Raw genomic sequence first — 144179 nt, forward strand, 5'->3', positions numbered from 1 at the left:
CATATTGATCATAAAAACGAATAAAAACAGCCGGCTCTCAACACGCGATATTCAAAATTCGATGTGAGGCCAGTGAGTCTTGATATCAATACGCTCTTTTATTTAGGCTACAAAAGAATTGTTATGTCTCAAAGCCCACACTCGCGTCACGGTTGTTTCAGTTGTTTGATGGGATCATTTATTAATTTTTCAAACAAAACATCATGTATAACCAAATTTTAGGCTTAAACAGCTAAAAGTGATATCAGATGCTTTTGAGTCGTTCTCAACTTTAATTTCCCCTCTTTTACAAAATTATTCACTTTTATAGTATTTTTAAAGCATTTTCGGATATAAAATGTATCTATTAATGACAAAATTGGTGGCGCTATTTAGTTACTGGAAATTACCCTTTCAAGCTTTTAATATTGTGATAAAATATGTTTATAAAATTTTCTTGTTGCTTGTTTCACCTATTCCAGCTGTTTTAATGGCGGTTAATCACCTAACCCTTGCAAATAAAGAAATATGATTTAACATAAATAGCTCATCTATAGTTTGCATTTAGTTAATAATGAAGCCAATTCTATATACATCAAACAGCCGTGGCGTTCGTTTTTCTTAGCGCGTCCATGTCAGCAGAAACAGCAAATTCGTTTTTTATTACAATCGCAATTTTCCAATTTCCGAGTGTTCTGTTTTTGGTCAGTTCTTCTTTCTTTCTTTCTTTCTTCTGTCAAACTTACAACGAGCCACCGTAGCCAAATGCTTTAGGCCAATGTGACCATATTTGGTCACAAGTACCATTGGGTGGGGACACAAATGTTACCTGACCAACTCGAGGTCAAAGGTCATCCAAAGGTCATTATGGCCAAAATGTGATTTTCACTAAAAATGCTTCTTCTTCCACAAATTACATAACACAATGACGTCACTTGCATACCTGCACCGTCTTTAGCCAGTGTGTAAAAGTTGTACAAATAATTGGGGTCAAAGGTCATTAAGGGGTAAAAGCTTACAATTGCATTATCTCGACATCCGTAAGGGTATGGGACTCAAACTCGGGGACAACAAATCTCATGACCAGGGGAACATTATGCAGGGGTCAGGTCAAAGGTCATGCAGAGGTCAAATTTTAGAAATGCATTTTCTGTATATGGTCGAATCCAACCAAAAGTGTCCACGGGCCAAAAATAAAAGTCCGAAATAAAAATGTCTCCACAATTTTTTTTTTTTGCCCATTGATTGATAACAGATGGGACTTATAGGAACCAAAAGTGCCATTACTAATCTTGAAAAATAAATCCAGGACGTGTCATAGTAAATGTGATATCAAAACCCAATGTTACCTACGAATACCACTAGGATGCTTTCACTATCGCAATACTAATCAACCTAAAACAAATGGAATATTCCCATTGACGCTTTTTTCGTGTAATGTAGACCACAGGGTGTCACAAAAATGCTAGCTCAACCAGAAAATATTTGTTTTATTTTTATAACGCGATCAATATGATCTTAGTCAATTTATGCTAGTTTATTTTTGAAAATGAAGTTTAGGTCAGTTTCTGTATTTTATTTATCAAATGAGTATGAATCAATTTACACATTGTATAAGGAAGAGTAGGATATATGTTTTCAAGAATATTAGGAATTATACGCATACACCTAACGCTTTATACAATGAAAAGGTGAAGAAACCCGGGTATTCGTAGGTAACATGAGCGATTTAACAATATCTATATTGAGTTTAGAGGTTTAAATTTTGCTATTATGGTAATGAATTAATAAAATGGTAGTTTTAGATCTCTTTCAGATGGTACGTCCAAATGAATAAATGCTATTACCTTAGATCAAAAAAATGTTGATGCTTTTAGCAAGATTTTGACCACTTCATTTTGATATACAAATAGTTAATCAGCAATTTTACATAATAAATAATTGTTGAATGAATCCGTATATGGGTAATAATAGTGTCCTGGGGTACCGCTTAAAGTTTTTGACAATTAATTTCCATTGGTAGGGACACTTCATTACACATGTCATGTATTATGCTGTATTCGTAAGTAACATTTCAGTATTTGTAGGTAAGAATTAGACTTTTGGTGGATATCGCAATCAAAACTTCATTTTATAAAGCACTTTGAGTGTATTTTTTTTCTTTATGTGCGTTTATTGATACTTTAGACCCTATCATGTATTAATAATGTCGGTTCACAGCGGTTGAAAGAGGATTGAAGCATACTAAAAATAATAGTATCTATGATTGCACACAAATCGCTTAAAACCGTTATTGCAGACTTGTGAAGTCCATCTTGGAGTCAGTTACGTCTTGTGGCCTTTCGTTTGAGGGCAACTACAATTAGCTTTATACCAGGGTCCATCACGGTGTTGTCTAGATCATGAGACAATGAGAACAGTCGTTTTTCCATGGTATTCGTAGGTAACCTTAGCGAAAACATCAAAAGTTACCTTCGAATAAATCAATTTGGACACAAATTACTCAGAAACCAGAAGGTCGGTAAACATTTAAAATGAAGCACACATGACAGTTGACAAATCCAAGTATTTATCCCTTCTAATCTTCTTTAAATCTGATTTTTTTTTTAAATGAGCAGACCGTCGTCTATTTCAGTACATATTTTTCAACAATTAAGCCGTATTCACTTTTTGCATGGTGGGCATGTATATGAATTCGCAACTTTCATTGACATATGATTTGATAGCAAACATACAGGCCTTCGTTATGTACCAATATGGGCATTGGCATGAATGGCGGTGTTTCACAATACTGTCATGATGTAAAAATTGTATTCGTAGGTAACATTCGGTTATCGAAATTTACCTACGAATACTTGCTTTTATTGATGACATCTCAGAAATATTTAAACGCAGGCTATTGAAACTTGTTAGAAATAAAGAGTGTATTACCCTGCACCTATTGCTTAACTATTGTTTACTATTCTCTCACTTTGTGGAAATGACACAGCTTTTAACATGTATTCGGAGGTAATGCATATTTTTTACCAAACCTACCTTTGTGTCATTTAGAATTTCTGGCAGCTAAACACAATAATAAAGATGTCCGAATGCAATGCATTTCAGTATTGGACATATCAAAGCTTGTATCAATTGCGCATTTATTAGTGATTTCCATTTTTAAAGATATATCTAGTGCTATGAAAAATTGTATTCGTAGGTAATGTAAAAAATACCACTCAAAAATTATCACAAAAATTCATAATTATGTACAAATATGTGAAATATTGAACAGGCAATCTTTGAATACACACCTTTCAGGAAATCAATTTAGATTCAATTCAATGACTTCTTTTCATAACTGATTTAGATGTTTTTTAAAATACTTTAAGAAATATTTTGAAAAAATGGGTAAAAAATAGCATGTTTTGGGGTCTCTGTGTCTAAGTTTTTCACAGAAGGGGTCTTATTATATATGGCGCGAAGCGTATGATCAAGGCGAATAAACACAATACAAAAACGAATGCCAATTGATTAATACTTTTAAGTTATGGCCCTGAACATGCCGTGTACACTTTTCGTTGGATTCGACCATATCTGTAAGGGGTACTGGACTCAAACTCTGTAACAACAAACTTAATGACCAGGGGAATATTTTGGAACACTTTGCAGGGGTCAGGTCAAAGGTTATATGGGGTCAAATCTTATAATTTCTTTTTCTGGACATCTATAAGGGGTATGGGGCTCAAACTGAGTGACAACAAATCTCATGACCAGGGGAACATTATGCAGGGGTCAGGTCAAAGGTCATGCAGAGGTCAAATTTTAGAAATGCATTTTTTGGACTTCTGTAAGGGGTACGAGGCTCAAACTCGGTGACAACAAACTTAATGACCAGGGGAATATGTTGGAACACTTTGCAGGGGTCAGGTCAAAAGTTATCTGGGGTCAAATCTTATACCGTAATTTCATTTTCTGTAAAGGGTATGGGGCTCAATTTTGGTGATAACAAACCTTGTGACCCGGGAAACATTAAGGTCAAAGGTCAGTAAAGGTCATTAAAGGGTTACATGCCTTGCGATTGTCTGCGCTCTTTGAGCGCAAATTATCTCTAGTTTCTTTTCTTTTTAAAATTTTTTTGCCGTGAACCCTCCTGGGGAAATTATTGTGGTCAAATGTAAGTAAAAAACTAAAATCGCTCAATTGGAATAATACTAACCAATAACCGACATTGAGTCAAGACTATGTGGGAAGTTTAGGGTAAGTAAACCATTTCCTTGATATAAAAATTAAGTGGACATGTCCTTAAAAATTCTTAACAATTTTATCCTCAAATAGCCAGTAAAGACGGTAATAAATTTTATTTCTCTGATCGTATTTTCACCACTGTCAGCAGGAGAGCTCCAACCCTGGGGCTCCGAAAAGCACGTGTAAAACCATTGCCCTTCTTCCCTGAACCTCTGTGCCACTGGCACATACATTTAGTATGTGGTAAGATTCAACATTGGCATCGCATCCCGGCATCGCATGATTTAATGCAGGAGCAAATTTCTTATTAAGATAATTATTCTTTCTCCTAATATTTTCTACATTATAGATATTATTCTCTTTGGAGGACTGGTATCAGTGTGGTGGGGACATTCCTCGAAGGTCATCGCAACAAATGTCAAAGCCTTCCCAGCAAACATAAAACGTTTTTGACATCATTCGCAAAAGGTTAGAAAAGGTTGCCAGAAAACGTTTAAATGTCGGGTTATACGGTATAAAGGGTATAAAACGTTTTCATAACATTCAAAAACATTTTTTGATAACTTACTGCAAATATTCTAAAATAATGTTATTTAAGTGTTGATAAAACATTTGGCAAAAAATTTGCCTAGGATTGTAATAAAACCAGAATAATTCAACTCGGCTCTGCAGATCCATATGACTAGGATTGTAATATAACCAGAAGAATTCAACTCCGCTCTGCAGATCCGGATGCCTAGGATTGTAATAAAACCAGAAGAATTCAACTCCGCTCTGCAGATCCGGATGCCTAGGGTTGTAATAAAACCAGAATTCAACTCCGCTCTGGAGATCCGGATAGGATTGTAATAAAACCAGAAGAATTCAACTCCGCTCTGCAGATCCATATGACTTGGATTGTAATATAACCAGAAGAATTCAACTCCGCTCTGCAGATCCGGATGCCTAGGATTGTAATAAAACCAGAAGAATTCAACTCGGCTCTGCAGATCCGGATGCCTAGGATTGTAATAAAACCAGAAGAATTCAACTCCGCTCTACAGATCCGGATGCCTAGGATTGTAATAAAACCAGAAGAATTCAACTCCGCTCTGCAGATCCGGATGCCTAGGATTGTGATAAAACCAGAAGAATTCAACTCGGCTCTGCAGATCCATATGACTAGGATTGTAATATAACCAGAAGAATTCAACTCCGCTCTGCAGATCCGGATAGGATTGTAATAAAACCAGAAGAATTCAACTCCGATCTGCAGATCCGCATGCCTAGGATTGTAATAAAACCAGAAGAATTCAATTCCGCTCTGCAGATCCATATGACTAGGATTGTAATAGAAGAATTCAACTCGGCTCTGCAGATCCGGATGCCTAGGATTGTAATAAAACCAGAAGAATTCAACTCCGCTCTGCAGATCCGGATGCCTAGGATTGTAATCAAGCCAGAAGAATTCAACTCCGCTCTGCAGATCCGGATGCCTAGGATTGTAATAGAACCAGAAGAATTCAACTCGGCTCTGCTGATCCGGATGACTAGGATTGTAATATAACCAGAAGAATTCAACTCGGCTCTGCATGCAGATCCGGATAGGATTGTAATAAAACCAGAAGAATTCAACTCCGCTCTGCAGATCCGGATAGGATTGTAATAAAACCAGAAGAATTCAACTCGGCTCTGCAGATCCGGATGACTAGGATTGTAATAAAACCACTCATGAGAATAATTCAACTCCCCTATGCAGATCCGGTGAAAGGGGGATGCTGACCTCATTATTTAGTATTTATAATCAGGCAGGTACTGTGGGTAAGAAAGCCCACTTGGGGGGTGTGTTGTCTGAAAATCAATATTATAAAGACCCTTTTCCATTGGAGCCTTGGAGGATATCAATGTGGTGGAGATATTCCTCGAAGGTCATCGCAATAACCTGGTAAATATCAAATCCTTAGATCAGTGATAAATATACTACCACGTGCTTCGGATATGGATGCCTAGAATGGCAAACAAAAGATTTAAAATCCGTGGAATGAAAACATGCTTACCTCGTTTAACGGTGCTTATAGACGAATATATTTTCACGCATTCCTACACCTCAATGGCAGCCATAGCTGGGTCCCCCTTAAGTCTATTCCACCTAAAATGTGAAATGATGTGGCCTTGGCGGGGATATTAAAGTGCATTCAATCACCCGTATTACACATAGACAAAAGAATGATGAAAGTTTACAACACGATACAATTCAGCATCGATTTTTAAGCGGATTTAATCCACCCAATTGGGCAGTAACAACACCAGTTTGGTGCAGACGGGACCCAATAATGGCCGACTGAATTCTGACCATCACTTGGCTCGTTGGATTCGTCTATAATTAGTCAGCACAAAAATGAAAGCGTCAAATGGGGAATCATTTCCTTATAGATGAAAGTGAAACGGATATATCGTTCTAGTATAAAATATCGTTAATGGTATCGTTTATGTTATCAACTTCAGCCACACCTTTAAAAAATACAGAGGATCTCCTTTAACATGCTTGCACCTAAGCTGTTGCTGTCAATCCATTGCCAATCAGTTTTTGTTTTAAGAAGTGGCTTTGAAGGCATATGGTCGAATCCAACCAAAAGTGTCCACGGGCCAAAAATAAAAGGCCGAAATAAAAATGTCTCCACAAGTTTTTCCTTTTGCCCATTGATTGATGACATATTGGCCTTATAGGAACCAAAAGTGCCATTACTAATCTTGAAAAATAAATCCAGGACGTGTGATAGTAAATGTGATATCAAAACCCAATGTTACCTACGAATACCACTAGGATGCTTTCACTATCGCAATACTAATCAACCTAAAACAAATGGAATATTCCCATTAACGCTTTTTTCGTGTAATGTAGACCACAGGGTGTCAGGAAAATGCAAGCTCGACCAGAAAGTATTTGTTTTATTTTTATAATGCGATCAATATGATCTTAGTCAATTTATGCTAGTTTATTTTTGAAAATGAAGTTTAGGTCAGTTTCTGTATTTTATTTATCAAATGAGTATGAACCAATTTACACACTGTATAAGAACGAGTAGGATATATGTTTTCAAGAATATTAGGAATTATACGCATACACCTAACGCTTTATACAATAAAAAGGTGAAGAAACCCGCGTATTCGTAGGTAACATGAGCGATTTAACAATGTCTATATTGAGTTTAGTGGTTAAAATTTTGCTATTATGGTAATGAATTAATAAAATGGTAGTTTTTAGATCTCTTTCAGATGGTACGTCCAAATGAATAAATGCTATTACCTTAGATCAAACAATTTTAATGCTTTTAGCAAGATTTTGACCACTTCATTTTGATATACAAGTAGTTAATCAGCAATTTTACATAATAAATAATTGTTGAATGAATCCGTATATGGGTAATAATAGTGTCCTGGAGTACCGCTTAAAGTTTTTGACAATTAATTTCCATTGGTAGGGACACTTCATTACACATGTCATGTATTATGCTGTATTCGTAAGTAACATTTCAGTATTTGTAGGTAAGAATTAGACTTTTGGTGGATATCGCAATCAAAACTTCATTTTATAAAGCACTTTGAATGTATTATTTTCTTTATGTGCGTTTATTGATACTTTAGACCCTATCATGTATTAATAATGTCGGTTCACAGCGGTTGAAAGAGGATTGAAGTAAGAAACAAAGGCACTAAAGTGACTTTAATTTGCTTAATTGCACACAAATCGCTTAAAACCGTTATTGCAGACTTGTGAAGTCCATCTTGGAGTCAGTTACGTCTTGTGGCCTTTCGTTTGAGGGCAACTGCAATTAGCTTTATACCAGGGTCCATCACTGTGTTGTCTAGATCATGAGAAAATGAGAACAGTCGTTTTTTCCATGGTATTCGTAGGTAACCTTAACGAAAACGTCAAAAGTTACCTTCGAATAAATCAATTTGGACACAAATTACTCAGAAACCAGAAGGTCGGTAAAATTTAAAATGAAGCACACATGAGAGTAGACATATCCAAGTATTTATCCCCTTCTAATCTTCTTCTAATCTGATTTTTCTTTCAAACATGTCAAATGAGCAGACCATCGTCTATCTCAGTACCTATTTTTCAACAATTAAGCCGTATTCAGTTTTGCATGGTGGGCATGTATGTGACTTCGCAACTTTCATTGACATATGATTTGATAGCAAACATACAGGCCTTCGTTATGTACCAATATGGGCATTGGCATGAATGGCGGTGTTTCACAATACTGTCATGATGTCGAATTGTATTCGTAGGTAACATTCGGTTACCGAAATTTACCTACGAATACTTGCTTTTATTGTTGACATCTCAGAAATATTTAAACGCAGGCTATTGAAACTTGGTAGAAATAAAGAGTGTATTACCCTGCACCTATTGCTTAACTATTGTTTACTATTCTCTCAATTTGTGGAAATGACATAGCTTTTAACATGTATTCGGAGGTAATGCATATTTTTTACCAAACCTACCTTTGTGCCATTTAGAATTTCTGGCAGCTAAACACAATAATAAAGATGTCCGAATGCAATGCATTTCAGTATTGGACATATCAAAGCTTGTATCAATTGCGCATTTATTAGTGATTTCAATTTTTTTAAGATATATCTAGTGCTATGAAAAATTGTATTCGTAGGTAATGTAAAAAAATACCACTCAAAAAAAATCAAAAAAATTCGTAATTATGTACAAATATGTGGAAAATTGAACAGGCAATCTTTGAATACACACCTTTCCGGAAACCAATTTAGATTCAATCCAATGACTTCTTTTCATAACTGATTTAGATGTTTTTAAAAATACTTTAAGAAATATTTTGAAAAAATTGGTAAAATAGCATGTTTTGGGGTCTCTGTGTCTAAGTTTTTCACAGAAGGGGTCTTATTATATATGGCGCGAAGCGTATGATCAAGGCGAATAAACACAATACAAAAACGAAAGCCAATTGATTAATACTTTTAAGTTATGGCCCTGAACATGCCGTGTACACTTTTGGTTGGATTCGACCATATGCAGTTTGCAGTTAGGAAGCTGACAGTGATTTCACGACAAGGTTGACGCAATTCTAGCCCGCAATTCTTGATTATATTATCATGTTTCCTATTTTACTGACATTTTTGCCTTCCATTAAAGGTAGTCGCTCAAAAAAGTCATTCACACTCTTAAATGAACTTGTCGATTTGAGTAGATTTCTGGGTAAATACACTACTCCCGGGACACTACTAAAAATTTTGCCTTTGAAACTTTTAACTCTGTGCGAACCTCATTGACATTCATCATGATGTGTGTACACTGCAGCGCACCTTTCTGCTTGCTTGTAAGCACCAAACAGCACGAACGTTTTGGGAAAGGTTTCAAACAAATAATAAAGACACTGATGTGATGATGAAATTGCGTAAGTCGGGAATTATCTGCGTCGCAAATTTTTGTTTTGGTTTTAGGAATTTGACCTTAAAATTTACGACTTCATGACATTATCATTCGAAATCAAAAATGCAAAATGTGCATAAAGTGTGTATCCATGTGTACCTCAAGGTGCCACATCTTTTTCATTTTGCTAGTGCCAGTAAAACACCTTTTAAACCAATCATTAATCATATTCTTGTATACTTATGTATAGAATTCCTAAATAGCTCTAGTCTTTGTTTGCTCTGCCTAAATCCTGTTCAAGGGAAAACCAACAATTAACAATGAGAGGACATTCCTGACCTTCGTTGACTTGGGGATGATTTGAAGTGACCGCCAAATATGACCATTTGATATTTACTCCCAGCAATGTGGAAAAAGAGAAGTAATGTAGCACCGAAATAATGTACCCTTTTGCTGAAGGAGCAAAGTTTAAGAAACCATAACTCCGCTTCTGGATATTATTTGAAGTCAAATAATATATCATTTAGCTTCATTTTAAAGCTTATGATATATATTGTCTAAATAAGGAAGAAAAAATTGACCAGGGGCTGACTTAACGAGCGTTTCGTGGTGGACGGTCACATTTAGCAATCTGTTGCGTGTGTGGTGTATGTTATTATTAAGGTTTAGAAAAATAATATACCAATACAACAATGCATTATGCCATCTACATGCGGATGTGATGAACGCCCAGGATAAACGTACTTTACATCCTGTCTACTGACATCTTTGACCTGCTTAAGGTGGTGCGTGGCCAATAACTATACATAAGGAGATCGTTATTTGTTCAAACACAGGCTCGTACCCTGCATATTTTGGGAGGGGTGCGGAATTTCCAAAATGTGGACAGTTTTTTCAAAAGAAATGTTGCTCACATGCACAAAAAAGGAAAGCATTAGCATGTTATGAAAACGTTATACCTTATAGGTTATATCAGTTAAATATAATTTATGGTGTTGCCCGTTAGGACTTAAGTTAACAGTGGTCAACGTAGATTAGATTTCAGTTCAAACAACAAAAATAAACATGAACTTCTCACCAAATGACTTAAGGCCCCAGAATGTAGAGGGGGTTGTGAGATTTCAGAATAAAGGGTGCTCTGGTTTTTTTTTAAAGGCCTTTTTTCACATGAAAACTTGCAACATCATAAACACAATTATTAATTTGATCACAAATATAATAGTTACAGCTATTATTACCACAACAGAATTATTTCAAGAATATCATAGTTTGGCCTATGTCTTAATGCTCTGCGTGCTAGCCATGCACTTCAACAGAAAAAGTTGAAGTTTTGAAATATTTTCTCAAAATATCAAGAGCTATCTTAAGAACTACTGAACCGATACTAGGCTTGTTTGTACTCATTTTAATGCATTTTTCATGCTGATTCCAAATATGGTCATGACAATTTACATTTCTGAAATTTTTGAATTTTTAAAAGTTTTTTGAAACTTGTCGTCTGCAGTCGACACCCGCGTGAAGAGAGTTAAACAAGCCGTGGGAATGTCATTGATATTGGTAAGTTCCCTGTCATTGAGCTTAGTACAAACATTTCCGGTACAAAAGGAGCTAAAAGGATATCACCAACAAATATTTCTGTTCTCACGGGATAAGAAGCGTACCATGGCTTTGTATGAACAAGTTCAATGGCATACAATTGAGCAACAAATAATTATAAACTTGAGCAAAACTTACATTAAAGGCCTACATGATACGGGTGAACGGAGGTTTTCAAAATATTTTGTACGTGGATGTGCCGCACAGGCTTTAGGATGCTGACTTTTTGACCTACTTTGCTGTTTTGCCACCCATCATCTTAAATTGCCCGATTGAATACCGTATTCAATCAAAAAGATTGAATTTTCAATCTCGCCGTCCCGAATTTATAGGGACAAATCGCTTTCGACTGTTTATTAAGTTGGGTGATTTGAATTTTTCAAACTTTTTTTCAATCAAAAGGAGTGATTCTCAATCTTTTACAATCTTTTAGCGATTAAAGTTAGGGGCATATCTTTTTCGATTGAATTTTCAGTAGAAAGGATTGATTTTCATTGTTTTCCAATCTTTTGCCGTCCCAAATTAGGGACAAGTCCTTTCCAGTTGAAAAAAGATTGAAAATATTCACTCTAAAACAGTTTGAAATCTCATTCCAAATATATGCAACACATATCATTTGGCAGTACATTAGGAGTAGAGTAACGCTTGATTCGTGAAATCAGTCTACAAAGAGAGTTAGAGTGAAAACAAATATTTTCAATCTAAATTTTCAATTTAAAAGAGTATATCAATTTTTCACAAAAAACATCCAAATTTGCCCAAATTTGGTGCTTTTTAAAGCACTTTAGCTTCAATATGCCAAAATGTTCGCACACTTCGCGCGGATTGGTAACATAAACTTATCTGTCGCCAAAAGATGACGGATTCACTATACTACCCCCCCATGTCAGAAAGAAATCTACGCCTGGCCTGAAACAATCATATAAGGATAAAAAACGTTTACTTTAATAAATCGTTAGACACGCTTTATTGACAAAATACAGGCCTTCTTCTTTGAACATGTTGAATGTGGAGAGATTGAGAGATGGACTTACTTTAACTAATGTTTACATAACTTGCTAATTCCGCACCCCTCTCAAATATCCAGGGTACATGTAAATTTGGGGGAAGATTAAGTTAACCATGTCTTTAACTACTCTAGAATGCAATAGTATGCATATATTAACTGTCTATGAGTGTGATGGTCGAGATATAATCCCGAGGTGAAAGATGGATTGTTCCATTGCACGAGCCGGAACGGCGAGTGGAATGGACCAATACATCTTTCACCGAGTGATTATATTTCGACCATTACAAGCTATTGCACGAATTTAAGACAGTTAATAATTGTTTTATATCACTCATACATAAATTCTATTACTAAAATACTATTTAAGATAGGAAATACATTTTTTCATCAACATAACACCATGTTTTGCCCTGATATACTTCACATTTTAGGATCCACCCAATAACTAAATCGGTGAGTCCAAGAGTCAGCGCACGGCTTGGCGCAGGCGCACTACGGCAGAGCACATGATGGTAAAGACTATCACACGGAAAGGGTGATAGTAAAAATGATAAATGGTAATCAACCAATGAACTGTCTAGAATTTATGTATGAGTGATATAATCATGACTATACTAATGGAACTAGAACAACCAAGCTATTACAAAAGCGAAACACATTTTGAGTCTAGTCTATTTTAGTGGTTGGTCGGGAAGCCGGAATCCTAGAACCGTAGTTTTGTTTTGGTGCGCAACACAAATATTTTTGTCCAGCCTTACGCCCGGCTTAAGGGCTCGTATAGCGACGCTTTCACACATGGGACCTGAGAGCACATCAGATATATCGAATTGCATTTTGAATACGAGGAATGTCCTTCTGATATCAAATAATTTTGAATTTTTGAAATTCGCGATATAATACACATTTTACGGCAAATATTTGAAATTTAACAGTCCTCGAAATAAATTGTATACATCTAATGATATGTACTTAAATGGTATGCAGCTGGGATGAAAAGCAGTCCATCCAAAACACCAAAATAATGTGGGTCTTTTGGGGGGAAAATGTGTATCTTCAATATGAAAGGTCAAAATTTTCAATTGATGGTCGGGTTTTCATCCCAGCTACATACACTTGAAGTAGGCATACATATCATTAGATTTATAAAGTTAAAATCGAGGACTGTTAAATTTAAAAAATATCACATTTTAATAATTTGCAATAAATTTGAATTGTATCGCGAATTTCAAAACATCTAAAATTATTTGATATCAGAAGGACATTCAGAAGGTAATTCGATATGTCTGATGTGGTCTCAGGTCCCATAAACTACTGTACAAATGTTGCTATCCGATACCTTAACTCTCCGTTAAGAACGTTTTTAATATTACCAATAATGTACAATGCACTTTTAAGGGTGGGAAGAGTGTCATCTTCCGGAAGTTGTGACATTGAAATTGAAGACCTGCGCGCAAGAAGACCGTAAGTCCACTTGGCCCCTCAACATGTATACACTTAAGTATAAAGTATAGTTTCGTGTAGTTTGGGGGCCAAAACAAATCTTTCACTACCTTTCATGATGTTTTCACCCTGGAACATGTATTAAATATTATAAAACCCTAAGAAACTATACGTAACTTTAGTGTATACATGTTGAGGGGCCAAGTGGACTTACGGTCTTCTTGCGCTCAGGTCTTCAATTGGTATTGTGAAAGCTTGTGAAGACTGTTGTCGTAGTATAAAACAGGATCTGGATACGGCAGACTGCCCAGAATATACAATACTGGTTGCTTCGTTTACCACTGTAAATGACTGAGTGTACTCATCAAAAAAAATTTTCCGTATATCCAAAACCGGGATCCAAAATCATCTCATCTGTACGATTTTAGTGTTCTGCACAAAAACCAAACATCATGCTGGGAAAAGAGTCTCTTATGCAACGTATATTTTGTTTTTATATTTTGCTCGCAGCTAGTGATGTCGCAACAGCGGAGCCGGATACGTGTGGCTACCTAGAAATCGACATTATGTGCCCTGCTGTGCCTGCAGATAAAAGCCTGTCTTGCTGCACTTCACGGACCAAAGATGAAAAACAGGTTATCACGAAAACTGTAGCTGAAATCGGTAATCAGACTAATTGTTATTTTCGGTAAAATAATATTAAACATAACCATAAATTGAACAATTGTACAACTTTAAGGCGTGTGTTGGAGCATGATTTAGCGTGTTACTGTTAGTGGTGTTTGCTTATTATTGAGATAAATAAAGCTGACACACAAGAGGAATGGTATAAAGGAGATCCCAAGGCTTGATATGAGGGGTGTCATTTCCACTCCATGTGCATGATTTTTCTCGTGAGGGGAAAAAAGCTCAACATTTTATTTTGATATAGTATTGCAGCCTTAACTCAAGAATCTCAAAATTATGGCGATGTAAATGTGATTATTTGCTTCCGTGACTCATTGTCTATAAAAAGTGTACCGCAATTTTTTTAGTTAAAGCCATAATGTGTGATTTGCTTCACAGCGACGCCCTCAATTTTAATCGGATTTTTACTTTTTGCATAATTATAATGTCCAGTGGTATACCAAATTACCACGTAAAAGACTAAGCCTGGAGTACTTTAATAACAGTAAAATTTTACTTTTTGTATTAAAACCTGGTCGACCCGGTTTTATTCAGAGTTCAACGATCGAGTACTTGCTAACATGCACCGTGGATGTCAGCTTGTATGGCTTGTATGTACACACGTCGAGCGCGATGCTCCGTGCAGTTACATGTAATACGATCGGCGAGCGTAGTACACGCATTGTAGGCGTTGGAATGAATCGCAATTTTCTTCGTTATACCTCATTTGTTTGGCTCGAAATTAAAAGGGGTAATGTGATCAGTGAAAACAAACATTTAAATAGAATCTATTCTTTATGCAAATCATACATTATTGCTTTAAGTGGCAAAAAGTAGAAAATATGGCTCCTACCATCCCACACGCCTTAATAACCGCATTCATTGTTATTGTTTTTGGTTTTTGTATTTTAACATTTTACAGGCAAAGGGTCGGCACTAGAGTCCTTTAAAGAAGACTATGATCGAAGAAGGAGAATGCAACTGGAGGACCAATCAATTGTTACAACTACAACAGTGTCAACAATTGACCAAGTCACCGGAGCTACCTATGTTTGCACCGCTAATGGAACATCCTCTTGCGCTTATCGCATGGCTACGAACGCAACCACCGTGAATGGGACGACTTGGAGCTGTTCCGATGTTAGATTTACTACAGTTTATACGAATTCTTCCTTTGCGGAGCCCTGTTTTTCCCTTCCCAAATGTACGGACAGGGAAATATGTTATTTCCCTGACAAAGATAATGGTGGTAGTTTATCAACCATGTCAACCAGGGTTGGTTGGATTATCATTGTATTGGTATTGGTGCAAATTGTTTCCCTTGCGCACTGAATACAAAATAAATAAATGAAGTCACTATAATATTGGCTAAATTACTAGCTGGTTTCCCGTTGGCATTTTGCTTTTGGAGCAAATTTTCCTTATTTTGTTTTTTTATTTTGAAAATCCAGAAAAAACATTACGTTGTTTTTGTTCACACCATCTAACCGAAACATATTGTGAAGCGTTATATATTACGTTTAAAAATATAGAAGCTTTCTTCTGATACCAAAATCTTTTTGATGAAGAAAACCGAAAATTGACACGCATAATAATTAATCGAATTAATGACAAACAATTTGGTTTTCGGTACATGGGTATAGTCCAATTGTTAGATAAAATAAAATACTGCAGTGAAGTGAGATAACTGTTAGAATATTTGTGATGCAATCAAGCAAAATCAGTCGGAACTCGAAAATATTAAATTTTCAGTTTCTTATCGGATAGTAAAAAGCATTTACAAAGCTGGATTTTGCAGAAAACCCCATTAAACTTTAAACAGCTCCAAAGATATGAGCAATTAAAGAGTTTCCAAAACAACTGGTTCCGACTGATTTTGCTTGATAACTGGAACACTGTGGATTTCGTGTTATAGTATTAGACTATTTTAAATATTACATCAATAATAGAAAACATTTGCAAGCATCTTATATAATTCTTGTAGATCTGAACTGAAAGATATTATTTGTAGTGTTCCTCAAGGATCAATATTAGGTGTATTACTTAAAAACCAATTATTTAATAGGTACTTCACAGATGATATTATTAATCTAACAAACTAAAAATATCATCCAGCGAATCTTGTGAATATCTTCTTAGATATATTTAGAAAGAGTGCAGCATACACAATTCATAGATGTACTAATGATGAATGTCTAACATGGACATGTCATATGTGATGCGATCACGCAAAATCAGTCGAAACTCGGAAATATTGATTTTGAGATATAGCCAAACAAAAGAAATATTTCCTTTTGTTTCCTCTTGTTTTGGAAACTCTTTAATTGCTCATTCTTTTGGAACTGTTAGTCCAATCTCAATGGAGTTTTCTGCAAAATGCAGCTTTGTAAATGCTTTTTACTGTCCTATAGGAAATCTAAAATTTAATATTTCCCAGTTCCGACTGATTTTGCTTGATCGCATCACATATGTGTTTCTAAAACAATATTAAGAAATTTATTATATTAGTGTTATGAATAAAGTAAAGTATTTTATTCCTGATCGTATATTATTTACTCTTTTGTACGTTAGTTTTCCCTAGTCCTTCAAGAATGGTTGGTTGGGGTTACAGTATATATAGCGATCCCCCCAGCCGAGGAGGTGCTCCTTGAAGGACTACTTTTACCCTACCTAATTATGAAATACTCAAACAAAGGATTTGCACCGTTGTCCTTCACCGTAATCATGGCGCAGTGCAGTCCATTCAATCAAATGTTGTCATCAACCTATTTGATCGTGGTGCATTTGTTATGTATGTGAGACGAACTGTCGCGGTAGATTGCAATCTTGCTTTTGTTGAATGCATTTGAGTAGTCCGCCATATTTAAGGTTTGATACGTCATATGCACAACCTCTATGGAGTAGTACATATTAAACATAATTATCTAAATAAACTTGCGAAAGTGAATGGGCAATTAAAACAGTTTCAAATATAGTATTGCATAATATATAGGTCGCACTGAACCTTTATTTTCAAGTTATAATTTGTCTGTATGTATTAAGTTGATGATAATACACTTGAACTGGGTACTTTCATGCACAAATGTTCGGTAAACGAATTACCCAATGCCTTCAATTAGCTAATTCGAGATATAGCGAACACAATAGGATGGCGCTGCACGAAGTGGGTAAAGGCTTCTGAATTTTCCGGGGTTTAGCCAGATTACTGCCCTCCTATTGTGTGCGCCATACTTCGAAAAGGCGAATGGTTATTTTACAAAACGCTCCAGCCTTTTCATCCATATTTGTCCTGTTTTGTCAAAAATTTACTTTTTGATGTTTTGCTTTGTAAGTAAGTTTATTATAAAATACTGGAAATAAAGCTGAAGACTTGAAGACTAACTGTAAACTGTACGTTTGTAGAATGAATCTGTGTTGTTGTATTCTTCATTTAATAATATTTTAATATAAAGATGTGGATGATTGATAGTCTCCATTGCTGTATGCTTTTGCGGTGTTGCTTTGGGAATTGGGAAGGAGTGAACACATGACACTGGAATTAGGGACCGTTCACAAACACTTGTTAGGGGGGGCCTGATGCAAAAAGAGGGCCTGAAAATTTTGACCCTCCAAAGGGGGGGGGCCTGGAAAAAATGACACCCTGAAATTTTTGAGGTCTGTAAAGGGGGGCCTGAACATTGTTTGTGATGAAATTTTTTTGCATCAGGCCCCCCTTACAAGTGTTTGTGAACGGTCCCTTAGTTCAAAATTCTTCTCTGTTTGCAATGTTTAATAATAGATTCCATAACTTAACTTCAATTTTGAATTTCGACTCGGATCATAGACAAATCTGATACCACCAATTCCTACACCTCAATGGCAGCCATTGATGGGGGCATCCAATCTGAAATGTGAAATGATGCAGGCTTTGCGGGAATTTTAAACTGTGTTCCATCACCCGTGTGACAAAAGGATGCTGAAAGTTTACACTGCAATACAATGATAAGATTGATTTTGACTTAGGATTTTCCACCCAATTGGGTACCAGTTTGATGAGGATGCCTCCAGTACTAATGAATTCTAACCATCACTTGGATCGTCGGATTAGTGTACAGTTTTGTTCGACTCGGACTAGGTACCCCCGACATGGACCTGAGTTCAGACTCGGTCACAAAAGGACTCGGACTTGGCTCTCGGACTTGGAGTCCGAGTGGCTCCCTCTTCGAAGTCGGAACATTATGCAGTTACTGTCCGTTTTTCCTATTCAGTGCACACACAGCGCTCCAATTGGTGATTGACCTCTAGCTCACTCACTGTATTGTAGGTATATGCAATAAACTAGTTAGTGAGCTGGTAGGAAAACCCTTCACCCCATATTAGCCATAGAGTCTCACATGTGAATTATAATATTCATCCATAACATACTACAATTTGAAGTAAAAAATGTCAAGGAAAAGCTGTTGTCGAGCTATTTTTCCGAAGGAAAATTTCAAAATTTCATAGCAGTCGGACGTGTAATTTCAATGGCAAATTGTGCTCAACAGCTGACTTGTGATAGCTCCAACTTCGAAGGGGCACCGTCGGGTGATCGGTTTGATAAATGTTTGCCATAGAACCTGTAAAAGACATCCTAAAATGATCTTTTTTGTCCTCTAGATGGACCGCTTAAAAATAACCAAAAAAAAAACCCTTCTTTAAATTGTAAGGACCCGGTATTTCTTTAATGTTTCTTTAACCCTGTGCAGAATCGGCAATTAGGGCTATTGAACCTTTTTCAATTCCGTTGAAGGCTCCATAAGGAGAGATTTTTAAAACTATTTCTGAGAGTGTGTATGCTATAAACATGATAAACAAAAGTCATATGTCAAAAAAATAAGTTTGAATAAAAACAATGTCCAACAAGTTCCTTATATACCGTGTGTCATAAGTCTGTTCCTCTCCCCATTGGAAAACCATTTTAACATGCTTTAAATTAAACTTACACAATTAATTTGATATCAATTTGTTACTGGTTATTGTTTTGGATTAATATAAATGTCACTTAGCAATTTATTTGAAGTTGTTGTCTTTTTATGGTCGATAACCTCCGAAAGTCTGCAAACCTCAGTTATTGTTGTTTTTCCATTGAAAATCAAGGTTTGCAGACCTTTAAATCTGCCATAACATACAAAATTAGCTCTAAAATTCTGGAACAACGGCCGACATATTTTTTTCGCTGCCATGAGCCTTAAGATTCATTGCAGCTAGTAGCCCAAAGGCAAATAAACAGAGGGGGTACTTCCATATTGAGATAAGCTCCTGGGGAAGTCGGAATATAGGGCGGAACGGACTTTCGACACACGGTATAAATTGGCACGCTTGTAGCCATAACAATTTTATGACACAAATAACAGTATAATGTCCGAAATGCAGGCAACATGCAACATTTGTGACGATAAAAAACACAAACAAATGAAAATCTACTGAAGCACACACAAATACTGTGTGCTCATTGCCGAGCGTGTTGTTATTTTACATAAAATACTTTAATAAAAGCATGCAATTTTGTATACAATGTAAAAACTCTTTATTGTATAATGTTGAAAAAGTTCAGCGCGTGTACTAATAAAATTGTATTCATAAACTGGCCTCAAAAAGAAACAAGTTAATATCTTAAAATCTTGTCCATAAAAATGAACTAAAATTGCACACAGGATTACTTCAATACTCTACTCTAAACACTAGTCGGTAACCAAACAGTTGTCCAACTTACACAACAGCAAAATGCACTGACATGGAACAGCCAAATAATTGGCACATAACGCAAGAAATCTGTGAGTAAGTGGAGTAGTGTGGAACAAGACCTGTTTCTTGTAGGAAGTGAGTGAAAAGCAGAAGCAGCCCCGTTCCACACTATTCCATTTAATCTTTGGAAATGATCACCCGTGTAAAGATCTTGTACGCATTCTCACAAATTTCCTTTGCTGGGTGCCAATTATTCGCCTGTGAATGGAGGCTGTTCCGTGTCAGTGCATTTTGTTGTTGTGTCAGTTGGACAGCTGCTTCGTCACTGACATGTGCTTAGATTAGAGTATTGAAGTAATGTAATTATTGCTCATTTTTATTAACAGGATTTTAAGATAAAAGTTTCTTTTTGAGGCCAGTTTAGGTTTTTTTACTGACTTGTTTGTGTAAAATGGTTTCATAATTTGCGAATGTCGTTCATTTTCTTATTTGTTCATTACCATGTTCGAATTAAAAAAATATAGCCGTAATTTTATTCAAAAAACTATAGATTATATGTTTGTACGAATCCACACCTCTCTGTACGAATCCACACTTAACTGTAGATTCGTGCAGAAAAGTGTTGATTCGTAGAAAACAATTTACAGTTTATTTAATAGACTGACGTCATAGCAATGGTTCAAAAAATCACATAAAACGTCCAGTAATATGCATTAAACGCAAGAAACGCCAACGCAAACAACACTCTTGCTAATTTATCCATGTGCTCGGCACTAAATCCTGTATACTCCGATTTCGATGGTCCTTTTGTCAATTCCTTTGCGTGTGCTCCGCTGTTCTCATTTGTTGATGGGCTGGTGCTGTCGTTCGTGCAGAGGCTGTCGTCGGGTTTTAACTTTGATGCATCATTAGATTTTTTCTGGAAAAGATGACAAAAATATAAATTTAATGATTACATTAAATATATCTATACTATTCTATCAGTCTATAGGTGTAAAATTAATGATTGTTCGTCACCCTTTACAAATGAATGGTATATCTGAATTCCTATGATTTCTTGAAGTTTTTATATTCAGTGATACCAGCGAAAATGTAAATAAAATAGTGTATAAATTGCCTAAAAGCAAAAGATACGTCATTAAAATTATCATTAGGTATTTTTAAAATGAGGAAAACAGCAGTATTGACCAAGTTAAAGCACATTCAAATGCATGCAACTAATTTTTTCTACTTAAAGCCATATTATAACATTTCTTTACAAATAGATTTGTGTTTATTTTCCATAAAATGTTAGCTTTTACTGTCAGATATATCCCCTTTTAATTTTGAGCCGAACAAGTTAGGTAAAGCAAAGAAAATAGGAATTTACTACTAGCGCTATTATGTCACTCCGGCGGTTATAATACGGTACGATCCTCTGGCGTGTGTGTGTGTGTCCCGCACGCCGTGTACGTAGTATGTGTTATGAACATCGCATACGCGTTCGACTAATATTTCTATCGTAATAATAAAACGACGGTTCCGGCGGTTTATTCAAAATCTCGGATTTTGACAAAACTACAGCACCTAAAGTATTGATTTTTGCAGAGAATCTTTGTTTACTAAAAGCTACTAAAGTACATTACAATCGTGTAAAAACCTGAATTTAAATTTTGTTAGGGCGTTCTCCTCAGCAAATGTTATAATATGGCTTTAAGTAGAGAAATTACAGATTCATGTAAAAAGTCTTTTTTGTCTTTATACGCGGTTTTCGCCATAACAACTAGTAGGCTATGTTAGACATCTACTAATAAAGGTGTCAAAATCTGAATTTTACGATACTTCGGATGAGCAAATCACTGAATAGCCTTTAAAAAAATCACGAATACTTTTTATTCGTTCTATAATCTTTACGATTGGTTTCTGTTGGCGGCGAGTGGTCCGAATTTTTTACACGAGTTTTATACCTAATTACATGAAAGCTCAAACATTTTATTCAGTTTCAAGTGGAGCTATTAAAAGTCCATAGCATTGTTGATTTGCATGATTTTGCGAGTCTGCCGTCTTTAAAAAGTGTCACAAATACCGGACCACTGTGACATTCAAATTTTACAATTTGAGTTAGGGTCCGTGAAAATTTTGAAATGTCTATGATCGATCGTAGACATTCTGAAATGTCTCGCCGATTCGATCCATAACTATATCTATGAGGGGGAAATCCTGGTAAAGCCTGATATGATTGTTGGCTAATGTGTTTGTTAGCATTACCAACTAAATCACCAGGGGAAGCTGAAATGATGCGTCATTTCTTAAGATTCAATATACAGATAATTTGTTTGCACATTGGATAGTTGGACATTTTATTTTCTTCTCCTTTATCTGGTCAATTGATTTCAATAATAATGCAAACTGTAGGTGGCGCTATTTATCCTAAATGATATTTATTTTTTTAATTTGCAAGGGGTAGGTGATTAAAAGTGCCATTAAAACAGGTGGAATAGGTTAAACAAGCAACAAAGAAATTATATAAACATATTGCATCAAACAATAAATGTATTTTATATTAAAAGCTTGAAAGAGTAATTTCCAGTAACTAAATAGCGCCACCAATTTTGTCATTAATAGATACATTTTATATCCGAAAAAGCTTTAAAAATAGTGTAAAAGTGAATAATTATTTAAAAGAGGGGAAATTAAAGTGGAAAATGACTCAATAGCATCTGTATATATTAGCATGATATCGTTTTGAGCTCTTAACTTGGTAGTACATGATGTTCTGTTTATAAAACTAATAAATGATTCCATCAAACAGTGTTCCAAACCGTCCCGCTGATCCGCTACTAAATGACTTAACTGGGACAAATGCACGTGAAAATTTGAACGCTAAAATTGGTCGATATTAGGACAATTGTACCTTGGTCAATTTTGTCCCCCTCGAGCCGGGGAAACTTAACCCATCCCCCAGGGCCGGATTTACCATAGGGCCAGATGGGCCCGGGCCCAGGGCCCCTGTGCAGTGTGCATCTTCCATTTCAACCGAAGAACACCATATTTTGGGCCAAAACAAGCTACGCGCGCACTGGCCTGTTGTATAGCAAAATTCAGCTTCAATTTTGGCTAAAATAGTCTAACATTTACATTTTTGCGTCCTAGTAGAATCTAAAAACTTGGCCACTTGAGTGTACATGCCTTCCTCACGGTGCGTTTGGGGCCTCCAAATTTTGGCCTGGCCCAGGGCCCCCAAAAAGGTAGATCCGGCCCTGCCTCCCCCCTCCCCCCTCCCCGATCGGTACGCCTCTGATTTTGAACAAAAGAAATACTGTACATACCATTTTCCTGTCCTGAAGTACGATAAGATAGTTAGTCATGGCATATTCTATCAGCGAGAGGAAAACGAAGATAAGACACGCGGCCATCCATATATCTATAGCCTATAGGGAAAATAAGACATATTGTGGACAGCAAAAATGTAAGGGTTATTATTATTGGTTTGAGCGCTCCCCTGCTGACAATGGTATGTGAACATTAGATCAGGGAAACAATATTACCCCGGATACGTTTGTCACTATAAGATCAATGGGACGTTTTATAATTATCGGAGATTGGTCAGTATGTGAAAATGACAACGAAAGACTCGACATGACAGGTATTATTTTTGTTCAATGATCGTGCCCGTCATATAGATGATTCGTTTAAAGTTCCTTAGTTGGACTATCATCGCCTATTTACTTACCTTCGCCCCTGTGGCATCAGGAAAAGAATCTTGCATAGACGCTGTCATAGTGGTAGCCGTCAGGACTGTTGTGATCCCTAAAGTGATCCGGGCTGGCGCCGCGTGAGCATCAATCCAGAAAGACATCCAAGATATTGTGACCAGGAGTATGCTTGGGATGTAAACTGTAAGGATATAGGCCTGAAGGTGCCGCTTGAAGGTGAAGGTGATCGCTGCACCCGACCAAGTACCTGTAACAATACAGCAGTTATATATCTATTTTATTTATCTTAAAGGAAGATTTCGTGATCCTAGCATCCTCTTTTCGTGATCCTAGCATCCTCTTTTTATGGCATTTTTCAGTATATATCCACGCAAAAAATTTCAGTTGATTCCGATTTTGTGTTTGCGAGTTATGCATGATTATGTGTATGAAACTGCTCCATAGGCCACTGTTGTAATTTCGTTCTGGTATACCAGAACGAAATTCAAATTTGACGATATTTTTGCTAAACGAATTATTCTGCACGAATAAACATTATGTAGTCAGAAGTTTCCAGTGGTATAAAAATTTCAACTCGTTTTGAAAAAAGTGGGGCGATGAGGCTGTGGATCACGAAATGCCCCTTTAATGATTTTATTTATTTATTTATGTTTAGTTGGCAAAACTAACAACAGTACAGAAAATAACAAATAAGCAATCAAGCATCGGCAACACAAGAAACATACAACCAGGATAACCCATAAAGTTGGCTAATTAGCCAACTACTTATTTCCAATGAGATCCATATTGGCCAAATGTTAAGACCATAGTCATATATACCTGTGTACTAATGTATAGGAGGGAGCACGGGAGTGGATGAGTCACCTATAGGCTTTATTGGGTACGCAAGCTCGACGGGCAAAATACCAGCGATATGTAGCCCTATCGCTTCCTTTTTGCGCGTTTAACACCAACTTTATGGAATTTAATTGTACGCAATCGTCATTTTTGGTACAGGTCTGCGGGGCTCGTTTTACTATGTTTACATTTCGCCCTACAAAATCCGGGAAGGGGCAAAATGTATGCTACACCGTAAAGACCACTGTTTTTTGGACTGCGGAGTGCTGAATCGCGAAAGACCAAAAACAAAGCACTAAAACACTATTGCTTTTGATAATTTCAGCTCTAAATGACCCGTACCCCTTAATTACTCATTTCTCGCATATTTTAAGAGGATTTTCAAGATAGAAAGATCTATAATATGAAAGATTTTAATATGAAGACACTTGATTTCGACAGTTGACAGCTCCGAAAGACATCCTTTTACCGACTATTTAAACAAATAAGTACGAGTTTCGTCCATTTTTTGACGTACAGGCCTGCAACAGGATTACAAAACTTCACTTGTCTGGTACCCATACTTTTCTGTTCGGTGATTCATCGTTTTAATAGAGGTGTAATGGCACAACTCCCTTGAAACTTACAGGCATAGCGTTTTTCAAGAAAATAATACTAAATGCTACCACCACACTTACCATTTGACAGTATCTCAAATTTCATGTCGTATGTTTCAGTTGACACATTTGTCAGGTCATATCGAGCCACTATCACATTGGGGTCGACTTCTACACTATTATCAGTAATGGCGAGCAAAATATCCTGCGAAGAATATGCAACTGAAAAAAAAAATATTCGTTATATTTTCATTATTTTACACTCGTACTCCACATGTGATCTTTTCTAATGATCTATTAATATACACACACAACAACATTTGAATTAGTTGTGATCATGCACATATTATATTCGCCGTAGAAGTGATGATGTAACAGGATTAAATACCATAGCAATAGATGAATAGTTTTTGAATATATCGCTACAAGCAGGTTGCACTCATCACCTGCAATCATAGATTGAATACAATACCGCTCTTTTCAAAGATACTAATCTTACAGGTGCGAGTAATCAGCATGATACGATCCAGGTCTTTATCCCTGTTCTTTGACATCTATGGTTCAATGCGTGAACGTTGTAGTGCAGGGCGATATATTCAAAATTTGTATTCATCTATTGCTATGATAGTTTATCCTGTTACATCATCACTTCCACGGCGAATAGAAAACTTACAACTAAACATGTGAATGGAACACGTCTGCGTGTCAAATGGAAATCGGTGTAGTATCATATGGCACACAGTTGTCAAAGAAACTCTAGAATAAAGAAAATAAAAGTATCAAAACGGTTATGGCAGTTTTAAAATAGAAATTCTTTATGAGCATATATGAGCATTTACAAATTATGCTACAAAATTGAATTAATTATATATAGCCTATAACTTTTTGAATATATAACTTTTGAATAGAGTGCTCAATCCCACGAAGGGAGAGCGTATAAAAATTCAAAGTTCAGACCTTCCAGAATAGAAGTCGTAACTCTGAGTTTCAGGCCTAAAGGCGATCGTCAGACGACACGGTGGAGAAAATTTGGCTGGACGACCATCTCTTTGAAATGGAAGAATTTACATTCCATGGTGTCAACATGGTGTCAACAGCCAAACTATTCCGTGTTAGATTCCCAGGCATATACCATAGTGCAGTTATGTTCACGGCGAATTCACCGTGACCTTTCCAACCATAAACCCGCTTAGTGAAGATTAAACAGAGATATGCAGTACTAAACCATTATAGTAATCGATTGTCCAATGCAAATTTATTACCTCTGTGTCAGGTGGCGCTGTGTAGCGCTGCTGTGGTCTTCACAAGAGTACGCCATCTCACTCGATCTGATGCCAAGTGCGTTGCACCTTGCATTCCCTGGTTAGAAACCAGGTTCACGTCATTAGTCCAAGATGTTGGTGGACGTCCTCTTCCTCGTTTGCCTTCCATAGCCCCTTGCAAAATCTGTTTTTCTACACCTCCATGTTTCCTGACAATATGGCCAAAGTACTTCAGCTTTCTCTCCATTATGCCGCTTCTGATGGTTAGACTTGTACCAATCTTGTCGAGGATCCAGGAATTTGTTCTCCTGTCTTTCCATGTCACTCGTAGAAGCCTCCTGTAACACCACATCTCAAAAGCATCTACTCTTTTCCTATCATTCTTGGTCATAGCCCAAGACTCGCATCCATAAGTGGCAATGGAAAACACAGTTGCACGAAGTAGGCGTACCTTGAGGTCAATGGATAGGCCTCTGCTTTTCCATATGCTTGACATGCCCTGCACAGTTGTCCTTGCAATAGCCAGTCTTCTCTTAATTTCAGTTGTGCTGTCACCACTGTTGTTAATCATTGAACCCAGATATTCAAATTGCTTCACCTCCTCAATCTGCTGTCCATCTATCACAAACTCATCACTTTTCCGCTCTCTGTCTACAACCATTATTTTTGTCTTCTTTGTGTTCAGGAGAAGGTGTTTTTCTTCGCTGGCCTCTTTGATGCGCTTCAAAAGTTCAATCAGCTCTACTCTGCTGCTACAAATAAGAGTGGTATCATCGGCGTACCTCAGGTTAGTAATTCTTGTACCGCCAAACTTCACTCCACCTTCAAACCCCTCCAAAGCTGTTCTCATTATGTCTTCAGAGTAGATGTTAAATAGGTTTGGTGATAGCACACAGCCCTGTCGTAAGCCTCTTCCAATCTTGAACCAATCTGTGTCTCCACTACTTGTTCTGACTGCCGATTCTTGGTCTTCATATAAGCAGCTGATCAGATCCACAAGATGACTTGGGAAACCCGTCTTTTTCATAGTTTCCCACATCTGAGGGTGGCTAACACAGTCAAAAGCTTTACTGTAATCTATGAAGCACATGTAAAGAGGAAGTCTATGCTCTCTGCATTTCTCAATCACATTCCTGATATTGACAATTTGGTCCCTAGTACCCCTTCCTTCACGAAATCCTGCCTGCTCATCAGCTATTTCTTCCTCCATTTTGTTCTTCATTCTCTTGATGATGATCTTCAGAAGCACTTTACTTGCATGACAAATCAGGCTGATGGTCCGGTGATTGGCACACTCTTTCAAATTTCCTTCTTTGGCAGTGGAATAAATACTGCCCTGCACCAGTCTCTCGGCCATTTCTTCTTTTTCCAGATGATACCACATAGACGCCACATTAGGTCTATCCCTTCTTTCCCAGTTGCCTTCCACAACTCAGAAGCTACATTATCAATGCCAGGTGACTTAGCATTTTTCATTTTTTCCATGGCAAGCTCAACTTCAGATCTCAATGGTGGAGGTTCTTCCTCACTCGTTTCACACTGTACATACACCTTGTCATCTTGTGCCTCAAACAGCTGGGAACTATACTGAACCCATCGCCTTTTGATGTCTACACTTTCGGTAAGAGTGTTACCTTTCTCATCATTTATAACATCCATCCTGGGGGTCCACTTCTTGGTAAGTTCTTTGGCAATACCAAAAGCTATTTTTGAGTCACCCTTACATCTTTCCATTTCCACACATTTCCTTTCGATGTAGTTTCTTTTGTCCTCCTTAACACTTTTGGAGACCTCTTTGTTTAAGCGTGCCCATTCTTCCTTTCCTCCATCTGCCTTTGCTCTCTTCCTGTCATCAGCTAGGTTTAAGGTCTGCTGAGAGATCCACGGCTGTTTCCGTTTCATCTTTCTAGGGATGTACTTCTTTGCTGTGCTCTGGACTGCTTCTTTCATGTCTTCCCACAATTCATTTGGGGTCTGCTCCTCTTCATTAACTTTCAGTAACTCGTCAAACCTGTTCTTCACATCTACTGAATATTGAGTGGGAATGGTGTCAACATCATACCTGGTAGGTGGTGCATTGCCTCTCTTAGCTCTCAGTTTTAGTTTTACTTTGGCTACAAGTAGCTGATGGTCACTACCACAGTCAGCGCCTGGTCGTGTCCTGACATTTTGGAGTGATGTTCTCCACCTCTTCCTGACCATGATGTAATCGATCTGGTTTCTTGTTCTATCTCCTGGGCTCATCCAAGTCCACAGTCTCCGTGGATGATGCTGAAATAACGTGTTCCCAATGACTAGGTTATTAGCTTCACAAAATTCCTCCAGTCTGTCTCCACGTTCATTTCTGATCCCAAGTCCATATTGGCCTATACACCCAGTTTTCTCCTTCATTTTGCCAATCTTAGCATTCCAATCCCCCAGTACGATGAGTAAGTCTCTTCTAGGTATACTATCCATAACTCCTTGTACCATCTCATAGAAGTCTGTCATCTCGCTCTCTGATGCATCTGATGTTGGTGCATACACTTGTATGATAGATACATTTAAAGGATGTCCTTGCAGTCTTACAGTCATCACTCTTTCATTTATTGGATTATATCCCAAAACACACTTGGCTGTGGTTCTTTCTATTATGAAACCCACACCTCCTCGTTTCCTTCCAGTATCTTTTCCAGAATAGATGAACATACTTCCATCATCTGTAGTGAACCTCCCTTGACCAAGCCACCACAACTCTGTTACTCCTAGGATCTTAATATTGTTTGCAACCATCTCCTTCTCCACAACTTCAATCTTTCCTCCTGACATACTGCGTACATTCCATGTAGCAATATGTATTGGCTTCCTTAAAGGGGTGCTGTTCCTTTCCTTCCTGGGACCATCAAGAACAGGACTTCCTGTAGCAGGCTTTAATCCTGATCTGTCATCACCAACAGGTGTACTCTGAGCAGCATCTCTCTCTTCCCCAGTAGCCATTGACGTATCTTCCGGCCTGCGGGTCGCACCTTCCGATACCATCGTTTTCTTTTGACTTTGTACTCTCATGCTTACATTCAAGGCCAAATAGTACGGTGGGTGGCCAGGTCCTTCCGTACCAACAGTAGAGGGCCATTCCTGAGTTCTTACAGTACTAGCCTCCTCTTGACACAAACCATCTCCCTGGATGCCAGATATGAGCTTTGTGTAATTGTGTTTTGTCGTTGACCATACGGTTGATTCCTCCGGCGCAACACATACATCAATGCTGTTGACCACTGACGACTATTTAAACCATAGCTAGTAAATTTATTACCACGTGATAATATTAATCCAATGAGCGATCGAATTGTCCGCTACGGTCGACTAATCCAATCGATAATGCCGCTATTGACTGTCATTTACTCATCAAGGCGGTCCCCCGTTATTATAAGGACTATGCTAATGATTTAAAAATTGACATGTAGAAAATAAACCATACTTGATTGACAGAAAGTACTAAATTTGTACCTATTTCGGTTTCGTGACACCCCTCTTCCAAATGCGACCAAGCCAGGGCGGCCCGGTGAAGCAAAATGTGCATTGGAATAACACGGGAGTTTGGATATAGATGGTAGGATTTCTTTTTCATACAAATGTATGGTCTCCCGTAATTAAAGCTTGTACCGGGTTGAAAATGGGGATGTACAACTTTACCTCACGACATATCGGCATTTTCCGTCTGGTAAAATACTGAGCATTTGGTTGGCTTCGATAATATTATGATGATGTCCTTCTTTCTCATACATGAAGAAAACATCAGGAATCCAAAACTTTTGAATATCGTGTCCTTTTAAGATGATATAGTTTTCACCAGTGTAATTTAACCTAGTGTCAACCCAATCCATCGCTGTATAAAAACTGGAAGAGAAATCCTGGAATAAAGAGTGGCTCGTATTAGTACTGGTATATGGAATCAGAGACGGATCCATCTCATGGTCATGAAAGGTTTTCAGGCTCGATTCGCTCGCACTAATTTTACGGCAAATGCAATTGTATCATGTGGCCATTCTTGGGCTCACCCGGGGTACCTCCGCCTAAGCGTCGGAGACGGAAAATTGTGCAAAAATGGTATTTACCAAAAAATCGTCAAAATATGTTTTTCCTTCCCCCTGGATCCGCCATTCAAATAAATTACAATAGAAGTCAAGAGTCAAGACGCAGGTTTCATTATGCCTCAAATCACTTTTTCATTGGTCAAATCAGTGCAGAGTAGGTTAGATATTAATATTGAAAGTTAGATCATATAGATGTCCTATAGATGAATTGACCTATGATGTCACATGTTTACATTCAGACCGCCCTCTGTTGTTTCAAGCCAGGCAGAATAATGCAGGAGTGTCTATGGCAGACTACATTAAGCTTTTGGAAATCCAACTTTTAAAACCTTTGAAGTTTTGTGTGATATTATATATATATAGCTTGATGCATTTGTAAACAAGTATGATAACATTAAAGAGTTTCATTTGTAGGATTGTTTCAAGCAATTAATGATTTTTTGGTAGACAAATCCAGTAAAATAGTACTCACTTTCTGAGCTTTCGATGACCGGTTATGTCATCTTGATCACAGATGTCCAGGCTCACTGCACTTCCCGCTGTGGGACTTGGTAGTCTCATTCCCACAGGTTCTTGATTGGCTTAGCAGCGAGTCGTAGACGTGATCTAGAGAATACATCCCAATGTCTCGATTCATGGTTTTGTCGCCCCTCCTCCCAACACCCATTACACCAGAAACTGGGCGTAATCCGGACACTACTAGATAGAATGCAGAATGTAGTTACTGAAGAAGAAGATAAGAAAGAGGAAGAAGAAAGAATTAAGAAAGCGTTAACAAACTGTGGTTATCCCAGATGGTCATTTGACAAAGTAAAACATCAAATGTCAAACAAATCAAAGAAGGAAACCAAAGAAAAGAAAAACGACAATGACCCGTCGAAAGGTATGGTTGTACTACCATACATAGAAGGACTCTCAGAAAAACTACAACGTATCTTCTGGAAACACCGTATTGCCACCGCTATGAGGCCCCATAACACGCTTAGGAACTTACTTGTCCATCCAAAAGACAAAATTGAATCCAACAAGACTTGCGAAGTTGTTTATAGTGTAGACTGCAAGGGATGTGACAAAACTTATATCGGTGAAACAGGAAGAGCATTCGGAACCAGATTAAAAGAACATCAGAAAGACGCAGAGAAAGTAAAGAGCAGAACTTACACCAGAGCAAAAAGAAAAGAATCCTTACAGAACAAAACAAATCTGCCATAACAGACCACATCGCACAAGAAAACCACGTTATCAACTGGGAGGGGCTAAAATTATAGACAAAGACTCAAATCAATTCACCAGAAAAATCCGTGAAGCCATGTGGATCAGGAGGAGGGCGACAAAACCATGAATCGAGACATTGGGATGTATTCTCTAGATCACGTCTACGACTCGCTGCTAAGCCAATCAAGAACCTGTGGGAATGAGACTACCAAGTCCCACGGCGGGAAGTGCAGTGAGCCTGGACATCTGTGATCAAGATGACATAGCCGGTCATCGAAAGCTCAGAAAGTGAGTACTATTTTACTGGATTTGTCTACCAAAAAATCATTAAAAGTATGATAACATTTTTAGTATTATTTGCTTTGAAACCATGCAAAGTTAATGAAACAAATCAGCTTCTTCAATGTAAACTATAGTGTTTTTTATGCCTGGCACCTCATCAACGGCAGGAAAATACAATTACAGGAATGGTCTATAAACTATGTTATTCCTCTTACCATAGTGCGTTCCTCAAGTGGGCCAATACTTTCCATAAAAACAATAAGAGACACAGTTGTTGGCGGACCTGAAAAATCATATCAGATATATTTGTATGATTGCGTGTTGAGAAACAAGTCAAGAACATAAAAATGTCACTAACTTCTAATGTTTGCCCGAGTGCTACATAATCAGGCTTTTGCCCCTGATTTATAGAGTATTCATCTTCCTCTAAGGCAAGTCCATCCCAGGGAAAAACTAACATCTTTCCCTACCAGAACCACACTTGGCACATATGTTGCTTGGGTTAATAGGATAAATAAAGCCCACTGGTTATCTCGATTTTTCCCCAAATCCAAGATGGCGCCCAAAATCACCAAGTGTTCACCAGAAATATGACTATATATTGCGTAATCCTATAGGGACACGACATTACAAATACAATGGGTGCCAACAAACTTAAGATTAGATAGCTATTATGCAACTTTCTTTCGTTAATGAAACAGCCGAGTGATAGTCCTTTTTGTCACGTTACAAAACTTTATTGCTGACCCATTGATTTTCGCTTTCTGATGCATTATGGGGTTCCAAAATGATACTTTCTTTCAATCAATTTGCTTTGGAACACCGCAATGCGCCGGAAGGCTGTGATCGATGGATCGGCAATGAAGTTCATTGATCATTCGATTTTATTCTTGGTTATATATTTAGTTCATATTGTTGCTCTTTTGTTTAACATGTTTAAATTTGTTTGTTTCCTTTTATATTAATGTAAGAACGTACCGTCTACCGTCGGGTAGACGTGTGCCGCTGTTATAAAAGCGTTGTTCTAATAAAATTATTATTATTATTATCAGAGCAAATAAATTTCTGTCGTGTAATTTTCAAGTAATGAATTTTTTAATTAATTTAGTCCTGTACACTGGATCATTTTTCGTAGAATGTAAGAAAACTGCCCCCCAAAAAAAAAAAAGATTTATCTTTGACTTTGACTTTGAAAGAATACTCTGCAACTCCTCTGATGAGGTCACCCGCAGAGGGTAGTGGGTGCGCACGAGGGTTTGCTAGTTCTTTTTTGCTGAGGTCTCTCTGAGATATGCTGTAACTTGAGTCTTGAATGTGTCTGGGCTTGCTATGTTGATTATGTGTTCAGGAATATAGTTCCATTCAGCAATGGTACGTGGAAAAAAGGACTGATTGAAGCAGTCCTTTTGGCAAATGGTCTATTAAAGGCTTTTGTATTCTGCAGACGGGTTGGGCGCTGTTTAGGGGTGACGAAATAAAATAAGTTCTGTAAAGTATGACTACCCTGATATTGCTGTAATGCATTATGGGAAATACTTCCAGAATTGGAATGTTTCCAGAAAAGGAAACTCTGCCGAACTGTTAAAGGGTTGCAAAATATTAAAGTAAGACAATACCTTCATGGTCAGGTCTGATGCTATGGTCGTAGCCTGTTAAAAGTTCTTGTATTGTTGCCGTTATATTTGAAGCTACAACAGACCTAATAGAAAAGTATATAATAATAGGAAATTAAAGTGTTAAGTATATTCTTTGGTTAATCAATAAACTTTGGCTCCTCCTCGTACAGTTGTTGACAGTGGTGGCACCAGGAATTTTTTTCCGGCGGCATTGAGAGACAACGTTTTTCCGAGGGGAAAATCTGAAAATACGCCACAAATAGTGGAATTTTCATTCCTTGGTTATACCGTACTGATTATTGAGCAAATCCACCCCCTTTATGATGATAGGGGGTTGTATAATTATAGTGGAAGGGGGTGTTTGCTTCCAATATATGGCAGACTGGTGTAACTCCACTGCAGAGTTGTGATAAACTAGGCCGACTCATTATTAGAAACGTCAACATTAGTTTTATTTAAAAAACATTATACATATCAATTTGTTAGCGTTCTTTAGCAAAGTCATAGTTCATTGAATTTACAACTGTATGACAAAACAGGCGAAATCAGTAACTTTTTGCACAAGATTTGCAATTAAAGAGATTGGCCATTACTCATTCTAATTAAGCTAGTATTATGGCCAATATAAGTGTGCTCTTTCATTTAATGACATACAATTTGAAAAATTTTGTAAGGAACAATTGAGGTTTTGACTTTTAAAACCTACATTTTGGTCAAAATATGTGCTTGGATAGGTATTTTCAACAACCGATTTACCACATTCGCGTTGCTCTAACATTGAATTGCGTACCTGTTGACCTAATAAAAAAAGTGCTTTTAGGGAGACGTGTTAGTTTTTCGTTCGACATCAAAATGTTTCTGATTGGATGAAGGGAACACTTTTTTACAAAAACCAATCACAGACGTCTATTTCCCACTAGATCTCACACAGCTGTTATGATGCTTTTCACTCAACCGTGTAGTATAACACAGACTGCGTGGAGACTAGACTCGCTGTGTTGGAAATATCTGTATACTCGGGTGTATTATATTATTATTATCCCAATTCCACTATATGGGGGGCTAGACACAGGCCTTCAACATAGGCGAATTGTGCGTGTAAGAGTAGTATCGCTATTTTTTAAGACTGTTCATATATGACATTTAAATGTCACGGATGAACATTAAATTATGTCATTCACCAGGAGCTCATTCACCTGAACTCGAACATCATAGGTGCCAGTACTGATAGAGGTGCCGTCATCAGTTGTTGCACACGCTAGATAGGTTCTAATTCTCAAAAATTATATTATTATTATTATTATTATTATTATTATTATTATTATTATTATTATTATTATTATTATTATTATTATTATTATTATTATTATTATTATTATTTAATATTATTATGGTTGTTGTTGTGGCTGACACGATCTTGAAAATCTGAAGAAACAAGTTTTTACTGTACAAAAGAATAACGATCCTAATTTTTCGAAATTACAGAAAAAGATGTTTTTAGTTTGTTTGTTTTTCAGAATTTTAACATCCTGAATATTTGTTTAAACAGCTACATTTTCATCATACTTCTAAACTAATTGAAGTGAATTGATACAATAGAGAAATATCCTAATTCACACATAATGCTACTTTTAATTACCGTATACCTAAAACTATTTATTTTCTTTCGTGCATGTGTGAAAAATGCATTGGTAGGACTGTAGTAATATATTACACGCGACGTTTATTAGTAAAAAAAAATCAACCTACCTTTGGACAATTATTGCCAGAATCAGCAGCCAATGCATCTTGTTGTAATCCCAATAATTATTCCACTCTATGGGGGAGGGGGCTAGACACAGGCCTTCAACATCATAGGCGAATTGTGCGTGTAAGAGTAGTATCGCTATTGTTAAAACTGTTCTGCGTGACATTTAAATATGATATTTAAATGTAACATAATCATGATAATGAACATTAAATTATGTCATTCACCAGGAGCTCATTCACCTGAACTCGATCACCATAGGTGCCAGTACTGATAGCTGCCGTCTTAAGCTGATGCACACGCTAGATAGGTTCCAATTATATTATTATTATTATTATTATTATTATTATTATTTTTATACATTTTCATCATACTTCTAAACTAATTGAAGTGAATTGATACAATAGAGAAATATCCCAATTCATACATAATTAATAGCCGTTTTTATTAAGCTAATTAGGTATATACATGTTTTTGGCTATTATCTCCGAAAATAATATTTAAGAAAAAATCCGAATTCTCTTCCACAGAGAACTGCGAAGAAATGCAACATTTTTTCTCTATCATTTAAGTGAGATTTCTGAACAGATATACATTTCTTGCCAATTTTAAAATTATAAAATGTGAAAATAATGAGCGAAATGTTAAACCATTTTATTTCATTTAAAGTCCCATTCAGTGATCCCAGCGCAAGTGTAAAAAAATTAAAATTGTTTATAAATTGTTTAAAAGTGAAGGAAAAGTCATTCAAATTATCGTTTGGTATTTTTGAAATGAAAATGCAGTTTAATTTGTACATATCAAATGAAACACAAAATTATCCCTGCAGCTGAAATGGAATCGCCCTCGTGAGGTCACAATTGGGTGCCTTGTTTGGTCGGTGGCCATTTTGTTTGCTAATGCCATTCTCTGTCAGTTTTTCAGCAAGAACGGACGCAGAAATTTTTAATCGTCATTTTCAAAATTTGCATCGCAATCATCATGGCATTGGACACGTGATGCTCACTCTTGGTATATAAAAGCCATAATTTATGAGTGAATTTAATTGTCAATTTCAATCTTTTGGCAACATGGTTCAAACATTTTGTTCTGAATTGGAAAATCGGTCTTTGTATATAATAACCATATGAGTGATTTTAATTTCAATCCGTTTAGCGCAATCATGATGGGCGTAGACACGTGATGCTCTCTCTGGGTAAAGTTATAATAATAGTCATAATATGAGTGAATTTCATGGTCAATTTATCGCAATCATCATCATGGCCGTAAACGCGTGCTTCTCTCTCTTGGTATATAAAAACCATATGAGTGAATTTAATTGTCAAATTCAATTATGTCGTCTATGTCGTCTATGAAAAACAAAACGGCCTTTAAAAATAAATAGATAAATAAGTAAATTTTAAAAAATGAATAAAAAATGGATTTAATTATGTGTTTTTTTACATTTATTACAAGTTCAATCCAAGGTTGTCGGAGTTCAAATAGATTAATAAAGGAGTTGAATTGTCGAATATATTGGATGTCATTTATAGACAGGCATGAATTATACACAAAGTAAAATGGCTTTGCTGGCAGAATTTGCTTCTCTTTTTCTGTCTTTTAATTCACTGCAGGTCATGTGGTTACTTCGAGACAGGTGGTAGAAGGAGGACATCTTGCGGGATCTGCAACAGAAAGTCGTAATTACCATGCCTATGACAGTGGATGGAGTATATTTTGAATCGTAACCTGGCTCTATGGGGAGGAACGATCTTTGTTAGAGCACAAGTATGATGGAAACGGTAACTTCTCTAATGGTGAAATTTTATTGTGTATAACAACTAACTACATTTAGAGCATGTACAGATAACGAAGAATCTTCATCTACATTAGATACAGTGTATCCTTGAAAGAGAGTATTGTTGCACCTTAATATGGCGAGGAAGCGAACCAAAATGCAAGTGGTGAACGGGAAGATTATATATTATACAGTTCTTCATGCGAGTAAAAATAGCATAAGCAAAGCTCTGTATGCTAACAAGTCCATGTCAAAAATGCTTCTACGAATGGAGCTGCAATAAAGGATAGAGGAAGATCATTCCATAGTTTGATGGAAATGCTAAAATTTATTTTGTACCACTGATTGGGCTTATATTATTCTTGGGCAATATGTCCATGTCAAATAATACAAGAAACAGATGAAGGAAGCGGTGGATGTCAAAAATGCTTCTACGAATGGAGCTGCAATAAAGGATAGAGGAAGATCATTCCATAGCTTGATGGAAATGCCAAAATTTATTTTGTACCACTGATTGGGCTTATATTATTCTTGGGCAATATGTCCATGTCAAATAATACAAGAAACAGATGAAGGAAGCGGTGGATGTCAAAAATGCTTCTACGAATGGAGCTGCAATAAAGGATAGAGGAAGATCATTCCATAGCTTGATGGAAATGCCAAAATTTATTTTGTACCACTGATTGGGCTTATATTATTCTTGGGCAATATGTCCATGTCAAATAATACAAGAAACATATGAAGGAAGCGGTTGCAGGAAACTGCAGAATTATCTTGGTGTCATCAATGGATCATTTTAGTGATAAAATGTCATACATTAAATGCTGAAGCGATCTGAAGGCAATTGAAGTAAGTGGATTTATCTCGGAGTAGCTAATTAACCAAACTCGTTGCTGCATGAATTATCTTTTAGGTGTCATAGCACATCAGACAACTTGACTTTTGCTAGTTGGAGAAATAACGGCAAACTTTTGCTAGTTGGAAAAAGAACCCCAAATTCTATGGGGTAGAATTCAAATTGAAGTGAAATATTGCTCATCATATCAAACTTTTATAGATGTTCATATTAATAAAACAAGGGAAATGTGTGTATTTGCAGATAGGGTGCGCAGGTGCAGAGTCCGAATAAAACTTATTTACTAGGGGAACAATTATTCATCAAGTAAATTATTGCAAATTGGCAAGGCTTTCAATCAAATTACCTTTTACACTATACTTTTTGTCACCTAACTATTCTCCGACACAGGTTGGGGGTAGTCTGTTAACATAGGCAGAAGGAAATGCATATAATATATTACCTATTGTTAATGGCTAGTCGAGCGGTTATTACCAAATTTTTCTGTATCTATCAAACAAAGACTGGATCTTCATTATCAACAAGTTAAGCATGTGCGTGATTAAATGTGGTAATAATTGTATCTATCAAACAAAGAGAATAATTTGTCATTAATTGAATTACAGTTTCATCTATTATGGCATACTTATAATTTCACCGCCTCGTAAGTTTCGCTTATAGACTGTAGGTAGTTACTATCAGAGGCATAAGGATATGCATATAACATATTACATATAGTTAATGGCTACATTGAGTAGAGGATTATTATGAAATTATCAAAACAAATTCATGGTAAATGATTTCTTATTCGTATCTATCAAACGAAGTCCAGAACTCTTGTACATTATTATTATGTTTTCATGGTTTTAGTATAGTAAGGTGTGTATATGAGTTCTATCATGCGTAATTTTTATGTATACTATTTTGTTCAGCATGTAGGCCCTGTTTTTTATTTTTTATTTAGTGGGTGTATTTTAATATTCTGTGCAGCGCCGCGCTTTGAGGATGTTTTTTACATCGTGGGGCGCTTTATAAATCCCATGTATTATTATTAAATTGCAGTTAAATTAATTCACGGATAGACCAGGGTAGTCATTTAAAGAAGCAAAAAGAATTTCAGATAACATAATTAATGTACATTGCTATAAGAGTGTTATCAAGTTTGGTAAAACAAATGGTTTTCTTTTGGTACCTATCAAACAGAGAACAATTCTTCATTATTATTAACTTTGGTAAATCAAAGTTATGATTTTAAACGTACTGTAGGACAGATTCGTTCACCATGTATGGCAAATTGACCTTATAGTTTCATTTATCGGTAAATTGGTCGCTAAAACATTTGTCCTAGTTGGTATGTACAAATAGGCTATGTGTAGTCCGAAACAGACGGAAATTCATAGATTATAGTAATGTTTTTCGGTATGTCAGTGTTTTAAATAGGTTATCACCTAGTTGTTACTCCTGAAGCAGAAGGAAATTCACAATTTTTACAATGGTAACTCGTTAATAAGTAATAGTAGGCCTATTAAGCTACTATAACACTCATTCATGATAATTGACAGTGGTCAAAAGATGAGAAGTAGACACTCACTCGACAGTAGCATAATTATCTCATCGCACATGTTCAGAAGGAAGGAAATTCAAATAATTCAAAACAATCCTTGTGAAGTTATAATAGTCAGTGGGTTTTGTTGTTTTCTTTTCGGGGTTTTCTCGTACGTGGATGTACCAGATGGCCAAAACAAAGCATTGGCAGGCATTCTTTTCCACTAGTACTGCATAAGAATGCTCACTAGGTAGGACTGTTGATCCAATCAGTCAAGTTAAATCCTAAACTTTTTAGCACCAACATTCGTCACCACCAACAATGGCAGGTTTATAAGTTGGGACAAACTATTTTAAGAACACTATAAGGAGATCATAAACAAGGAAGGGAAAGACAGCCAAGAGCTCGCCTTATTGGTAAAGCATAAAAATCTCGAGGGGGGGGGGGGTGGTTTGGCAATTTCCTTGCATGTGATGACAAGGAACTTGGGTAGCTTAGCAGTTTTGGATCATTTTTCTAAAATGATCGATTTAATGTACAGAATTATACATGTACTACATTAATAAATTCGATTTAGTAGTTCCAATATCCGGAGGTATCTATCTACTGGGTATTTGGCATGGGTATATTTACCGATGTCCACTATGTAATCTGAATATGAATATAATAGGAAAATGAGAAAGGTATCAGCCATTTAATTTCTTTTGACGCGCTAGATGACTGCCTAGCGAATTCATGTAAGTCCGCGGCATTTTATATTCTCTCCATTGGTATTATGGAGCTTTTTATTTCCTCCTCCGAGGAGATGATCGTGTAGAGGATTGCCTAGCGAAATATTTGTCCATTGGTATATGGAGCTTTTCCTCCTCGATAAGGAGTTGATCGCTAGATGAGTGCCTAGCAAAATAGTTCCCAGTGTGTTAAGGGGAACTCTTGGGTTATAGGCGCAACAAGCTTCCCAGTAATTGTTGGGAGGCTCGGTCGGGTATTTACTCCGTTCGAAAAAGTTGTCCAGAAATCATTATTATTTGGCTGATTCCAGGGAATTTTCTAAAAACATTGCTTGAATAAATTATGCGTTCTTTCTGAATGGCTGACCAGAGGCCCAAATTTTGGTGTAAGTGTTTTCGTCATTTCAGTGTCTGGGGATAATGCAGTTTAATTTGTACATATCAAATGAAACACAAAATTATCCCTGCAGCTGAAATGGAATCGCCCTCGTGAGGTCACAATTGGGTGCCTTGTTTGGTCGGTGGCCATTTTGTTTGCTAATGCCATTCTCTGTCAGTTTTTCAGCAAGAACGGACGCAGAAATTTTTTATCCCACCCACCACTCCCCATATGTAATATTTGATATCTGTTTAAAATTGATTTCAAGAGTTTGATAGTGGGTCATAAAATTTGAGTCTCGCAGTAGTGAGACAAGTACATATAAAGTGTCGGTCTTCAAATTAAAAGGTAATTAGGAATGAGATGAAATACGAAGGAGAAATGTAAATATATGCGATTGAGATTTCTCCGAATTTGAATAATATTCTAATTACATTGAGGTTTGTTGAGTTACATAGTATTACGACTATTGTATACGGGTGTGAGAGTGTGCGTGAGTATATCACTTTAGGTTCAGTTTCTATCTCAGCACTCAGCAACACATTCTATTCTGTTGCGCAGTTGTATTTTTTTTAAATTCTATTTTGTATAATGGGTTCACTCTAATGTGTCTTCAGAAGCATTAACAAAATCGATACAATTGGTACCACTTTCAGTCTTAGGTGGAAATACACTTCAGTCTTAGGTCGAGTAATTTTAATTATAGCAGGACGGGAGGAATTAACACCAGGTTGGCATGGGATAGCTAGACAGGGGCCAAGTACTATGCCCTCAGATTTTCTTGTTCATCAAAGTATAAATAAAAATGAAATATTGGGTTCAAGTTTTTATGAGGTTGCGCAGCCGGCTGGTTATCGCGTTAATTTCTGTTAAAGGCTGCCTTTTGTGTTAGACATGGTATCCTAGTTATGTATTCGAAAAAAAAAAATCATAAATGTGCAGAGCATGGCACTGTGTTTGCTTGGCGTTGGCAGCGAAAAATAACGGGTTTTGCAATTAACTCCTTCAACATGTTCAAATCGGGTTAATGGTCCACTGTGGTGAAGAGGCCTCAATCGTAAAATTCAGAGGCTCTTCAAATAATCATAAGTGTGGATCTTGCGGTATTTACTAGCAAAGGGAATGAGGGGATCAGAAATAGCTTATTCCATGGTACAGGGTACGGATGTTAACAAGTAGTCCTTGTGGCAGTTTTTGGATCATTTTTCTAAAATGATCGATTTAATGTACAGAATTATACATGTACTACATTAATAAATTCGATTTAGTAGTTCCAATATCCGGAGGTATCTATCTACTGGGTATTTGGCATGGGTATATTTACCGATGTCCACTATGTAATCTGAATATGAATATAATAGGAAAATGAGAAAGGTATCAGCCATTTAATTTCTTTTGACGCGCTAGATGACTGCCTAGCGAATTCATGTAAGTCCGCGGCATTTTATATTCTCTCCATTGGTATTATGGAGCTTTTTATTTCCTCCTCCGAGGAGATGATCGTGTAGAGGATTGCCTAGCGAAATATTTGTCCATTGGTATATGGAGCTTTTCCTCCTCGATAAGGAGTTGATCGCTAGATGAGTGCCTAGCAAAATAGTTCCCAGTGTGTTAAGGGGAACTCTTGGGTTATAGGCGCAACAAGCTTCCCAGTAATTGTTGGGAGGCTCGGTCGGGTATTTACTCCGTTCGAAAAAGTTGTCCAGAAATCATTATTATTTGGCTGATTCCAGGAATTTTCTAAAAACATTGCTTGAATAAATTATGCGTTCTTTCTGAATGGCTGACCAGAGGCCCAAATTTTGGTGTAAGTGTTTTCGTCATTTCAGTGTCTGGGGATAATTTGGCAATACACGAAGAAAACAGCAGAATTGTAGACGTTGAAGCTCCATTAAATTACAGATTAGTGTAAATGCACTTTATTGTGTCTTAAATACACGGCTTTCGACTGAACCACTAGCAGACTATGTTAGCACATCTATGGCAAAGACAAAGGTACCAAAATCTGAATTTTGATGATGTTTACGATCGTCCGCATGAGCAAATCACTGAATGGGCTTTAATAATTAATCATAATATTGTGAAACTTCTAGCTACTTTGAAGTACCGCTTGAAGTATAGCTAAAAATACTTATTTCTTTCATGCATGTGTGAAAAATGCATAGTTTGTCTCTCTATTGCTACATTACACGCGAAGTCAGTCAGGTTTAGTAACAATGTCAACCTACCTTTGGACAAGTATCGCTAAAATCAGCAGCCAATGCATCTTGTTGTAATCCCAATAATTATTCCACTATATGGGGGAGGGGGTTACACACAGGCCGTCAACATCATAGGCAAATTTTGCGTGTAAGAGTAGTATCGCTATTTTTAAATATGATATTTAAATGTCACGGATGAACATTAAATTGTGTCATTCACCAGGAGCGCTTTCACCTACACACACCATAGGTGCCGTCATCAGCTGTTGCTCACGCAAGGTTCCAAGCCAGGCATACATTGAAATAACAGATGTGGAAATAGGAGTATAAACTGACCAGTAGATACAAGTTGTAGTCCTACTGTATATGGCATATTGGATGGCCTAGGGGAAAGTTAACCCATATTTGCAAGACTAACCTTGCCTTCAAGGTGAAACAAACCTACTCATTTTACCCTCTGGCCATGGGCTGGCCTGGTATCAGATCTTACCCAGGGAAAGATGACATTCCAATGTATGCCTTTTCTCCCATGATGGAACTCTCCCATAAACTCTTTAAAAAAAGGGTTCTTTTAAACTGAAAGGACCCACTTCTGGTTTTTGTTTAATGGTTCTTTATCTTTATCCCTGTGCAGTATAGTTTGTGGCATAAATATCATATAGTATAACCTTATGTAGTTCCGTTAAAGGCTCCACTATCAGGAGAGATCTAGTAACCATTTCTGAGAGCGTGTGGGCATAGGCTATAATTACAAAAGTCAAATTCAAAAAATTCGGTTTGAATTCAATTAAGATCCAAAAGGTTCTTTAACGTTGGCACGCTTGCAGCCATAGAGGGGGTTAATAGCCTTCACATTGACAATGACTATGTGCTAAAAATACCGACCGAAGTCAAGAAGGATATCGCGGGTTGTTTTATGTGATATCCTTTTTGGGGCGCTCGCTACGGCGGCGCCCCACTATTGTCTTGTAGTTGCAAATTTGAGCAACTCTGAAATTTGACCACTGTGTTGACCTTTAACCTTGAATATGGCCGGAGTGCAGGAAATTATTTTTGTTAACATCTTGAATGTGTTAAAGGACCATAAAAGGAAGCTAAAAAAGTTGGTTTGGTAGAGTCGGGGGGGGTCATCATTAAATTTCCGTATATATCGGACTAAAAGTTTACAATGCAATACAATGATAGGATTGATTTTGAAGCAGGCTTTTCCACCCTATTGGGCTGTTACAACACCAGTTTGATCCATTATGGATTTATGTTTCCCACTACTTCAACTTTTGGGGACTTTTAATATGTTCTTTAATATACTTTCCTGAAATGAATGGTAATTAAATGGCTTCTGTTACAATTAGTGGTTGGTGATTTTCTTTTAATTTGATTTTAATTTGATCTTATAGTATTAGACTAGCTTAAAACTTACTTGAATAATAGAAACATTTGCAAGCATCTTACTAATTCTTGTGAATCTGAACTGAAAGATATTATTAGGAGTTCCTCAAGGATCAATATTAGGTCCATTACTTTTTATTTTTTATGTTAATAATTAATACTTCAACTTTCAGCATAAAAACATTAAACCTCAAATGAATATTGTCAACGAAGAACTCACAATGGCATGAAATGGGCAAATTATTGGTTCAAATCCATGAAATTGTCAGTAAATACCAGTAAAACCAATTATTCTATAGGTACTTCACAAATGACATCAATCAAACAAACTAATAATATAATCTTAGACAATACATATTTAGAAAGAGTGCAGCATACAACATTTCTGGATGTACTAATGATGAATGTCTAACATGGATATGTCATTGGCTGTCGGGGTGGGAAGGAACCCGAGGAGTACGAGGTGACCCCTCTCTTCGAGGTCACAACTATTGTTTATGGAATTGCTGAACATTTAGATTGCCATACATGCACGTCTACAAGGATACGGTCTAATTGATGACACCCAAAATCATGCTGTTGCCCAATCACATTTTGTGTTTGCAAATCTAGACCACGCCTACGGGATATCACTTTTAGAACACTGGTTAAAACATCTATACATTTTATCCAACATTATGTAATTTTGACTCAACATTTGTTAAATTCACCTATATTTTCAGAAATTTACTCGATGTTGGTCAAAGTTTAACTAACAATTTCTGAAAATAAATGCAAATGTGGGTAAAATCTACCTATTAAATGCCTCTGTCACACATATACGGACTGAGTCATCGTACATCGCCACATACAAATATTTTATCACGGTGGTAAAATCACCAGTCCGGCAGAAGATTTGGGTGGGATTTGGGGTCCTATTTCCTTTCGTTTCTCTATGCGTTTATTATTATATGGTAATAATCCTGCAGGCGTTTGTACAGCTCTCAAAAAATGAGCATAAAGTTGACAAAATAACTTTCTGAGATACCGTAAAACCCTGTCTACAAGCATATATAGTGTTTTGATGAAAGCTTAATTAAGACGATACATGCGTAAATATGCCAATACAATAAATTGGTCTTACAATCATACTTGTTTGTATATGCTTGGATCTGTAATTTATTTGCTCAAATTCCATAATGTCGCCTGGATTAATTTAGCTAACATCAGAAGCACTCATGCTTGTAGACGAGGTTTTACGGTATTCCAGATTTTAAATCCTTATTTTATACCCTTTAAAATCCATGATACCAAACATGTAGGTTGGCTCCTTGCTTTGGTCTCCGAAAATCAATATTTCCTCTAGAATTTCTTTAGTTTTTTATTGAATTTTGTCATGTTTATCAGACTGTATATTCTATATTGTCCTGGCGACTTTATGCTCATTTTGTAACAACAGGTCATTATGAGTTAAGGCTTTCTGGCTCTCAACAGTCGAATTATTAATTTTGCATGTTGACATCTTATGATTCAAAAATAACATAAAACGTCCAGTAATATGCATTAAACGCCAGAAACGTCAAAGCAAATAACACTCTTGCTAATTTATCCATGTGCTCGGCACTAAATCCTGTATACTCCGGCTTCGATGGTCCGTTTGTCAATTCCTTTGCGTGTGCTCCGCTTTTCTCATTTGCTGATGGGCTGGTGCTGTCGTTCGTGCAGATGCTGTCGTCGGGTTTTAACTCTGATGCATCATTAGATTTCTTCGGGAAAAGATGAAGAAAAAAATATAATGATTACATTAAATATATAGGTGTAAAATTAATAAATGAATTCCTATGATATCCGGATGAGCCAATCACTAATTAGGCCTCCAAATCACGCAAATAGCGCCATAACACTTTTTAATCGTTAGGCCCGTGTATATCTTTGCGATTGGTTTCTGGTGAAGGTGAGTGGTCCGATTTTATCACACAAGTTTTATACCTAATTATACATGAAAGCTCAAACATTCTTATTCAGTTTCAGGGGGAGCTATTAAAGTCCATTTGCATGATTTTGGGAGTCTGAAGTCTTTAAAAAGTGTCACAAATACCGGACCACTGTGACATTTAAATTTTACAATTTATTTAAGTTGAAAGTTGACTAGAGGGTCCGTAGATTTCAAACACAAAGGGCCCTTTTGACATTGAATATTTTGGCTCATTTCGGACACTGTATGTACATCGATCGTCGAACTTTATTCTAAAATGTCTATGATCGATCGTAGACCTTCATTCTGAAATGTCTTGTGGATCCATTTTGATCCATAACTATAGACTAATCTCACGAGCCAAGTCATGGTCAGGATTTGGTCGGCCATGACTGGGTCCCCGCTATACACCAAACAGGTGTTGTGACTGCCCAATTGGGTGAATTTAAGCCGCTTAAAAATCGATGTTATATTGTATTGTGTTGTAAACTTTCATCATTCTTTTGTCTACGCGTAGTACGGATGGAATGCAGTTTAAAATGCCCGCCAAGGCCGAATCATTTCACATTTTGGGTGTATTGTAGCCGACGGGGACCCAGTTAATGGCTGCGAGTGAGGTGTAGGAATGCGTGAAATGAGATTCGTCTATATCTATGAGGGGAAAATCCTGGCAAAGCATGGTTTGAACGTTGGCTCATGTGTTTATTACCTAACTAAAACAGCAGGGGAAGCTGTAATGATGCGTCATTTCTTAAGATTCAATATACAGATAATTTGTTTGCACATTGGATAGTTGGCCATTTTATTTTTTTCTCCTTTATCTGGTCAATTGATTTCAATAATATCATTTTCATTTTGCATACTGGGGCTACCTACATTTTCAAACCGTATGACTTACAAATGCACGTGAAAATTTTAACGCTAAATGGGTCGAGATTAGGACATTGTACCTTGACCAATTTTCCCCCCGGTATTTCGAGCCGGGGAAACTTACCCCCTTCCCCCTCCCCGATCGGTATGCCTCTGATTTTGAACAAACGAAATACTGTACCATTTTCCTGTCCTGAAGTACGATAAGATAGTTAGTCATGGCATATTCTATCAGCGAGAGGAAAACGAAGATAAGACACGCGGCCATCCATATATCTACAGCCTGTAGGAAAAATCAGACATATTGTGGACAGCAATTATTATTGTTGGTTTGAGTGTTCCCTTGCTGACAATGGTATGTGAAAATAAGATCAGGGAACAAATTATTACACCCGATACTGGGTACTTGGGGGTAAAATTTGTAAGGACATGTCCACATGATCATGATGATGACAAAATAACATTTACTTTATCCCGGCAAACACAATACGTTTTAAACGGGTTATATTTTGGTTTTGGTAAAATCGTTTTAATAACATTAAATATCGGGTTATATAAAGGTCCGGGATTTTTAAAATGTTTTGTGTGAAAACATGTACTACAACAACATTTTTAAAATGTCAAAATGTTACGGTAATAAATATTTCGTCAACACTTAAATAACCATATATTGTAAGATTTTGCAGTAAGTTTTCAAAAATGTATTTGAATGTTTTGAAAATGTTATATACCCTTTACATAACCCGACATTTAAACGTTTTAGGGCAACCTTTTAAAGCCTAAACCTTATTAAGTCGAAAACAATTTGTGTTTGACAGTAAAAGCTAACATTTATGGAAAAGAAATTAATACTAATCTATTTTTATAGAAATGTTACAATATGGCTTTAATTTAGCGCTCTGCACTATTCATGCTATTTGTATACTTTTGCACATGGGGTGTGACACGGGCCTGACCGCGTCTGTCATGCCATTTAAATGTTGCTTGGCAGATAATTGATAGTTCAAGATTTACACTGATGCAATAAAGTCTAAAACACAATGTCCTATACTGATAGTAGGCCTACCTCTGTATCTGGATGATTATTGATTAACAGAGAATGCCCAATAAATTGATAATTTAAGGCCCCGTATCCATAGGCTGTTCCCTTGTGGCGTGTGCCCTTGTTCCGTGTTCACTTGTTCCCATGTGACCTGACACACAGACAACGAACCTTTGTTTTGCTTAGTGGCCGCTACATGGGAACAAGTGAACACGGAACAAGGGCACACGCCACAAGGGAACAGCCTATGGATACGGGACCTAATGTGGCAGCATAATGTGTGTTTATATAAAAAAAAAAGACGATGATTTCCGCATAACACCGAACGTCAGATTGCCATGAAAGTAATTACAATGTAGAGCCGTAGGCAATTCAGTGTCGAGCGCAAGTAGCAAGTAACTATATATAAAATCGGATTTCCATAGCAAAAACAAATCGATGAACGTCGACCTCTATAGTCACTATAAGATCAATGGGTCGTTTCATAATTGTTGGAGATTTGTCTGTATGTGGAAATGACAACGAAAGACTCAACACGACAGGTATTTGCATTATTTTTGTTCAATGATCGTGCCCGTCATATAGATGATTCGTTTAAAGTTCCTTAGTTGGACTATCATCGCCTAGGCTTACCTTCGCCCCTGTGGCATCAGGAAAAGAATCCTGCATAGACGCCGTCATAGTGGTAGCCGTCAGGACTGTTGTGATCCCTAGAGTGATCCGGGCTGGCGCCGCGTGAGCATCAATCCAGAAAGACATCCAAGATATTGTGACCAGGAGTATGCTTGGGATGTAAACTGTAAGGATGTAGGCCTGAAGGTGCCGCTTGAAGGTGAAGGTGATCGCTGCACCCGACCAAGTGTCTATATAGATACAGCAGTTACATTAATATGTATCTATTTTTATTTATTTATTTTTTATTTGACAAAATTAACAACAGTACAACAGAAAATAACAAATAAACAATCAAGCATCATCCCACAAGAAACAGCATGATGCAGTCATGTCTACAGTAGAATTCACCACGTCGACCTTTGCAGGACTTAAACCCCATTAAAAGCTATTAAACCAAGATAACACTCATTGAAAACAGCTCAACTGATTATACCAGATCTTCTCTTGTTGTGCACATGTGTCTGTTTTACATGTGCGGTATCGCAATGAGCTGGTATTATAGTTTCAGTTGGGTAACCGATTATAAAGGAAACACAAGGTAACAATGGTATGTGGACCTTTGTTCACGAAATGAGACAATGGTCTGCTTATTGTTAACCTGCATTCTTGAAAATGAGCAACATAATGATTGATGACTTAACACGATTTGGAAATAATTTCTTCATATTTTTTGGTGTTATCTGTCGTTTACATATCCTTCCTAAAACACAAAAGTGCGAATACTTCCAAACACCTAAATTAGCTAAAAATTTAGGACATGTTACAAAACTATATTTTCTAGAATTTCAGAAGAGAACTTTTAATATTGGCCGGTTATTTTTCACACATAATGCATAATTAATGAGCTAATTTGCATAAATGCTAATTAATTATGCAAATATGCAAATTAGGGGGCGGCTTCACTATATAATACATTAGAACATATTAGAAACACTTTGACCAAGTTTCTGGGCAAAATTATGCAAAATAAAAGTACCCTGAACATTTATGCATGGATTTTTAGCAAAATATTGGCAAAAATTATATGTAAATGAGCTTCTGCAGTCATTTTAGCTCATTAACTTGATTGATTGTTGATAAAAACAATAAGATACAAAGAAAATATAAATTGATATATTTTGAAAACCGTATGTCCGATTGACTCCAAACAAAAGGTATATTGATCAGTGTACTTTGCTCTACTCAATTAATCTGTTTAAAACATGTTTAGAGCACTTTTATAATGCCTCCATAACCACCTTAACTAGGCAATTACCCATACTTCTAACATATGCTATTTGTAGAGGTTGCGCGTCAATGGTAAGAGCACTGTGTATTGTGTATAGGAAAACGGACAGTAACTTCAGTATACGCAAGCAGGATACTCTCATAAAGTTGGCTAAATATGCCAACTTATTTGCAATGCGGTCCATATTGGTCCAGTTCGGTATTGAATTTTAAGACCATAGTCATACCGTAGGGCCTATACCTGTGTGTACAATTTACATAGAAGGGAGTAGAGAAGTGGAAGATGCTGCTATGCGGCTTTTATTGGATAGGCAAGCTCGATGGGCAAATGACAACCACATTTGCGATATGTTGCTTCCTGAGCGTTTAACACAAATATTTACTTTAATTCTGGACCAAAATAGTGTTAAATTAAACACATCTAAGGTACTCGCTTTACCATGTTTTCATTCCGCCCTAAAAATCCGGAAATGCGCAAATGTTTGTTACACCGGAAAGCTAGATCGCTGTTTTTTGGACCGCGCAGCTCTGAAAGACCATGAATTTTACCAAAACAATGCACTGAAAAAGGACATGTACCCCTTAACTACTCGTTCCTCTCATTTTTTTCAGACGATTTTCAACCAGAAAGGAAACGATCTATAATAATATGAAGACATTTGATTTCGACAGTAATATAGCAGCTCCGAAATGACTTAAGCCATCAGCATTTTCTATTGTAAGGGTGCGAATTTTTAAGCAAATAAGTACGAGTTTCGTCCATTTTTATTTAAAAGTAAACTTCGACATACAGGCCTGCAACATGATTACAAAATTTGTCTGGTATCCGTGATTTTCGTTGGGTTATTCATCGTTTTGATTGAGGCGTAATGGCACAACTCCCTTGAAAATTGAAGGTAAAGCGTGTTTAAAGAAAATAATACTAAATGCTACCACCACACTTACTGTTTGTCATTATCTCAAATTGCAAGTAGTATGTTTTAGTTGAAACATTTGTCAGGTCATATCGAGCCACTATTATATCGGGATGGACTGCTACACTATTATCAGTAATATCGAGCAAAATATCCAACGAAGAGTATGCAACTGCAACAAAAAAATTAATATTTGATATATTATTTTTGTAATCATTTGTATTGATCTCTTAATATACACAATTATGTAAATTTGCATTCGTTGTGATCATGCACATCTATTCACTGTAGAAGTGATGATGTAACAGGATTAACTGCCATTGCAATAGATGAATACAGTTTTTGAATATCGCTACAAGCAGGTCGCCGGTGTCTGCAATCATAGATTAAATACAATACCGCTCTTTTCAAAGACAGGTGCGAGTGATTAGCATGATAAGATCCAGGTCTTTATCCCTGTTCTTTGACATCTATAGTTCAATGCATAGATACCGCGTGAACGTTATAGTGCAGGGCGATGTATTCAAAAATTATCCAGTTACATCTTCACTTCTACGGCGAATGGAAAACTTACAACTAAACATGTGAATCGAACACGTCTGTGTGTCAAATGGAAACCGTTGTAGTAGCATACGGCACACAGTTGTCAAAGAAACTCTAGAATTAAAAAAGTTTTATATAAAATTATATATGACCAGCATGCACAAATCATGATACAAAACAGAATTAATTATATTATTAATAACACTTTGCGTTCGACGTCATTATAGTAAGTTGTTCAGCAGCGAGTTTTTTTTATATATCATTTTTAAAACACATATGGTAAATAAGTTTGGTTTATTCCGTGCTAAAATATGAAAAGCGGAAAAGAAATTCAAAATTTACAAATGAAGAGTAAATAATATCGCTCCCGGCGATCCCGTGTATATAGACCAGGAGCCCAGAAAATTTATTCAAATGAAAAGCGCCGGAACAACTCACCCTATGGGTTGAAAAGGTCATACCCCACATCACTATGCATCGCTGCAGGGTGTGTGTATAATTTGTTGGTGCTCGCAATCACTAAAGAACGTTTACCCCTAAAGAAGACATAGGACAATTTTATTTTCCCATGTCTTCATTACGGAACAGAGAAGACATGGGAATCTCACGTCTTCTTAAGGGGAGGTGAAGTTAATTTCTGCAATAGCCCATATACAAAGTACAACTTTACCTCACGACATATCGGCATTTTCCATCCGGTAAAATTTTGAGCATTTGGTTGGCTTGGATGATATCATGATGCTGTCCTTCTTTCTCGTACATGAAGAAAACATCAGGAATCCAAAACTTTTGAATATCATCTCCTTTTAAGATGATATATTTTTCACCAGTGTAAGTTAACCTAGTGTCAACCCAATCCATCGCTGTATAAAAACTGGAAGAGAAATCCTGGAATACAGATTGGCTCGTATTAGTACTGGTATATTATATGCCATCAGGGGCGGTTCCAGCTCATGGTCATGTAAGGTTTTCAGGCTCGATTCGCTCGCACTAATTTTACGGCAAATGCAATTGTATTGGCAATTGGGGGGAGCCCGGGGTACCCCCGCCTTCGGAGAGTGAAAACTGTGCAAAAATGTTCTCAAAATTACCAAAAAATCGTCAAAATATGTTTTTCCGTATGCTTCGACTATATTTATAAATACGTATATAAATACGCACGTGACCACCTCCGCGCTGCCATAACGGCTTGTAGATAGTTAGCCTCGAAGTGACCTTCTACACCTTTACATTTGAATGCAAAGGCGGTAAACAACACGAGATTGGCTACTGTGCAGCAAAATTGTCTATTTTGTTCAACTTTGTAAACGTTTCCGTCGATAGATATTTTTTTCCGTCAGCAAATACTTTCAAAATATTGTTTTTTGATAACATATTACAAATTCGGAATCCCCCATGTGGAATAATTTTGCTAGCCAATTAATACTTAAATAAAGACATGAAAGAGTCCCTATGCTTTTCTGTATAGTGGTCAATGGCATGAGGATCTGGTCACGCTTGCTGGTCTTGGTTATGTCGTGCCCATGGGTCACATGCGTATTTATATATACGTATAAATATAGTCGAAGCGTACTGTGAGTAGTGCTACAGTTAACCATTATTTTACTATATTATCATGATTATACACCCCAGTCCTGACAGATTCCCCCATGTACAAAAATATTCAAATAAGTACCCAAATGACTTGGACTAATCAAAGTCCATCTTATGCGCTCATTTTTATGGTAACATTATAGGGACCACGCAACCAAAAGGGCTCCATTTAGCATGTTTAGGAGAGATGTTTCAAATAGACTAATCATATATCAAAATCAACGGCAGGAAAATACAATTACAGGAATGGTCTATAAACTATGTTATTCTTCTTACCATAGTGCGTTCCTCAAGTGGGCCAATACTTTCCATAAAAACAATAAGAGACACAGTTGTTGGTGGGCCTGAAATAAAAACCAGATATATTTGCATGATTGCGTGTTTGAGAAACAAGAACATATAAATGTCACTAATTTCTAATGTTTGCCGAGTGCTACAGAATTGTAATGCTGTCGAAAGGGTAGAAAATTATTTTAATAATATAGCCTCCCTATATATTTTCAAGTCATAAAGGCTTCTGCCCCTGATTTATAGCGTATTCATCTTCCTCTAAGGCAAGTCCATCCCAGGGAAAACTTACACTTTTCCCTACCAGAACTACACTTGGCACATATGTTGCATGAGTTAATAGAATAAAAAAAGCCCACGGGCCACCTCGATTTTTTCTCAAATCCAAGATGGCACCCAAAATAAGTTCTTTAAACATGTTAAAGTAGGACTACCCTGATATTGCTCCAATGCCTTATGGGAAATACTTCCAGAATTGGAATGTTTCCAGAAAAGGAAACTCTGCCGAACTGTTAAAGGGTTGCAAAATATTAAAGTAAAACACTACCTTCATGATCAGGTCTGATTCTATGGTCGTAGCCTGTTAAAAGTTCTTGTATTGTTGCCGTTATATTTGAAGCCACAATAGACCTAATAGAAAATTATATAACATTGGGAAATAAAAGTGTACGTATATTCTTTAGTTTATCAACAAACGATGGCTTCTCCTCGTAGTTGTTGACAGTGGTGGCACCAGAATTTTTTTTCCGAGGGCATGGATAGACAACGTTTTTCCAAGGGGAAAATCTGAAAATACGCCACAAATAGTGGAATTTATTGTGCAAATTCTTTGTTAAGGGGGTACTACACCCCTGTGGTAAATTTGTGACAATTTTTGCATTTTTCTCAAAAATTAATAACAAACTGGTAACAAAACTTATGTATATTATTGGGGCAAGGAATCCAATTAATACACTGAAATTTCAGTGACTCAAGAGTAGCGGTTCAGTATATATGATAGGAAATGAGGTACACCCTAGCGGTACCTTATTTCTTATCATAAATGACAAACCACTGGTCTTGGGTCACTGAAATTCCAGTGTAGTAATTGGATTCCTTGCCCCTATAATATACATAACTTTTTTTACCAGTGTGTTATTAGTTTTGAGAAAAATGCAAAAAAGACTAAATTTATCGAGGGTGTAGTACCCCTTAATTCTTTTTGAAATAACAAAGCCATTTTCGAGGCTTTTTTTGGCTCTCACCCAAAGACCCCATTTTATAAAAAGTCATAATTATTCTCACCCAATGTCCCACCCCTTAATTTAGATCCAAACGGTCCCTCTCTCAACCAAGGACCCCATATTTTGTACATTTTGCTCTCACCGAATGCCAAAAATCATGCTCTCACCCTTGCAATGACCCCAATTTTTTTAATGTTTTGCTATCACCGGATGCCCCTTACTGCCCAGCCCTACACCTATATCTATTCATATTGAAGTGCCACCTAAGGCTGGAATGTCCGTTTAGATAAAATTGTTTTGTTTAAAATAGTGTAACATTAGCATAGTAAGCAAAGAAAGATTAGGAAATGTAAAGCATATTTATTGCAGTGAGAGAGGTATCAAATCGTACTGCATGGGATGAAAGAGGGTTGGTTTCAAATAAAAAGGAATAAAGATCAGGTTACCATTTCGGTTACTATTGTTAGGAAATCATGTTGGGGGGGTTGGAGCAGAATTATTTTATTTAGAATACATGTATATAGCTTTGCATATTTAATTCTAAAGGATTGTTTTCCAAGTGGACATAATTATGATATAACTGTCGGTTGTAATACCTGACAATATTGCATGCCTGGTTATTAATTTAACGGAATCAAAAGTCATTGTGTATTGGGTGTTTATTAACCCAATATTTTAAGGGATTTAAGGGATTTTAAGGATTTTTTTAAAGTTAAATGTTTTAAATAACACTTAGGTAAATGTTTTAAATAACACTAAGGCCTACAACAAATGCAAATACCGCGCTAGATTTTCCAGGGATAACAGACCATCCCTCTTTTAAAAAAACCCAAAAAACCATGTTTATGATCGACAAAGTAGCGTTCGAAATAGCGCCATCTATCGAAAAGTGTTTTTAGAAGACCTAAAGGTATTTTTCTTAATGTCGTATTTCAAGCATTAATTCCCGCTGTATATTACTTGCATTACCTATGCTGTATTTTACTTGCATTCAATGCATATTAGTAAACAGTAATACAATCAAAATCCAAACCAAGTTAGTTGTGTTATTTATTTAGTTTTAGTTTTGGTTTTGGTCACGTGGTTTCCAATTATCCTGCCTGAGCTCTTGACTGACATGATTATCGATATCTTTGTTTCTATCCTTTGTGATCCGATCTTGAAAATCTGAAGAAACGAGTTCTTACTGTACAAAAGAATAACGATCCTAATCTTGTGAAATTACAAGAAAAGATGTTTTTATTTTTTATTTCAGAATTGTTAAACTAATTGAAGTGATATAATAGAGAAATATCCAAACTCACACATAATAGCCATTTTATTAAGCTAATTGGGTATATACATGTTTTTGTCTATTATCTCCGAAAATAATATTTAAGAAACATATCCGACCCTCTCTTCCACAGAGAACTTCGAGGAAATGCAACATGATTTATTCTTACTACATGTATCATTCAAGTGAAATTTCTGAACAGATATAGTTTTCTTGCCAATATCAAATCACAAAATATGAAAATAATGAGCGAAATGTTAAACCATTTTATTTCATTTCATCAATTATCATAATTGTGACACTTCTAGCTACTTTTTAAGTACCGTTTTCTTTCGTGCATGTGTGAAAAATGCAATGGTAGGCTTGTAGTAATACATTACACGCGACGTTTATTTTTTCAGTAAAACAAATTCAACCTACCTTTGGACAATTATTGCCAAAATCAGCAGCCAATGCATCTTGTTGTAATCCCAGTAATTATTCCACTATATGGGGGAGGGGGTTACACACAGGCCGTCAACATCATGGGCGAATTTTGCGTGTAAGAGTAGTATCGCTATTTTTAAGGCTGTTCATCCATGACATTTAAATATGATATTTAAATGTTATGGATGAACATTAAATTATGTCATTCACCAGGAGCGCTTATTTTCACCTGAACTCACCATAGGTGCCGTCATCAGCTGTTGCACACGTTAGACCCAGACGAATAATTTGACATGTTGAATTTTTGCCCCCTATATGTGACCGTCCACGGCGAATGAGCCGTAAATTCCTCCCCGGTCAATTTTGTTTTATTTCGTGTTTAAAAATAAACATCATAAACTTAAAAATGGTATATCATTTGACTTCAAACGATATCCAGAAGCGGGGTTATGGTTTGTTAAACTTTGCTCCTTCAACAAAATTATAGCTTTTTACGTTTTTACATGTGTCTCTTTTTCCACATTGTTGGCAATAAATATCAAACAGTCATAATTGGCGGTCATTTCAAATCATCCCCAAGTCAACGAGGTTTAAGAAAGTTCTCTCATTGTTAATTGTTGGTTATGCATACCTGTACAAAATACAATGCCTGGTAACCCACCACTTGAACAGGATTTAGCAATATAAGCAAACAAAGACCAGAGCTATTAAAAGTTCTATAGCCATCTAAGGTAGAAGCTTATTATCCACTTCAACAATAGGATTATTGATTAGTTTTTGACTATCGAAATGAGACGGATGTCGGGCCAGCTTAAGTTACCGATGAATATGACCTTCGTACACATTTTACACCGTAACTCAGAATACAATTTAGGGAATTTACGGCTCATTTGTGCTGCCGGGTCACATATGATCATGTAGGGGTTTGTGGGCCTTTTGCAGGTTCACGGGGTTCTAGACAAACTTTTTGAATTCAGCATATCCGAATTAACCAAAATAATTTGGTTACCAACTTTTACGCGAACTTGCCGCTTGATATGCTTAAATATGCACATATTTCCAAAATAATAACATAAATTGTTCATTTAATTTTGATATATTGTTTTAAAATATTGCATTTTGATTGCTGATGCTCTTTAAACAAATGTGTTGGTCTCGCTATGTAGTTTATCTAATTATTCTCTGTATCTTGCTTTTACCGTAATGATATTTTTCATATCATATTAGACCCACCTGTCATGCCTAACTACATTTCATTTTAAGCTGTTTTAATGTTTGCATGCTTTCCTAGTCTTTAAAGTAATGAGCTGGTCTCGCTATGTAATTTTAAACTTTTATTATTGTATTTCTTTCTAAATTGATGGGTTTTTTTCTCTTGACATGTAATGATATTTTTTTTATTTTATGTATTATTTGTGTAGTAAAGCGCTTTGTTCATGAAAAAGCGCTCAATAAATGATGCGTATTACTTCGTATTATATTTATTGGAAAAAACGTTACTAAGTTCAAAATCATGTAGCTTTATAATAAGATTCTCCTCTTCAAATTTTGGTTGATACTATTAATACCGAGTTGTATGAAGACACTTGAAATTTATGGTGCCTGATTGACCTTTCAATCCTTTGTAACATTGATATTTGTAAATCTTAAAAATGACGACCATCTTAGATTTTGAATTGGCTAATGTGTTTCCTAATAAACGATTCAAAGGGAGGTAACAGCACATTGTGGTGCTTCCATTTGATCCCTTGTGACATTAATATTTATCATTTAGTGGCGGCCATCTTGATAAATGGTGGCCATCTTAGATTTTAATTTGGCTAACGGGGTTTTCCTTAACATTAACCCATAACGAGAGTATGCGCTAATTATGTTGCTTATATCACCTTGGGCTTGGTTCTCACCAGAGGATGATTTAAGTACTACCCAACACTCCACTGGGTTAACTTTGCGGCTAGCGTAACTGTGTGAGTGAACATGACACCACTGCTCGCCCACTGCATAGACGTCCATGGTTAAATTTGAATTTGGACAGATATATTTACAATATAAACACATTAAAAATGCTGGTCGATTTCACATTTTATGTTATCTAAAGAAGGTGTGACTTATCCTTTATGCATACATCACTTTTGTTCTGAAATCGACCAAGTAATAATGACACACACACACAATTCTAAAACAACATCTTTTGCACAGAATTAAATGGGATTTGAAAAGTAAAGTGGCAGTTGAAACTCTAGTGATAACACTTTTACAGTGCATGATGGGGCTTCCTTAAATCATCCTCTGGATTGTTACTAATCTGCAGAACTATGCCGAAAAAAGCAAGGAGATTAAGCGAAGCAACTGTCGGCGTCGCCGGAAATTATACCGACTATACCAGAGACGTTGTAAGTCAAGTTTAAGTTGAAGGTTGAATAAAGAAAAGTATTGTTTACTGAAAAAAAAACTACTAGATGTCATTTTTATATTTCTTACATATGATTTGTGACTCGATCTTACTTCGCAGAAGAACTTCATTTCCTGGATATTTGACCGGTTGAAACGTAAATGGCATAGATATATTTTAAGCACGAATTATTAATTCTCACTGCACGGATTTTTTAATCTCACTGCACGAACGTGCCAGGAGGCACGTTAAAATAGCCCCTGCATGATATTCTAATATAATGTTATTTAAGTGTTCAAACTATTTGGCCAAAAATGTTTGCAAAAAATATTTTGCAATAACATTTTTAAAACATTTTTAAAACATTGTTGTAGTGTTGTTTAAAAAAAACGTTTTAAAACGTTTTCATGACCTTTATATAACCGACATTTAATGTTATCAAAACGTTTTTATCTAAACCAAAACCCAAAATATAACCTGTTTAAAACGTTTTGAAAACGTTTTTGTGTTTGCTGGGTATCTATTGCAAAAACAAGTTTAACTCCATTAGAAGAAAATAATTATTACATTAGAAGTTAACACTCGTTGCATTTTTTTTATTCGCATTTCTCCTGAAAAAAGACAAATTGTGTTGGTAAAATGCTGGCTCGTACGGCCCTTTTCAGCGTTCGAAGCAAAATTGATTTTCAAAGCAACAAACTGCTGAAGTCATTATATGAATAGTAATCTCCTCCGCAGCCAGTTTGGTTACGCGTAACCAAACTGGCTGCGGAGGGAGACTATATGTTTCCAAACACGGAGAACTCTTTTGATGTTCATTGATCTATGAATCGCGACCTTCAACGCGTAAAATTAGGAAGGCCGCAAACGATTAGTTCCCGATAGATGCACACAGTTCTGTGGGCCATGGAAATTGGTTATTTGCATAATAAACACAATCTTTTTCTAGCACATTAGTGATCATACGGTGAAATTGATCTAAAATATTTTTTCATTTTTTAGTCCAAGTATTTCTCATCAAGTTGATATACATATGAATTTTAATATCACATTTTACTAATATATAATAAAGAAGCGGCCTGATTTTATCCATATAGGTCTACTTGATTCAGAGTTTATTTTTCTGATAAAAAAACAGCAGTACCGGTATACATTATGTGCATTGACATTGTTGGTAGTCCATTCTCTCAAAGCTGACCATGATCATTATCATGACATCACTATAGTTTCTAGGTCAAATCTGTCTCGTTCGAAGGAACTCACCGCTTACAGTTGGTTTTTGTGGAAAATCGATTTTAACGACTTATTTTCTCAAAATAAGAGTAATTTTCGTTATCCTCATAATATTAGATTTCCAATGATATGATCCCAGCAAACACAAAACGTTTTCGACATCATTCGCAAAAGGTTATAAAAGGTTGTCAGAAAACGTTTAAATGTCGGGTTATCTGAAGGGTATATTAAGAGTATAAAACGTTTTCATAACCTTAAAAAACATTTTTTGATCATCTACAGCTCAGCAAACACAAATGTTTTACAGAAAACGTTTAAATGTCGGGTTATATAAAGGGTATAAAAACGTTTTAATAACATTCCAAAAACATTCTTGAAAACTTGATACAAAACATTCTAAACAGAATGTTATTTTGGGAGTTGAAAAAATATTTTGCGAAAAATGTTTGCCCCAAATATTTTCAATAACGTTTTAAAAACGTTTTTATGACCTTTATATAACCCGACATTTAAATGTTATTAAAAGGTTTTGAAAAAAAACATTTTAAGAACATTTCTGTGTTTGCTGGGTTCAAATATTTTTACATAATGTTATTTAAGTATTGACACAATATTTGGAAAAAATGTTTGCAAAAATAGTTTACAATAACATTTTTTGAAAACATTTAAAAATATTGTTGTAGTGTATTTTCATACAAAACGTTTTAAAACGTTATCATGACCTTTATATAACCCGACATTTTAATGTTATTAAAACGTTTTTACCAAAACCAAAAGCCAAAATATAACTAATTTAAAATGTTTTCAAAACGTTTTTGTGTTTGCTGGGATGTTGTCCGAGTAATATATGCCTTTAAGCTAATTAGGCATACACATGTTTTTGGCTATTATCTCCGAAAATAATATTTAGAAAAATATCCGACCATCTCTTCCACAAAGAACTGCGAGGAAATGCAACGGTTTTTTTTCTCTCTCTCTTACTATCATTTAAGTGAGATTTCTGAACAGGATACAATTCTTGCCAATGTCAAATTGTAAAATATGAAATTAAAGAGCAAAATATGAAACCATTTCACTTTATTTAATTAGATCATAATTGTGATATTTCTGGCTACTTTTAAGTGTAGCTAAAAATATATATTTATTTTTCTTTCATGCATGTGCAAAAATTTATGGCAGGCCTGTCTATCAATACATTCCACGCGACTTTAACCAGGTTTAGTAACAAATAAATTTCAACCTACCTTTGCGCAATTAACGCCAAAATCATCAGCCAAAGCATCTTGTTGTAATCACAATATTCCACTTTATAAACACGGACCTTCGTCCTCATGAGCGAATTATGTATGTATGATTATCGCTATTTTAAAGACTGTAGAAATTAAGCTTTTAAAAAATGATATCTAAATGTCACGGATGAAGATTCATAAGTTGTAGGTAATTGTAAATTATGTCAATCACCGGGAACTCTTTCTCCTCAACTCATGCGGCGTCCGTAGGTGGCGTCATCAGCTGTTGCACACACTCTCAAGGATTCTCGAGTACTAATATACTATAGGATAAGCCACTCGTTTGCGCAAATGAAGTCAGTCATTCAGCCTATGCGCGATAATGCATGTGATGGCATAGTACCCCTGTACGTGTAGGAGTGTATCACGGAAGAGATGATGCATGTTCACGTCATCGTTTCAAAAAAAATGAAATGGTGAAAAAACGGCGAACATTTGGTCGAATCTTTCCATTACTATCATATCGTGAAAAACCAAATAGCTGAGGAGTTAGCTCAATATGCTAGGAAAATATTCTCTTCGATGACCCCATGACGAGACTGGCTAAATAAGCTGTATTTTTGCTGGAAAGGGTCCGAATAATTGGCAGTCGATGTGCGCCATCTTGGAAAAATTTAGGGTACCAAACTACCCAAAAACTGTCAATCAACATAATTTAGGGTACCAAACTACCCAAAACTGTCAATCAACATACCGATGGTACCAAACTCCCTAGTAATGGTACCAAACTCCCTAGTAATGGTACCAAACTCCCTAGTAACCGTCACTCAAACTGCCGATGTGTCAGTCAAACTGCTGTGAAGTGACTTCAATTTTTATACAGGGATTGAATACGAGTGTCACGGCCCTGACACTCTCAGAAATAAAGGTTCCAAATGAGCCTCAAATAGTTCAAGTGATGATGAAGAACGTTTTAAAAACATTTACTCAAAGCTAAATTTTGCTCACCTGAGAGCTTTCGGAATCTAACACTATTCCTTGTTCACTCGTGATCAAGTGATCTTAAAGACATTTTTTGTCCTCTAGAACTCTTTAAAAAAACAAAAAAAACAAAAAAACGTTGTTTAATGATTAATCCTGTGCAGAATCGTTTGCGCTTACCTTTTGCCATTTCCGTTCAATTCTTATGGAAACAAACAAAACCAAACCAAACAAAACCAAACCAATCTTAACTCTCTTCACGCGGGTGTCGACTGCAGACGACAAGTTTAAAAAAAAATTCAAAAATTCCAAAATTTCATAAATGTAAATTGTCATGACCATATTTGGAATAAGCATGAAAATGCATTAAAATGAGTACAAACAAGCCTAGTATTGGTCCAGTAGTTTTTAAGATAGCCCTTGATATTTTGAGAAAAAATTTCAAAACTTCAACTTTTTCCGTTGAAGCGCATGGCTAGCACGCAGCGCATTAATTCGTTTTCTCCATTAGCAATGATAGTCTAATGATATTGTAGAAACGTTTGTTATAAATCCATGTGTTAGTGAACAATTACTTCTAAATGACTTGGTAAATTTTTTACCGTGAAAACAAAGAAACAAAAACGTTAAGGGTGATTAAAGTGCATGGAACCCCTTTCACCTCAAAATGATTTTGATTATTATGATCATCATTACAAATCAAACTTTCGTTACAATATTGTATGATATAAGCACCTCTTTTTGAACATTATGCAAATAATTTTTAATAGAATCTTAAGGGCTCTAAAATGAGCGTTTATTGCGTTTCGACAGTATTTTTTGTGGGACACGAGAGCACCTCAGACCTATCGAATTGCATTCTGAATACGAACCATGTCTTTCTGATATCAAATAATTTTCATTTTTGAAAATCACAATATAATACAAATTTTATGACAAATTATAAAATTTGATATTTTTCAAATTTTGATATATAACAGTCCTCGAAGTAAATTATATAAATCTAATGATATATTCTTAAAGTGTATGTAGCAGGGAGGAAAAGCCGACGGTCAATTGAAAATTGAAACCTTTCATATTGAAGATATGGATTTTTTTCCCAAAAAGACCTAATTTTTTTTTTGTTTTGGTAAAAAAAATCCATATCTTCAATACGAAAGGTTAAAATTTCCAATTGATCGTCGGCTTTTCATCCCACCTACATACACTTCAAGTATAAATAATCAGATTTATAAAGTTTACTTCAAGTACTGTTAAATATCAAAAATATCAATTTTAATGATTTGCCATAAAATGTGTATTAAATTGCGAATTTCAAAAATCAAAATTATTTGATATCAGAATGACATTCTTCGTATTCAGAATGCAATTCGATATGTCTGATGTGCTCTAATGTCCCACAATAAATACTGTCCAAACGTTCATACCCCACCCCTTAAGTGTAAACCGATAATAATTATTGTATCATGACAACCATACCCATTCATTTTGCTCGATTAATACAAAATTATTGTTGGGCGAAAATTTCCCAGATCATGATGGCACTTGAACTATCTAACTAATTAACTTTCCGCTGCGAGAGTAAATACCTACATAGTATTTACTTTCACAGTAGATATTGCCAGGACAAATCTCACCATGAATGATGATTTAATACTTTATATAAAGGCTAGACCATGTCCAGACTATGGAGCTCTATGAGGATGATTTAAGCAAGCCTCATCATGCACTGTAATCACGCGAGTTTCAACTGCCACTTTATTTCTCAAATCCCATTGAATTCTGTGCAAAAGATGTTGTTTTAGAATTGTGTGTGTGTCATTATTACTTGGTCGATTTCAGATCTAAAGTGATGTATGCACGAAGGATAATTCACACCTTCTGTAGATAACATAAAATGTGAAATCGACCGACATTTTGAATGTGTTTTTATTGTAAATATTTCAGTCCAAATTCAAATTTAACCATGCACGTGTATGCAGTGGTGTCATGTTCACTCACACAGCTGTGCTAACCGCAAGTTGACCCCAGTGGAGTGCCGGGAAGTGCTTTAATCATCCTCTGCTCGAAACGGATGGCCTTAAAGCATTATTATAACATTTGCTGAGGAGGACGCCCTCAATATTTTTCAAAATTCTGTTTTTTACATGATTGTTGTGTACTTAAGTAAACTAACATACCCTTCAAAATCAAGACTTTCGATGCTGTAGTTTTGTCGAAATTCGAGATTTTGAATAAACCGCAGGAACCGTCCTTTATTATTACGATGGAAATACTAGTCGAACGCGTACACCATGTGCGCGTACACGATCAAAAGACCAACACGACTCACGTTCGAATGAGTGGCTCCTATTGGCAACATATGGGCTGCTATTAACGATTTTCTTTGTATTGCCTCGTCTATTTGGGCCAAAATTAAAAGAGGACATATCTGACAGTGAAAACTAATATTTTATACCAAGAAAATACAATTCTATTTTTTATAGAAATGGTATAATGTGGCTTTAAATAATGCTCATATATATATCTAATACAGAGCGCCTGTGGCTGCACTGTGCTTGGAGCTGAACACAGCACGGTGCGGAATACTCAACGGCTGAGCATGGACTGAGAGTTATGCAAGTTGGTGAACCCAACAAACACAAGCGGTTTTCTATTAGCATTTTAAAATGGGCGCATATAGTTTGCCATAACATTTTAAGCCATGTTATAACATTTGCTGAGGAGGACGCCCTCAATATTTTTCAAAATTCTGTTTTTTTACACGATTATATTGTACTTTATTAAACCAACATACACTGCAAATATGAAGACCCTTGTTGCTGTAGTTTTGTCAAAATCCGAGATTTTGAATAAAACGCAGGTATCGTCGTTTTATTATTACGATAGAAATATTAGTCGAACGCAAACATACGTGATGTTCATAACAGAGTACGTATGGTACATGGCGTGCGGAACGGTGCGGAACACAGCAAAGCACCGTACCGTAACAAGACTGAAGGAGTGATACATATTGGCGACATCGGCGCTGGTAGTAAATTCCAATTTTTCTTTGCTTTGCCTTAGTTGTTCGGCTCAAAAATAAAATGGGGTATATCTGACAGTACAAGGTAACATTTTATGGCAAAGAAATATTAATCTATTTTGTATGACAATGTTATAATATGGCTTTAAGATTTAGATGAACAAGACAGTCTATGATTGAGATGAACACAAGGTTTACACACATAGTAAGCCTAGTAAAATTGCCATATTGTCAGCTTGTGACAGAGACCAAAATACTCGGCATCTCAGTGTTGTTTGTTGTTGGTTGTTTGTGTATTGTATTCGTGTTGATATACAAATTATTATACGTTCCAGCTACGGGTGACACCTCGTAAGGTAACATTGGACAAATTACCTATTCCATTCACTGTCAGAGCCCGGTGTCCCCCGGCCGGTGTCAAATTACCTATTCCATTCACTGTCAGAGCCCGGTGTCCCCCGGCCGGTGTCAGAACAGAATTATCACATTACAGTGCTCAGAGTGTTATGAATCCGGCAAGAATTAACAACTGTAGCATGCAACAATATAATTCGTTCCACACTGATATGGAATCATCTGTACTTTCCTACAGGTGCTATCAGATGAGGTACTGATCATCATCACCGCTTGTGCGTAGTTATTGAGCATTTACAGAAAAGTTCAATAATTCGTGTCTTCTGAAATCTATATTTCGGCCATTGCTCGAAGTTCAATGCCCTTTCAATTACCCGTGCGAGAACTCGGGAAGCTGATCCTGACTGTGATGGTTTATTGTGGTATGGTGTGGGTGCCCTTCTTATAGCAAGTTCCTGATTGTTGCTAAATGGTATAAATGTTGTGTCTTCTGCAATTCTGCCATCACCATGCATGGTCATAGTGGTCAGCGAACTAGTCTCCTCCGCCGCAAGTCTTATTCCGCTCACTTCACACAAACGTTTTGTGTGGAGAGCGAGCGGAATCAAACCGGCAGCTAAGGAGACTGCGAATTCCTATAAACATGGTAAAGAATGCTCAGGCTTGCTTCGCTTCTACGTAGTATACTATAAATCATCGCGCTTTGTTTTTATTTTTAAATTTTTAGCCGGTATAGGTTCACTTAAAAGACCAATTTCGCAAGCAATGAAGTGCTGTTTCTAATTCCAAATACACAGTGGAATACTTCTGCAAATTTCTCAGACCACCTCGGACGCGTTCTGGTTTCTCCTGAAGTGTTCAAGAGAAAAATCATATCAATTATTTGATTTTGTCCAAGTCTTTGTGTCAGTGATGAGGATTCTGTTTATTCAAGAAAATAATATTATTATAGCTGCATAAATGTCGATATAGGCCTCAATGGGACTTGACCTATTTTGTTGTGTTACCTACAATCTTGGAAATAAGTACTTGGAACGCTTGTCACACTCTGCCGTAAATTCCGGGCAGAATTTCTAATGATCATGGAAATGACGTATATTGTGCTTGGGAACAAACATGACATCTACAATAATGATTTAACCTCCCCCTACCCATCAATCAATGCTGGACACAGTGGGAAACCGCTGAAGATATTGGCATTTCTCAACATTGCATGGGGAAAGGGGGTGACAGTTTTCTGTTATTTACATGCAAGCGTTCCAAGACTTATTTCCAAGATTGTAGGTAACGAAACATCCTAGATGGGGCAATCCTCTCCTTATTTAAATTGCTTTATAAAAACGAACAATTTGACACCTCTTTTGGCAAAATCGGAGCACTTTGATGTTTTTGACCTCCACAAAGCCAACGACGTGACCTTTGACTTTTTTAGTTATAACTCAAGAACAGTACGTCCTAGATATGTCAACCTATACATTTTCTGAATCCTTGTGACTAGAGGAATACATTGAAATGGTTGTTAATACAATTTGAGCAACTTTGACATTTGACCCTGTATAAAGTTCGATGAACTTTTCCCGGTTCAATTCCCGGTTCGATGACCTTTTTCTCCGGTTCAATTGCTATCAATTGTGTAGCCAATGATGTCATCTATCTCTAGTAGCAGTGTAGCTTTGTCCCCCCCCCCCGCCCCCAACTGGTACCAAACATCCCATCTTCGAGGTCAGGCTCACACACAAGTAGTATTTTCTTGCACAAACAGAATTCTAAACACACAAAGACTTGGACAAATAGGGTACTATGATATCTGGGTTTAATAAATCGTCATCAGAAGCGTTTCCGCTTGAACATTTCAAAAATTTGCATAGATATTTACAAATAATTATAAATGACCGGCCTACGCACACCCTCATAACAAAACAAGAAAGAAAGAAAATCAAAACGCCACAGCAGGGGTTCAAACCTTCATCCTCCGGCATAAAAAGCAAACCGTTCAACCACTAGACCATAGGACCTAATATAAAATACTTGTGTCTTTTACAATCCTTATTTCTCATTCAGTATCTCACTCAATAATAATCTTTTTAAACATGTTTGTACTTCAGTCAAATGAAGTGATATTACTTTTTATATTTACTTCAATATTTTGTAAAACAAGACAGTATTTGCACGAATAAACAAACATCACTGGGGATAATTAATCGATATAAGGACAGAGCCGACTGTTAATTTTTCCTTTTGACACTAGTCACCAATGGTCACGCATCATTACGACACAGAGAGGTCAGTCACCGGGCTATTGTCAATAGCCTTAGTCGGATGTCCCTCAGCCCATTATGCATCTCAAAACTATTAAACAGGTCGGAACAAAATGGCTATGCGTGGCTGTTGATTCAACCTACCATGGCGATTTCTGCCATGAAGATATCGGGGCGATGACACTGTGCGTCGTACTGGACGTCATAGATTGAATACAATACCGCTCTGCTCAAAGATACTTATCTTACATATTGTATTCATCTATTGCTATGGTAGTTAATCCCGGGGTAGTTAATCCGATTATTATGTCACTTCGACAGCGAATAGGCCTACGGAATACGGCCTTGTTGAGAAAGTCGATAAAGAAAAATAAGTCATAGCGCCATCGATTCTTATGTCAAATAATAGTGGCGGCCTAAGCATTAAAATTGAGGGGGTCGGGGGACGAGCATTTTGTTCCGGGTTTTTTTTCACCGGGACTTGGGACTTCAGAATAAAATAAAACATGTTTTATATATATGAGAAGGAAACATCGAAGGGTTCAACAGACACACGAATGTTAGCGATTAAAGGTTATTCGTAATTACGTCCTTATTTCAAGCAATGGGTGTATCTTGACGTGGAAATAAGATGAACAATTTGTTAAGAACCTTGTATATACTTACAAAATACAAAAAGCATACGACTTGTTTGATTTCAACTTACGAACGACTTGAACCAACAAGTGCTCACCCGATCGAAGTCAATGTTGGAAAAGGTTCAATATGAAGGCTATTCTGAACATGTATCGGTTTTGTTGTGCAAACGACACGATACCCAGTAAAACTATTCTATGCAAGCATTAGATATTGATTACATAATATGAACCAATTTAAAGCAATGTAACCATTTTCAGAAATAAATCTGTAATTATTTCCACGTAGATGTGGGCAACCTTTTCAATCAAAATTAGCCTTTCTTTTCAGACCGTTTCCGAAGTACCAAATCTGTATTTACTTTCACCAACACATATTAACAACCAAAAATCGCATTTTAATCAAATAACTTTTGTAGCCAAGATTGAAGAGTAGGCTAAATCATGGGTGAAAACAATCAATCACTGCAGTCAGAAAGAAAGAAACGAACAAGAAAGGAGACAGAAAAAAGAAAAAAGTGAGAAAAAAAAAGGAAAATAATGAAATCGGACCACATAGGGACTCGAACACGTTCCAAAGTTTTCCTGCTCAAAACTATTACATTATCGAGTTTGTGTCCGGCGCGCTAATCGATTGCGCTATGTCACCAAAAAATGGATTTGATAGTATGAATTCCCATCAATAGAATATATATCTTGTGTTTCGCAACAAAAGCATGTTGGTCTGTACCATCTATACTGGGCTGCATCGGCATGCATTGTATCATATATGTCAGATCAGATTACTGCATTGTTATGTGGATCCCATAAACCTTTGTTAAATAGACATATCTGGGCGACTTTCCTTTTTCTCTTTCATTTGACACCACCCCGGGTGGTCATACCTTCGTGGCATTTGGAGATTTTTTTTGGAGATGCCCATTTCAGACCAAAAGGTTGGTAAGTAAGTAAATAACATTCACTAATATAGGTTGGTCCCGCTATGCGGTCCACCAAAAATTTGTATCTACACACAAAAATAATGTAAAGCTACATCCAATGCGCCAACATTTCTCTCACTGCGATTTTTTATTGATGAGAAATCTCGGTATTAGAGAACAACTTTATAAGTCTTTTACACGTTTTTTATACGTTTCTTTGTCTAACCTTCAAGACAAAATAAGATATTTTACATGAATCTGTAATTTTTCTCAACTTAAGTGTGGTCGTAACCCTGGAAATATGGAAACCTTCGGCCTCATAACTGCTAAATTGTTGGTCTAAAGTATATTAAAGTTTACATATTTAGAATGGCAGACTTGATAAATTCATTTGTGAGGTCAAATTTGGGCCACAATGCTCATTTTGGCCCAAGATCACCCCCCCCCCCAAAAAAAAATACGTGGTTTTTTTGTGTGTGTTTTTGGCCAAATTTTTCGTTCAACATAACAAAAAAAAATCTTGGGCTAATTTTTAGAAACTAGATAAAAATATCTAGGAACCATTTTTTTAATTTTTATGAATTTTGACCAACTTCACCAAAAGTATTTGAAATTTGAGCGAAAATCAGGCTTTTTTGTATGACCTTTTCGATAATTAAGCATTTTTTGGACCATTTTTTGGTGCAAATTTCTCAAAGTTGGTCAAAATTCAACAAAAAAAAAGAAAAAAAGTGAAATGAATTTTAATTCCATGTGGCCAGTTAGGGTTAGTTCGTTCAACCTGAAAGTAGATAATTAACGGGAGAATCCCCATCAAAATTCATGAATTCAGTCAAGTGGAAATAACATAGGCCTAGACACTTGTTTTCAGTCTTGCCTTTTGTTTATTATTACTTTCAATATCTTTGATTTAAATGAACCATATATTCACAAAAGACCGAAACTAGGAAGAATTGACACAGGAATATGAGAATAAATGACGGTGCCACGCACGAAGAAGCATATTGCGAAACACGTGCAGATAATCAAGCTTTGCGAACTTTTAAAACTTGTAGAACTTTTTTTATATTTTACTTAAACGGTGAAAGCCAGGTATAGTGTTCGATATATTAATGTTCTCACATTCATATATTTTTGGCAGTTGATGGGGAAGAGACAGAGTGTGAAAGAGGAATAAAGGAAAGAGGGAGGGGAGACCTTCAAGGGAAGCGAGGCAGCAAGGGGACAACGAAGAAGGCCAGGAAGATGATTGAAATGAATTAAATAAAGTGACTAGGCCTAATTATTAATATTTCATAAACTAAGAATTTCGTAAAAGTTTTTGCAATGAAATTCGGAGATGATGCATTTGTGTAATTGTATTTACACTGCTTTTTTCACCACATTTTGTTTTTAATCTTAGAGGCTTAATTACAGTATACAAATTAGCACAAAAATAGCCTGAAATAAAATTGGAAAACTTACTCATCTTGATATGAACAAGCTTGAACACAGTAAATACAAAACGAATTTTGGTTTTGGTCAAAATGTTTTCTAAAAAATACCAAATTATTGGGTTTATATGAAAGTCATGAAAACATTTTGTATGAAAAACAACAACTACAACATTTATAAATATTATTGTTTTGCAAACGTGTAAATATTTTGTCAAAAACAACAACAGTATTTTCAAAATGTATAATTCCACATGTTGTTCTATTTTGTTGTTGCAAATGTTACAAATATTTTTTGTCAATTTAAGTAAGTAACATGTCTGGCCAGAATCAGCCCAGCTGGGGGATACGGGTAGCGACGACTCGTCACCCATCGACAAAAACGTCACTCAATTTCAGGGGATGTTAAACTGTAGCAAACAAGGACCAAATCAGCTGTTCAACTGTTTAGAAGGTCCACTTTTAGGGGGCGAGTTTACAGAAAAAAAAAAAAAAAAATGTAGGTATATCGTCAGAAACTTCAATTTTTGGATATATGTTAGTGACCAAACATAACTAAATTGTTGATATGGTGACGTAATAAAACGGTTATCATATACTTTTGAAATTTTAAGAATTTTACAAAACTACCTCATTTTCAATCCGTTCCACGGAGTCAAATATCAATGTATGACAATTACGGCTTGTGAATGGCCCACCTAAAACAGACCATTGATTAAAATTTGAATCCATGGAAAGGTTTGAAAATTGGGAAATTTCGTAAAATGCTTCACAAGGTGTGGCCAATGGTCAAAATTCAAATGTTTGTTATAGCCGATTTATTCCTCCACCACATGTTTGGTGTGGTTGTTAAAGTACCCCCAGTTCTTTCAGGGACACTCAGTATTTTAGGCGAAAAGTCATAATTTTGGAAATTCTGCACCCCCCCCCCCATCCCGCCAATATTAATCTTGGTTATAATGTGGCTATTAATAATATGGGTCCGTTTAGAACATTTTGCAGCAACTTTTAATCATGATACCAGCACGTTTTACCATTATAGGGCCTAACCCGAAATTGAAACATTTTCTTGCAACCTTTTGTAATATGTTTCGTGTTATCCCCCCCCCCCAACACCGCCACGCAATTATTAAAATCCTGGCTTAATTAAGGGATCTGGAATGAGCGTTTTGAGCGTTTCGACAGTATTTTTTTGTGGGACATGAGAGCACCTCAGACGTATCGAATTGCATTCTGATTACGAAGAATGTCTTTCTGATATCAAATAATTTTAATTTTTAGAAATTCACGATATAATGCAAATTTTATGACAAATTATTAAAATTTGATATTTTGTACATTTTGATATATAACAGTCCTCGAAGTAAATTTTATAAATCTAATGATATATTTTTAAAGTGTATGTAGCTGGGAGGAAAAGCCGACGATCAATTGAAAATTTGGACCTTTCATATTGAAGATATGGATTTTTTTCCCAAAAAGACCTATTTTTTTTTTTTTGGTGTTTTGGGGAAAAAAATCCATGTCTTCAATACGAAAAGTGAAAATTTTCAATTGATCGTCGGCTTTTCATCCCACCTACATACACTTTAAGTACATATCATCAGATTTATAAAGTTAACTTCGAGTACTGTTAAATATCAAACATATCAATTTTTAATCATTTGCCATAAAATGTGTATTACATTGCGAATTTCAAAAAATCAAAATTATTTGATATCAGAAGGACATTCTTCATATTCAGAATGCAATTCGATATGTCTGATGTGCTCTAATGTCCCACAATAAATACTGTCCAAACGTTCATGCATACCCTATCCCTTAAGGTTAGCAACTATTTTAAACTGTTGCGATTTGGTAGTTAACAGCATCTTGCGAATGATAGTGAGCTACTGAGCTTTGGCAAAAATTGCAGTGATCATTTCATAGCGAGCGTGTAGAAGAATTCAAATAATGACCGATATACTTTTGTAGGTTCTTTAGTTCTTGAATTATGTTGTAAGATGGCTGAAACAACATAACTCATTACCAACTCATCACACCTCCAGTTAAAACTTCTACAGGGAGTATTTGGAGGTATAGCATCCAAGATCCAAGACCAACAGAAAATGAAGCAAGTTTTCAAAGTATATGATTATTTTGTAGAATGAACTATTGCAAAACATCAAAGTGATATTTTTCAATAATGTATTGATTTAAATAACGAAAATCGATAGGAGATCACAAGGCTTGAAGGTGTCATGACAATTTCAGGCCAATGTCCATGAATATTTTTCGATTTTTTTTGTCGGGGATACCCTTCGGTCACGCCACTGACACATTAATTATAACTATAAAAATAATTATAACTTTGTGTTACACAAAGTTATAATTATTTCAACATAATTGGTTGAACTTAACCACCCTTAACCCCCGCGATATCAAAGTTACATACTAGTACATTGTGGGAAACTTCCTTGTCATATAGTAATTTATTTAATATTATCATTAAGACATTATTGAGACGGAACGTTACACATACTGCATGCCTCTATTCACTTGTTGCGCAATTCTACAGATACAAAACTTACCGCTAGTATACGATGACAACTTGAGACAATTATGAAATATATATTATTGATTTATTTATACATGACATAATAACCAAACATAGAAACTTGCCTGTTGAGACCTGTTTAAGATCATTGTTCAAGTTAAATGTTAACATGCACCCAGAAATATTAAATACGCTCCGTTTTGTATTTACAAAACAAATTAGATATTCTGATCAGTGATATTACCCAACTGCAAAATGGGTGAATTGAACTCAATACTGCGAAAACAGCAAACAGGCACATGGTACACCAACTGGCTTCAATTATGTCTTTATTTTTGCAAAACAAATCTACATTTACCAATCTTAAGCCTTAAATCTTTTATCTCATTTCCCTCCAAATAAAATCGTAAAATTGCTTTTGCAGAGCCCTAATAAATTCTTCAGATAGAAAGAACAAGATGATTAAACTTGGGCATCAAAAGAGATTATTCTTCCCAATGCAGTTACATTTTTAGACTCATGTATTATTAAACCTGTCACCGACTCCATAACTTTTTGCTCAGCCTATAATAGTGTATGTTACTTGCTTACTTACTTACTTACTAACTAACTATAGCTTGCTTGCTTGCTTGCTTGCTTACTTACTTACTTACTTACTTACTTACTTACTTACTTACTTACTTACTTACTTACCTAGACCTACGTACCTACCTACCTTCCTACCTTCCTACCTACCTACCTACCTACCTACCTACTTACTTACTTACTTACTTACTTACCCCTTACTTACTTACTTACTTACTTACTTACTTACTTACTTACTTACTTACTTACTTACTTACTTACTTACTTACTTACTTGCCTTACCTACTTACTTACTAGACCCTCCCTCGGGTCCATGGAGAACGACTGGTAATGTAGATTACATAGCATTAAAAATCAACCCAATACATGGACCCTCCCAGTCAGTGGCGTAACTCCTATGGGCTCGGGGGGGGGGGGGGCGCGCCCCCGGGCACCCGGGCTAAGGGGCACCCAAGCCTGGATAGCCTTTGACAAGATAGTACTTTGTTATAGGAAAGAAGTGGAAACCTTTACCCACCATGCATTGAATTACTCTTCATTTGGGTGCCCCTTCAACACAAAAAAGCGCGCATTGCAACATATAAATTGTCATTTTAAAGACCTAAATTCAACTTGATTAAATACCAAATTAGTGGTATTTATGCACATTTTCGCGCGCCCGCACGCAATTGTTGGCTATCTGTTAGGAAGAGGGGGTATTTTGTATTCTTGCCCCTGGGCGCCATATGCTACGTCATACGCGTCACTGCAGCTAGTGACGAGTCTCCAAAGTAAAGACATTAGAGAATATGAAAACATGTTGTTTTATTAACATGAACTGCATTGAAATATGATATAAATTTAATCTGAAACACTTCGTAAGTTATTCGGTAGATCTATGGCTTTCAATACTAAAATTGATTAGCTCTGCACCATGTTGGTCAGGGGCACCCGAACTACTTTCGCCCCCGGGCACCCTGACCCAAAGTTACGCCACTGCTCCCAGTCTGTAAGCAATTTGACTTCCAGTTCCCACAAAATGCTGGGAGTTCACTTTTACGGATTTGGAGTCACGCAATCTTTCTATATACCACTTCCATGTTTTCACTAGATTAACGTTTGTGTAAGCGACTAAAACAACGTTATTGTATCCGACCAATCAACGCAGCTTGGCAGCGCGGGGATATTTGAAAAGGCTTCCCTAGCTAAATAATGTGCAAACATTTGCAAACCGCACGCGATAATATACGCAATATGGACAATAGGCCTAAGTCCGAGTCGAGTGGTTGCCTTTTATTATTGCGCGTACCATGGGTCTATCAGACGCGTGCCACTTGAGCTCAATACCTCTCAGTTGTTGACAAGCAATGACAAGTGTCCCATCCGATCTTGCGTCACATCCCGCGGCATAGCTTTGTGCTACCATATTTGAATTGAAACTAGGGCGGGGCTTTCGTAATTGACATCAGAATCACCGGGCTTCGTTGAACGAATATGTGACCGTCCACGGCAAATGAGCCGTAAATTCCTCCCCGGTCAATTTTGTTTTATTTCGTGTTTAAAAATAAACATCATAAACTTAAAAATGGTATATCATTTGACTTCAAACGATATCCAGAAGCGGAGTTATGGTTAGTTAAACTTTGCTCCTTCAACAAAATTATAGCTTTTTTCGTTTCTATGTGTGTCTCTTTTTCCACATTGCTGGCAATAAATATCAAACAGTCATAATTGGCGGTCATTTCAAATCATCACCAAGTGAACGAGGTTTAAGAAGGTTCTCTCATTGTTAATTGTTGGTTATGCATACCTATACAAATAACCCACCACTTGAAAAGGATTTAGCAAAAGCAAACAAAGACCAGAGCTATTAAAAGTTCTATAGCCATCTAAGGTAGAAGCTTATTATCCACTTCAATAATAGGATTATTGACACATTCTCCGATAAAGTGTACAAAAAGCCAAATTTGTGTCGCCCATAGTTTCAAGTCGTATTCAGACTTGTTTCGTCAGAAAGAAATGACTTTTTTTAATATAACTAATACTTAGGAGTTGCTTTCTAAAATTTGTGGGGCTAGAGGTTCTAACATGCCTCGAAAGTATAAAACAATAAAGCTGATTATGCATATCCATTGTTTTCCTCCATGTCGCCAGCCAAGGTGCGTTCCGTATAATGTGTCCCTGTTCGCTATACATGCGCGCATAATAATGGATTATAGGTACTTTTCATTAGCTGGTATCATGCCCTAATTATAAAGTATAAAACATCACAACGCAGGTTATTAAATTTTTCCAACAGGTCTTTGAGACTATGTCGCCAATATTGTTCACAGATACGTTACCATATTTCTAATGGATAGTAATCTGTCAAAATAACTAGCTATATGAATGTTCTCATATGTGATGGATCAAGCAGGCTCCATAGTTATATTATATATGTGGTACATAACACAATGGTTTTAAAGTTAAAAAATCAGGTCTATTAATGGCAAAAAATCCTGACGTTACGTTCATGTCGTCACAGATACGTTACCTAAATTCTACTCCCCTCGGAAAAAACGCTGTGATAAATGAAGCCAAATACCATACCAGACTTTAGTACTTTGGGTGATGACTGATCAAGTATGAGTATTAAGTCGGTAAGTTTTTACACTTGCACGATTAAGACAAAAGTGTGAAAAGGCTTCACAGATACGTTACCACTGATACGTTACCACCAATGTGTACAAGTAATATTGCTCAAAAATTAAGTATTGTTGAAAAATCACCCATGCATTGTTTTGTGCTCTGAAACTATTAAAGTTTACGATTCTGAATGATTTTCATGAATTCTTCGTGGTTGGAATTTTGCAATTTGCGAGACCAAACTTGGACGCTTTATCGGAGAATGGGCCTATTGATTGGTGTTGTGACTATCCAAATAAGACAGATGTCGCGCCAGCTTAAGTGACCGATGAATACGACCTTCGTACACATTTTACACCATAACTCAGAATACAATTTAGGGAATTTGCGGCTCGTTTGTGCTGCCGGGTCACATATTTGGAAGTGAAATTTATAACACTTCGGAACAGTCTCGGCGTGGGGAGCGGTCACTGAATTTTAGCGTTCAATATAGGAGGTGTGATCAGTGTAGTGGCATCAATTTGAGCTAATTTGTGTAGAGAGAGGAATTGGTTTTGGGCTGTGTATTAAGAATCGGGGGGGGTGAAGGACTATGGCATATTAATTTTGGTAGGCTATTATGTAATTGTGTATCGTTCCATTATCCAGGCCGGACCGAACTCTGTGGGACAGTCTACTTACTTACTTGCTTATACTTACTATACTTACTTACTTACTGAGTAGCCATTTGGTCTTAAATGGGCATATCTTCAAATGCCACTAGAGTCTGTGGTAGCAGCATACTGTGATATTTGATATTTGACACCCAAGCTTTTGGTCTGAAACGGACATGTCTCAAAATGCTACATATTTTTCCACCCGGGGGTGACACTCCTTTTAAGACCTGGGTCGATATTTATATTTTGGGTCCTCTCCATATCTCGAAATGGCAAGAAAAAGTTGTACAAAAACGTTCTCGATATCAACGTGATCAATGTTTTTATTGATTTAATTGTGTGTTTGTTTTCTGTAATTTTGTGTGTCCGATAACTCAGTCACCCATGCAAATGATATTTATTGATATGAATGGGGTTTTCTTTGAAGTTTTTATTCAAAAATGGCAAAATCACTATAGGAGAAGAAATAAGGTTTTTAGTGTGGTGCTAAGTTCTTTCTTTGGCAAGAATAGACAGAAACAGTTGCAACGATCTAGAGCGACAGCTCTCTTGAATAAAGGCGCAAGTGAAAGACGAAATGGCAATCAGAGATCGCTTGAATTAAGATATTGGATGTGGGCATCCCAACCTCTTAACTCTTGTGGCCACATTATATGATTGTTACGCATTTATCCAAGAAATCCAACACTTTAGATCAAGATGCAAGGTGCTTCAGCCTACCCATTTACAGGTAAATATTCACCCTTTTGGTCAAATTTATGCATGGATACCAAATTTTCCCTCCCTAGTGATTTTAGAAATCCTAATTCGTGTCAAAATTAATTTCAACGAATCATTGTTTTGTGCTGCATGTTGGTTACATGGGTAGCTAAGGGATCAGAAACAGAAAGGTAAAGGAAAAGAAACTAATTAAAGGGGGATTTCGTGATCCTAGCACCCTCTTTTAATGACATTTTCAGTAGATATCCACGAAAAAAAGCTTATTCCCAAAATTTCAGTTGATTCTGATTTTGCGTTTGCGAGTTATGCATGATTATGTGTATTACACTGCTCCATAGGCCACTGTTGTAATTCTGGTATACCAGAACGAAATTCAAATTTGGCGATATTTTTGCTAAACGAATTAATCTGCAAGAAATTTTTGGTACATAAACATTATGTAAGCCAGACGTATCCAGTTGTATAAAAAATCTCAACCCTTTTTTTTATAGAAAAGTGGGGGATGAGGATGTGGATCACGAAATGCCCTTTTAAATCATGTTGGAAGTGAAACTTTTTGTAAGCATCATTTTTGGAAAATGGGATTATATTTGACCAAAAATAAAGTTTTGGGAAGTGAGACAACTTTGGGAGGGGAGGGTAGCAAAAGAAATGGTTTGTAATTTTAGGGTGGATGATTTATTTCTTTTAAGCCTGTATAAAGTTTAGTTCGAGGACTGCTAAATGTCAAAAATGTCAATTTTTAATAAATTTGAGAATTTTTCCCAAAATGTGTTCTTTATTATAGAATCACCGTTTGAGTTGTGTAAGTGGGCAATAGCCTCAATAACATGTTTTTTTTCTAAGTTCAGAAAATTATTAATTGTTAATTATACAATATAAAGTCAAATAGACACTTTTCATTGATCATGCATGGCACATCATTTGGACATCTGTCCCAAAGTCTGAGACTAGTATACTAGTCTCAGCCCAAAGTACAATGCGATTATGTGTCTTACAAGACTCGGATAGCGACGTTTTCACGTATTTTTTGTAGAACCTGAGAGCGCATGAGACATATCGAATTGCATTTTGAAAACAACGAATGTCCTTCTGATATCAAATAATTTAGATTCTTTGAAATTCGCGATATGATACACATTTTATGGCATATGATTAAAAATTTATTTTTGAAATTTATTTAACAATCCTCGAAGTAAATTGTCTAAATATATATAATGATATGTACTTACAGTGTATGTAGCTGGGATGAAAAGCCGTCCATCATGAAAATTTTGACCTTTCTTATTGAAGATATACATTCCCCCCGGGGGGGGGCACTCGAATATGAAAGTGACGCATTAGAGAATGAATTTGGAGAAAACCTTCTGATAATTACAAACACTCGCTGAGCAGCAAGACCTTCCCTCTAAGCTTTTAATCCGATAAGCTGATTATCTATTTGTTTTCATGAATTGGAAGACATTCTTTGATGTGTTTCTGAGCTCAATCATCTGAAATAACTGGAGCGTGAGCCACCCAGGCTGGTGGCTCAGCATAGTATTTTATTAACAGAAGGTTTTCTACAAATTCATTTCCTAATGGTATCTGTGCCCACCAGCGTACGAAAGTGGTCTATCAGTGTAGAAAGTTTCAGAAAAAAGGGGGTCATTCGGTGTTGGCAATGTCAAAAATGGGGTGATTTTGTATGGGAGCGCCCAAAATTTGATTGAAAATAGCTTTTTACCCAATTTTACAGTACAAAATAGACAAAACTCTTTTTTTTTTCAATTTTGAGGACTAATTGTTCAAAAAAGGGGGCCATTCAGTGTAGGCTACTGAAAAAGCGGGGTCATTGGGTGTAGGATTTGCCAAAAATACCGGGGTCTTTTCATGGGTACATGACGTATGTCAATATACGGGAGTGCCCCCCTGGGTTTTTTCTCCAAAACACCAAAAAAAAAAAAAATTGCACACTTCGCATTTCATTGACAACCTTTTTAGCGATGCTACCGGGCGATGTTCTTTATGATAATGGTTGTTGCACAAGCATGAAGTAATTCAGATGATAGAGCCTTTGTTTTTGCCTTTTCTCAAGGGTTTGGGATTTTATCTGAGTAATTTTCATCGCTGTTCATGATCTTAAATGGAAGAAAAGTTCTAGTAACAAAAACAAGTAGATATGCTGTGATCATAGATCACGAACACGGCGTATGCGATCTTTAGACGAGAAATCGCCGTAGAAGTGACGTAATAATCGGATTAACTACCATAGCAATATATGAATACAATTTTTGAATATATCGCCTTGCACTACAAGCATAAAAATGAATATTCTATAGAGTTACGATCCAGGTTGTAGTGCAGGGCGATATATTCAAAATTGTATTCATCTATTGCTATGGTATCCGATTAATAACGTCACTTCTACGGCGAATATAAAAAGGTATATAATCTATAGAGGTTATCCACTTTACTCATGTGTGACTTCTAACAAAAGGCACTGGTTCCCGTGGTATTCCGCATTCAAACCAATTCAATGCACGACCTCGGGGTTACCTGCATGACTTTGGCGGGCTATTTTGAAACAGTGATGGTTGCACATGCAGGTACTTTTTGTGAAAGTCCTAAACAAGGTATAGCAGTCGCTGATAGGATATGCAGCTTATAGAACACTGATAACCTTTATTGGTTCTTATATGTAGTCGAGCTTTCAATGTTTTATAGGCGAGAACACAAAAAGGAATACAAGTCACTCAAATCATCAGTCTATCGGTTCTTTTATATAGTTGAGCTTTCGACGAGAGTTTACATATAGTGCCTCTCCCGGCTCGCTTTACGTCTCCCGTCTCTCTCCTCGTTTCAGCCCCAAACATCTCTCGCGCCGTTTACTCATATGTTCAGGACTGAAACGCGAGAAAGAGAGACCATGTGTGTCAGGTCACATGCAAGTCTACTACCACTCAGATTATGGCTATGTTGAGACTAGAATAGGGAGATTTGTGTACATTAAGATAATCCACACATCACTTCCCCAACCAAGGTAGCTATATAGCCGAATAACTGAGACTCGCACGCGACCTGTACATTTCCCTGCATATAATGATAAATGATTTTCTTTATATCACTTGTATCTTAAAGAAAAAGAAAGAAAGAAAGAAAGAAAGAAAGAAAGAAAGAAAGAAAGAAAGAAAGAAAGAAAGAAAGAAAGAAAGAAAGAAAGAAAGAAAGAAAAAGAAAGAAAGAAAGAAAGAGGAAGGAAGGAAGGAAGGAAGGAAGGAAGGAAGGAAGGAAGGAAGGAAGGAAGGAAGGAAGGAAAGAAAGAAAGAAAGAAAGAAACGATAGGATAACATAACACAACCGTAATAATAATGACTCTCTTTATATTACGTACTTGTATCTTAAAGAAAGAAAGAAAGAAAGAAAGAAAGAAAGAAAGAAAGAAAGAAAGAAAGAAAGAAAGAAAGAAAGAAAGAAAGAAAGAAAGAAAGAAAGAAAGAAAGAAAGAAAGAAAGAAAGAAAGAAAGAAAGAAAGAAAGAAAGAAAGAAAGAAAGAAAGAAAGAAAGAAAGAAGAAACGATAGTAGGATAACAGAACACAACCGTTATCCCTGCTAAGTAAAAACAATATAAGCCATACACCTTCCGGATATAATTTATACTAACAAAACTATAAACAACTAGTATAAAGCAGTTCTGCGTAGAATTAGTGATGTAACTGGATTAATTACCATAGCAATAGATGAATACAATTTTTGAATGTATTGCCCCTCACGTGTACGCTGTAACTCATCATCGCACCATTGATTATCAAAGAATAGGGCCAAGGCATAAAGACCTGAATCACAATTCTTTAGAAATGTCATATTATGCTGACATCACTCATACCTGTACGATTAGTGTCTTTGAAAAGAGCGGTTTGATCTATGATTACACGCACATACACCCCACACACTGACATGACAGGTGATGAGTGTAGCCTACTTATGTGCAGGGCAAAACATTCAAAAATTGTATCCATCTATTGCTATTGTAATTAATCCTGTTAAATTAGCTCTATACGGCATATATAAATCACACTAAAAAGCAGCTATAGTTTTATCGCATGACCCACCCCACATTACACTCCCAAATTTCATCAGGATTTAGAATTTCACAGCCAATCCGAAAATCGTAAGAATTCATTCTTCGAAGACGATTCTCCTTAAAAGGAGAATACAATTGATTACGTATATAATTATGTTTATAACAGATTAAAGCATATGTTTTCAATAATATTCTCCTTTAAGTCCCTTCGCAATAAACAACATTGATTATCGCACTGTGCGACAAAATTCTGCCCTGATCACCATTTGGAAAGAGGTATGCACAATGGGTATTAGGCACTAGGCATGCCAAGTTCATCAAGCTTTTACTTCTGGAAACTCTTCCCAAGAAATCATTGCATCGCCTGGAATGAAATAAATAAAAAAAAACATAATTATGTCATATTGCGTATTCATTATTTGATTTATTTCAAACTATTTGATCTTAGTGCATTTGTTATGTGTGTGACTGTCGTGGTAAATTGCAATCATGCTTTTGTTGAATGCATGCCAAGGGGCAGTCTTCAGTGAACGGCTCTTTTCAGAGCGACTAAAACCTTCCTTGAGGAACACTACAAAATTAGCATATAGACGAGATCTGCTTGTTCTCTCTCTGTTGACAAGGGGCAGTCTTCAGTGAACGGCTCTTTTAGAGCCATCAGTAGGCAAGGGCGGTGTACATGTCTCGTTCTTTAGGTACTTTGTCCTGAAGAAGTCAGAGCTACTCCTGACGAAAGCATGTCAGTTCTAAACTTGTCCGACGGCGAACCCGTTAAAAACCCACTAATTGTTATGAATACCCGTCGTAAAAGCCTATCCCACAATTTGCATTTGAGTAGTCCGCCATATTTACGGTATGGTACTTCATATTATACCATTATAGCTCAATCTGATCTCATTTGACCCTTACCATTGGCATCGTCATCGTTGAGGAACTCTACAAAGTTGTCAACTGTACCATCAGAAGCTACCCATTCCTCCAACTGTATCTGCTTATTTCGATTCACGTCCAAAAGAGTAAACACTTCTTTCTTTGTAGCATGTGACTCTTTTGCTACCTCTTTTGTGTCACGTTTGCGAAATCTGTAAAACAAGTTGTTACCTTTCATCAGTAAGTATCAAAAATATGGAGGGGTCAAACCAATTACCGCCCATATTTTAGCCCCGGGATTTTAGCAGGGGAATAAAATAATCCAGTGCAAAATAAAATGTCTGGGGCACAGACATGCATCATACATATATATCGATTTTTGTTTTTAGAGAGACTGTATATCTTCGAGCTTCCAAAAAAAGCTTTGTATTTTTAGAATATTTTAGCCCATGATCTGGATGAAAAGGGCTTTATTGGGAAAATGTGTTCGCGTAACGCGCAAAATTTTGTATTGTACACAATTTTGGCCCGTGGTCAGGGTGAATTTGGGTGGAAAAGGGGCTCCTTGCCCCTTTTCTTTTCCTTTGCCCTTTTATCAGAGCGGCACTTTTTCTTTCATTTTTTGTCAGGGGGCACTCTGCCCTCTGCCCCACCCCCTGCGACGCTACTGAATAGGGGGTCAAAAACATTTAAAAAAAACCAAAAGTCACCTTGATAATGGCTGAATATTTGCTCTTCAGAAATTGCGTACGTTTTGGCAAGCACTTTATTGACTTTCTCAGAACTAGATTCAACATTATTTCTTATCTAGTGTGGCAAACCAGTGCTTACGTTACTGAAACGTTCACAAGTAAACATGGCAAATGAAGTAAAAATAGGCTATACACCCAGCATTTGTGGAAGATAACACACAGCCATGATGCATCTCAATTCCAGTTGAACCTTATTTTAAATTCCAGTTGAAACTCATAAAATCCAGTTGAATTTCACCAAATTTGACCTCAAATAAGAAAATGTTGTTTGAATTCCAAAAATCTTCCCCGCCTTATCCATTTTAGGATGATTGGTTATGGAATTAAGGTTTTATTGACACAAGGCAACAGCAAAAAAAAATAAAATAGACCTAACTCAGTATTCATTATACTCGGTACTTGTTTTTAGACCACGATGTGATTGGGTGACTGGAAAACGAGTAGTCGAGTCACCACTTGCCATGCACCTGAATGCTTTATTTTTCCATCCTATTTCTTAATAAAGTCCCGAGTACACAAATTTTGTTGTTCCCAAAACAAAATATTGTTCCCTGGGTGGGGGAAAGATCATTGAACTTTACATGGGGTCAAATTAAAAACTTCATCAAACCTATCTATAGGATGTACTGTTCTTGAGTTATTACCAAAAAGGTCCAATTTAGGTCAACCGTTTACCTCTCTAAAGAGTCAAAAAATTTAAACTTGCTCCGATTTTGATGAACATGGTGTCAAAATCTTCGTTTTAATAAATGATCTTAAATACATTAGGAAATGAATTTGGAGAAAACCTTCTGTTAACCACCAGCCTGGGTGGTTCACGCTCCAGTAATTTCAGATGATTGAGAATACATCAAAGAATGTCTTCCAATTCATGAAAACAAATAGATAATCAGCTTATCGGATTAAAAGCTTACAGGGAACTTAGAGCGTGTTTATAGTGAGCCAGATTATCCGGTATTTAGCGTATAAGTACATCTTATACGGTATTGGTCGCCACTATAAACAGACCAATAGCGCTATTTGCCGCACATATTATACGGAACTGATATCCTTCGAAATCGATGGATATTGCAGTATATTCATTCCGTATACGGCCACTATAAACAGACAAGGATTAACGATACCGTTATTCAAGGAAGTGGAGTAGGGTCATATAACTCTCCGAGCTCAAATTTGTCACTGTAATAACACATCAGCTACAAATATGGTACGGTACTGTAGCAATAATGTTAAAAAAAGTAGGCCGGTATCGTTTCGACGGCACACTATTTGAAACTGGCACCATATTTGTGTCTCCCACATTGCATTGCGGTGACCTCGAACACGCTGAGTTCAACCACCTCGGATTCAGAATAGCGCTATTGGTCGCCACTATAAACAGCCGAGATAACGGACATGTCACATTCCAGCCTAATCCCATATGCGTATAAAGATACCGTATAAATACCGTACACCACTATAAACACGCTCTTAGGGAAGGTCTTACTGCTCAGCGAGTGTTTGTAATTATCAGAAGGTTTTCTCCAAATTCATTCTCTAAGGGGTGGCATTTTCTTCGGAAGGGGGGGGTCACAAATATGTCGGTGACCGGAGTCAATTTTTTATGACCCCCCTATCGCGGGCAAAATTTGTTTACGACCCCCCTATCGCGGGTCAAAAATTTTATGACCCCCCCCCCCCCCTTCCAACTACACAGACTCAAGAAAAATTATTCATTGCCGGAACTAAGGCGCGGAGCGCATCAAAACTTAAAAGTGAAGAAAGTGTGTGGAGCGCGGTAAAATTTTTATTGTAAGTGTAAAGAAGGCGCGCGGAGCGTGTAAAAATTTTGCATAGATTGTACGCACATTTCGACTGCGAAGTTAAAGAATGCGCGCGCAGCGCGCGAAAATTTTCAGTCACCAGCCCTAAATAATTCTATAACCCCCCTATTTTGGGTGTTAAAAAATTATAACCCCCTATTTTTGGTCTGAAAATTCTATGACCCCCCAGTATTTTTGGGACCCCCCTTCCGAAGAAAATGCCAGCCCCCTAAGGCTGCGATCACATAGAAGTATACTATTCGGGTATACGGTGCACGTTTTGCAGGTGCACGCGTATAGCTGAATAAATCGAGCAAGGCAATTTCATAGTACCGGGTCACATAAGGCTACGATCACATTGAAGTATACTATTCGGGTATACGATGCACGTTTTGTAGGGGCACGCGTATAGCTTAAATCGAGCAAGGTAATTTCAAGGTAATTTCATAGTACCGGGTCACATAAGAGGGCACTATTCGGAAAGGCCGTATACCTGCGTATAGTATAGTATAGTGGGAATCGTGCATGTTCGATTTTAGTGCAGCGTATACCGTCCTAATTTTAAAACTAAACCATATGTGGGTAAATTCATTTATTTTAATAGATGCATTATCTAATTCTGCACATTATGACACCTTATTGAATGCAATGTGACCTCAAGAAGTAAAGTTACAAGCATTTGATTAGACGAAGAAAATTGGTTAACTGACCTATACTCGCTATTCGCTATACGAAATACGCTCATTCGATCAGGCTGAGTTCACATAGTATACTCCTATATGAACTCAGCCTGATCGAATGAGCATATTCGTATAGCGAATACCGTATACCGTATACTTCTCCCGATACTTCTATGTGATCGCAGCCCAATGAATGCTAGTTAGCAATATGTAGGATGTTTCATTAACTAGATTTCGCATCAAAATAGGTCTGACCAGAGAAGATGTAAAGAAAGGAGATAGATCCAGCTATCCTCAAACAAAATATGTGTGTTGCCGCTCATTTAGGTTTTAGGTTTAACAATAAAATACAACAAAAGGGTTCGAACCCATGACGGGTGTGATACACAAGTTGCTGCTTACTAGTTTTAGGGAAAGGTCAGTGTCTGTATACCATCAATACTATGCATACCATGCATGCAGATCCTAACATCCAGTTTATTTCAAATAAAATATGACCGAAGTTCCATGGCAAATAATAAATAATTTTGCACGCTTGGTTACGCTTTCAACCTCTACGATTTATGATACAGACTATTTTCAATTATCAAAATATCTTTATTAGGTTTGCAGGAAATGACAGGAAAATACATTAAAACAATAAAATATAGATGATCAAAAATCATCCCGTTTCTAAGAAAATCCTAAAACACTCTCCTAAATAATTAATATATGTTCCAAAATGGGCGGATTTTTTTGGAATCTTTACAAAACTACATTTCTTTCTTATCGTATCCACGTGTGGTATCCCTGCAGAGCAACATAAGGTACTTAACACACACGTGTCATACTTTCAAGGAATTATCTATAGAAACATTGGATATGGTTTCAATTCTGGAGTGAAAATTAATCAACCGTAGTCGGCAACACACATCACATCAAAGGCTACTTTCAAGTAGATGTGTAACTACTTGAGAATAAAGGACTATGAATAGGTGCGACAGGATAACCTACGGGATTATCTCAAGGATATAATTCCGTTCTTCCTCCTTCTTTTTCAACTTTCCTGGGTCTGACCATAGAAACCCATTGGCCCTGACCATGGAAGAAAGAGATGAGAAGGAACCACAACGACTTCGATCGGCCAAGTTTTAATCCGCTTATCTATTGACGCATGAAAAGAAAAGCTATCAATGGTATTTACTTTCATGTATGATCCATTTACCGCGATCGATGCTTGGGAAAATCATTACTGGAAAAAATTTATAACAAACCCATCCACGAACAAACAAACGCTACCCAGAAGTAAGATTATGGAATTTCACTGATGTTCTGAACATGTATAGTAGCTTTGTTTTGGGATCTACAGATCAAACTGTTTTCTTGATCGTGTTGTGTAGAAAATGTCCTATAAAACATCGAAAAGGTAATCAAAATCGGCCGTTTTTTTGCTGAGTTTCATCTTTAGCAAATAAGGTAAGATTTTGGTGACTTTTTCGATGAAAAATAGATGTAAAATGTTCTTAAATAATGCACAATGTTCCGGTTGAGTCCGGTACATAAAACCTGTTTAATTTAATAGTTTATATGTGTATAATCGTAACTAGCTAACTCGTTTCAGTGCCAAAGACTGCCAACTCTGAGAAAAAAGTTCGGAAAAATTGGGCAAAATGGAAGAAAAAGATGTAGGCCATCAATGACCGATGATCACCGTCACCAAAGAAAATCCTATAGGGTGCTTGCACGGAAGGTCATTAGTTCAAATCATCCTTCACACACGCTCCAGAAGACATGCAAATACATGGAATACAATACCAATCACCTATTTAACGCGGGGTATTGATCAAAGTAAATCCTCATGAATAACAATGTCAACTAAATGTCGGTAAAGGGAGTGGACAAAGTGAATGCGTTCGTTGTGGTTCCTTCTTATCTCTTTCTTCCATGCCCTGACATATGTTTGGTGCGTATGAACCTTGATAATTTGATGTCATTCTACAGATCCTGGTGAATCTATTCAATCATAAACAAATAAATGGAATATTTACGTGTGCTCTAACTCGACTCCAACAGCTCCATCACGATAAAATGGGTACATATGCGTATTTCGGCCCACTTGTACCCTGCAGGACCATCCAGGTTCGGGAATCATTAGGCCTACTAAACAAATCAGTGTTACTGCAAAAGGAGTGTCTTGGCCATGACGATCTAGAAAAATAAATTTTCCCAACAAAAAAAGCAAAACATTTAGGCCAAGAAAAATTGTTTGATTGGTGTAACATAAAAATCAATTAGGTGGATAGGTGGGTAGGTATAGGTAGGTAGGTAGGTAGGTAGGGATTTTTTTACTTTTAGAGCTGTATGCCTAAATTACGTTTGATAGGCCTTGGAACTTTTTTCAAACTTTGGCAAAAAAAAATAAGAAGAAGAAGAAAGAAAAAAAAAAGAAAAGAAAAAAGAAGAAGTCAGGGCCCAGGCCTACTTTAGGGTAGGTCGGGTTACGCCAATCAAACAATTTTTAGGCCTTATCAATTACATATTCATTTACAGACAGCCGCTTTTACACCTTTTAGATAGAGCATCATTAAGGGATCCGGCTGAATACATTCTACTGACTGGTTTGTCTTCATGGATTGAAGGGCATTTCGTGATTCACAGCCTCACCCATCCACTTTTTTAAAGTTGAGACTTTCTTGCAGACTCATTCGCTTGTCAAAAATATCGTCAAATTGTATTTAGTGAATCCAGCATCTTTTGGCGACAGAATAAGTATATGGTCGAAATGCGCGCGAAGTGCGAGAAAAATATTGCCATATTGAGGCTAAACTGATGAAATATGGTGTAGAAGTGGAATAAATTCGCGCGAAGCGCGCCAAAATTTGCACTTTGAGGGCTAAAATGCCCAAATTTTAATAATGTTTATTTGGTCAGAAACCCACATACATGCGTCACACACCCTTCCCCCACACCCGGGGGGGGGGGCACTGGTCATTGACAAGGGGATATCATGCGTGGCTACAAAGTTTCAAATAGCACCCTAAACAAGTATTTACGAGGTCTGAAAATGCACCCTAAACAAGTATTACAAGTGCAATTTCATACCCTAAATAAGTATTGACATTATTTTTGCCCCCATTTGAAGCAAGTAAATTAGTCATATTTTGACTCTAAAACTCTTCATGATAACTGGGAAAACACAAATTCAAAAGTTCATAATTTTTAACCTTTATTACATACTACATTTGTCTCAAAGGACCCTAAACACCGATTTATTGTACAAGGTATATACCCTTTTTCTCAAATTTCCTTGTTTTAGATACCCTATTCACGATACGTAAGTACAGTACCTGATCATGAAAAAAGACCCTTTTTACTTGAATCTTTGGCCACGCATGATACCCCCTGGTCAATGACCAGTGGCCCCCTGGGCCCCACAACCGCGAAACCCGCCAACACAAACCTGTTTGGTATTCTGGAATCTGGATTACAGCTCTGCAGTCAGATGGTTGGTACTGGTAGGGCCCGTGGTAGGGTGAATGGCTGGTTGACTGGTTGGGTGGTTGGTTTGACTTGACTTTATCCTTATCACTCAGATCTACAGGTGTGCCAACTGCCAATGCTGTATCTGCATCTGGTTTGCTAACATAGGCCGCTGTTATTTATAGCATGGCCCTTAACGCTGAATCCCCGGGCTAAATCACGTGTCAAAAGATTGATATTTCACTGGTTTCACTGTGGCGTGGCACCACTGTATATATGTCATCAAAAGACGCCAAAGAATATACGCCTAACCTTGGACGTCCAAGATGCAATTTTGACCTAAGAATGATGCAATATTACTGGGCGTAGGCGTCTTTTGATGCTGTCAGCCAACCATGTTACGAGTAAACTTGTAAAGATGGGACTCCGGAAGGGGAATACCAATTTTCTACCCAAACCACATTCACTTGGTCTTGTTTGCTTCATGCATGAGATTAGTATTATTTATATCAACACAAAATAAAACCTATTGTCTTGGTTTTTTTCAGGGTGTATGAAAAGTTTCTTAACAATTTTGAACTTCCATATCTCTCACAAGGATCAGGACAGGAAAAATCAAAGTATTATTTGGAACAGGGGAACATACTTTACATAGTACAATTACATAGTACCAGTGGCGTAGCGTCATAGGGGCACGTGCCCCCAATCGATCTGAAATTTTAAAAAATCCCACAGGAAAATGGCCGAAAAACGGCTTGTGCCCCCCATCAGACCCGGTGCCCCCCCCCAATCAGACCCGGTGCCCCCAATCGGATGACCCACGCTACGCCACTGCATAGTACCAAGTCTTATAAAGTTTCCTTTTCATTGAAATTCCTCTCACAAATATGCTTCCTGGGTTCCTTTCTAGGGTCTATGGTATAGGCATGATAGGTATTAATGCAGTTTGATACCGTTTGAACATGGTTTGAAGCATATAATTACAACCAAACTACCATGATGTTAGATCCTTGGGCCTTGCTGGGTGCACTTACATAACGGATATGCATCGTGTACCTGGGGATGGACCCCATTTTTCAACCGGCTTGTACCCAATGACCCCCTTTTTTATTTCCTGCTACCCAATGACCCCCTTTTTAATCCCCAAAGTCAGGGAATTTCTCAAATCCCCGCTGAAATAAATCATCCAGTTGAGTGCTTCCAATTGTTAATTGATTCAAATTCCGAGTTGCTTTTTGCAGTTTGACACTTATTTATGTGTACTCAATGACACCCTTTTGGAAATCCTGTTTCCAATGACCCTCATTTTACAGTTTGTTACCCCAATGGCCCCCTTTTTTTCAAAGTTCCATACCGAATGACCCCATATTTCTTAATTGTACATTTGACCTGAAAGCCACATATACTATACTTTTAACATGGCCGAGGCAAATCCCTGTCATTTCAGATAGGGAGTGCCTCCCCGGGTGTTAGATATCAAGCTATATCACAAAATAATTGCGATAATTTATACCTTGCATATCACACATGCAGGTCTTGAGAAATTTCATTTGAGTCAAAGGAAAGGTCGTCATGCTAAGGGAGCGATCGTTATTTACGACAGCGGGAATGGGTGTTTTCAGGGGCGTTGCCAGCTTTCTTGCTTTGGGGTGGCAAAATAAAATTGCAGTTGCATCATACATACATAATCGGTTTTGTCTTTTAGAAAGATTGTACATGTCTTGGAGCTTCAAAAGGGCTTTACTGGGACGATGTGCTTACGTAGCGCGCAAAATGTTTGCGTTTTACACTAATAGGGTCTATGGCCCATGAATTTTGGTGGAAAAGGGGCTTGTCCTTTTTCTTTTCCTTTGCCCTCCAGATTTTCTCTTCATTTTTTTTTTGTCAGAGGGCTACTTTTTTCTTTCATTTTAGTCAGGGTGGCACTCTGCCCCCTGCCCCCTGCTGGCTACCCGAATTTTTTTGGGGAGTCTTGAGAGGGGAACACGAAATTTTTCGTTGAAGACGGGGGTAAATTGTCATTCAACTCGGCATTTAGTGTTTTGTGGTGATTTTTCTTTTAATGACTCATTTTTGATTAAATGAACTTTTGCTTTCCGACTTGATTTTGCACCCCAGCAGCGATATTAATAATAGGAATTACAACATTTCATACCACAGCATGCATGAAAGGAAGAAAATGTCAGTAGGCTATATATGCCATGCCAATTGTGTATGCCTTTATGCATGTAAAATCAAAATTTAGCACAGTTGCTAGTTTATTTAGCTGCAGTGTCTCAGTATAAAAACGGCCCATGGCATATTTGCCATTTTGAAAACATAGGTGACTTTTGCAATCTTGAATTCATAGGGAAATATGTGAATATGTGTTTTATTTTGCTAATTATAGCGTTAAGATTGGAGTGTTTGCAACAACTTAGTAACTTCAGTGGCAGGTAAATAGAGAGCAGTATGGCACCTGAAAATTTAAATTTGTCAAAAATGTGCCATGGGCCGTTTTTATACTGAGACACTCGTATGATTGCCCAGGGTATGATTGAAGCTTAATGGATTGATTTTTTTTAAAAATATGATTACCAGAATATTTTATATTTTCAAGGTTCATTCCAAGGATCATTTTGTAATTTCTAGAAACAAAAGCATACACTAGAAGAAGTTCTGTATGAGAAAACCCCGGGGGTCACTCCCATTGTGGCCTGTACACCATCCGCGATAATCAACTTTTGAAAAGCACCCTAAACAAGGATTTAACCCTTGTTAAAACGATACCCTAAACAGGTAACACTCGCCTGTTTTCACACCCTAAACAGGGATTTTATTTTTACATCAAATTTCATACCCTATATTTCATTTCCGGGTATTAGCCAGCGCACTGAATGGTCTATTGTTTTATCGTGTCCGATTTGAGCGCTGACATATTGGAAAATGTTGCCAATCAATATTCATGAGAGTGTACATTCAACGTCCAATTTTCGAAATTGGGTGACTTGTGCTTGGCAGGTGTAAAATACATCTGACTGGGCGTTTTAAATACATAACGCATAAAGGCATTGACATCATCGAATGGCTGCCTATAGTGCTGTTAGTGTTAGGCCTATGTGGTGGGGGGGGGGCTGTGTTTAGTTTCTATAATAATTATTATAAGGCCTACATTTATTTGTCATTCCTTTCTTTTCCTTTCTCTGTACTTATTCTTTCCTTGCTAAAGTATCACTCCCTCTTCTTATCTCCCTTCCCTTCTCCATCCCCTCATACTTTTTGTCCCTCTTTCTTTCTTCCTCCAGCCCCCCCCTCTCATTCTTCATGTCCCTCCTCCACCTCTTCATCCCTCATCCCCTCCCAAGGCCTCTCACAAAGAGCTGCCCCCCCCCCTTCAGTACGCCACTGTTTATGACATTCTCCTTCTTAAAATAAAATAAAATGTCAATTTGTGAAACAACTTTTATATAGGCCTATACCGGTATACTTATTATATGTTACATGTATACGTAGCTATTACCATTATACAGTACTATACATGCAGACATGGCAGCCTTGATGTGTAATCATTCAGCAAGCACATTCAATTTATTTAAATGAAGCACCTACAGTCAGTGGGGTGACAACGAACTGCATTAGCGGCTAATGTGTGCCTTTGTGCTTACGGCTACTCAATCACACCCTTGGGTGGTATGACAACAAAGGGTACTTTTCGTTCCAGTAAGCGCTTTCACGCGACGTTCGTTTGATCACTTATTGAGAGTAGCCTGCTAGGTAAAGCGTTAATACACTGTCGGGTCAGCTTACCGATTTAATGGCGGAAGCCCTTTGTCCCAAACAAAAGGTACCTTTCGATGAATAGCTTGTCAGATTTCAAATCGGCACAAGTGAACAATGCGTTACATAATCTATTGCCTTTCCATCTTTAATAGCTCCATGGTATTAGCCATATTGCAATTTTGCTACCCTATTTTCTGATTTTTCATGTTTTTGAAACCCTAAACACGATACGCGCGTATCGTGCCTACCCACAAAAAACTACCCTTTTTACGTGCTTTCATTATCGCGGATGGTGTACAGGCTACAATGGGAGTGACCCCCGGGGGGAACGGACATTTTGATGAGAAACGGACAAAATGGTGTGAATTTAAATTTTCTCATTCTTTTGGATGAGAAAATAACAATGTTTATTTTGAGCTCAGCGGGGATTAGCAATTCTCACCAGTTTTAATAAGACAATAATTATTGACACACACACTAGGAAGTTTCTCATCCAAAAGAATGAGAAAATTTAAATTCTCATCCTTTTGGCCGTTTCTCATCAAAATGTCCGTTTTCTCATCCAAAACTTCCTCTAGTGATAGGCCTACAATTCCGACAGGACTAGTAGGCTAGTCAAATTAAAAATCACCCACTCATTGCAACAGAATCCATTTCGCATGCGTCCTTCTCCAAAATGCTCACACAAAAACATCAAAAGTTCATAAAAATCCAAGAAGCGAAACAGTGCCAAATTATAATAAATCCAAAATGGCCCCTTATGCAGGGATTGAAATTTCAAATTTGGTCCAATCTTGCTAAAAAACCATACCAATTCTTCGTTTCAAATGAAAAGTGTCAAAAATCAGCGGATTAAAAAAAGAGGGGCAGAACTTGTCTGCAATCATAACACTCATAACAGCTAAAGCTAAATTGATAATACATTGTCGTCGTGGTCCTATGGGTCATGACTGACCCTTTGTGACCATGTTGATGATGGTATTCCAGCAGCTTCTGTCTTGAGCCAGACGGTGAGCTGCGACGAGAGAAATTCCTGTTAATTGTTTAATTCCATCAGTCCATCTAAGCTCCTGTCTACATCTTCTACGACTACACGGAAGTGTTCTGAAATGGATTCGCTCTTACCTGTCAGGAAGAACTACCAGTGTTTGTGTTGATGGCGTCAGTTCTGAAAAGTTTGAACTTAGATACGGCCTTCCACAAGGTTCCATAATGGGACCACAGCAGTTCCTCCTCTACACAACACCAATAAGATCTTGAGAAAGTATGACATATTGTTTCATTTCTACGCTGATGACATACAGCTGTACACGGCGTTCGACCCAAGAGACCAAATTTCCATCACATCTGCTCTCTCACACATGTCGCTGTGTATAGATGAGATTAGGTTCTGGATGACAACAAACTTTCTTAAGTTCAATGAGGACAAGACAGAATTTTTCATTGCCATTGCTGAGCATCTCAAATGCCATCTGCCACCAGTGAGGCTTCGTGTTGGTGATAAGTCTATCCCCAGCAAACACAAAAACGTTTTTAAAATGTTTTATATAAGTTATATTTTGGGTTTTGGTTTAGGTAAAAACGTTTTAATAACATTAAAATGTCGGGTTATATAAAGGTCATGAAATCGTTTTAAAATGTTTTGTATGAAAACAACAATATTTTATTTTTAAAATGTTTTCGAAATGTCATTGTAAACTATTTTTGCAAACATTTTGGCCAAATATTTTGTCAACACTTAAATAACATTATGTTAAAATATTTGCACCCAGCAAACACAGAAATGTTCTTAAAATGTTTTTTACAAAACGTTTTAATAACATTTAAATGTCGGGTTATATAAAGGTCGTGAAAACATTTTAAAAACGTTATTGTAAATATTTTGGGCAAACATTTTTGCAAAATATTTTTCAACCCCAAAATAACATTCTGTTTTAATTATTTGTACCAAGTTTTCAAAAATGTTTTTGGAATGTTATTAAAACGTTTTTATACCCTTTATATAACCCGATATTTAAATGTTTTCTATAAAACTTTTGTGTTTGCTGTGCAGTAAATTACCAACAAATGTTATTTAATGTTATGAAAACGTTTTATACCATTAATGTACCCTTTATATAACCCGACATTTAAACATTTTCTGACAACCTTTTATAACCATTTGCGAATGATGTCGAAAACGTTTTGTGTTTGCTGGGTCCCTCCTGCAGACAAGGTTCGCAACCTCGGTGTTGTTTTTAATTCAGACATGTGTATGAAACCTCATATTACTTCTCTATGTTCTGATCTCAATCTGCAACTGCGCAACATTACTCGCATCCGCAAATACCTCGATCACAACACCAGGTGCGGATTCAGGGGGGGGGGGGGAAGAGGAAAGGAGAGAAGAGAAGAGAAAGAGGAGAAAAGGAGAAAAAAAAAGAAGAAAAAGGGAGAAAAGGAGAAGGGAAAAGGTTAAATTGCACGTATAGTAGGCCCATGCCTAAATCGCAGTCGGGACAGTCTATATAGGTATGTGATTATTTTGCTTGAAGGCGGGTCCTCTGCCTAAAAGCATGTGAAAATTACGGCGGGCCCACCGATATGTAGGGCCCGTCACATTCACATTTGTCACCAAAGTCAGTAGGCCTATTAAGACGGACTCCGAGCCGACTTCAATTCAACACCATGCATGCTTTAATTGCGAATCTCAAGTCTTAGGCCTATAAAGTGTCAGTGTTACATTTAAAATTTTACAAACCTTTTTTTGTTAAAACGCAATGATAGTGTAAAATGGTCCACCAAATGGCTTCAATTAGGTCTTCATTTTGCAAAAGTTTCTCACTTCTGAGGGAGGCATATCCCCCCTCAGACACCCCCCTGTGTGCGCAACTTTATGTTTACATCTAAAGCAATATAGGGTAATTTATTTATAAAGGTTAAAACTTGTCCACGAATGGCTTCAATTGGGCCTTCATTTCGCAAATTTTCGGCCTTTTGAAACATAAAATTTTACACAATAAATAGTGCAAAATAGTCCACCAAATGGCTTCAATAGGCCTTCATTTTACAAATTTTTCTCACTTCTGAGGGGAACATCCCCTCAGACACCCCCTACGTGCGCAACTTTATTGGTACATAATTATAAAGCAATAATTCACACAATAAAAGTCAAAACTTGTCCACACTAATGGCTTCAATTGGGCTGTTTTTCTCAAATTTTAGGCTTTTTCAAACCAAAATTTTACACAATAATAGTGACAAAATGGTCCACCAAATGGCTTCAAATGGGTCTACATTTTCCAAAAGTTTCTAACTTCTGAGGGGGCACATCCCCTCACACCCCTACGTCGCGCAAGCCTCCGGGATGAAGCCGCTTCGCGGCCATTACTTACATTTCTTTTTCAAAAATTGGGCGCCCCCCCTCTGACTGCTCTGGATCCGCCACTGCACAACACACGTCATCTTGTTGTACGTGCACTTGTGCTTTCTAGATTGGATTATGGCAATGCACTTTTATTTGGATCCACCAGCTCAGATTTACAACGTCTACAACGCAGACAGAACTGGGCAGCCAAGCTTATCCACAGTGCACAGAAGCGAGATTATCCACACCTTACCTTCAAGAACTTCACTGGCTACCGATTCGTGAACGCATCACCTTCAAGATCATGGTTTACATCTTTAAATGTTTACACGGACTCGCTCCAGCCTATTTGTTATCATGGTTATCCTGCCTGCATTTGCAACATCCAGCACGACCAAGTCTCCGTTCAGCATCTGATGCCACTCGCTTAATACCAGACGCCATCTTCATTCTGCTTCAAATCGCACTTTCTCATATACTGCTCCCAAAACAGGGAATGCTCTCCCAAAGTCTGTCAGAAACTCTGTTTCCATATCCACTTTTAAGAGGTCACTCATTATGCATTAATTGTCTTTTTATTACATTGTTCATTTGTTCCTGTTGTTTGTTGTGTTTCCAAGCGCATCGTTCTTGATGTAGATGCACTATATAAATGCATGTAATGTAATGTAACCTTCTACGTGACCTTGCATAATTATCTTCTCAACCCCTGGGCTTCTCAATGTTGTGAAATGTGGCCAAAATACGCCAGTTTGTGAAACGATCTATTTTTGGCACACATAAAGCATGCTCTCGAATTTGGTTTCTTATAAATTCATTGGTCTTGGGCCTATGTTCTTTCCACGATATGCTCAGCATCTTCCGTCAGCACCACATTTCAAAAGCCAAAATCTTTTTCATATCTGCCATTCCAACTGCTCACGTTTCACAGCCATACAAGGCAATCGGGAAAACCAGAGCATCCATATTGTGAATCTTGGTAGCTTTAGATATGCCTCTTTCTTTCCATATATCTGTCAAAGCAATTGCGGATGATCTTGCCATGGCTAGGCGTCTTCAGATTTCTTGTGAACTGTCCCTTGCATTGTCTATGAGTGATCCCAGAAAGTTGAAGTGTCAACTTGTTTCACAACTTCTCCATCCACCTTCACTTGCTGATTTGCATCTCCTCCACAGATCATTGTCTTTTTTTCTAAACATTGAGATGCTTGCTTTTACTCTGTCCATGAGGTCCTGAAGCTCATCTGACTTTGCAATAAGGGTGGTGTCGTCAGCGTATCTGATATTGTTTTCATCTTTCGTTCTCCAACTGACACCTGACATGTAACACCAACAAAATATGCTCTCCTCATGATGTATTCTGCATATATGTTGAAAAGGTACGGTGACAGAATGCAGCCTTGACAGAATGCAGCCAATAGTGAACCATCACTCTCTCCACTCTCTGTTCTAACGGTTGCTTCTTGGTTGTGATATAATGAGCGAATCAGATCGGTCGCATGCTCAGAGAACCCCATTTCTTTCATTATTCTCCATAGCTGCATATGCCGCACACAATCAACCCCGGGCAATCAACTGCCTTCGAGTAGTCAATGAAGCAAAAGTATATTGGTTGCTGGAATTGCCAATTTGCTTTCTTGTCCCTCTTCTTGTCCCTCTAAAGCCAGTCTGCTTTGGTGCTAACTCATTCTCAAGATGATTTCTAATTCTCTCAGTAATGATATGGAGAAGGACTTTACTAGCATGTGAAATTAAAGCGATGGAGCGGTTGTTAGCACATTCCCTTCTTTTGCAAAGGTAGGAATACTGCCTTTTTCCAGTCATCTGGTCATTCTTTGCTGTGCCATATCTCGTTACATAGTCTGTGAATTATGGCAACACCTTCCCCTTCTCTCTCTTTCAATAATTCTGCCTGGATGTTGTCAATTTCTGGTGATTTACCATTCTTGAGCCTCTTCATTGCTTGGTTTACCTCGCTCATCAGGATTTCTGGTTCACTGCCAGTGTCTTCACTTTCAACGCCATCGTCATCATCTGCCTTATCTTCTTGAGTTGCATATAATTTTTCACAGTATTGTTTCCATCTTGATTGTTTCCATCTTCATTTAATTTCTTGGAGCATATTTCAATTGTAAACGTCCGTGGGCCCTAAAATTTGTCCTTTGACCTTTTCGCCTATAACTCAAGAACTATGTCGGAGACTGGTCAAACTATACCTTTTCTTAACCCTTATGACGAAATCAATACATTAGTCTGGTTGTTAACAAGATTTGACCCATTTCGAAATTTCACCCGGCCTAAGCGTCCATTTTGGATTTATGCAAATTAGGGACTGTTCCACAATTTTTAGGGACTTTTGATGTGTTAATAAATATGCTTTTCTGAAATGAATGGTGATTAAATTGATTATGTTGCAATTAGTGATGGGTTAAGGGATCTGCACTCTCAGAACATTGGATAAAATATGAATGGGCAGAAAACAGTTGGTTAAAAAATGCCCAACAATGGTTAAGATTCTTGAAGTTGGGCAAAATACAGTTTAATACATGGTTGGTCAAACCTGTCAATATGGTATTTACACAATGTTGGTTAAAAGTTAACCAACCTTGGTAAAAAACATCCTTTTCCCGCCAATAAAGTTGGGCAAAGTATGGTTTTGCCCAACCATGGTCACATGGTGTTCCTTTGCGAACTGTGATTGGTCATTGTGTTGGGCAAAAATGCATTTCAGAAAACAAGATGGCCGATATGAGTGGCTTGTTGCAAAGCTGTGGATCAGGGTCTTCAAGATCTGTTGGAGACATTTGAAGGTAGGAAATTATATTATAAAGTATATCATTTCATCGGGTATAACACTTAGTTAAAGTGTGTGCGAGGCCGAGACTGTGAGCAAGACTTACGATGCTTTATCGACGACAACTACCACCACAACCGGTAAGCTTAAGCTTACCGGTTGTGTGGTAGCTGTCGCCGATAAAGCATCGTAAGTCTTGCTCACAGTCTGGCCTCACACACACTTAAACTAAGTGTTATACCCAATAAAATGTTTATAATATAATTTCCTACCTTCAAATGTCTCCAATTGGTTAAAATATGAACAATGAAATGAACTTCCCATTCATAGTGTTTAACCAACTATTGGTTATATTTTGCCCAACATGCTTTGCCCAACTGGTTGGTTACCGTAATGTTAACCAGTAGTTGGTCAATGTTTTTTAACCAACCTGTGGTTATATTGTTAACCAACCCAGGTTGGTTAACAATATAACCAACTGTTGGGCTGTTCACCTGTAAATACATGGTTGGTTAAAATTTTAACCAAGTTGGTTAAAATTTTAACCAATGTTCTGAGAGTGTGGAATGAGCGTTTTGAGCGTTTCGACAGTATTTTTTGTGGGACATGAGAGCACATCAGACATATCGAATTGCATTCTGAATACGAAGAATGTCTTTCCGATATCAAATAATTTTCATTTTTTGAAATTCACGATATAATACAAATTTTATGACAAATTATTAAAATTTAATATTTTTCACATTTTTGATATATAACAGTCCTCGAAGTAAATTTTATAAATCTAATGATATATTCCTAAAGTGTATGTAGCTGGGAGGAAAAGCCGACGATCAATTGAAAATTTTGACCTTTCATATTGAAGATATGGATTTTTTCCCCAAAAAGACCTAAATTCAATACGAAAGGTCAAAATTTTCAATTGATCGTCGGCTTTTCATCCCACCTACATACACTTTAAGTATAAATCATCAGATTTATAAAGTTTACTTCGAGTACTGTTAAATATCAAAATATCAATTTTAATCATTTGCCATAAAATGTGTATTATATTGCGAATTTCAAAAATCAAAATTATTTGATATCAGAAGGACATTCTTCGTATTCAGAATGCAATTCGATATGTCTGATGTGCTCTAATGTCCCACAATAAATACTGTCCAAACGTTCATACCCCAGCCCTTAATCCCTTGTTTGTTTGTTTTATTTGATTTATTTTTATTTGACTAGCCTATAGTCCGACGTAGAAGAGCTTTGGTTTCGTCGCAAGGAGTATTTCTTGATCCTAGCATCCTTTTTTTATAACATTTCTCAGTAGATATCCACGAAAAAAGCTTGTTCTCAAAATATATTATGTAGTCAGAGGTTTCCAGTGGTATAAAAATCTCAATTTTTTCGAGAAAAGTGGGGGGGATGAGGCTGTGGATCACGAAATGTCCTTTTAAGGAAAAAAACCTGGGAAATACTTAAAATGCACTACCGGTTTCGATGTTAGCTTGATCTCGTGAGGTACAAATTCTTTTGTATTGTTTTATCTTATGTATTGTATTGTTTTGAAATATGTCAATTTTAGGTAGTTTGTTCCAATTTCTGCAATTAAAATTCACATTTTTGTATTAAAATAACAATTTTTACATTCATCCATTCAATTCAATTCATCCACTTCTGACTTGCAATAACTTTAACACACTTTTTACTAATTAAACTTAAATGGCTGATATCTCAAAAACACAGTTTTGACCATGTGACACCGCTTCAGACATCCTATTTGGAAAAGTATGGGCTACTACCTTCAAATTTGGCCAAGATGTTGCTATCACTGATATAAGCTACACAATGAACCAAAAAAAGTTCCACCCATGGGAACATATTTTAATGACCTTGACCAAATCAATAATGATTGTTTTTCATGAAAAAAAAAATTAACCTTACTTAAGGGAAGGGGTATGAACGTTTGGACAGTATTTATTGTGGGACATTAGAGCACATCAGACATATCGAATTGCATTCTGAATACGAAGAATGGCCTTCTGATATCAAATAATTTTGATTTTTTGAAATTCGCAATGTAATACACATTTTATGGCAAATTTTTAAAAATTGATATTTTTGATATTTAACAGTACTCGAAGGAAACTTTATAAATCTGATGATTTCTACCTAAAGTGTATATAGGTGGGATGAAAAGCCGACGATCAATTGAAAATTTTGACCTTTCGTATTGAAGATATGGATTTTTTTTCCCAAAACACCAAAAAAAAATTAGGTCTTTTTGGGAAAAAATCCATATCTTTAATATGAAAGGTCAAAATTTTCAATTGATCGTCGGCTTTTCCTTCCAGCTACATACACTTTAAGACTATATCATTAAAGTTATAAAATTTACTTCGAGAACTGTTATATCTCCAAAATGTGAAAAATATCAAATTTTAATAATTTGTCATAAAATTTGTATTATATCGTGAATTTCATAAAATGAAAATTATTTGATATTAGAAAGACATTCTTCGTATTCGGAATGCAATTCGATAGGTCTGATGTGCTCTCATGTCCCACAAAAAATGCTGTCGAAACGCTCATTCCAGTTCCCTTAAGGGTACATCAAATTCTTCATTGAAGCTCATTTTGTGGATAAGAAAGTGCAGATTAATTTACTTTTTATTTCAAGTCTCTAGCATTTTGTAGTTTTTGAGATATCTTGTTTGCAAACCTATAATATGCGGAGTTTGTCGATCCAAGATGGAAGCCGTTACCATGGAAACAGGTCATGTGACCCATCAAATGCAATGTAGAGGTTATTTAATGGTAAAATAAACTGAACTGAACTGAATGTATTTTTAATTCATTTCTGTTTGATGTTACTGTATATGTAATACCAACTTACCACAAAGCATAAAAAAGAACAAAATTCAGGTTTTAATAAATTGCACTCCAACGATATATTCCCCCTTTAAGATTGCTTTTAATCATTGTGCTCAAATAGATGACCATTCAAACAGGTGAAAGCTTTCTCTTTTAGAGGTGCTTACAAAAGCAGATATCGTACAACAATTAGATCAAATAATTAAACTGATTTGTCTCAGTTGGCTCTGCGGTGTTTACTAACGCAGATATCGGTCAACAATTAGATCAAATCATTAAACTGATTTGCTTCATTTGGCTCTGCGGTGTTTACTAACGCAGATATCAGTCAACAATTAGATAAAATCATTAAACTGATTTGCTTCACTTGACTGCGATGTTTACTAACGCAGATATCAGTCAACAATTAGATTCAATTATTAAACTGATTTGCTTCACTTGACTCTGCGATGTTTACTAAAGCAGATATCGTACAATTAGATCAAATCATTAAACTGATTTGCTTCACTTGGCTCCGGTGTTTACTAATATAAAGTAGATATCGTACAACAATCAGATGAAATCATTAAACTGATTTGTTTCACTTGGCTCTGCGGTGTTTACTAAAGCAGATATCAGTCAACAATTAGATAAAATCGTTCAACTGATTTGCTTCACTTGGCTCTGCGGTGTTTACTAAAGCAGATACCGTAAAACGATCAGATCAAATCATTAAACTGATTTGCTTCACTTGGCTCCGGTGTTTACTAATATAAAGCAGATATCGTACAACAATCAGATGAAATCATTAAACTGATTTGCTTCATTTGGCTCTGCGGTGTTTACTAAAGCAGATATCAGTCAACAATTAGATAGAATCGTTAAACTGATTTGCTTCACTTGACTGCGGTGTTTACTAAAGCAGATATCGTACAACAAATTAGATTAAATCATTAAACTGATTTGCTTCACTTGGCTCTGCGGTGTTTACTAAAGCAGATATCGTACAACAAATTAGATTAAATCATTAAACTGATTTGCTTCACTTGGCTCTGCGGTGTTTACTAAAGCAGATATCAGTCAACAACTTGACTGCGGTGTTTACTAACGCAGATATCGTACAACAATTAGATCAAATCATTAAAATGATTTGCCTCACTTGACTCTGCGGTGTTTATGACAGCAGATATCGTACAACAATTAGATTAAATCATTAAACTGATTTGCTTCACTTGGCTCCAGTGTTTACTAAAGCAGATATCGTTGGCTCCAGTGTTTACTAAAGCAGATATCGTCCAACAAATTAGATCAAATCATTAAACTGATTTGCTTCACTTGGCTCCAGTGTTTACTAAAGCAGATATAGTTGGCGCCAGTGTTTACTAAAGGAGATATCGTACAACAATTAGATGAAATCATTAAACTGATTTGCTTCACTTGGCTCTGCGGTGTTTACTAAACCAGATATCAGTCAACAATTAGATAAAATCATTAAACTGATTTGCTTCACTTGGCTCTGCGGTATTTATTAAAGCAGATATTGTACAACAATTAGATCAAGTCATTAAACTGATTTGCTTCACTTGCTCCAGTGTTTACTAAAGCAGATATCGTATAACAATTAGATGAAATCATTAAACTGATTTGCTTCACTTGGCTCTGCGGTGTTTACTAAAGCAGATATCGTACAACAATTAGATCAAATCATTAAACTGATTTGCTTCACTTGGCTCCAGTGTTTACTAAAGCAGAGACCGTAAAACAATCAGATCAAATCATTAAACTGATCTGCTTCACTTGGCTCTGCGGTGTTTACTAAAGCAGCTACCGTAAAACAATCAGATCAAATCATTAAACTGATTTGTTGCACTTGGCTCTGCGGTGTTTACTAAAGCAGATATCGCGTACAACAATTAGATCAAAAACTGATTTGCTTTACTTGCCTCTGCGGTATTGACTAACACAGATATCATACAACAATAGATGAAATCATTAATCTGATTTTCTTCACTTGGCTCTGCGGTGTTTACTAAAGCAGATATCGGACAACAATCAGATCATATCATTAAACTGATTTACTTCACTTGACTCTGAGGTGCTTATTAAAGCAGATATCGTACAACAATTAGATCAAATCATTAAACTGATTTGCATGAAAAAACAGTGGCCTTTTTCGACGGGAATAAGTAAACTGTGATACATTTTTTCAGTTTCGCCCATCATTACTCGACGGCGAAACTGAAAAAATGCATCATAGTAAACTGATTTGCTTCACTTGGCTCTGCCGTGAATAAAACAGATATCGTACAACAATTAGATCAAATCATTAAACTGATTTGCCTCACTTGACTCTGCATTTACTAACGCAGATATCGTATGGGTGATTCTAATAGTATGTGTTACCATTTCTGACAGACAAACTCCTCGAGTGTTTGACGGATCACCACTATCCGAAACTTCCATAGGGGCTACTGCCACCGAAGTGTCTTCTTCAAATATAGCTGAGTGTGATGTCACAAGAAAAACGTTGCCACGTGAAGTGGGCTCGTCTTCTGGTAATGGTTGCTCCCTTGATGGTGTCGTATCGTCTGTTGTACCTCTTTGTAAGCGCCTCGCATTATCTGAGTGAGTTTCAGTCGACTGTCGGTTTTGGATCCCCGGAGACCGAGAACAAAGTATCTTCTTGAAAGCCCTTCTGTAAGGTCGATTAAGAAGGCCGTACAGAATAGGGTTTAGCATTGAGTTGGACATTGCTAATAAAGTAGTTGTGGTGTACACAAAGTCGGGCAGATCATCATCCATATTGTCAATGATGAAAGAATACATTGTAACACCATGTGGCACCCAGCACGCAACAAATGCACCTATGACGACCAATAACATGAAGGCACTTTTAGCATCTTTTTTAAAGTGACGTTTAGTGCTTCCTCTGAACAGCGATGAGCGCGGATTATTATTTCGTTCCGACGTAGTATCCCTATTCTGATGGCACTGAAGGAAAGCTGTCAATGCGGTAATTTGGCGGGAATGTCTTCTTGCTACAATGAAAATCCTAACATATGAGTATACCATGACTATAAATGGAACTAAAAAACAGATGACACTTAATGTTATAGTGTATGATATCTCATATCCCCAATTGGCAGTACATAGGTATTCATTCCTGATGTAGATATACTCTGACCATCCTAACAGAGGACAAACTGATATAATCATCGACTGGATCCAAATCCAGCACACAAAAAAGTAAATTTTAGACTTTGACATACGATTATGATACTTCAGAGGATGTACTATAGCGTTATATCTATCGTGGGCAATAGCACCTAGAGTTCCCATGCTGACGGTGCAGAGTAGGATGATTAAGAAAGCTAAGAAAGAACACATTGCTTCTGTGAAAGGCCACTTGTATGTAATTGTACATACCAGAACGAGAGGCAGTGCTACAAACCCATTAGTAAAATCTGCAATTGCTAGGTTAGCGACAAAAATAGAGGTTTTGTTTTGTAAGTTTTTGTTTCTGTAGATGGCGAGAAGAACTAAGAGATTCCCGGCGCTACTGAGAAGAATGATGATGCAGACGTAGATAGCTTGAATAACGATTGCTGCAGTACTTCTTGTATCCACATCATTTGGGTCTGGACAGTAACCGCGTTTACAGAATGATCTGTTCGGTAGGATACCAATACCTTCAATGTCATCTTGATTTATACCAACTTGAATAGTTACTTGGAAGTTAGAATCAATAATTGGTATCATTATCAGTGTTCGGTTTTAGTAGCGTCTTACGATGGAAACATTACAATATAGAATATTCCTTGACTCAAAGGCAATATCGAGCTCAATGACATATGGTTATCCATGAAGATGTTCCGATTTTAGGTAGTGCTGGAACTGCTTCGCGCGTAGGTTGTTACATCAGATGAAAATGAAAGCACAATATTTTAAATTGCCTACGTGTAATTTGCATTCAACTGGTAATAAAATGTCAAACTGGCTTCGCAATTCAGTTTGAAAAGAAATTTTTACATGTTGCCAAATGTTGCAGGTTAGCCAGAGCTTTTGTCATCGACCACAAGTCACAAGTCACAATTCCCAAATCTCAAAGGCAATATCGAACTCAATGGTATAAGGTTATCCAAGAAGATGTTCCGATTTCAGGTGATGTTGGAACTGCTTCGCGTGTAGGTTGTCACATCAGATGAAAATAAAAGCACAATATTTTAAATGGCCTACGTGTAATTTGCATTCAACTGGTAATAAAATGTCAAACTGGTTTCGCAATTCAGTTTGAAAAGAAATGTTTACATGTTGCCAAATGTTGCAGGTTAGCCAGAGCCTCTGTCATCGACTACGAGTCCTATCTGACAGTAAATCACAATTCACTTAGAAACAAAAACTCGAGGGTATCGTTCAAAAGTGCCTTAAACTGTGAACAACCTGAGCGTAGATAAGATAAAATTCAAATCACATGCAACCAGCTCAAACCTTCACATACTGAATGTTAACATCCGCAATGTCTACTTGAACTTTCATTGCAGACATTAATAAACATGTAGTGCCATCTGCCAACCTTAATCACCTTCACATGTGACGTAAATGAAATTTCCGTTACGTTTTTAATATTTAACATTATATAATATACCATTCATATAACGATGGGCAAGGACGATACGAAGTAATACAAATACGCATAAGCGCAATAGTCTGGTATATTAGCAGTTTCTAGGAGCGGTGTTTACATTTCAATAAGGGTTTGTTTTATTGGTAGGTAACAGTACAATCTTAATGCAATATTCAAGTGGTTAGTAACCAATAATATATATTTCATATCTGTACGAGTCTACAACCTTAGAACATTGTAGAAGCAGCCTTCAGGCGACGAGAAAAACCCAACCATTTTCTACGGGCGGACGACCCTTTCAGAAGTAGGGTCGGTCGGTGGGGCCATATTTATTCACTTGTACAGGAAAAATTTGTTTCCCAAATTTTGGAAAATCTGGGTCGGCGGGGTTTTCTTTTTTCCGGGCTTTTTTCGTCGCCTTATCAATAATTAAGGGCTGGGGTATGAACGTTTGGACAGTATTTATTGTGGGACATTAGAGCACATCAGACATATCGAATTGCATTCTGAATACGAAGAATGTCATTCTGATATCAAATAATTTTGATTTTTGAAATTCGCAATGTAATACACATTTTATGGCAAATCATTTAAAATTGATATTTTTGATATTTAACAGTACTCGAAGTAAATTTTATAAATCTGATGATTTATACTTAAAGTGTTTGTAGGTGGGATGAAAAGCCGACGATCAATTGAAAATTTTGACCTTTCATATTGAAGATATGGATTTGTTTTCCCAAAACACCAAAAACAATTAGTCTTTTGGAAAAAAAATCCATATCTTCAATATGAAAGGTCCAAATTTTCAATTGATCGTCGGCTTTTCCTCCCAGCTACATACACTTTAAGAATATATCATTAGATTTATAAAATTTACTTCGAGGACTGTTATAGGCCTATATCAAAAATTTGAAAAATATCAAATTTTTATAATTTGTCATAAAATTTGTATTATATCGTGATTTAAAAAAAATGAAAATTATTTGATATCAGAAAGACATGCTTCGTATTCAGAATGCAATTCGATACGTCTGAGGTGCTCTCATGTCCCACAAAAAATACTGTCGAAACGCCATAAACGCTCATTCCAGATCCCTTAAGTATACGGTGATTATTTTAGGAACAGCACATTAATCTGAAAGGACATTAATCCCAAAAGAGGTTTAAGTTATTTTATTAGGATTAGGGTCTAGGGATAAGGTTAACATATTAGGGGTAGTGTTAGGGATCGGATTAGGGAAAGGGTTAGGTTTGGGTTATGTTTAGGGCTTAGGTTATAGGTTATGGGGTACGGCGAATTAGGGTTAACCCAGTTAGGGTTTATAACTGTGTTATAACTGGGTTTATAACTAAGTTATTGGGTTTTCCAACTTTATTTGTTCTTGTGCAAAGATTGGTGAATAAATTATGTTTAAATGCATGCTTGAACCATATTTTGTATTCTGTTCTCAAAATTACAGAACAAATGACTAGGGTAAATATCGTATAGCATGCTGGCGTTATGTAAAATGAAATAGCAAAATTTTCCCTATGTCAAACAAAAATCCCAATTTAAGGTAAAGGAGGCGAACCTGTATACTGGTATAAACAGTGAACGGAGTTCCTATCTCTCTTTCATTGACCATATTTTTCATGGTGGGTTTTGAGGCTCTTTAGAACTAAAAATCATCAATTTCAGTCACTTATTTTGGGGCATAATCAAGGGCATACAATTATAATATTCACCCTTGTAAGGTTCTTTCTGAATATCATATCATTGTCAAAGCAGATGGTGCAAGGATAATTTAAAAAACAACATTATTTTCCCAATTTTATTTTTGCATGATTTTTTCTGTTTTTTCGGAGGGGAACCCGTGGACCTATTTTGAAGTTCTTCATTAAAAAAAATATGAAAAATTTACAATTTGTTATCTTTAGTGTGCAAAGTATTAATTTGTGTTTACATCATTCCTCTATCATATAGTAAAAATTAACTGGGTTTTCTATGTATTTCTACTATATAATAGGGGAATGATGTAAACACAAATTTTAGTTTAGCACACTAAAGATACCAAATTGTAAATTGTTCGTAACTATTTTTTTTTTCAAATTAAATGTTATGCGATCAAGCAAATCAGTCAGAACTAGGAAATATTGATTTTGAGATATAGCCAAACATAGGAAATATTTCCTTTTGTTTCCTGTTGTTTTGGAAACTCTTTTGCTCATATCTTTGAAACTGTTTGTTCAATTTTAATGCGGTTTTCTGCAAAATGCAGCTTTGTAAATGCTTTTTGCTATGATCCCATAAGAAACTGACAATTTAATATTTCCGAGTTCCGACTGATCGCATCACATATGAAGATGCTAGAACATCAAACAGGTCCATGGACTAAAAAATAAACAGAAAAATCACCGAACATTTTTTTAAACCATTTTTCGCTGGAAATTGTATATTTTTGTAAATTTGTAATATCCCTAGGTTACTGGGTTAGGGTAAAGGTTAAATTGCGGTAAGGTTTGGAGGATATGTTCAGGTTTTTGTGAGGCTGTGAGTATGACGAAAATGGGGAAAAAGTTTGGAGAAATTAAAAAAAATTCTATCAGGTAACCCCATTTGAAATTCATACTCCATGGAAGATTAAGGTCATGTCTTCCATAAGGTGTGTATGAATTTTAACTGGATTAGCCCAATATTGCCAGCACCTGGTCCTATATAATTATACTGTGCCAAAAAAGTATCCGTACACTTGGAAACAAAATCCTAATTTTATAACTAAACCATATTTGGGTACATTTATTTTTGTTAATAGATGTACTAGCTAATGCTGCACATTATGACACCACTGAATCCACTATGTCCTCATGACGCAAAGTTACAAGCATTTGATTAGACGAAGGTCTAGTTTTAAAATTGGCCTATTTAAAAATCCACAGACTAGACATATGGTTTGAGAGTGGTGAATGGCTAATTTATGCACGCCTTTAATTTAAAACAAAAGGAACAAAACAAAACTGAAACTAAATGCAATTAAAGTTATGAAAAGTACAGAGAAGAAAAAAAAACTGAAATAAAAACTGCTTTAAATAAAGCTTCACTGAAAAAACTTATCTCTTTGTTGCCCTTGTTGGAATCTTTCCCCTTGTATAAGCCAGTTTGTCACTTTTAAAACTGGACCTTCATCTGATCAGTTGTTTGTAACTTTACTTCTTGAGGTCACATTGGATTCAATGGGGTGTCAAAATGTGAAAGATTAGATAGTGCATCTATAAAAATATATATTTACCCAAATATGGTTCAGTTTTAAAATTAGGATTTTACAACTTCCTTTAAAGTCTGTGTCTGAAACATTCACATTCAAAGTCTTTCTGCAAAATTCATGTTTTTCACATTTTATTTGATTTTCAATTACATGGAAAATAAAAATAATAGAAACACAATTTTTTTAAATGTTTTTTCTTTCTCAACAACTGACTTGTGCTTGATGACTAGTCTGGGACCCTATATCTCTCTATTCAGGGATCAGACCACTAACATGATCTCTTTTTAGACATTGAGAAAGTCATTGCAGTTACATAAAAGACAGTTTTTGATTTCCAGCATTTTATATAAATACAAAAAACAGCTATGCACGCCTTGTTTTTGTATAGCTATTCCCAAATTCAGGGATGCAAGCTGACTTGAAGGAAAAAGCCTGAAAAGTGTGTGAATCTGGGCCAAAAGCCTCCAATACAGGCTGAAAATAATGAAAAGTGCGGGAATTTGGACTTCATGAAAGCAGGAATTCCTGCAAAAGCAGGAAAACTTGCATCCCTGCAAATTTTAGTACTTTGCGAAGAGCTATATCCTATATGTTACACCATATCATCAGCAAATCTGCAGCCCAATGTGAACAAGATATTATTTTCCTTTGCATGATTTTTCTGGTAAAAGCTGGGGTAGAACAACAAGGGTTGACATTTACATGCAATAAAATCTAAGTCACAAAGGTCCGATTTCTCGAAGCTTGGCTAGTGCTTAGGCTCCCTAAGCCATCAGGCTAGCCTTACCAAGTGGATCAATTTTATTGATTATCTTTCTAGGTGAGGTACGATGTGAAATTGTAAGCACTGGTATAAAAAAAAAGACTTATGTCCAAAGGCCTGACCACTAGCCATGCTTCGAGAAACCGGCCCAAAGGATCCACCGAGTGAGATCATTACTTGCACCTAATTCAGACAGTCAACATGACGTCACTTGTGATAGATCACTTCATAGCATTGCCGGGATTTGGTTGTTCCATCTTGTGCCCTTTAATAAAAATAAATCCCTTTTGGTGAAACAATTCCAAAAGTTCAATTTCTTTATCAGGGAAATCAACTTCAAATAATTATAAAAGAAAATGCAAACTGGTATTTTCTATTCTGCACAAACCAATAGGGAATTCATGAGGGTGTCCCCTTTGACATATTGGTAATAGATGGAACAACACCCAGCCACAGAGAGAATGGAGAATCAAGTCCCTCTGTGTGGGTCACAACCAAATGATATGGAAAAGAACAAATTTAGGTATTGAAAACATAAATATATTGAAGTCCATTAGGTATGTTAAGTGCCAGGGGGGGAGAGGGAGGGTACTCAAATTTGGTCCTGGTAGGGGTATGTTACTGAGAATTTGAAAGTGGACCCATCAATATACCAATTTTCAGCCAAATTTAACTCAAGTTGTCTTTAGTTTTTGGAAAATTTTTGTGAAAATTCCAAAAAATTTGGCTAGAGTGAGGCAAAATTTTAGAACGTTTTGAAAAATCGGACCCATCCATACACCACAATTGGCCTAGAAAAGGGGTATATTGACATACCAAAAGGCCGAAAATACTACCAATGTTTATGGCACATCCCCGTGTGGTCATTTGTATTGAGTACACACGCCAGGTAAATTGCAAACACATATCATTTTGATGGAGGCAGACTATCAACTTTATGGCAAAAAACTTAAAATTTAAAACTCATTTGATGTGTCCTCCACAACAAGAGTTGAAAGAAATGGGCTATTCCACTTGAAATCCATACACCCCCTATGTTAGACATGACCTTAAAACTCCTACACAAAAGGAGTATGAATTTCAAACCGGGTTACCTGAATGGGCGACTCCATTTAAAATCTACACTCCCTGTGTGGAAGATTAAGGTCTTCCATAAAGGGTGTACTTATTTCAACTGGTATAGTCTAGTGTGATGACAACTATAACATTTTTTTAGCAGAAGTCAATCCTTTGTATAAACCTTGGGGGTCACTCTCACTCATGTCCGACCAGTTCTGAAATACGACCTAAATGGTGTATTGCGGAATTGCACACAATCAATGTTGTATCTCTAAAGAGTACCCTATGTGAAATAGTATACACAATAATTGACTTTTTAATTTAAATTCTATTTCTTCTGCAGAAGAGGCAAATTCTAAAAATCTTTTGACTGTTCAGATATTTGCCTTCTCAAAATCACTCCTTCCTGCAGGTCAGAATTTCGTTGCGGGAGTCACTCTTTATTCTTGCACAATAAATTTGAGGAAATCATTTGATTCTTGCAAATCAACCTCTGAGTAAGCTATAAAAATGAGCAAGAATCAACTTGAATTCATGTAAATCTGTTTACTAAAATATTAGCGAGAATGTACTCTCGAATTCTGGTCGAAATTCTGACCCAGTTCTTGATAATTATGGCAACATCGCAGTATTTTGATATGGCACCGTTTCGGACGCGGATACATCGCGGTCACTTGGTGAATGACCCTCCGGGGTATAACCCTTATTCATCTACTGATGCATACATGTGCAAGCAGTGCTACCGACAGAATATATTGCTAGCGACAAAAATAGCTTCTCCGTCTGTGCCGCACACCAGCCGGTCACCGTCCACGTCCAGGGAGTTGACCGGCATGGTGTTTGCAGGCAGTACTTCATTGGTGTCAATTGGTCTGCTAGGGTCTGTTGATAACCATGGGCTGATGTGATCTGCATTTGAAGGTTTGTTGGGTAGACCACCAAGACCAAATCCACCTCCTACGCCTACTCCGGTGGCTGTAAAAGAGGATTTTAATGATAGAATTAAATATATTCTTACATTGGAAACACACATTTTTTTACATTGGTGATGGTTGACAATCATAACAAAATAATGGTACAGTTTGTAACGAGAGGCATGAATCAATGAAAACAAGCGGTCACAAATTCTATAACATTTATAAAAAGCGCCCTCAAAGATGAGATTTTATCACTCAAATTGAATGGGATTTCACTGACCAATTTAGTAACATTGCACTAATTGTTTTCTTTCTTTTCTGTGTGAAAAGATAACACATTTGAGACTAATTTTAATAATTATAGTCACAAAACTGATATTTAGCCCATTAATATTACTAATAGTAGGTATATCACCTCAAAAATAATCGCAGCAGAAACACGTTATTTAATGTTCCTACATTATTGAGCTTTATTAAAGCATCAAAAATCAAAAAACAGAATTGAAATCGGTCAATGCATTGTGATGTAACATCAATTTAAAGATGCTCGTAGATGGAATGAAATCCTGCCACAAATGGCTGTAATGACCAAATCGGCACATTTCGAGATTTTGAAGGTTTATTTGGACGCTTGCTTGAAAAAGCAGCGTTAATTTAAATATCACATGTTAAATGCCTATCTTTCCTGACTACGTTATAGAAAACAAAATTTAAAAAATCTATCATTGAATAATTATAATAAATTAACCAAATATACTATTTTAGCAATTTCGCCAATCTGCAGACAAATTAACTCTCAAAAAATGACTAAGTTCAGCTAATTAATATGCAAAATTGATGCCAATAGAAAACCGTACATGATATAAAGGTGCGGTTTTTTTTGCACACATATGTATACAAAGTTCTTTCAATTGATAACAAAAAATACACAAAAAGTAATTAATTATGCAAATTAGGTAATTACAGTTAATTATGTATTTATGATATTATTATGCAAACTAGGCATGAGTAATTTTGGTTTTTTTTCAATATTTAATGAACGTCTGTTCATTCATCATAAATTTTTAAGAATGATCCTTTATGAGAGGTTGAATAAATGAACTGCGGTTAATTATTTAAAAAAAATACAAGAAAATAAAAAGTTTGACATTTTGACGGTGTCTGGAATATAATTTTCATTTTTACTGTAAACATGGTATGTGTTACCATTACTCAAAGCCAAGTCCGAAAAGTAAAAATAAAAATTCAGTTGCAATGAAACCTTAAATTAACATTTTGTCATCACGATTAACATGGGAGGACAATCGGTAAATGGAACAGCTATTTTACTGTACCGTGTATACAAAAGTAGTATGGCCTTGGACACACACAATGGCTTAGAGCTATTGTGGTTTGGAAAATTACTCCCTAAAAATATCATTGATTAATGTTTTGCTTCAACTAGTTTTAGGGAAGTGCTTCATTCGTTGTCGACGGAAATAATTTACATGCTAAGAAAGATTAGTATTTCAGCTAAATGGCGGTAGGTCCCTTTACTTCAATAGGCCTATATTTACTGATTTATGAACGATCTTCAAAAATCCATACAAACAGGCAGTAGTTCTTAAACAAAACAATTTTTAATTTTGGGGGACCCGATGGTAGCCTCGGGAAGGCTTCACACACCATATATTAAAAATTCAAACAATTTGGATAAATGAAGCATATGAAGAAATTCATTTATCGACATGGATGTTTTCTAAAATTGGCCAAATTTGAAGCGCGCCCTTTTCAATTCACTGTTATGCTTGCATGCACAGTGTAGCAGAATTATTGTGCAGCCACTGTGACATACCTACTAATAGCGAGCCGAAAATGGCCGAAAATGAGACTATTTTCCACAAAATGGCGAAAATGAAACGATTTTCCACAAAATGACTAAATTTTGCCAAAGTAAAAAAAAAGTTTCAATACTATCATAGTGGTTGTTAAACCTTTCCTTAAAAGTGTTTCCTGTAAGACCTATATACTCTTTAGTTACATTTGGAGATTTCACATTACTTAGTCTTGTAAACAAAATTTCCCTTTTAAGGAGCAACTGTCCTTTTTCCAGCAGTTACACATTTTCTTTGGTGTGTAATGTGTAACTGCAGGAAAAAGGACAGTCACCTCTTAAAAGGGAAATGCTTAAGTATATCAGTTGTTTGTAATCAGTCAGCTGAGGATTGCTGTGCATGAAACACCGTATTGTGACACTGGGTGTATAAACCATATTATTTTGTATTACGGCTCTACCCACCTGGGTATCGAGCACACTCAAACTGTTAGTGATACTTTTTACATATCACATATGTTTATGATTCTTCAACAGCATTATAGCCAGGCAGGCCATCTCATTTCTTCATTACAAATAAAATTACATACAACTACAAAAATGTCTGTGAGTGTATGGTGGTAAAAGTAACAAAATACTGACACCGGCAAATTGCCCACAAGTCTTACTTTAGCACCGTTTAAGCTCATATGCCCATGGAAAGCCAACATTAGCGTGGCTGGACAAATAAGCTCCAATGTAGTGCAAATTTCAATCTTAGGAAATTCAGAGATGAAGATCCCGAATATGTCTTGGGTCTCTCACTATCTCACTGACCAAAGTTGTTTATTGACAGAACAAGTAGATAAGTAAATTACATGGTGTCAAACACTTTATTACACCAAAAGCTCAGTACTTGGAAAAATTTAAGTTTTCGCCAATTTATAAGTTTATGGTTCGAAAAACTAAGTTGAAAAGTAAAAAGTATGTCTCAAAGCTTGTGAAGATTATGAAATCCAATGTGGATTTTTTTTTGCAGACTCAGAATTAGTTTGAGATTCTAACTTTCGAAACTTGCCATTCTTATACACATAATGAAATATTTTCATTCACTGAAAGTGTTAATCACACATTTTGCTTTTAAATGCTTTTAAACATTAAGTAAAATCAATTAAATTTGCAGCTTTTTCTGAGACAAAATGTACACTGCAAAACAAACAAGCACATCAGATTTGAGACTTACAATTTAATTTGCCTGTAAAAGGCTAAGACAAGAGTTTTATAGTGTGTTTAGTCTCACGTTGAGAGTAACACCATGTCGGATTTTGCTGTGGCAGATACTAATAAGTGCGTTTACGTGGGTGTGTCCTCAGGGTACGGACAAATCACCCTTCTATGTGTGTGTGTGTATAAGCCCCACAGGAAAAAGGACAGTCACTTCTTAAAAGGGAAATGCTAAAGTAAATCAGTTGTTTGTAATCAGTCACATGAGGATTGCTGTGCATGAAACACTGTGTTGTGACACTGGGTGTATAAACCATATTATTTTGTATTACGGCTCTATCTCATTTCTTCATTTACAAATAAGATGAAATACAACTACAAAAATGTTTGTGGGTGTATGGTGGTAAAAGCAAGTGATAACATACTGAAACCGGCAAATTGCCCACAAGTTTTACTTTAGCACCGTTTAAGCTCATATGCCCATTGGGAAACCAACAATAGTGTGGCTGGACAAATGTGCTCCAATGTAGTGCAAATTTCAATCTCAAGAAATTCAGAGATGAAGTTCCCTTATGTCTTTGGTCTCTCACCATCTCACTGACCTTAAGATTAGATGTGCAGTTTATTGACAGAAGAAGTAGATGAGAAAATTATGCAGTGCCAAAATTCCAAGTTTTTTAAACAACAAACTTTATCATACCAAATGCTCATATACTTCGGAAAATTTAAGTTTTTTGTCTGATAAACTAAGTTGAAAAGTAAATAGTATGCCTCAAAGCTTGCAAAGATTTTGAAATCCAATGTGGATTTTTTTTGGCAGACTCAAAATTAGTTTGAGATTATAACTTTCAAAACTTGACGTTCTTCCCCACATAATGAAATATTTTCATTTATTGAAAGTGTTAATCACAATTCTTCCAACAGTTTTTCAGAGACAAAATGTACACTGCAAAACAAACAAGCACATCAGATTTGAGACATACAATTTAATTTGCCTGTAAAAGGCTAAGACAAGAGTTTTATAGTGTGTTTAGTCTCATGTTGAGAGTAGCGCCATGTTGGATTTTGCTGTGGCAGATACTAATAAGTGCGTTTACGTGGGTGTGTCCTCAGGGTACGGACAAATCACCCTTCTATGTGTGTGTGTGTGTGTATAAACCCCATTGGGTTATGGTTAGTGCGTGCGATGCAAATCTGCCACTGTGAAATCCAACATGGGGTTACTCTCAACTTGAGACGAGACAGACGATAGAGACTTACCTGCAGATGCTGCTGTTTGTCCACCTGTCCCATCCCAGTGTAATACCATTCCATCTTCTGAACAGGTGAACAGATTATCAGGGTTACCAGGGTGAAATTTCACTTCCCATACTGAAACAAGACAAACACATTATTGAATTAGTCAACAACACAGTTAGTGAACAAACCCGAACATCAGTGATGCCTATAAATAATAATATCAATGTTAATAAGAAGAGATAAATAATAATATCAATGTTAATATGAAGAGATTGGTTGTAAGTCCATCATAATATATTGAAATTGAATTTTTTTATACAAACTGAATGACATTCATATCGAAAACGATACATCGCAGATAGGTCAAACTATACTATTCCTGAAACCTTGTGACCTGAAATATACATTGGTGTAATTTAACACAGTATGAGCACTTTTGACCTCTGTATAAGGGGCCATGACCTTCCCCCGCAAAACAAACAGTCAGATCATTTACTTCTGTATGTTTTTGAAATCAGCATACAATGTAGCTTAAAGACCCTTTGTACAAATTCTTATGATTTCTGCCGGTAGGGAACATCTCACTTGAGTTACATATCCACATCACTAACAACAAAGATGACATGCACTATAAAATGTTTGTGGGTGTATGGTGGTGAAAGCAATTGATACTGACACCGGCAAATTGCCCACAAGTCTTACTATAGCACCGTTTAAGCTCATATGCCCATGGGAAGACAACATTACTGTGGCTGGACAAATGTGCTCCAATGTAGTGCAAATTTCAATCACATGAAATTTAGAGATGAAGTTCCCTATATGCCCTTGGTCTCATTAAGATGCCAGTCAGTATTTAGCCTTCATTCTGCTTAATTAAATCACCTTTGACCTCTTATTAACTCTCTACTTACTGTGCCCCTGATGTCCATCAAATAATGTGACAGGGAATTTCTCTTTCCTCAGATCCCACACGTTGAGTAAACCACCTTGACTGCCTGCCGCCACCAGGTGAGGCTGGGTTGGATGTCTGTCTACGCAGTGTAATGGAACTTTTTCACCAGTTCTGCAAACAATCAAATCAAATTATTGACATGTTAGAAGCAACATCTTGCGGGCTCAATGCAACATTGCTTTCCAATTTTGGTGAAAATGAGATTCTGGTGCCAAAATTTCAGAATATAATGGGCTTTTCATTGACAACAAAGATGTATATACGAGGGGGTATCCAAAAGTTTTTGACATCACCTAGAAGGGAAGGAGCTATATCGATGAAATTTTGTCAATGTAATCACTGGTCCTTATGTACATTATGGTCCAAAAATGGTCTCATAAGTATGTTTACTTTTTTTACAGGTGCCGCTAGATGGGCAGTAGGCGCATAACCTGTAAAATGATGAAAATTGATGCACGCAGCATGATTTAAGTTCCTGCATTTGAAGGGTTAGGCCTACAATGCTCAGAAAATCTATAATGAAATGAAAGCTATCTACGGTGATGATTGCCCATCATATGGCACTGTTGCTTTTTGAAAAAGGAATTTCCAAACTGGCCACATGTCCCTCACAGATGAGCCAAGAAGTGGACGTCCATCACTTTTGGATGATGCGGCCTCAGTGAAGAAACTCAAGAAAGTGGAGGATCTTATCATGAAAAGATTATGCGCCTACTGCCCATCTAGCGCCACTTGTAAACAAAGTAAACATATTTATGAGACCATTTTTGGACCATAATGTACATAAGGACCAGTAATTACACTGACAAAATTTCATCGATATAGCTCCTTCCCTTCTGGGTGATGTCAAAAACTTTTGGATACCCCCTCGTATGGTCTTGTGTCACAACCTGGGGTACCTTTGTGTTACATAGTAAAAAAATGTAATGGTTCAAACATTTTACCTACACGTCTCATTTGAAGTGGTTCATCTTCCTGAGCATTTTGACACCTTTTTTTATGGAAATCGGTTAAAAAATGAGAGAGTGCGGCAAAACAATCACAAAGTAGGTGGGATTTAACCCCACCTCTTTTTTCCACATTTACAATCATTCTGAGCAAGTATTAGTCTTTTAAATGACCTTCTGTATTTATTTACTTGGTTTAGATGTCTGGGAGTTCATTTAGACATTTTTTTACTATTTACAAATTTTTAATGGGGGTTTTAGATCATATTTACGATACGAATCCCTCCCCCTAATCCTCAGCCACCCTTGGCACATTTCATGCCAAACGTCATAAGAAAAAAATTAAAAATTATTTTAAAACAGGTTAAAAACATGAGTAATATAGAATAAATTAGCCTCAATTTAAGACCTAATTGAATCTTCCAAGTGAAGGAATACTCAAGAGACAGTGTTTTGAAATCCAAGCAGCACATGAAAATGTAACAAAGCCAACTTTTTGAGTACCCCAGTAAAAGACACAGGATCATATCCATTTCCTACTCAAACAAAGCAACAACTCAGTGAAATATTGACTTATATCCAACCCTATTAGTTCAGAATTGAGTTTTTTTAAGGCATGCAAGTTCGATTGCACACCATCGCACACATAAAATCACCTGTCCGAGTGCAATTTATAGCACACCTCAATTCCTGAAATTCTTACCAAGAGCAATTTAATAGTGCACCTGACAGCCTTCCTTAACATTTCCAGAAGTGCAATTTGTAGCACATCTGCTATTTTCAAAACTTAAACCCTGATTCGGTAAACACAATTTTCACAAAACGGCCAAAATGGAGATAAGGCAGCATTGCATTGATATCGACTGCTCAGTGCTAGAAGTGGGTAAGTGCAATAGCTGCCATGTGTAGATGAGTATAATATAGTGTGTGTATATTAGACTAATTCAAATCAGCCGTCTACACTTGGCATGTACTGTGTATGCTTCGTAGTGACGACTGATTATCTTACAGGCCATATCATGACGGACTTCTGAATAACTATTCAATGCGACTTTGGTTGTGCACTGTAGCGCGACTGACTAGCGGCGCCTGTGTACCGCGCCGCTGTGACAAGATCGCGCTCTGAACTTCGAAAAAGAACAAACTCGGTCAAAAGGTCAATTTGGACACAACTGCGCATGATCTATGCCACAGGAATCCTGTTGCAAAATCCGTCACTTTTTTTCCACATAGTTTTCTCAGTCGTCAATCCAGACGGTTGACGACTGAGGGCAGCAGTCTATGTGTATATTACCAAATGTTCACAAGGCAGCTATTGCACTTACCCAATTCTGGCGATATAACCTTTGAACTTTCAAGCCACTTCCAAACAAAATCAGAGACCATGTTTAATGAAACAGAGGATTGTCAAAATTCAATCCAGTTTTGCTATTGCATAGCATAATGAAATTTAGCCATGCAGCAAATAGCCTATTTCATTAATATAAAATCATGGTCACACACAATTATTTTCTACAAGTTATGTTCTAAATTCGATAATCTCTGATATGTTCCCCTTGATTTAGATTGTACAAAAAAAAATCCCATGTAAAATTTGTTACTCAAAATGAATACTGCAAATCCAACCCTGATCCTAACACACTCTACACTAACAACCCGGGCAACCCGAAAATCCAAATACCTAGGACCGATCCGGACCAACTTGGACCGAATGTTCCAAATTTGTCGGGTCGGGCTGGTGTTATTCAGGGAACGTCAGGATCCGGTTGGAAAAACATCTTGCCTCACAGGGCATAACTTTACACAAGAAATACACGGAAAATGTTTGTGAGTGTATGGTGGTAAAAGTAACACAATACTGACACCGGCAAATTGCTCACAAGTTTTACTTTAGCACTGTTTAAGCTCATATGCCCATGGAAAGCCAACATCACAGTGGCTGGACAAATGTGCTCCAATGTAGTGCATATTTTAATCTCAGGATATCCAGATATAAAGCGCCATGTAACTTTAGTCTTTCACCCATTTCTCACTGGCCAAAGATGTACGTGTAGGCATGAAGGAATATGATTCCTGAGAATTTCAGTCACTACACATAATAATATATTTTAATCCCGGGGAGTATGTTCCACCCAAATGTCAAGGTATTTTTATTTGTGCTGAAAACTTGCACCGTTTAGTATTTTGTTAAAAATCAAACCATTCCACCCACAGTAGATGCCCCATTTTCCTATCCATTCTTAGATATACTTACAATAAGAACACCCTACTTGGCTCTGAGCCTGGTTGTCTCAGATCCCATATCTTAAGCTGTCCTGTCGCATTGACTGCCACTACTTCATGAGATTTGAGATGGGTTAAGGCATTTATTGTACAACTATCGGCATTGTCTGTGAAAAAAAAAATAAACAAGGAACTTCATGAGGAAAACCAAGAATGAAAATACATCAGTGGAATGATATTAAGATTTTTGAGCCACAACACTGATCAATTTCCCCCCCAAAATAGAAAATCATTGGTAATTCCAAAAAAAGAGATAATAGTATTGGTGCTTTTGGGTGAATAAATTCTCCTTATTCTGCATCTTTTTGCATGCCTTTAGGAAAAACATGGACAATTCATGGACATGTTCAACTGCACATTTTGCTGACCAGACAAATATTTTTGGTAACATTTGTGCTATCAGGTTGCCATCTTTATTATTTGGCAACACAAGTTAGCAAAATGATTCCCAGGCCTGTCTGTGTCAACCCCCTGTTGAATTCTGGCTACAGCATTTAGCTCTTGTTGTTTGTTTAAATTTGTTGTATAATATGTATTACAAAATGTTTGTGAGTGTATGGTGGTGAAAGTAACAAAATACAGACACCGGCAAATTGCTCACAAGTCTTACTTTAGCACCGTTTAAGCTCATATGCCCATGGAGTGCCAACAATAGTATGGCTGGACAAATGTGCTCCAATGTAGTGCAAATTTCAATCTCGGGAAAACCAGAGATGAAAAGCTATGTAACTTAGTCTTTCACCCATTTCTTTCTCACTGACCAAAGATATATAGATACAGGCTAATTCAAGTTGGTTGGCAGCTTGTTAGATAATGCACCACTTTCCTGTGTATAAGATTTTGAAGTCCTTACAATGTACATCACAAATGTCTGATCGCATAGAGCAAACCACAAACACCAAACTCAACATAGTCCTGAAATTGGAAGACGTACCCCATCTCGGAAACCACCCCTAGGTATTATGCACAGACTGTCTTTTGGAATTTACAGGAGCATTAAATAGCTCTTCTGGAGCCTTCAAGGAGAGCTGTTTAGAGCATTTACAATAGAATGTAAGGAGAGAAGGGTCAACTAAGGAGAGTTAAAAATCATTCTCCTATATCAGATTTAAGGAGAGCAGTAGAGAGCGTTTGTTCTCGCTATCCTCAAAAGGCATGCAGTCCCTGATTATGGCCATCTTAAAATTCACAAGGCAACTATCCATCATCTTTGGCATTGGATCATCGCGTATGACACTGCAATTTCTGTGCTAGGATCATCTCTCTGTTAGCACACCATACCACATAAGGAATACCTTTGAATTTGTTGACAAGAAAAAAGGTGTCTCGTTCAGCAATGGTGTCATGTAACCACACTTACCCAGCGTGCCAGTGGAGGAAGCTTAAGATATAAAGTGTATCAAGGGGGACTCACGGGGGGAGGGCTGCTGCCTCCCTTGCCACCCCCTCCCCACTATGCTGCTGCCCCAAAGATTTGTGTATCGCAACAGCGCAAATTTGTTTCAATCTGTGTCGCTCTTATTGTTTGTTTAAATTTGATATAATATGTATTTATTACAAAATGTCTGTGAGTGTATGGTGGTGAAAATAACAAAATACTGACACCGGCAAATTGCCCACAAGTTTTACTTTAGCACCGTTTAAGCTCATATGCCCATGGAAAGCCAATATTAGTGTGGCTGGACAAATAAGCTCCAATGTAGTGCAAATTTTAATCTCGGGGAAAACCAGAGATGAAGTGCTATGTAACTTTAGTCTTTCACCCATTTCTTTCTCACTGACCAAAGATAAATAGATACAGGCTAATTCAAGTTGGTTGGCAGCTTGTTAGATAATGCACCACTTTCCTGTGTATAAGATTTTGAAGTCCCTACAATGTACATCACAAATGTCTGATCGCATAGAGCAAACCACAAACACCAAACGCAACATAGCCCTGAAATTGGAAAACATACCCCATCTTGGAAACCACCCCTAGGTATTATGGCCATCCTAAAATTCACAAGGCAACTATCCCTTTCAGATCCATCATCTCTGGCATTAGCTCATCGCCTATGACACTGCAAATTTCTGTGCTAGGATCATCTTTCCGTTTGTGGGGAATACACCATACCACATAAGGAATACCTTGGACTTTGTTGACAAGAAAAAAGGTGTCTCACTCAGCAATGAATGGTGTCATATGTCACCGCACTTACCCAGTATGCCAGTGGAGGAAGCTTTAGATATAATACACTCTAAACATGACACTACTTTACACAAAAGATTTAACGTTGCCTCTACTCAAGTTGTTGAACTGCTGCGATTCCGTTTTAACAACAACCTATTTTACATTTCAATATCAAGTGTATCAAGGGGGGTAAGACTTCTCACACGGTGGCAGCTGCCTCCCTTGCCACCCACCCTCCTTGGCTATGCCACCGCCCCAGAGATTTGTGCATATAGAGGAACTGATAACGGGGCTCGCTGTATACAGAAATTTTGTTGGGGTACAGTGCAAATTTTGTGTCTGTGTTCAAAGAGTTTTGATAAGTTTCTCCATTAACCATGTTAACTGTTAAACACAGAAGCTTAATTCAGTATTTAGGATAGTAGACATGCCTTAGGGGGTACTACACCCATGTGGTAAATTTGTGACTATTTTTGCATTTTTCTCAAAAAATAATTACACACTGGTGACAAAAATTATGTATATTATTGGGGCAAGGAATCCAATTACTACACTGAAATATCAGTGACTCAAGACAAGCGGTTCAGTATATATGATAGGAAACGAGGTACATCCTAGCGGTACCTTATTTCTGATCATAAATAACAAACCGCTTGTCTTGGGTCACTGCAATTCCAGTGTAGTAATTGGATTCCTTGCCCCTATATAATACATAACTTTTGTTACCACTGTGTTATTAGTTTTTGAGAAAAATGCAAAAATAGACACACATTTATCGAGGGGTGTAGTACCCCCTTAATGATGAAAATATTTAGAATCCTTTCAAGCCATGGAAGTAACACAGAGAGCATTAAACAATAACAAACTCTACAGGTGTAACTGGTGATGCCGGGTGTGAATTCTTACCTATTGTTCTAACTGGGTGTTTGTGTTCTAATCTGAGCACATTTATTTTGCCATCCTCTCCGCACGTAGTTACATCTGTGCCGCTAACTGACATGCAGGTGCATGGACACTCTCTACTCCGTAGTCTGTGCAGAGACTCCCATGTCTGTGTAGGTTGTAAACTCTTCTGGTGGATGCAAAAAACAGTACAATCTAAGAACTTGTATCTTTTTATGTTCTATGCACACGGCTGAGACAAAACTACAAGCATGCATTAGGGTTGGCCGTAACCCTGGAATTAACTTTTGGGCCTGAGATTTTGCAAAATGTACCTCGGGATCCATTTAATTCATTCAATTATTATCTAACTTGGATTTATGGCTAAATGTCTCATTGCAAGCATGAATGTACAGCAAGTTAATTTGTAACACAATGAGCAGATACACCTCTTTAAAGATCAAATGATCTAGCAGGGTTGTTGATATTTTTGATTTAAAAAAAAATTAAGTAATCAAGATTTTTTTTATTTAAATCAATTTTTTTGCTTTTTTTGATTCCAAGAACTGCTTGCTATACCCCATGATAAAGTCAAAAGAGTACCAGTGGAATGCTATTGCTAGTCATATGCACAATCCTACCAGGTATTCACAAACAAGAGCACCAATGGCGCTGTGGCTCTACGCTTTTTTTGTGGGAAAGCAATTGTTCTTGGAGTCGAATGCTAACAGGTTGGTAGCTGTATGGAAAGGTTGGGTAGGTCGGCCAATTTTTTAAACCTTCAGTTTGAAAAAATTCCCACAAATATTCAATACGGTCCTTGAAACTCGATCGCGGGGTCAATCTTCCTCCGCCGCATTAGTATTTTTTGCGCGCATTACTATTAGTTGCAAAATCTGAAAATAATTCATTATTGTGCAAATTACTACTGAACCAGCAAGAATAATTTGTTCTGCAAAATTTTAAAATCCCTTTTTTAGTATTTTTAGTTTTCAACAACTATAGAAAGCCTTGGCAACTATTAGAATTCATCTAAATTGACCTCAGACGACCCCAAAATGACCTCCCAAAAATTTGGCTCTAAATGGTGACCTCAGATGACCCCGAAATGACCTTCCAAAAATTTGACTTCAAATGTTGACTGTACCCACCAAGTTTCATGCCCATACGACAGTTTTAGTAATTTGACCTCAGGTGACCCCTGGCTGACTCGAAATGAGCTTCCAAAATTTGACTCTAAATGTTGACTGTACGCACCAAGTTTCATGCACATACAACAGTTTTTAGTAATTTGACCTCAGATGACCCCTGGATGACCCCAAAATACCCTCCCAAAAATTTGGTTCTAAATGTTGACTGTAGTGTACCCACCAAGTTTCATGCCCATACGATAGTTTTTGCTAATTTGACTTCAGAGGACCCCTGGATGACCTCTGGTGACCGTGACCCACTAACCAATACAAACTTGTTCTGTACGACCCCACAAAATTAGGCTCCAAATGTTGGCCGTACCCACCAATGCCCATACGACATTTTTAGCAATTTTACCTCAGATGACCCCTGGGTGACACCGGTTGATCCTGAAATGACCTTCCAAAATTTGACTCCAAATGTTGACTGTACCCACCAAGTTTCATGCCCATATGACAGTTTTTGCTAATTTTACCTCAGATGACCCTGGATGACCTCAGGTGTCCTTGACCCACTAACCAATACAAACTTGTTCTGCCTGGGGTCAAGATGCACCCATCAAGTTCGAGGAACATGCGACCCCACAAAATTTGGCTCCAAATGTTGACTGTATCCAGTTTCATGTTCATACAACAGTTTTTAGTAATATGACCTCAGATGACCCCTGGTGACCCCAAAATGACCTTCCCAAAATTTTGATTCCAAATGTTGACTGTACCCACCAAGTTTCATGTCCATCGACAGTTTTAGTAATTTGACCTCAGATGACCCCTGATGACCCCAAAATGACCTTCCCAAAATTTGACTCCAAATGTTGACTGTACCCACCAAGTTTCATGCCCATACGACAGTGTTTAGTAATTTGACCTCAGATGACCCCTAGGTGACCCCGGATGACCTCAAAATGACCTTCCCAAAATTTGACTCCAAAGGTTGACTGTACCCACCTAGTTTCATGCCCATACGACAATTTTTAGTATCTTCCCAAAATTTGACTTTAAATGTTGACTGTACCCACCAAGTTTCATGCCCATACAAGTTTTTAGTAATTTGACCTCAGATGACCCTGGGTGACCCCGGATGACCTTCCCAAAATTTGACTCCAAATGTTGACTGTAACCAGTTTCATGCCCCTACAACAGTTTTTGCAAATTTGACCTCAGATGACCCCTGGATGACCTCAGGTGACCTTGACCCGCTAACCAATACAAACTTATGCTGGGGTCAAGATGCACCTAGTACCAGGGATCTATACGCCCGTCTATTCGATGATTTTGTTTTTGGGTGGATCACGCATTTTACACATAAAATACACGTAACCCACACACAACGCAATTGAATAACAGACCGGTACTGCACAGTGCCGCTGGTTACCAGTTGTTCTCATTTATGTAATCAGCAATTGGAGCCTACAAAATCTGGTGCATTTATAGTGTACGGTACTAACATGTGATATCGGGAATTGACACAAATTTTACGGTAACAAAATCAGTCATAGGCCTACCCAGAAAGGATAAAATTCGCATTGAGAAAATACTGTATGTGACATGGTGTACTAAAGATGCATCCACCCACCAAGTTTGAGGAACATGCTTCCCCTACTATAACTATGCTACTATTGCTAGTCTGAGGTGCTCTGACGAAAACACTCCGATCGCCATGCAATCTAAGTTTTGTAGGCCAGTGGGACAACGGAATCACTACGTGAACGAGCTACTACTACAATAGTCTCTGAGAAAAGAGGCAGACACAGACAAACAAACAGATAGTGAATTAAATAGTGATGATCAGTTGAGTTGTAGCAACTACAAATTTGAACGTTTGTCAGGGGTCAAACCCCACCATTTATATTTCCCCACACTTTTTTTATCAAAATTGATCCCCACCCTTATGCAGTGTTTGTGACCAAAGCTTACAGCATTACTTATCAAATTCGGAAGACTGAACATCGTCGGCGCTATCGCCGCTTCATACAGTCACTTCGGGTCCATTTTAGCACTATCTGCGCCATCAATCCATTTCAGAATCCAATTGATGCAGAATTTATCCCCATCTATCAAACCCTCATGATTTTCTTATTCATCTGAAACATCTTTCGAAAAGATACGACTTTAGATTGTTTACAGCATTACTTTATCAAATTCGGAAGACTGAACATCGGTAGCGCCATTTCATACAGTCACTTCCGGGTCCATTTTTATCATTATCTGCGCCATCAATCCATTTCAGAATCCGAATTGATGCAGAATTTATCCTCATCTATCAAACACTCGTGATTTTCTTATTCATCTGAAACATTTGCGACATATTAAATGTTGGCAAAACTGCATCACTGCAACTGCATCGAAAAGATACGACTTTAGATTGTTTATCATAAACACATGGGCAAATTGTAAAGGGCTGAGATACCTGTGAGATCCTGAATTCATGAAAACGTCAGTCTATACTCTCTACACGGCCGCTGTGGTTCGGATCGCTCCACTTCTAGTGTGAGCGAAGCGGGCCAAAGCGGCTGATGTAGAGACTGAAAATTATATTCATTCATAAAACTCACGGCGCGTCGATTCTTCTACGGGTGACGTCGTATGAATTGAAAACATCAGCAAATTAATTTTTGACATTTTCTTTCCAGATTTATGAAGAAAATATGAATGTTTTTCAACAGATCATCAAATTACTTTATTATATTTTTTTTCAATTGGTAGCGTTACCACACGCTTTATAATTATATATTGCGCTTTTTAGAAACCCACCCTTTATGCCGCAAAATTGTAATTTTTACAGATTTTCAGAATTCCCAACCCACGCTGTAGAAAGCGGTGCCAGACAAACAATGATAATGAATAGCCAGATGTGACCTTCGCTGTCGAGACGTTGTTTTCAGGGTTGTCAAACCCTGCGATTTGGTAACCCAATTAGGTGACTTTTGAAGATTTTCCCGGGACAATTTCCTGCCCCATAGAATACAAAGGGTAAAGAAAAAAATTGGGCGACTTTTCGATTATTTGACCTGCGATTCGGGCTGAATTTTTTTGGCAACCCTGGTTATTTAGCGTTAATTTAACTAAATTACTACACCGCTGGTCTCTAAATATTTTGAAGTGATGACCCATGGCAACAAAACACCCGAGAACTCAATAAACAATCTGGACAAAGGAATCATCCAATCACGTTTCTGTCCATGTGAGATCACCGCAAAAATTCATGCTAGGTCACTTTCCCAAAGAAAAATAGTGCAATCCGTCAATTCTCGCCATGATCTCACAACTTAAATTACTCAGACCAAAATAATCTCTAGCGCATACAGGGAACCAAGCAAAACGATAGAAATGACTTGTTTCTCATGACGACTTTTGACTTTTCTCACTTCAAAATAAGTACTTTCCCACCCCAAATTCACTTCTAAAGGAGTGCAATCGATTGCTAAATAACTAAGCAAACCTTGGAACGTAATTTCAAAGCCAAATATCATAAACAAAAGAAACCTTAGCATAAAAAGCAAGAACGCAAGTGGCCAAAATAAAAAAAAAAAATACAGTCCTCACTGACTGCAATGACTCAGGCTCACCTAGCTACGCTAAGAGCCAAAAATCAGAACATGTTTTTACATGTGAAAATTTCAAAGAAAAAATTTGGTAAAATCATGGGGAACAAACCTGTTGAATTCTGTACCTTGGTGAATTTTTAGCAATAGATAAAGTAACATCATAGAGGTATTTTAAAAAGGGTATTAAAAGGGCACATAGTAGTGAAAACTAGCATTTTGTGGAAAAAAATACAATTCAAATTTTGCAGAAATGTTATACAATATTCCTTTAAAGGCACAACTCCTAGACGTTGATTCACAAGCCTCAGCACACTTTACAGGTTGTCGCTGACCACTACGGCCCAACATCATTCCATAACCCATTTAACAACAACTCAGGGACTTTGCAGCTTTAAGAGCGCACAACCTATACATGGTAGGCCCTACTATTGTTTGTGGGTGTATGGTGGTGATTACAACAAGGTCAATGTAAGCACCGGCAAATGACCCACAAGTAATTTACTCTAGCACCGTAAAAGCATGCATACCTATTGAGTCAAGTATGGATGCTCCAATGTAGTGCATTATGACTGTACTGCATGTTATAAAGAACTAAAGAAATTGCAAGGGCCTTTCAAAAAAAAAATCTCAGCATCCCACACATCTAAAATTCACATTTTTGAGGCATTTTACTCCAATTTTTTGAAGGGTTTTTGCTAAAATTTGGCTTTGAAAAGCGCTCAAGCAAAAAAGTGGGGGAGGGGATCCCCCAGTCCTTTCCAACTGTTTTTGTAGGTTTTGGCCAAAAATCAATGCAACAAAACCTTGTTTGCATTTCTCTAACTTGGTTTTTAAAGAAAACTATTTACAAACATGTTAATTTTTTAATACAGCTGCCATGTGTTTTATATATTAAAATGGCTCACATATTATTGTTAATCCAATAATGTGTTTATCTAAAAATAATCTAACAATCTTACCTGTGTGCCATTATATCTGTAGGCTTGCACTGTACCTGATGAAGACGAGACTAATAATGTGGCCTCATTCACAAACTGGAAACAAGGGGAACAACACAAGCTCGACATTATTCTTTGGTTTGTTTCATCATCTGGATGAAGTTACTACATGCTAATTTGTAAACAATAAGAACAGGCCTTATATTAAGTATGCCTGGACCAGGAGCTAAAAAGAGCTCCTGTTCCCAAAGATGGCTCCTGGTCCTATAGTTTACACACAGTGTAAAATATTGGACATACCAGGAGCCAAAACTGGACAACCATGGGGTAAAAAAAGCCTGGGTGCCTGGTTCATATAAGCCTTGAATAAGAAGAGAAGCATCAAGTCTACTTTTGACAATTCAGTGTCTGCTGAATTCAAAAAATTAGTCATAAATGCTTTAAAACAAATATATCGAGGGTTCAAAACCAGAAAGCCGTAACTCACTATGACCATGAGCCTAAAGTTGGCTCCTTGCTTTGGTCTTCAAAAATCAATATTTCCTCCACAATGTCTTTTATTTTATTTTGAATTTGTTCATGATTAATGTACTGTATCTTCTATTTTAATAAAAATAATAATATTACTATTAAAATAGTCCCTGGCAACTGTATGCTCATTTTGTGGGAGCAGGTGATTGTGAGTTGAGGCTTTCTGGCTCTCCTCGATATGAAGTTTGATTTCATTTCATTTAACAGCAATCATTCAGGGGTAGAGTCAGTGAATTAACAAATAATTCACACCAATATACTTGTAGCGAGATTCTCACAATTTTACTTGATGTGTAAGCTTGTTAAAGTCTTACCAGTCTTGCTATTATCTAATCTATTTATGAAAATCTTAATGTGAATTGATTCATAGATTCAACCACCTCTTTAATCCGGACCTCTTTTATGCTGATCTCTCTGTTATCTGGCCATGTGATTTTCAACTTAGGGCCTACACTTAGAGGAAAACATGTTTTTAATCATGCTTTGATGCCTTAGTTTAATGGGCTAAAAAACAAACTAAAACAGTACCAACTGACCAGGAGGTGAACTTCATGTTATGAAACACTTAAAAGGATGTACATTGTACATGTTGTATACAACACCCAATATAGTGCTATCACCCCATATTTAGTAATCTTTTGTTGTCTCAATTTAATTTTATTTTTAAAAAGCACGCCAGACATTCAACAGCAATTACACACTTTCTACAGATTTTTCACTTAAATTCATCCAATGCTTGGTTCCATCATGGGCATATATAAGAATTTGTACTGTATTACTAAATTAAATGCTGACCAGTGATCACTTTCAAAATGTCAGACTGTCTGACTGAGAAACCTTTATATCTGTGACATCACCAACATGTCTTTCTTCACATATGAGCTGAGGCTCTGCATCCAGTCTGTCTAAGATATCACCTGGCCCTGAAGCTCCTGCAGCAACTGATGAGAGAGTGTCATGAAAGGATGCTCCTTTGTCTAACGGTGAAGGTGGCAATCTCCAAAAAGAAAGTTTGTTCTCCTGTTTAAAAGACAATAACTCACTGTTTTTATAAGCACACTTAAAACTTAACTTTAATGGTTAACTTCTTGCCCGCATTTCTGTGTTAACACTCAATTGAAGATGGGGTGGGGGAATGCTTGCATCAGAGTTCTGTTGAATCTCTATTTTTATTAAAAAACTTAAAAATAAAATGTGTAATGCTGTGAATGCAACTTAAGTTATGTACACCGTACTGACATGTTGTCTTTCTGGTTCTGGTTCTATAGACTTTGCCCTCAAAGCCAATCAGAAACGGCGTTAGACGTTGTCATTGACAGGAATGGCAGACTATTTGTGTGGAGGGATCGGAACCAAAGTGGCTGCTGAGGAGACTAACGATCATGATGGGCGATCGCATCAAAAATATTGCTAAAATTGCACTTCAACAAAGTTTCAGACTGTGCAAAATAAAGTTTCAGACTGTGCAAAATAGGCAATCTTTACTCAAAAGATACAGTTGACACAGCAAAATAACTTGCATCCAAATTTCAACATTAACAGAATAAATAACATACGTTGCAAAAAATGTCAACGCTGAAATATACCAAAAAGATGTTAGAATCACAAAATTAACATGTTTTGAAAGAAAATAATTTGTCAACATTTAGTATTTTGTTTGCAACCGCTTTTAGGAGCATTTAAAACTATTATTCCATCATCTTTAGTCAAGCAATTTAAACATACAAATTTCAAGGAATAAAGAAACTAACAAACATCCAAGACAACTGGGGCCTTTACTGACCACCAGGCATGGCGTGATATACACAAATTTTAAAACACCTAAAAAAGATACAATAAAAATATATAAATATTATATATAATTTTAAAAAGCAATGCAATTCAGTGATTATCAACATTGCTTTGCTGTGTCATGCTTCAGCCAATCCGACTAGATTTTGAATGCACGCCACAGGTCTCTAGCCTCGAATGTGAAGCTATCAGTAAGCAAATTTGTGGCTAGACTTCTCAAGCTAATCAGAACACGACCTCATGTTTATGCGCCAAAATAAAAACTGTGAAGGAATTTTGCAATTTTTAAGATAATAAAATAAAAAATCTGCATTATTTTGTCGACATTAATTCTGCATTTATTCAAGATAGTGAATTTCTCAACAAACATGATGTGTTTTTCTGAGAAAATGCCTATTTTTCTCAAAATTTCTGCAACTGTTCACTCATCTGATCATCTTTTTATGTGACGGAAGTGATGCTAATTTGATAAAGGTACGTTTCATGCTATTTCAATTATTTTAAAATTATTTTTCAAGACAAAACTCCCTAGAAAAATTGCCATTTTCACTTGTTTTCAAAAACTTTATTTTAATTTCCACTACACCCCTGCCCAATTTTGTGCCTATTTTGCATTTTTCTCAAAAATTAAGTACCCCCTTAATCGAAGCCCTGCCGGCTCCTTCCAATACATTAAACCTCCACCTTGTCCTTTTCCTTGACTCCAATTCCAAAGTGTTTAAAGGCACTGATCACTGCTGATGCAAAAGTAAAAGTTTAGTCCTTATATAGCTCGGCTTGGGTGGTCTAAGTCAGGATCGCCCTTAATGTAAATGTCATTTATCAAAACAAATGCAAATTAATCTTTCAAATCATCAAATGTCAGGCTTACAAGTTACAATACAACTACTTGTAAGCATGATCATGATGATAACTTGACCATTTGTTAACACGCCAAACAAGATTAAAAGCTTAACTGTTTCCTGTTATTTTATAGTCTGCATTTTTGTCATCTTGTTCCAAGAAATTAATACAATACAATAAACATGATATCATATAGGTAAGCTTAATAACATCTAAAACGAGTCTTCCAAATTCGGCAACTTTTACAATTTTCGTTATCGTCGGCACAATTGAAAGCACTTTAAGCAGACTAAACGAAACCTGGAACAGCTGTAGACTGAACAGAAACTTACATCATTGTCCCAACTACCTGTCACGAATATGTTAGACTGTTGCAATCCTTGTTGTTCACTAGGACGGAACCGAATTTTGCTGATCTTTTGTGACACAAATTTCACGACTGGTTCCGCCATTTTGAATTTTGCACATGTTGCTAAATTGGTGGCGCCCTTCTAAACCGATAAAAGGGCTCTGAAAAGGGCAGAGGGCGCAAGTGGTGGCCGCATTGCATTCTCTAAATTCAGTAAATTTTCATCGCCGACCGTGTAATTGAATGGGATTATTTTGAAATTTTAAAACGCTTGAAATATCACAAACAAATAGGCCTATGTTGATAAATAATATAAATACAAGTTAAAACCGTTGGGGTTCGATAATGAACCCCACAAAACTACCGAGTATATTGGAAAATGCCATACGACCGGGCGGTTTCACAAGTTGCCGGCTCGATCATGTCATCCGCCGCCTGGGGGGCAGAGAGCGAGGATATATGTGACACGATCTGGTCCATGGGGCCAAAGGAGGTATTTTTGAAAATTGAGTTACTATAATTATTACATTATACTTGCAATTGGCTTTCATAAAACACCAAAGGCCTAGCATACTTGGTTACGAAATTATGAAGTTTTTTTATGTCTATTTTCTAGTATGTATTTTATTGTTTTTTACTCCTTATTTTTACCTAGGCCTATATCTCAGTTTCAAATTTGCTGCCTTTGGCCCCCATGGACCAGATCGTGTCACATATGATTTTTTACCAATTTTTCATTAGTTTCACTATAGTGCCGTCACTGGAAGATGGGTAAGGGGTAGGCACCTGTGTTGGGGGCACACTTGTTACCATACGGGTCCCGATACGGGTATGCTTCCTCGAAAAGACAAGGGCTTGGTTGTCATGGCGGCGCCAGGAATTTTTTTTTTTGGGGGGCAAGAAAAATATTTGGGGTGCCCCTTACCCCCCGTAGCGCCGCCACTGGTTGTACTAGAGGAGGAGGTCTCCAAAATTACATCATCCGCTAAACTTAACGGGGTACTACACCCCTGGCCAATTTTGTGCCTGTTTTGCATTTTTCTCAAAACTATAGCGCATTGGTGACAAGTAAGATATGTAGGCCTATATTATAGGGGCAAGGATTACAACTACTGCACTGAAAATTTAGCAACTCAAGGCAAGTAGTTATTGATTTATTGATCAAATATTGGTTTCCCTCATTTTTGACTGTAACTCCACAACTGTGGTCTGTGCTGAAATAAAATTTCCAGTGCAGTAGTTGTAGTCCTTGCCATAATATAATATCTTACTTGTCACCAATGCGCTATAATTTTTGAGAAAAATGCAAAATAGGCAAAAATTGGACAGGGTGTAGTACCCCTCTAAGGATATGATCCGGGGCACTTATGACCATACGGGTAGGCCTATGCTCCCCCGGAAAGACCGACCTTTTTGGATTTAGCAGCACCGAAAGACCCCCTAAATTTGACCAAAATAGAGCTCCGAAAGACCCCAGTGATTTTGATAATTTTAGCTCTATAAAAGACCCTAGTATAGGCCTATTGCTCGTTCCGATGGTGTTTCAAACAGACCTTGATTTCGCAGCTCATCAGCAGTAGGCCTAGATGGCTCAGTACTTCATCAACACCATAGATATTATAGCTACTTCATCAACATGTCAGTGCTATCAGTACTGCGTAGGCCTATTGATCAGCTAGGCCTACTTCGTGAACACCATATCAGCATCCCTGTATAGTGACATAATGGTCAAGTTCATCAGCAGTAGATGGCTACTTCATCAACACCATAGGCCTATAGATAGCTATTTCATTAACACCATTATCATACTAGACTGGTCTACTTCATCAACACCATATCAGCAGTAGATACCGTAGCTATCGTGGAGTTTTCAGAGTTTTTAAACCACTGCTTCCCAAGAAAAGCAATTATTTTTCTAATTAACTGTTATATAGGACAATAGGTTCCCCTCTACACCTTGAAGTTGTAAAAGATTTCAAATAATTTTTAAGGGTGCCCTAGGGGTGAAAATACCCTGACCAAAGCTTACCCCGCATTTGGGGCAACTTTGGTCAGAGTAGGCCTATACATTCCTATGCATGAAAGGGAAAAAATTGATCTAATTCGCGCTGTATATGGGCAAGTTTTTGTTTTTTTGTGACAGTTGACCCCTTGCAAAATTAACCAAGCACACATCGATTTTTTTTTTTTCGAAAAAAAAGTAAAAATGCTCATTTTCGGTCAAAAATCCCAATTATTAAGTCAATTTCGAGGAAATTCGACCTGAGAGAAATATAATAACTTTGATTAGTTCTTAAAAAATTGACACCAAATATGACTAAAAACAATATTGCTGTTTGAAAATATGACCGAAAAAAAAAAATTTTACCGAACAAAGTTACCCTTTCTGACCGTTCGAAGTTACCCCCATTTTACGGTACTTCATCAGCATCATATCAGCAATAGATCAGATGCATTACATAGTGACGGATATGTCAAACCCAGGGTTTGTTACAGAGTGACGGATGTTGATCGCAAATTTATGATCAAAATTGGCACCACGAAAACGTTGCATTGGGTAAATAATGTTCAGCAATTCATGTGTCTATTAAAAATAGACCTTTAAGTTATAGAAATTATATTAAAAATGTTAAAATGTTGTAAAATCACATGTAATAGATTGCCAAAGTTATCTGTCACTACGGATTTCACATTTTTTTGAAATCCAACAGTCCGTCACTATGGATTTTAAGCTATTTTTACTGTAAATTGTAGATCGTCACTGTAATGCACCCGATACTTCATCAACACCTTATCAGCAGGACTCAATCTGATCCACTTAGGGCAAAGTCGAAATTTTGAAAATTGCGTTTACTACCATTACCATACTAACTTGCTCAGTACATACAATTACTGATGTTGAATCCAGGTCTCTTGGATACTTGATGGGTGGCAAGCAGAGTTATGAACCTTTTATATGTCTCTCTTATGTTTTTTATTGTTTTTCTCCTCACTTTTTGGCTATATCTCAGTTTCATCATTAATTGTCGACTTTAAACAGATCTGCATATCAGCAGTAGATAGCTACTTCATCAACACCATATCTGCAGTAGATAGCACATCTCACCAGACTTACTAGTTACATGTACTACCATTACTAACTTGCTCAGTACATACAATTACAGATGTTGAATCTCCGGTTTCTTGAATACTTGATGAGTGGCAAAGTTTATATGAACCTTTTATATGTCTTTCTTATGTTTTTTCTCCTTACTTTTTGGCTACTATATCTCAGTTTCATTATTGCCGACTTTAGCCTGATTGGACCATATCTGCACCATATCTGCAGTATAAGTAGATAGCATAGCTACTTTATCAACACCATATCAGCAGTAGATGGCTACTTCATCAACACCATATCAGCAGTAGATAGCTACTTCATCAACACCATTATCAGCAGTAGATACAGGGTGTCCCAAAAAAAGAGGCCCCTCATTGCGCCCTCTTTTTCGCCTATTTATGTAAAAAATGTAAGAAACCTTTAATTGTTAGCTTTAATAAACCAAAACAATTATTTCAATCGGCTCACAACTTTTGAAAATATGCCCTTTTAAAGACAAATACCCGTTTTTCACTCTGTCCACGGATAGCAAACAGAGTGGTTGGGATGGGTCATGCTGTGGAGTGGCCTGCAAGATCACCATACCTCACACCACTTGATTTCTTCATTAGTGGCAAAATCCAAGATCTTTGCAAACGTATTACTGCTATTTTCGCAAGTAAAGTATCCGGCGCACAAGGTTGGTACACAACGCAATTGATGCAATGAGGACTAGAGCTGAAACATGTATTCGTCAAGGAGGTAACCAAGTAGAGGACAGAGCAGCACAGTAAACTCACTTCAAAAGAACCAAAGACAAACTAAACAGCCCTTTTCAGTGCTACCTTTTATTCCAAAAAGAGAAATGACTTATGTTGTCAATAAAAATAAAGCAAGAAACAATAAATAAGTAAGAAACATAATAAAACAAAAAGGCATAAAATAACCGAGAAAAACATAAGTAATTGCAAGTATAGCAAAAGAAGTCCCATCCCACATCAATTTCGCCCAAATTAATGACACTTAACAAAATCCATAACCCAAAAGCCCACCGGTAAAGCCCATTCCCTAAAATAAAGTTGTTATTTTATAAGGTTATCTTCGAGGAATGTTTTATATTCATGCATGGTATATGCACTTTTCAATCTTTGAAGTAGCCAAACCTCCTTCGTGGACAGAGTGAAAAACGGATATATTTCTTTAATTAAAAGGACATAATCTTCAAAAGTTATGAGCCGATTGAAATAATTGTTTCGGTTTATTAAAGCGAACGGGTAAAGGCTTCTTTACATACCAACATATACTTGATCAACTTTTCTGAAATAGGAGAAAAAGAGGGCGCAATGAGGGGCCTCTTTTTTTTGGACACCCTGTAGCTACTTCATCAACACCATATCAGCAGTAGATAGCTACTTCATCAACACCATATCTGCAGTAGATAGCTACTTCATCAACACCATATCAGCAGTAGATGGCTACTTCATCAACACCATATCAGCAGTAGAAAGCTACTTCATCAACACCGGCATGTCAGCAGTAGCCTATAGATAGCTACTTCATCAACACCAACTCCGAACATATCTCTCCCGTTTTGTTTGACTTGCACTGGCTCCCTGTTAACTTCCGGCTTAAATACAAACTTATGTTGCTCGCTTACCGTGTTGTCAATGAAATTGCTCCCCCATACATATATGAACTTCTTGACTTTTACAACCCTTCTCGCCCCGGTCTCCGTTCTGCAAATAAAACTCTCCTTGTTCAACCCAAATCATCTCGGTCATGGGGTGATCGCGCCTTCTCTGTGGCAGCCCCTCGCATATGGAACAGTATTCCCAATTTTATTCGCAGTTGCTCATCAATCGAGTCATTCAAATCCTCACTCAAGAAATATTTTTTTTGAGCTTGCTTATGAGCTGGATTAATTTGTAGTAGGCCTACACTTTGTTATTATTTACTTCATGTTTCTTGAAATGTTCTATTGTTGATTGCATTTGTTCCTTGTTTCCATATTTCCTGCTGGTATATTTTGTTTTTGCTCTATATGCGCCACGAGCGTTTTTTGCGGATCTGCGCGCTTTACAAGTGTACATATTTTTATATTATTGTTAGATAGCTACTTCGTCAACACCATATCAGCAGTAGATAGCTTCATCAACACCATTATCAGCAGTAGATAGCTACTTCATCAACACCATATCAGCAGTAGATATAGCTACTTCATAAATACCATATCAGCAGTAGATAGCTACTTCATCAACACCATATCAGTAGTACTGAGATAGCTACTTCAATACCATATCAGCAGTAGATAGCTACTTCATCAACACCATATCAGGAGTACAAAGCTACTTCATCAACAACATATCAGCAGTTGGATAGCTACGTCATTAACACCATATCAGCAGTTTGATAGCTACTTCATCAACACCTTATCAGCAGTAGATAGCTACTTCGTCAACACCATATCAGCAGTAGATAGCTATTCCATTAACAACTTCATATCAGAAGTAGATAGCTACTTCATCAATACCATATCGGCAGAAGATAGCTATTTCATCAACACAATATCAGCAGTACATGGCTACTTCATCAACACCATTATCAGCAGTAGATAGCTACTTCATCAACACCATATCAGCAGTAGATAGCTACTTCATCAACACCATATCAGCAGTAGATAGCTACTTCATCAACACCATATCAGCAGTAGATAGCTACTTCATCAACACCATATCAGCAGTAGATAGCTACTTCATCAACACCATATCAGCAGTAGATAGCTACTTCAATACCATATCAGCAGTAGATAGCTACTTCATAAATACCATATCAGAAGTAGATAGCTACTTCATCAACACCATATCAGTAGTACTGAGATAGCTACTTCAATACCATATCAGCAGTAGATAGCTACCGTACTTCATCAACACCATATCAGTACAAAGCTACTTCATCAACAACATATCAGCAGTTGGATAGCTACTTCATCAACACCATATCAGCAGTTTGATAGCTACTTCATCAACACCTTATCAGCAGTAGATAGCTACTTCGTCAACACCATATCTGCAGTAGATAGCTATTCCATTAACAACTTCATATCAGAAGTAGATAGCTACTTCATCAATACCATATCGGCAGAAGATAGCTATTTCATCAACACAATATCAGCAGTAGATAGCTACTTCATCAACACCATTATCAGCAGTAGATAGCTACTTCATCAACACCATATCAGCAGTAGATAGCTACTTCATCAACACCATATCAGCAGTAGATAGCTACTTCATCAACACCATATCAGCAGTAGATAGCTACTTCATCAACACCATATCAGCAGTAGATAGCTACTTCATCAACACCATATCAGCAGTAGATAGCTACTTCATAAATACCATATCAGCAGTAGATAGCTACTTCAACACCATATCAGCAGTAGATAGCTACTTCATAAATACCATATCAGAAGTAGATAGCTACTTCATCAACACCATATCAGTAGTACTGAGATAGCTACTACAATACCATATCAGCAGTAGATAGCTACCGTACTTCATCAACACCATATCAGGAGTACAAAGCTACTTCATCAACAACATATCAGCAGTTGGATAGCTACTTCATCAACACCATATCAGCAGTTTGATAGCTACTTCATCAACACCTTATCAGCAGTAGATAGCTACTTCGTCAACACCATATCTGCAGTAGATAGCTATTCCATTAACAACTTCATATCAGAAGTAGATAGCTACTTCATCAACACCATATCAGCAGTAGATAGCTACTTCATCAACACCATATCAGCAGTAGATAGCTACTTCATCAACACCATATCAGCAGTAGATAGCTATTCCATTAACAACTTCATATCAGAAGTAGATAGCTACTTCATCAATACCATATCGGCAGAAGATAGCTATTTCATCAACACCATATCAGCAGTAGATAGCTATTTCATTATTGGAAGTAGATAGCTACTCATCAACACCATATCTGCAGTAGATAGCGCATTTCACCAGACTAACTGGAGTAACAAGGGAGCTCTGAAGGTCCCACGATTGATATCTAAAATGATCTGTGATTATTGTTTAATTGGAAAATGGTGATTAAAAATATCTGACATCCTCTCTCTTCAAAGAAACTGGCAGAAATGTGAAGAGAACTAGTGAACATGAACACCTAAGCAACGCCAATTCTGGCACCACGCACAAATCGTTGCTGAACATGTATGGCAAATCCAAAATGACATTCACTGGGACAATACCAAAATTTTGGACATGAACACCAAGTGGTTTGAAAGTTCATGGAAGCTTGGCATATCAACTCGACTCTAGACAACTTCACACAAAGGAGTGGACATTTTTCCTGAATGGAATAGATTATTCGTAAAACCCCTGACCAAAATGCATTGCTCTCCACACAAGAAGTTCCCTAAGGCTGAGTTCACATAGAAGTAGACGGTATTAGCTATATGAAATCGCTCATTCGATCAGGCTGAGTTCATATAGGAGTATACTATGTGAACTCAGCCTGATCGAATGAGCGTATTTCAGATAGCTTAATAGCTTAGTATGTCAGTTTACCCATTTTCTTCGTCTTATCAAATGCTTGTAACTTTACTTCTTGAGGTCACATTGCATTCAATGAAGTGTCATAATGTGCAGAATTAGATAGTGCATCTATTTAAAAAATGAATTTGCCCACATATGGTTTAGGTTTTTAAAATTTGGACGGTATACGCTGCACTAAAAATCGAACACGCCATGATTCCCACTATACTATACTATACGCAGGTATACGGCCTTTTCGAATAGCTCTTATGTGACCCGGTACTATGAAATTACCTTGCTCGATTTAATCTATACGCGTGCACCTGCAAAACGTGCATCGTATACCCAAATAGTATACTTCTATGCGATCGTAGCCTTGTGACCCGGTACTATGAAATTGCCTTGCTCGATTGAACTATATACGCGTGCACCTGTAAAACGTGCACCGTATACCCGAATAGTATACTTCTATGTGAACGCAGCCTTACTGACAATTTGCTGTAAAAGTGATGTAATAATCGGATAACTACCATAGCAATAGATGACTACAATTTTTGAATAGATCGCCGTGCACTACAAGCAGGTTGCACTCATGACCTGTGTATGTTTGCAATCATGAATACAATACTGTTCTTTTCAAAGATACCAATCTTACAGGTGCGAGTGATCAGCATTTCTTTAGTTCAATGCATAGGTACCATGTGAACGTTGTAGTGCAGGGCAATCTATTCAAAAATTGTATTCATAAAATTGCTATGGTAGCCTTATGTCACTTCTACAGCGAATTCCTGTCAATCATAATTTTTGACATCCTATTGTAACACTTCCTGTTCATCACTTTGATATTGTCCTCGTGAAAGTTTCTTTTGTGTATACTCGCGCTATTTTTGAATTTGTTCACGCGGTACCTGACTTAAGGTTCGTTCATACTACCACCGCATTTGCGATGCCGATATATCGATTACTTTTGCCGCAACTCAACGCAACTCGTCGCATTTCCAGGTTAAAATGTATTTAACTTTATTGCGATATCGCAATGCAGTAGATGCGGTGCGACAACGCACCGCATCGCAAAGCAACCCATCGGAAATGCGGTGGTAGTATGAACGGACCTTAAGCGTTGATCCCCATGGCAACATGCCATGTTTCCACGGTATGACTAAATCCTACTCCTCTTGCATCTACAAACCATAACATGGCAACTGGGGGTGCATGCTAACATCTTGTTCAGCAGACAATATGATGGTACAGAATAGCACTTCAGCTCTACATACTTTGACACCAAGTTGTTCATTCACTGACACCAAGATATGAAATCACACAAGACACAAAAATGTTCACGTTATTAAACTCAATTTTTAATTATTTTTGCTTGCCCTTGCAGAAACGGCCATTCATTTGAAGAGCGATTCATAATAACAACATAAATCTTTGGACATGCAAAAAAAAGGGGAAAAAATAAAATTAAAAAAAGAGAGAAAAAAATAAGAAAAAAAGTAGAGTTCTTTAGAACCATCATAAATAAATTTCAATGCCACAGTGATTACTTTTGAACTGTCAATTTCAAGCTTGTGAATATTCATCATGCATATAAATAGTGTGTTCTACAGTTCTACTGTACTAGCTCACAGAAGGAACATTTCACAAATGATCTAACTGCTTGTTGTCTATTTTGCATAGCCCCCTATTGATGCAAATATAATGTAGCTGTTAAGCAGCTGTGTGATAGGAAAAATAAAACCGTTACTAGTGATATATCCCCCCAAACCCCAAGGTTTACATAGTAATGTCATTATATTTGTAAGCTTTCCTCTTTGTTGAAATATACAAAACTGTTCTTTTCTGATTTGGACTATTCCGGTTGAAATCCACACACGCCATCTATGGAAGATACGACTTAAATCTTCCACACAGAGAGTGCAAATTTCAAATGGGGTTACCTCAATGGGCTCCATTTGAAATCTAAACCCAGGTGTGTGAGATTAAAGTCATGTTTTCCATACGGGGTGTATTGATTTCAACTGAAACGGCCCATTATGTGCAATGCAGCTAGAAATTCTTACATAATAAGCCATGCACAAAAATACACAATTTTCAGAACCCCTTACTTGGTAAAATAAAACGTGTACAAATGCCCTTGAGGGGGAGTCCGAACCAAAAAATATACAATACATTTATACAAACAACTAAAAATACTTAAAAGAGTTGTTGATACATAGTAAACAAAACAGACAGGGATACATACATGTACAATTTTTTTTAAAGTCTTGTGGTATTAACATTTTTACAAAATGAAAAACGTACAATTTTTACACTTTTTGGATTTTTCTCGGGTTGCTAATGATAGTTAATAATACAGGGTACTGATATAAAGTATATAGCCAAATTTGGAAGATGCTTAAATATACAATGAACACAGTGAGGATATGATGCTTACATACTCATCTTCAACTTTCTTTGGGAAGAACCCACAAAAATTGATGACACCCTATAAGGTGTTTTGTTCATAGCTGACCCCTTCCCTACCCATCTGAAACCTCAAGTGGGTCAAAATGGTATCAATATTTTTAAGGGATCTAAAATGAGCGTTTATTATGCTTTCGACAGTATTTTTGTGGGACATGAGAGCACCTCAGACCTATCGATTGCATTCTGAATACTGAAGCATGTCTTTTCTGATATCAAATAATTTTCATTTTTGAAAATCACAATATAATACAAATTTTATGACAAATTATAAAAATTTGATATTTTTCAAATTTTGATATATAACAGTCCTCGAAGTAAATTATATAAATCTAATGATATATTTTAAAGTGTATGTAGGGAGGAAAAGCCGACAGTCAATTGAAAATTTTGACCTTTCATATTGAAGATATGGATTTTTCCCCAAAAGACCTAATTTTTTGGGTGTTTTGGGAAAAAAATCCATATCTTCAATACTAAAGGTCAAAATTTTCAATTGATCGTCGGCTTTTCATCCCACCTACATACACTTTAAGTATAAATCATCAGATTTATAAAGTTTACTTCAAGTACTGTTAAATATCAAAAATATCAATTTTAATGATTTGCCATAAAATGTGTATTAAATTGCTAATTTCAAAAATC

General features: G+C 36.8%; 4 protein-coding genes and 1 long non-coding RNA gene across 10 annotated transcripts; 1 reads left to right on the forward strand and 4 right to left on the reverse strand.

Annotated features, from left to right (window-relative positions):
• Positions 1–13747: 13747 nt before the first annotated feature.
• Positions 13748–17697, forward strand: LOC140157089 (uncharacterized). The gene is made up of 2 exons (XR_011859634.1): positions 13748–14306; positions 15232–17697. It is a non-coding gene; the product is annotated as an uncharacterized lncRNA (long non-coding RNA).
• A 2671-nt stretch (positions 17698–20368) lies between these two features.
• Positions 20369–43029, reverse strand: LOC140157091 (gamma-aminobutyric acid receptor subunit rho-1-like). 4 transcript variants are annotated; one of them, XM_072180160.1, is made up of 9 exons: positions 42832–43029; positions 33589–33671; positions 32188–32255; positions 30075–30292; positions 25814–25896; positions 25222–25362; positions 23725–23954; positions 23321–23422; positions 20369–20931 (listed from the first exon to the last, which is right to left on the reverse strand). In XM_072180160.1, exons 1-9 carry the CDS (start codon positions 42867–42869, stop codon positions 20692–20694), a joined length of 1203 nt encoding a protein of 400 aa, XP_072036261.1. In that variant the 5' UTR covers positions 42870–43029; the 3' UTR covers positions 20369–20691. The 4 variants fall into 4 exon arrangements, with proteins under 4 accessions (XP_072036261.1, XP_072036262.1, XP_072036263.1 ...); XM_072180161.1 differs by lacking the exon at positions 42832–43029 and adding an exon at positions 35338–35467; XM_072180162.1 differs by lacking the exon at positions 33589–33671 and having other exon boundaries at positions 20370–20931; positions 42832–43028.
• Positions 43030–44441: 1412 nt separating this feature from the next.
• On the reverse strand, positions 44442–61193 carry LOC140157090 (glycine receptor subunit alpha-2-like). 2 transcript variants are annotated; one of them, XM_072180159.1, is made up of 9 exons: positions 61091–61193; positions 53847–53929; positions 53288–53355; positions 52089–52306; positions 51450–51532; positions 50907–51047; positions 48693–48922; positions 47199–47300; positions 44442–45938 (listed from the first exon to the last, which is right to left on the reverse strand). In XM_072180159.1, the coding sequence occupies exons 1-9, from the start codon at positions 61177–61179 to the stop codon at positions 45696–45698; spliced, it is 1257 nt and encodes a 418-aa protein (XP_072036260.1). In that variant the 5' UTR covers positions 61180–61193; the 3' UTR covers positions 44442–45695. The 2 variants fall into 2 exon arrangements, with proteins under 2 accessions (XP_072036260.1, XP_072036259.1); XM_072180158.1 differs by having other exon boundaries at positions 47142–47300.
• A 20091-nt stretch (positions 61194–81284) lies between these two features.
• On the reverse strand, positions 81285–89718 carry LOC140157092 (uncharacterized). Its single transcript, XM_072180164.1, has 4 exons — positions 89390–89718; positions 87978–88137; positions 82756–82928; positions 81285–82210 (listed from the first exon to the last, which is right to left on the reverse strand). Exons 2-4 carry the CDS (start codon positions 88079–88081, stop codon positions 82164–82166), a joined length of 324 nt encoding a protein of 107 aa, XP_072036265.1. The 5' UTR covers positions 88082–88137; positions 89390–89718; the 3' UTR covers positions 81285–82163.
• Positions 89719–109486: 19768 nt separating this feature from the next.
• On the reverse strand, positions 109487–133547 carry LOC140157093 (nucleoporin Nup43-like). 2 transcript variants are annotated; one of them, XM_072180166.1, is made up of 8 exons: positions 133420–133547; positions 131291–131473; positions 129944–130018; positions 124271–124433; positions 121166–121301; positions 117924–118075; positions 117034–117144; positions 109487–112815 (listed from the first exon to the last, which is right to left on the reverse strand). In XM_072180166.1, the coding sequence occupies exons 1-8, from the start codon at positions 133537–133539 to the stop codon at positions 112580–112582; spliced, it is 1176 nt and encodes a 391-aa protein (XP_072036267.1). In that variant the 5' UTR covers positions 133540–133547; the 3' UTR covers positions 109487–112579. The 2 variants fall into 2 exon arrangements, with proteins under 2 accessions (XP_072036267.1, XP_072036266.1); XM_072180165.1 differs by having other exon boundaries at positions 109488–112815; positions 124271–124436.
• Positions 133548–144179: the final 10632 nt, after the last annotated feature.

Source organism: Amphiura filiformis, chromosome 7 (genome assembly GCF_039555335.1).
Source record: "Amphiura filiformis chromosome 7, Afil_fr2py, whole genome shotgun sequence".
Lineage (NCBI taxonomy): Eukaryota > Metazoa > Echinodermata > Ophiuroidea > Amphilepidida > Amphiuridae > Amphiura > Amphiura filiformis.

What these genes read in the sequence shown, in the direction of transcription:
- LOC140157091 (XM_072180160.1), bottom strand. Translation starts at nt 42,869, where the DNA reads ATGCATTGGCTGCTGATTTTAGCGATACTTGTCCAAAG. An exon ending in TTCCATTCACATGTTTAGTT is followed by an intron (nt 25,363 to 25,813) that starts GTAAGTTTTCTA and finishes TTTTTTTTTCAG; the next exon opens with TTGCATATTCTTCGCAGGAT. An exon ending in TACTTCAGGACAGGAAAATG is followed by an intron (nt 20,932 to 23,320) that starts GTATGTACAGTA and finishes CATCTTTTCCAG; the next exon opens with AAAAAATCTAATGATGCATC.
- LOC140157090 (XM_072180158.1), bottom strand. Translation starts at nt 61,179, where the DNA reads ATGAGGACGAAGGTCCGTGTTTATAAAGTGGAATATTGTGATTACAAC. An exon ending in TTCGATTCACATGTTTAGTT is followed by an intron (nt 51,048 to 51,449) that starts GTAAGTTTTCCA and finishes TTTTTGTTGCAG; the next exon opens with TTGCATACTCTTCGTTGGAT. An exon ending in CTGATGCCACAGGGGCGAAG is followed by an intron (nt 47,301 to 48,692) that starts GTAAGCCTAGGC and finishes TTTTTCCTACAG; the next exon opens with GCTGTAGATATATGGATGGC.
- LOC140157092 (XM_072180164.1), bottom strand. Translation starts at nt 88,081, where the DNA reads ATGATTCCCGAACCTGGATGGTCCTGCAGGGTACAAGTGGGCCGAAAT. An exon ending in GGAGTCGAGTTAGAGCACAC is followed by an intron (nt 82,929 to 87,977) that starts GTAAATATTCCA and finishes CTTGTTTTACAG; the next exon opens with ATTTCGCAAACGTGACACAA. An exon ending in CAACGATGACGATGCCAATG is followed by an intron (nt 82,211 to 82,755) that starts GTAAGGGTCAAA and finishes ATTTCATTCCAG; the next exon opens with GCGATGCAATGATTTCTTGG.
- LOC140157093 (XM_072180165.1), bottom strand. Translation starts at nt 133,539, where the DNA reads ATGGCGGAACCAGTCGTGAAATTTGTGTCACAAAAGATCAGCAAAATT. An exon ending in CCAAGTAGGGTGTTCTTATT is followed by an intron (nt 118,076 to 121,165) that starts GTAAGTATATCT and finishes GATTGTTTGCAG; the next exon opens with AACTGGTGAAAAAGTTCCAT. An exon ending in ACAAACAGCAGCATCTGCAG is followed by an intron (nt 112,816 to 117,033) that starts GTAAGTCTCTAT and finishes CCTCTTTTACAG; the next exon opens with CCACCGGAGTAGGCGTAGGA.